The 144,179-nt window shown below is 39.7% G+C and overlaps 1 protein-coding gene across 3 annotated transcripts; it reads left to right on the forward strand.

The window, feature by feature from the left end:
- Positions 1 to 11,634: 11,634 nt before the first annotated feature.
- Positions 11,635 to 111,398, forward strand: TRPC6 (transient receptor potential cation channel subfamily C member 6; the record flags this gene model as incomplete). 3 transcript variants are annotated; one of them, XM_080640527.1, is made up of 13 exons in its annotated part: positions 11,635 to 11,804; positions 69,071 to 69,845; positions 79,105 to 79,290; positions 80,934 to 81,098; positions 86,868 to 87,084; positions 90,394 to 90,627; positions 93,039 to 93,303; positions 94,934 to 95,129; positions 96,087 to 96,290; positions 98,168 to 98,242; positions 108,107 to 108,190; positions 110,093 to 110,168; positions 110,686 to 111,398. In XM_080640527.1, the coding sequence occupies 13 exons, from the start codon at positions 11,635 to 11,637 to the stop codon at positions 110,835 to 110,837; spliced, it is 2,799 nt and encodes a 932-aa protein (XP_080496653.1). In that variant the 3' UTR covers positions 110,838 to 111,398. The 3 variants fall into 3 exon arrangements, with proteins under 3 accessions (XP_080496653.1, XP_080496654.1, XP_080496655.1); XM_080640529.1 differs by lacking the exon at positions 11,635 to 11,804 and adding an exon at positions 64,804 to 64,938; XM_080640528.1 differs by lacking the exon at positions 98,168 to 98,242.
- Between the last annotated feature and the right edge of the window lie 32,781 nt (positions 111,399 to 144,179).

Raw genomic sequence — 144,179 nt, forward strand, 5'->3', positions numbered from 1 at the left:
TGTGAGAGTGCACTGACCATCAGGGGGAAGCTCCTGCATTGAGCGTCTGCCCCCTGGTGGTCAGTGTGCATCATAGTGACTGGTCAAATGGTCAACCTGTTGATTGGTCGACTGGTTGCTTAGGGTTTTATATATATAGATACCAGTGACTCAGCATAGTAAAGATTTATTTTTTTACTATGTATGGGTCTAATATGGGTCAAGTAGTTCTTTTTGGCTAGAGATTCTTCCAGGAGGTTTCCAAAAATCCAGACTTCTTATAATGGATGTCAACCAAACCTTCTGTTCTAAGAGAGTCACTATGGAAGAGAATTTAGAGTAAAAGGGATATATGGCTAGGTCTAAAAGTGGCATATGTAATACCCACCTCTATTCCATTGGTTAGTGTTCTAGTTAGTATTGCTGCATAACAAACTACCCCAAAACTTAGTGTCTTGAAATCATCATTTTATTAAATTTACAGATTCTGTGGGTCATATATTCAGACAGGGTACCTCAGGGATAGCTCATCTCTGTCTCACAATGTCTGGGGCCTTGAATGGTAAGACTTGATGGCTGGGAGTCAACTCAAGGCTTATTTCATGAGTGTCTTCACACATATGTCTGGCTGTTGGTGCTGGTTGTCATATGGAATTTTGGTAGGGATTTTCATCCAGAACACCTACATGTAGCCTTTTCACGTGGTCTGTGTTCTTCATAGCTGAAGGATGCAAGGTATTTGGACTTCTTCTAGGGTGCCTCCAAAGACAAGTGACTCAAGAGATCCAAGTGGAAGCAGTAGGATTTTTTCTTGCCTTAGGAGTTACACACTGTTTCGGCTACAGTTTAATAGGTATAAGTGAGTCATTAAAGTTGATCCCAATTCAAGGGGAGGGAGCATAGACCCCCAAATGTCAATTGAAAGAGTGTTGATTATTGTGCAGAAATGTTTATAATTGCTCATAGTCAGCTATATGGCCCCAATTTAACTACACAAGACTGGCAAATGTTATTTATTTATTTATTTTTTTTAGATGTGACAATGTCATTGCAGGTATTTAAAATTTTTTTATTTTGAATTTTAAAACAATTTGAAAATTGCAGTTTACATTTAATATTATTTTGCATTAGTTTTAGTTGTACAGAATAGTGATTAGACAATCATATACGTACTTTACAAAGTGTTCCCCTGACATTTCCAGTACCCACCTGGCACTATACGTAGTTATTATAATATTATTGGCTATATTTCCTATGCTGTACTTTACACCCCCATGACTATTTTGTAACACCAATTTGCATTTCTCAGTCCCTTTATTTTTTTCACTCAGTCCCCAAGCCCTCTCCCCTCTGTCAATTATCAATCTGTTTTCTGTATCTATAAGTCTGTTTTGTTTGTATGTTTATATTGTTCTTTAGATTACACATATAAGTGACACCATATGGTATTTGTCTTTCTCTGCCTGACTTATTTCACTTAGCATAATGCCATCTTGGTCCATCCATGCTGTCACAAATGGTAAGACTTTGTTATTTTTTATGGCCAAGTAATATTCCATTGTTTATATATACCACCATTTTTTTTTTACCCACTCTTCTATTGATGGGCACTTGGGGTTGCTTCCATAGCTTGGTTATTGTAAATAATGCAGCAATAAACATAGGGGTGTATATATTCTTTCAAATTAGTGTTTTGGGTTTCTTGGATATATACCCAGAAATGAAGTCACGGAGTTATAAAGGCAGTTTCATTTTTAATTTTTTTGAGGAACCTCCATACTGTTTTCCACAGTGGCTGCACCCATCTACATTCCTGCCAACAGTGAACAAAGGTTCCCTTTTCTTCACATCCTCATGAACACTTGTCATTTGTGAATTTATTGATGATAGCCATTCTGACAGGTGTGAGGTGATATATCTTATGGTGGTTTTAATTTGCATTTCTCTGATGATTAGTGAAATTGAGCAACTTATCATGTCTATTGTCCATCTGTATGTCCTCTTTGGAGAACTGTCTTTTCAGATCATTTGTCTATTTTTTAATTGGAGTTTGTTTTCTTTTGGTGTTGTGTGAGTTCTTTTCAAAGTTTGGATATTAATCCCTTATTGGATGTATTATTGGCAAATATGTTCTCCCATTCAGTGGGCTGTCTTTTTCTGGGGGCTGTCTTTTTTTTGTTGATTGTTTCCTTTGTTTTGCAAAATTCTTTTAATTTGATGTAGTTCCATTTGTTTATTTTTCTTTCTTTTCCCATGCTTGAGGAGATATATCAGGAAAAAATATCACTAAGAGAAATGTTCAAGATTTTACTGCCTCTGTTTTTTTTCTAGGATTTTTAAGGTATTGAATCTTACATTTAAGTCTTTAATTTGTTTTGAGTTTATTCTTGTATATGGTGTAAGAAGGTGGTCTAGTTTCTTTCTTTTTTTTTTTTTTTTTTTTGCATATAAACGTCCAATTTTCCCAACACCAACAAATGTTACTTTCTTACACATTCAGGAAGAGGAAAGTGAATCAGAGTTTGGTGAACACATTACAAGTAGAAGCAGGAGCATTTTTGACATTTATTTTAAAGCCTATTACTGGTATAATTTTCATTATGAGTTCTTTGACTGATATTTTAATATTGCAGGTGTGCTTATAAAAAGTGTAGTTTGTCTAGTGCAGGGATCAGCAAACTTTCTCTATGATGAACCAAATATAAATATTTTAGGCTTTGTGGTCTTTGTAACATATTTATCTTTATTTTTTCATAACGTTTAAAATGTAGAAACCATTCTTAGCTAACATTTCCTTCAAAAACAGGCCACAGGCAGAATCTGGCCCAGTTTGCTGGCCCCTGCTTCATTGAATTGTTCTATGAATGACTGAGGTCAAGTTTGCCAATTGTGTTCAAATCTTTTATATCTCTCAATACAGAGGATTTCCCACAGCCAATATAAAAAGAGGCATGTTAAGATCTGAGATTGTGGATTTATTTCTACTTGTAGATCTATTAGTTTTTGCTTTATGCAGTCTGGACTTATTATTATTTTAAATAGAAAAAGCTATAATGCATTCGTGTCCATGCCAAACACTCAATCAACTTTCTAAAATGTTACTAAAACACAGTAAAGACCTTATTGTCTATATGGTTATAAACTAACATGTTAGGATATAAAATGTTCGATATCACTTCCTATTCACCAAATAACTAATTTATTTATGAACTAATATCTGCTTTACGTGCATTTTATGAAGCCTCTTTTAGCACCAACCATATCTCAAATCAACATCCCCTTTGTTGATACTCTGAATGTTTTTCAAGAAAGACACCCAGTTTTATAGTATTAAAAAGAATATTACAATCATCATTTCTTGTGCAAAAAGCCTGAATGAAATATTAGCAAGCAAAATTCTGCACCATATTTAGAAAATAACATATAATGATCAAGTAGGATTTATTCTGGAATATCAGAATGATTCACCATTAAGATATGCATTAATATAATGGGCCATATTAATAAACCTAAGAAGAAAAATCATGATTAGCTCCATAGTTTTTTGGAAAACTCCTTTTGAAAAAGAATTTAAAAACTTCAAGAAAATAGGAATTGATGGATATTTTCCTCGTGTACACATGTGAGCACACACACACATTTGTATGTATTTATATCTTATATACATGTATACACACATCTTCAATCAACACTACTTTTTCACAGTGTATTTGGGTCACTAATCAATGCAATTAGACAACAGAAAAAAAAACTAGTCATAGGGATTTGAAAAAAATAGAAAACTATCTTTAGTTCAAATGATATGATGGTATTCCTAGAAAACTCTAAAGAGTCAATGATAAACTGAAACAATAAAAAAATTCACTGAGGTATCAGGATATAAAATTAACATAGAAATTAATGGACTTCATGAAAACAAAAGTATCAGGATATAAAATTAACATAGAAATTAATGGACTTCATGAAAACAAAAATAATTAGATAATATAATGGAAAATATAGGGTGATACATTTAAAACTTAGGCATATGCTTAGCAAGATGTGTAAAAACTACATAAAGAAAACTTTAAAACAATTCTGCAAGATACAAAAATAGATATAAGCAAATAAAGGCATTTCTTGTATTTGTTTTTAAAAAATCTTTATTGATGAAAGTATTATAGATGTCTCCCTTTCCTCCCCATTGCCCTCCTAGCAATTATTATATCCAAATACGTTATATTTGGATATGATAATTTAGTCACAAAGATACCTATTTTGTTTAAATTAATTTATAAATTTAATGTGATCCCAATAAAAATATCAACAAGCATTTATTTTAGAGTTGGAAAAGTTGATATCAAAGTTCATATGGAAAAATAAGCATACAAAAATAGCCAGGAAAATACAGAAAAGGAAAGCTAAAAGAAGGGACTAGTCTTACAATGTATTAAAATATATTATAAATCTTCTATAATTGAAAGTTTGGAACTCACATATGAATAAACAAACTTATTAATGGAAAAGAATAGCAATTCTGAAAATAGACCTGAGTACACATGAAAATTTAATATATGGGATGAAGTGAAGTTTTTAAAAAAATATATATTTTATTGATTTTTTACAGAGAGGAAGGGAGAGGGATAGAGAGTTACAAACATCGATGAGAGAGAAACATCAATCAGCTGCCTCCTGCACATCCCCTACTGGGGATGTACCCACAACCAAGGTACATGCCCTTGACCAGAATCAAGCCTGGGATCCTTCAGTCCGCAGGCCAACTCTCTATCCACTGAGCCAAACCAGTTAGGGCTGAAGTGAAGTTTTTAATAAATGATGCTGGGGGAAATGAATAGCCATGTGAAGGAGGATAAAAGTGAATCCATATCTCATACCATACACAATAATAAACTTTAAAATGGACCAAATATATGTATATAAAAATGAAATTTTGCAAGTCTTAGGAAGGGTAATTTCCTCTACACCCCCTACAATATAACTCTGATTCAAAATTCAGATTTGATAAGATTTAAAGAAGTTGTACTATACCGTCTTATGGTCCTCTGGGGAGAAATCATTGGTTAATTGAACTGTTGTTTCCCTGTGTATATGTATCTTTTTCCACTGGCTTCTTTCAAGATTGTCTCATTGTCTGTGTTTTTTAGTAGTTAAATTATGATGTAGCTACTTCCATCTCACAAATTAAATTCCTATAAGATTCAAACCTGCCATATGTAACTACTATAACTCTGACGACCTCCAAAAGAAATGATGCTTTTTATTTCTGTCACAAAAATTAGTAACTAGAAGTGTGGTGGTTCTGTAAGTAAAGCCAACTAACAAACTAATAAAACTAAAATATGTGGCCTTTCCTTAGAAGTCAGGTGGCGATTAACAAAGAATCTGTTAGCAGATACTGGAAAGAGGGTAGTTCACATTACCTGGTGTTATGTGATAGAAAAAAAATGGCAAAAAGTGTCACCTTCAAATACTTGGATAAGACAACGTATGTAATAAGATTTTAATTGTAAGGAAGGATTGGAAAAAAAGAATGTTCATAGTAAATGTTGGTTGCTGTAGGCTATATTTGGCAATTTGATATAAGAAAGAGAGGAATTCTGAAAAGTAGTGTGAAGTTTACAAGCAAAATTGAAAGAGAAGAGAAAATTTTCAAATTCAGAGACCTTTAAGGGGTTGAAGAGGCTGCTGCTTTTCATTCCCAAATGGCAAAAATAAAATTGTGAAATTATTTAAGTCACAAAGACCTATAAATCTCAGTCTCACATTGAGGGTGAAACCAAGATGTGGCCATGATGCTCACTGTTAAAATCTTGATAAATTTAGGTGCACAAAATACATCCCTTTAAGAGGGAAGGAAAAGGCTCAGGGTGTGGAGCTCCCACTGCAGTCTGATATAGGCAGGGTGTCTGCACTTGTAAAAGTTAGAGAGAGAGGCAGAAAAGAGTGACTCAGTGGTTGAACTTCAACCTGTGAACCAGGAGGTCAGTAGTTTGATTCCCAGTCAGGGCACATGCCCCAGGTTGCGGGCTCAATCCCCCACAGGGACGTGCAGGAGGCAGCCGATTGATGTTTCTATCTCTACCTTCTTCACTCTCTAAAATCAATAAAAACATATATTTTTTTAAAAAATAGTCATGGGGTGAGGTTTTAATGAAATATGGCAAATCTAAGAAATGTGACTGGAAAAATGCATGTAATCATGGGCTCGTGAAGATTACTGGAGCCTGTCTTCCTGCCAAAAGGAACCATGAGCCCACAGTAAAGCTTGAACTTTCAGCAGCTTCTTCATTGAATATCCCTACGGATAAGGTGGTTTGTGTGGGTGGCATTGATTCAACTCTCTGAGCTATATACATTGACATATATAAGCTTTTGCTATCATTATTCAATTCTACAAATCTTTTCCTTTATTGTTTCAGCTTTTGGTGAATGCTTAGAATGGTGTTATCCACCTCAAGATTACATACAGTATTTTTTTTTCAAGTTTATTTATAATTTTCCCCTTGTAGATTTTATGGTTTTAAAAATTATATTCAAATTCTTAATACATCCTATTTATTTTGGCAAAAGTGGAGACAGAAACCTCTCCAATTTCATTTATTCAATATTCCTTCATTTCCCTTACTGAATAGAGATGTATTCTTTATCATACTATAACATCTTTTAAGCCCTGATGTTTTTGACTAAACTTTCTATTATGTTCTTTTAATGTTTGTGATTTGTTAATACCAATCTATTCATTGTGGTTTTACTAAATCATTTAATATATTATAAGGGAAGTTCCTTTCATTGTTTTTCAAAATCATTTTTAAATGATTTTTTTTTTTTGGCCTTTGTCAATTTATTCTTGGAAAAAAAATAGTAGAGAAAACCTGTCCCTAGAGGGGAAGACAATATTAGAAATTACTACATTTTACCCAATTAGTCTATAAATTTAATAACACTCTCATCAAACTATCAATAAAATGTATTGAATAATCTGATGTAGGCTTTTCACTCTAAATTAGGTCTTAGTGAAGGTTTATCATTTTATTTACATAGATCTTATAATTCTTGGTTCAGTTTGTTTCTACTTATTTCATATTTTGTAGCTCTTATTGTATTGTGACTGACTATTGCTAGTAAATAGAAAAACGACTGAATTTTCCGTTTATCTTTATAAGGTAACATTATTCCAAACAGGTTTCTTACTTCTCATTCTAATAAATTTCAGTTTAAAATCTTAATTTTTTAATAATACACAATTATAACATCTGTAAACTACTAACTCTTTCCGCTATTTTGCATGGCTTATTTAGCTTATTGTAGAAGTTCTTAGCTAATGAATAATAGTAATGATAGTAACATTTTTACTTTATTCCTTACACTGATGGAAGCATTTGTGGTGTTATCCCATGTTGGTATTATCTGAAATAGGTCTTCCTTGCCATGTTAAAGATGTGCCTGTTAGTCTGAGTTTACTAAGTTAAAAAAATAAATCAGAGATATTGTGAATGCATTTAGGGTCCATGGGAGTGATGATGAAATTTTGACTTTTTCTTAAAGGATTTTAGTGTTCATTTAATTTACCACTGACACATACATTCACTTTATAGCATATGTGGAAAATTGAGGTCCAGGCTGCCTTTGAATATGTCTAGTGATAGGAAACTAACTCCCTATGAAGTAGCTCCATCCATTCTTGATATGTCTCCCTTTACTGAACCTGGGTGACACTGATCCATAAATCAGCAGTCTTCTCAACAGTGTTCTGACTATTTTAGAATCACTCCTCTGTTACCCAGTCCATATTTTTCAATCTTGCTGACAAACATATTGCACGATGCTTGTGGTCAATAGTTTACTGAAAGCAATATAATAATTCTATCAAAAGAGATTAATTTATTCCAATATGACTTATTCTAAGTGAAACCATGGTAATCACAAGTGCTTACAAAATACCCATATGATAATGTTAGAATTTTAGACATCTATATTTAAGTTCAAATTAAAGCAAAAATTAAAATAGTTCCTAAGTAAATTTTATATTTCTAATATTTAACAAACCTTCAGCTGAAACAGAGATATTAAATGTAATTATTACAACACCTTTACTTTAAAAATTAAGAAAATGAGGTTCAAAGATCTATTAGCATGGGCAACTATTTCACTCAAACCAGAATTTACATAGGACCTTCATTCATAGAAGATCAGGCCTTCTGGGGGTTCTAGGGTGTTTTGTTTCCCACCCCCCCCATGTGGATTCTACATGCAGTAGGCGTCAGGGCTTGGGTCTCCATGCTTTAAATAATCCTGATGAATTCCTGACTAAACTACTATTTGTAGCTCTCAGCCAGCTAACCCCAAACTGCATTTCCCAGAAAAGCCCTGTGTCAGTCGTTTCCCATCAACAGCAACATCTCACAAACTGCAGCTGCCCTAAGTATTCCATGTAATGCCTTCTTAGCTTCTTTTTGAGTCATCAAGCATCTAGTAATGTTTTCTCAACCTTTTGTCCCTCTGGGCTCCTAGCATGAGACCTTCGAGAGGCCAACCCCGTTCACTTTGCTCATTTTGCCCAACTGACTTTACAAGATACTGTTATAATAATAAACCAGTTTTTGTAAAACCAATCAAACAACACGTGTGTATATGAGACATGTTTTCTCTTATTGGAATCCCTTCCTCCTCCAGAAAGATTCCCTCCACCTTCATCCCCACATCTCAGTTACAACGGAGTGCACTTTTATATTCCAGTACTATAAACATACTACATAAACACAGCTAACATAAAAGAACAGAACAATTGTTTACTCTACGAAAATTATAATTTCTTCACTCAGCCACTATGTTTTACTTTGAGAACTATCATTTCTTCATTCACCTCAGTTTCTTCATTACTCCAGATCTACTCAACACTGCTGTACTTGGCTTAAAAATAGGTTAATCAGTTGAAAAGTTGTATTATCTTATCGTTTCACTGTGTTTTCTAAACATAATTGAAAATATAAAACTGCATAATCATAAAATTCAGAAAGTTAAAAATTGAGGGGTTCTGGTAATTATAAATCCACTTAATGCTGAACAAGTGAAGCAGAGGGAGATGAAATGTCCTCTCTTAATGGTTAGAACAAGAATTCAGGCTTTCAGACTTCTGACCTAAAGCTCTTTCCACTTCATCATATCATAAGCTTTCAGAATCTTCTAATTATTTGTATACCACCTTCTCTCTCCTGGGGGGAAATATTCCTGGAACTTATTGGTCCAGTACTAACTACATTTCAAATATTAGAGAAAAACATGCCCTATCTTGCAAAATGAAAAACTGATATCACACTATAAGTTTGCTCTAATAACTTTTCAGTGTAAATGTTGCTACCTAGGAATGAAAAAAAAGTGCTATGAGAAAGGGCACAAACAGTTCAATTAACTATAACAACAACAAAATAAACTGTCTCTATTTTTCTTTTCTAAGTTAAAGACTAACACTTCAACTAACACTACAGGTCCTTTCTAACTGCTTTCACTCATAGAATTTGAGTCAGATAAAAAACATCTGAATTGTTACTTTCCCCACTAAATTGTTTCCAATACTTGATTTTACCAAAATGATTATCTTGACACTACTTAAATTAAATATTTATTAACTAACTAATTTAAGCATCAAAGCTGTTGATTTCTGACAGGTAGAAGTTGCTACAAACAAATTTTAAGCAGAGTATCTTACAGCTATGCATAAGTACTAAGAAAAAGATTTTTTAAAATTATGGCTCCACATGTTAAGAGATCAAAAAAGTATATTCTTAAATTAGGAATAACTTGCTTCAGAATGATCTACGTTAGTTTTTTAGGGATGTTCTTTTAGTGGCCAAGAATGTTCTCTCTCTCTTTTAAATACTTCATCCATCCTTCCATCCACTCATTCCTTCCACATACCTGTGCCAAATATAGATCTAGGTTCTCAGAATACAATGGTTTCTGTCTTCTTTGAACTTTAGTTCTTAGCACACTGGCTAGGTCACAGCTCTAAATTTGTGACCTCTTTCTCCCTCCATATAGTCGATTGCTGTTGCTCACATTTCCAACATCCATTGTATTGTCCATCCAAGCAAAGGTACCTTTAGGGACAGGATCTCAGGCAGTCTGGCTTTCTTCAATCCATCTGCAAAGGGCTTCTGATCACTATATGTCTGGTTCTTTGCCAACCATCCTTTAACTAGCACCTCCTTGGACAGGTCTCTTATAAACGCCTAATCTTAAGTATTCAGTCCCCAGTTATATCACATAAATCTCTTCTTTTCATGGTAGCCTTTGTCTCTGATATTTTCTCAGTTGCTTGTTTAATCTGTCTGCCTCTCTTCCATGAAGACTCTGTGGAGGCAGACAGGAGCCTTATCTCGGTAGTTTGCCTCTGAATCCTAAAGTGGTGCTGGGCACCCAGTTGGCATTGATTAAATATTTGTTGAATGAATGAATGGGCTCCTAATTGTCGACTGCTGGTACTATAGATACTTATTCATCCTTGTTGATAAGTTTTTAATTCTCACGTCTATGAAGATTAAATCAGAATTTAAAACTAAGTCTTAAAATTAAAAACAGTTTGGAAATGTGGGAAACATCTGGCAGAGAAATGATTCTGGCATTTGCAGCGATGGAAGGAAAGATTTTCTCTTAAGTAAGCAGGCTGTTGGCCTCTATCGTTATCATCGGAAAATGCTTGCCTATTTTTGTTGGTTTGCTCAGGAACTGGGAACATCTGGCACTGGGATCACAGAAGTTGTTCATTTTTAAAGTGAAGAGTTGCAAGAACTTTGGGGGTTGGGAATGGAAGAGAAAATGCCTTAAGAAAATGAAAGCAGTCTAGAGAAAGGAGAAGCTCATGTTTCTTTTATTTAAAAATACTTTTAAAATTATTTTTTTCAATTACAGCCTAGTTTCAGATGCACAGCATAATGGTTAGACAATCATACTTTACAAAGTGGTCCTCCGATATTTCAAGTACCCGCCTGCCACCAGTACATACACAGTTATTACATCGTATCTCTTCCAAAGATACAGGTTTCCTTGGTTCTTCAAGAGTCTTACTTAAGGGAAGCTTCCTAGAAAGTTCTTAATTTGTGTGGTTTCTAAATAAGCATACTCTTAGGGCTATAAAAAAAAATTTGCGTGTGTAGCCCCGCCTACTTGAGGTTCATCCTGGCCCAGAAAGTTGTGGCTACAGGACAGGCTTTGGCTGCTCTTTCTAGAACGTCATTCTGATCCCTTTAAAGGTGGGATCATGACGGAGGATGTGGGGGAGGAAGGCGGGAGCCCACGGCTGGAGAGTCTCCGTTGACATAGTAACTCTTCAGCTCCGTCTCCCCTGCTCCAGGCTCTCAGGCTCCGCTGCCACCCGCCGCCCCGCCTGCACTCACTCACCCCGGGAGCCGGGCGCTTCCTTGCGGGGTCCCCTTTGTGACCCCCTAACTGGTTGAATTCTCCCCCTGCTAGCAGCAAAGCGGCTCTCGGAGCTCGGACCACCAGGCATCCGCACCCCCGCCTCAACCTCGTCCCCTGGGCACCGGTGTGCCCGGGGCCAGTCCGGAGAGTGACGCGGAGCCCACACCGCGTCCCCTGGAACTGCCCAGGCGTCTTCCCCGGAGCGGCGCGGGACCCGAGCCAGTCCGGCTTCCCGCCATGAACCCGAGCCCACCGTTCGGGGCCCGGACGGGCGGCTCTCCCCGGGTTGCGGCCGGGGCGGGCGCGCGGCGCAACGAGAGCCAGGACTACCTGCTGCTGGACTCGGAGCTGGGAGAGGACGGCTGCGCGCAGCCCCCGCTGCCGCCCTCCGGCCACTACCCCAACGTGTAAGTGCGGGCGCCGCGGGGCCGGGCGCGGGCTGCGCCGCGGGGGCCGTGCGCTCTCTGGAGTGTGCGAGCCGACCCGCGAGCCTGGGCTGGGACCCCAGGAGCGGAGGGGCGCGTACGGATCTAGATCGCTCCCGGTGAGCCAGCGCGGGTAGGTCTGCCCGTGAGCGTGAGCCCGCCGGCCACCGAGACCACAGCGGGTGATCAGGTGTCTCGTCCGTTTCTTCAGGGAGGATGTCAGCTGGCACCCTCAAAGAGACCCCGTGTCCTGCGCCAGTGGCATGGACTGGGCAGGGCCCTCATTCAGATGGGCGCCCTCCGACTCAGCCTCGGTGGGAGAGAGGAGTGGAACACGAGGGACCTTGCGCTGCCTCGGTGCGTGTCTACGCGCGCTGCCTGCCCTAGCCCTTCAGGGGCGCGCACAGGTCCTCCGACCCCAGACGGCAGGGCAGCTCCAAGGTGTGCGTGGGAGGGGGTGGGCTTGCCCTGGGGCATCCTCTTTCCACTCCGGGTCACCAGGTTAAATCTGGAAATAGGATTTCTAGGCTTCCCCACCCGAAGCTTTTACCAAAGGCGTCCGGGGAGATGAGCCGGCTAGGGTGCGGGCTGGAGAGGAGAAAACTGTAGAAGCGGGCGCGAGGGTGGGTGGGGGTGGGTGCGTTCTAATGCGTTCTCAGTAATTAAAAGACTTTATTTAAGAATTTGGTGGTTTTTTTTTTTGTTTGTTTGTTTGTTTGTTTGTTTGTTTGGTTTGGGTGGGGAGTGGAGAGGAGATTGGCAGAGGCGGGCAGAGGGCGAAATGAAGGAGAAGTCTCCCCTCCCCCACCCTCCTGGGCCCACTGGTGCGGCTGGGAGATAGCGTTTCTGCCTCTTTGCTCCTTCACTTGACTGGGCAGTCTGGTTTCCTGACTTGTCACATCCATCCATATGCGGTTTTCCTCCTGAGGAAATCAGGTCTCAGTAGCAGTTCAGTAAGCAGCTCTAGAGGTGTATGTGGGGGAGGGGGCATTCCGCCCCCTTGACCCCAGGCAGACCCTCATGATAGCGCAGCGCGCCCCAATCTTTGGCCAGGGCTGCCCACAGACAAGGCTTGCTGTGGTTCCCTTTCACAGTAAGAAGTGAACCCTAGGAAATGGAGCATCTATTTTCTTCCCAAGATAAAAGAAAAAAAAAGTTAGAACTGGTTGCATTCATCTGTGTGCTGTACAATTTGAAATAATTTACTGTTACTTCTCTTTTTTTAAGATGTGAAATTTTATTTTAGGGTATTGGCTTGTAGGAAATGCCTAGTATATTTTTTTCTGTATGTGTACGTGTCTTTTTCTTCTTTTTTTTTAAATTAAGATATATTTTACATACCATACAATTCATTTTAAGTTGTACAGTTCAGTGGTGTTTAGTATAGCCACAAAGTTGTGAAATCATCATCACTATCTAATTCCAGGACATTGTCCTTATCCCCAGAAAAAATGTATTTGACTTTAAATGACAGAATGTTTTTATTTCTTACAGTACAACCCTTCTCAAACTTTAGTGGACCTATGAACTACCTACAGATCTTGTTGAAATGCAGATTCTGATTCAATAGGCTCTAGTGCAGGCCAAGATACTGCATTTCTAACAATTGCTGAGAAATGTGGAGGCTGCTGGTCCACAGACCACACTCTGAGTAGCAAGGAGATATATACCAAGAAAAAAATAGAAAGAAAAATGAATGAATCCTGGATATGGTAAATACAACTATTTTCAAATTTGATTTGAGAGTATATGTTTAAAACATAGATGAACTTTTTTTTATTGGCTTAGATTTGAGATCTACTAAGAGGGTAATATTATCTGTCGCTAAGTTAAGCAACTTAAAATAACTACACTGTTTTTTAAAAATTAGACTGTCCCATAAACAAAATCTTTTTTTTCTTTTTATCACCTGATTAGTCTATAATCACTTGTTACTGTCTGTGGGGAAAATAATTCTATTTAAAAACTAGTGGTAATATATTAGTAGTGAGACTAAGTAAAGTAATAATATCATGTCCTGAAAACTTTCCCCAATGTTTTCTACAAATGTAGTTTATTGCCTTACTGATTTACTACTATCTAGTTCTTACATTACCTACTATGTAGAGAGTATTTTTCTCCCTTAGTTCAGGAATTCCAAATCAATCTTAATGGCTAGACCTGGGCAGCAGAGAGATGAGCAGAAATATTTGAATGTGCTTCATTTCATAAGGAGCACCCCCTCGTGTCATGTCAGAGCTATTATAATAAATTTAAGAGTGAACCTTGTTCCAGAATTAGAGATTGGCCTTGTCTAAATCTATTATTTCCAAAAGGTTTTATAGTTACTTTTACTTACTGTTTACTCTGGCAAGGTTTTTATTTTTTCCCAGTTAAAAAGTCAAGGAACTGAAATATTTTAACCAATAAACAGCAGTACTTCACATCTATGATGTAAGAGAAAGAGCTAAACGAAACTACTTCCCTTTGGTAGAGAGTACAAATAAACCCTTCCATATGCTATTGACATGTTATTTAAACAATTTCATACATTTCCCCAGAGTGGGAGGTGTGCTATTTGTGAAAGGGCAATCACTAGTGCACTTTAGACATGGGCATGGCCATTTTATTAAATCATTGAGATTTTTCTCTTATAAAATCACAATTTTTTTGCAAGTTGTCTTTTCTGTGAGATAGATTCAATGATTCTTGTTAAAAAATTCTGTTTCATAGAAAGATTTTTACATATATTTATGAGGCTTTACCACTAAAAATGGTGGCACTTACATAGAAAGATTTTTACATATATTTATGAGGCTTTACCACTAAAAATGGTGGCACTTACATAGAAAGATTTTTACATATATTTATGAGGCTTTACCACTAAAAATGGTGGCAAATTATTTTGTTTGGGAGCAATTCTCAGGCCTTAATAGTATAAGTAGTAACATTTTGACATGGTGTTTAGAAGAAAAAAGATTCAAATTCTTCCTTTTTCCAACTTTTAATTGGTAGTCAATTAATGTGCTCTGTTTTGGTCAATTTATAATGGTGATTAGCAAGAAATGGTCCATGTTCTGCCAGAATCCTAGGAGGTGTATTATTTAGAACTTAAAAGTATGTCTCTTGTTCATCACTTCTGAATCTGAGGAAGAATTCTGGACATAAAAAGTAATGTTAAGCGTTTCTAAATTCTCAAGATCTGAAACACAGTCCAACTAAGCATTCTATTTGGAAAAGACTGACTAAAAAATTAAGCATAATGACATAGTAAGCTGTTTGTAAACTAAAGCTCTGGCAATACAGTGGACTGAGATAATTTTTAAAAATTATGGTTATTAATACCTAGCAATACTGGATAAAATATTTAAAATAATTTTAAAACAGTACGCAGTTTTGCAAAAAGTAAAAGAGATTACCACATGTCACAAGCAAAGACATTAAAAGGCAGAGCATAGCCTGTGACCTGATGCTGTGGCTGCCTGGGGGATTATGGATCTGAGTGACCAGGAGCTTGGAGTCCAGTGTCCATGTGAAATGGAGAGAAGCTAAGACCTTGGTTCCAGATGAGGCAGAGAGTTGGGACTGAGATATCTCTGTCTCTGCGTAAATCCAGGATCCTTGTTTTTATGAGAGGCTAAGCTAGAAAAATATACCACCAGCACAAAGTGAAAACAAGAAACTTTATTAGTAAAAAGAAAAAGAAATCTTTCCCTAAAAATTTCATTCTTTGGGCCTGCATATCACGTGAGTTTTGGTTTTTGCTTTTTTTTTACACTGCTGAGCTCACCTGGAAATCTTCAAACTGAAAAATACCCTTGGGACTCCTGGAAGAGTAAAATAGAAAACCATTTTTGAAAGAATAGTACCAACCATTTCAACTGCCAAGGATTTTCAAGAAATTGGCAAAAGATAGAAGAGCACGGCTAAACATATGTTCACTATAATACATGACAAAACATGCAAGGAAATAGTCAACTAAGAATGAGAGCAGATGATACAATCCACGAGGGAGAGTCAGCATGAGATACAACAGCCTTATTGGACCCTTGTCATGGAACTTGAGATAATGCAGCAACATGAAAGAGAATATAAAATACCGAATATAAAAATAAAATTGTCGATAATATATAAGGAGAAATCGAACTCTAAGGAGAAAATAAGAACTACTTAAAAAATAGAAACTCTATAAATGAAAGTACAAATTTGAAATAAAAAACTGTGGAAGGGTTAAAATGCAGATTAGCCATAGCATAATTGATGATAATACCCAGCATGAGAGACATAAAGAAACATAAATATAAACATTAGTGAGTCATGGAATAGGAAGGTAGGAGTTCCAGAAGGAGAAAATATAGAGAATAGGGGAGAGGCAACATTTGAATAGATAATGGTCGATAATTTTCCAGAAATGATAAATTCTCATGTGTATGAAGTACAGCAAAATTAGTGCAATACATAAAAATAAACCCATTTAAACATATCATACTGAGATTGCAGAACACTAAAGACAGGAGGAAATATTAAAATGAACCAAGATACAAGAGATCTGAATGAGTAAGTTATTTTTAATTTAAAAAAATTTCAATTACAGTTTATAGTCAACGTTATTTTGCATTAGTTTCAAGTGTATCGCATAGTGGTTAGACAATCATATGCTTTACAAAGTGTTCCCCTGATATATCCAGTACCTAACTGGCACCATGCATAGTAATTACAGTATTATTGACTATATTTCCTATGCTATACTTTCTATCCCCATTACTATTTTGTAACTACCAATCTGTACTTCTCAATCCCATCACCTTTTCACCCCATTCCTTTAGCCTCCTCCCCTCTGGTAACTATCAGTCTGTTTTCTGTAACTATGAATCTGTTTTGTTTGTTTATATTGTTCTGTAGAGTCCACATATAAGTGACATCTGGCATTTGCTTTTGAATGACTTATTTCACTTAGCATAATATCCTCTAGGTCCATTCATGCTGTCACAAATGGTAAGGGCTCATTATATTTTTTATGGCCAAGTAATTGTATATATGTCCCACTGCTTTTTTATTCACTCAACTTTGATGGCACTTGGGTTGCCTCCATAGCTTGGCCATTGTGAAGATTGCTGCATTGAACATAGGGGTGAATATATTCTTTCAAATTAATATTTTGGGTTTCCTAGAATATATACCCAGTAGTGGAATCAGTAGGTCATAAAGGCAGTTCCATTTTTAATTTTTCGAGGAACCTCCACACTGTTTTCCACAGTGGCTGAACGCTGCTGCATTCCCAACAACAATATATGAGGATTCCCTTTTCTCCACATCCTCGCTAATACTTATTGTTTGTTGATTTATTGACGATAGCCATTATGACAGGTGTGAGGTGATATCTCATGGTGGTTTTAATTTGCATTTCTTGGATGATTAGGGACGTTGAGCATCTTTTCATATGTCTATTGACTATTTGCATGTCCTCTTTGGAGAAGTGTCTATTTAGGTCCTTTGTCCAGTTTTTAATCAGATTGTTTGTTTTTTTGATGTTGAGTTGTGTGAGTTCTTTTTAAATTTTGGCTATTAACCCCTTATCAAATGTATTATTGGCAAAAATGTTCTCCCATTCAGTGGGTTGTCTTTTCATTTTGTTGATGGTTTCCTTTGCTGTACAAAACTTTTTAGTTTGGTATAGCCCCATTAATTTATTTTTCTTTGATTTTCTTGCCAAAGGAGATATATCAGAAAAAATATTACTAATAGAAATGTCTGGGATTTTACTGTCTATGTTTTCTTCAAGGATTTTTATTTTATCAAGTCTTATATTTAAGTCTTTATTTTGAGTTTATTCTTCTAATGGTGTAAGAAAGTAGTTTTATATTTTTGCCTGTATTTGTCCAATTTTCCCAACACCAGTTATTGAATAGACTATCTTTGTCCCATTGTATGTTTTTGCCTTCTTTGTCAAATATTAATTGAGCAAATAGGGCGCGTTTATTTCTGGGCTCTGTTCTTTTCTGTTTATCTATATGTCTGTTTTTATGCCACTCTCATTCTCTTCAGATTGCAGTAGCCTTGTAGTACAGTTTGATACCAGGTAATGTGATACCTCCAACTTTTTTCCCCCCTGTCAATATTGCTATGGCTATTCTGGGTCTTTAGTGGTTCCATATATAGTTTGAGGTTATTTGTTCTAGTTTGTGAAACACACCATTGATATTTTGATAAGAATTGCATTGGAGCCCTAACCGGTTTGGCTCAGTGGATAGAGCGTCGGCCTGCGGACTGTGAAGGGTCCCAGGTTCGATTCTGGTCAAGGCAAGGGCATGTACCTTGGTTGCGGGCACATCCCCAGTAGGGAGTGTGCAGGAGGCACCTGATGAATGTTTCTCTCTCATCGATGTTTCTACCTCTATCCCTCTCCCTTCCTCTCTGTAAAAAATCAATGAAATATATATTTTTAAAAAGAATTGCATTGGATCTATAGATTGCTTTTGATTGCATGGACACTTTACTTTTCCTATCCATAAGCACAGTATATGCTTTCACTTATTTGTTTCTTCTTCAGTTTCTTCCCTCGGTGCCTTATTATTCTTTGAGTACAGGTTTTTACTCCTTGGTTAAGTTTATTCCCAGGTATTTCATTTCCTTTTTTGATACAGTTGTAAATGGGATTAATTTCTGTTTCCCTTTCTTATAGTTCATTATTGCTTTATAAAAATGCAACTGCTTTCTGGGTATTTATTTTGTAACTTGCTACTCTACTGAATTCACTTATCAGTTCCAGTAGTTTTTTTACAATGAAATCTCTAGGGTTCTCTGTATACAGTATTATGTCATCTTCAAATAATGACAGTTTTACTTCTTCCTTTCCAATTTGGATGCCTTTTATTTCTTGTTCTTGTCTGATTGCTGTGGCTAGGACTTCCAGTACTATCCTATCTAATAAAGAGGGAATATGCTAATTAACCATCACTCCATCACAAAGATGGCTATACTCACAGCTGAGGCCAAGTTCCCATAAGGAGCCTTAAGGAGCAATCAGCAGGACCTGAGGCTATGCCCTCCTCCACCCCCGTGGGGCTTGACAGGGGACCTCAAGGTGTGTTTCCTGTCCTGGTGCTGGGCTAGGGGACCTAAGACTGCACCCCCCGCCCGGCAGGGCTTGACAGGGGACCTCAGGCTGCGCCTCCCGCCTTGGCACCAGGCTGGGGGACCTCAGGCCACGACCCCCACCCGGCGGGTCTTGATGGGGGACCTCAAGGTGTGCTTCCTGTCCTGGTGCTGGGCTAGGGGACCTCAGGCTGCTCCCCACACCCCAGTGCCAGGTCGGGGGACCTCAGGCCATGCTCCCCACCAGGTGGGGCTTGACAGGGGACTTCAGGCCGCACCCCCCACACCAGCTCCAGGCCAGGTGACCTGAGGCTGCACCCTCCTGCCTGGCGGGGCTTGACAGGGGATCTCAGGCCGTGCTCTCCACCCAGCGGGGCTTGACGGGGGACCTCAAGGTGCACCCCCAGTGCTGGGTTGGGGGAACTCAGGCCGGGCCCCCTGCCCAGCGGGGCTTGACAGGGGACCTGAGGCTGCACCCCCCTGCCGGTGGGGCTTGACAGGGGACCTGAGGCTGTGCCCCCATCCCGGTGCTGGGCCGGGGGACCTGAGGTTGCGCACCCCCACCTGGCGGGGCTTGACGGGGGACCTCAGGCTATGCCCCCCACCCAGCGGGGCTTGACAGGGGATCTCAGGCCATGTTCCACACCTGGCAGGGCTTGACGGGGGACCTCAAGGCACGCCCCCGTCCTGATCTGGGCTGGGGGACCTCAGGCCATGCCCCCCATCCTGGCATCGGGCCAGGGAACCTGAGGCTACGTCCCCTGCCTGGCGGGGCTTGACAAGGGTGGGACTGGCCGGGTCTGGATCTAGCCCAATGGGGGAGTAGGCGGCCAGGTCTGGATCTCATGCAATTTTGAGGCGAATGTGGGTGGGTGGGGACTTGACTCTGGGTCCCATGGTGTGCCCCAGACTCTGACAGGAAGAAGGTTTTCATATACATTTTACTAAGTTTCTTTCATCTCTGACACTTCTATTATAGAGAAAGGGCAAATAGCAATATTAAATTATTTCCTTGAATTAATCCCCTTTTAATGTGCATGAATTTCGTGCACCAGGCCACTAGTGTTGAATAAGAGTGGTGAAAGTGGACATCCTTGTCTTGCTCCTGATCTTAAAGGAAATGCTTTTAGTTTTCCCCCAGTGAGTATGATGTTTTTCATATATGGCATTTATTTTGTTGAGATATATTTCATTTCCACTTTGCTGAGAGTTTTTTATCATAAATGGGTACTGGATTTTGTCAAAAGCTTTTTTTGCATCTATTAATATGATCATATGATATTTATTCTTTATTTTGTTTAAGTGGTGTATGATGTTAATAAATTTGCAGATATTTACTAACCTTGCATTCCAGGAACAAATCCTACTTGATCATGGTGTATGATCTTTATAATGTACTAGAGACCCGATGCATGAAATTCGTGCAAGGGCCTTGGCCCCCACTGCCAAGGCTTTGTCTGGAAGGAAGGACATCTGGTCTAATTAGCATATTACACTTTTATTATAGATTGCTAGATCCAGCTTGCTAATATTTTGTTGAGGATTTTAGCATCTATATTCATCAGGGATATTGGCGTATACATTTCTTTCTTTGTTGTTTCTTTATCTGGTTTTGGAATTAGGATAATATTGGCCTCATAAAATTAGCTTGGGAGTTTTCTTCCTTTTGAATTTTTTTGGAATAGTTTGAGAAGGGTGGGTGTTAGTTCCTCTTAGAATGGTTGGTAAAATTCACCTGTGAAGCCATCTGGTCCAGGAGTTTTATTTGTTGGAAGTTTTTTTTTTGTTGTTTTTTTTTTTTTTTAAATGGCTGCTTTAGTTTCATTAGTTGTAATTTGTCTGTTCAGATTTTCTGTTTCTACTTGATTCAGTTTTGGTTTATTATATTTTTCTGGAAACTTATCTATTTCTTCCAAATTATCCAGTTTGTTGGAATATAGTTGTAATACTTTCTTGTAATTCTTTGCATTTCTGTGGTGTCAGTTGTTACTTCTCCTCTTTCATTTGTGATTTTATTTATTTGGGTCCACTCCTCTTTATTTCTTGATAAGTCTGGTTAAGGGTTTATCAATTTTGTTTATCTTTTCAAAACCAGCTCTTGGTTTCATTGATCTTTTAAAATTTCTTTTATGCCCTAACTGGTTTGGCTCAGTGGATAGAGCGTCGGCCTGCGGACTGAAGGGTCCCAAGTTTGATTCTGGTCATGGGCATGTACCTTGGTTGTGAGCACATCCCCAGTAGGAGGTGTGCAGGAGGCAGCTGATCGATGTTTCTCTCTCATCAATGTTTCTAACTCTCTATCCCTCTCCCTTCCTCTCTGTAAAAAATCAATAAAATATATTTAAAAAAAATAAAATTTATTTTAGGCTCTTATTTTGTTTATCTGTGCTCTGATCTTTGTTATTTCCTTTCTTCTACTCACTTTTGGCTTTGTTTTTCTTTTCTAGTTTCTTTAAGGGTAAGGTTAGATTGCTTATTTGAGGTTTTTTTTTGTTTTTTAAGATAGGCCTGAATTTCCTTTGTAGGACTGCTTTTGCTGTGTCCCATAGATTTGGAGTTGTTGTGTTTTCACTTTTATTTGTTTCAAGATACCTTTTGATTTCTTCCTTGATCTCATTGTTAACCCATCCATGTTTAGTAACATGTTTTTTAGCTTTCATGTGTTCGTGTGTTTTTCTTTTTTTTTAAATTCAATAAATCTTTATTGTTCAGATTATTACAATTGTTTCTCCTTTTTCCCCCATAGCTCCCCTCCACCCGGTTCCCACCCCACATTCTTCCCTTACCTCCCCCCACACTGTCCTCATCCATAGGTGTACGATTTTTGTCCAGTCTCTTTCTGAACCCCCTATACCCCCTTCCCCCTGAGAATTATCAGTCCACTCCCTTTCTATGCCCCTGATTCTATTATATTCACCAGTTTATTCTGTTCCTCAGATTTTTAATTCACTTGATTTTTTAGGTTCACTTGTTGATAGATATGTATTTGTTGTTCATAATTTTTCTCTTTACTTTTTTCTTCTTCCTCTTCTTTAAGAATACCTTTCAGCATTTCATATAACACTGATTTGGTGGTGATGAACTCCTTTAGCTTTTTCTTATCTGTGAAGCTCTTTATCTGACCTTCCATTCTGAATAATAGTTTTGCTGGGTAGAGTAGTCTTAGTTGTAGGTTCTTGCTATTCATCACTTTGAATATTTCTTGCCACTCCCATCTGGCCTGCATAGTTTCTGTTGAGAAATCAGCTGACAGTTGTATGGGTGCTCCCTTATAGGTAACTAACTGTTTTTCTCTTGCTGCTTTTAATATTCTCTCTTTGTCTTTTGCTCTTGGCATTTTAATGATGATGTTTCTTGGTGTGGTCCTCTTTGGATTTCTTTTGTTTGGGGTTCTGTGTGCTTCCTGGACTTGTAAGTCTATTTCTTTCACCAGGTTGGGGAAGTTTTCTGTCATTATTTCTTCAAATAGGTTTTCAGTATCTTGCTCTCTCTCTTCTTCTGGCACCCCCATAATTCTGATGTTGGTACGCTTGAAGTTGTCCCAGAGGCTTCTTATACTATATTCAACTTTTTGGATTCTTTTTTCTTTTTTTTGCTTTTTCGGTTGAGTGTTTTTTGCTTCTTTGTATTTCAAATCTTTGACTTGATTCTTGGGTTCCTCTAGTCTGTTTTTGGGTCTCTGTATAATATTTTTTATTTCAGTCAGTGTATGTTTAATTTCTAGTTGGTCCTTTTTCATATCTTCGAGGTCTTGTTATATTTATCGGCCTTTTCTATGATATTCTTAAAAAGCCTTATAACCGTGGTTTTGAATTCTATATCCAGTCATTTGTTTTCCTCCATTTCTTTCATTTGTGATCTGTTTCTTCATCTCCCCATTTTTCACTGCTTCCCTGAGTTGGTAGGGTAGCTTTGTGTGCTAGGTTTCCTATATGGCCCAGTGGGTCGGCCTCCCCAGTTAACCTGAGGTGGACACTCTTGGTGCACCCCTTTGTGGACTGTGTGTACAGCCTTGTTGTAATTAAGCCTTGATTGTTGTTGGTATCACTGGGAGGAATTGACCTGCAGGCCAGTTGGCTGTGAGGATCAGCTGTGTCTACACTGGGAGAAGTTCGGTGCTGGAGATAGCCTTATAGGATTAGCCTTGTCAGATTGCAAAAGCCTCTGTGCTCAGCTTGGAAGGGGTGGAGTCTCAGGGCAGAGCAGACAGTCTTGGCTTCCTGTCAGCCCTTCCCTTGCGTGCAAGTCTCCAGACCTCTGCCTTCTGCGGTTCCCGAGTTTCTGCCTTAAGATTTCCCCCATAAGAGCGTGGGTCCCCAGGGGCTCGCCCGGAACTGCGGTTCAGTGCAGTCTGAACTGGGGTTCAGTGCAGTCAGGAGCTTCCGACTCCCTTCCGCTAAGGATAGCCTGTGGTAACCTCCACAGTCAGTCTTTGTGCACACTCGCGCCTCCAGACCCCTGCCGCTGCGGCTCCCCTGAGTCTCCGAGTCTCCGAGTCTCTGTGTGCCTTTCTCTCTACCTGACAGTCCAAACTCCTCCTGTATGAGCCTGGATCCACAGGGTTTCGCCCGGAACTGAGGTTCAGTGCAGCCGGAACTGGGGTTCTGTGCAGTTGGGGGCTTCCTTCCCCCTCCCGCCAGAGAAAGCCATCCAGGCACTCCGCCGCCCTTCCTCTTTTGCGCGCGCATGTCTCCGTACCTCAGCTCTTTGCCGCTCCTTCTCCGTGAGCTTTCCTCTTTCCTTATAGTTGTAGAATTTCCACTCAGCCATCTTTCTTGTGGTTCTGGAATGTGTCCGTTCTGTCTTTTAGTTGTAGTTTTGAAATTGTTGTGCGGGGCAGCAGTTTAGGTGCTTACCTATGCCGCCATCTTGGTTTCCCTCCTGTTTGTGTGTTTTTCTTTCTTTTTTTTGTGTGATTGAATTTTAGTTTCGGACCTGATGGTCGGAGAAGATGCTTGATATGATTTCAATCTTCTTAAATTTATTGAGACTTGTTTTGTGTCCTAACATGTGGTCTATTCTAGAAAATGTTGCATGTGTACTTGAAAAGAATATATTTGAATAAGTTTTAAAATTCAAAATATATACAATGAAAATGCACTCCTAATATATCTTAATACCTATGATATATAATGTGTTGCTTGTAAGAACTATGTTTTTTCTTTTATATAAAGGCGCTGTTTACTCTTTAGGTATTACTGTAATGTTTTATACAAAGTCGATGCTCCATTGCTGATAGGATCTCTTTAAACAAGGATATGGACACAAAGAGTTTCCTATTTAAAGGTGATATCAATGAATCACAGTTGTTAGAGAAACCCCAAAAGATCCTTAATTCTGTTCTTTATTTCACATGATAAAGACAAAAGTGACTTTTCTGGAGACATATTTATTTTTTATTTGACCCATGCGTTCCATGAAACATTTCTGTTTCATAAAATAGTTTAAATTAAATAGAAACGGTGATTATTTAATGTTAAAATGCTTGATACTCTTTCAACAAAGACTTTAAGATTATTTTTACTGTTTCTTTGGCAACAAATAATATTATTCCTGGTGCATGGTTAGGCAATACAGAAAATATCCTGAAGAAAGAAACTATTAAAGCATAACAGCTGTTTAAACTCAAAGTAGTTTACATTATTAATGATCAAAATAAAAAACTTGAATAATGTACCATAAGCATGATATTGAATTACAGACATTGTCACAATAGTGTTTATATGATGTTTACCTATAGGCCATAATATTATTTAAAATTATACATCATGGAGAACGTATTATTAAATAAAGGTACATGGAAATTTTCTTTATTAAAGTGACTTCATCTTTATTTTTATTGTATTTTAAAATTTTCCAATTACAGGTGAAAGTAACTTTTTTTTTTTTAATGGGTCATGAATTCTTTGAAATTTTTGTTGACTCCAGGATGGTTTTGGATAACCTATCTATGATCCTTAAGACCCAGACTTTTAATTTCTGATTTAAGAGAAGTAACCTTAAGTCAGAGAGCACAGATAAATAAAATTCCCAGACACAGCCTTCTTTTCTCCAGGCAAAATAAAAAATATTTATTCAACACATTTATGTATAAATAAGCTAATAAGGAAATTCAGATGACAGGCTAGAGAATGTTTTGTTAATGTTAATTACTAATGGGCCACACTACTCTCTTGAAGAAGTTTAAGATTGAAGTGAGAGTATGGACTCAGGCCTACGAATCATATTAAATTTTCATGTTTCTCCCTCATTTTGCCTCCATATGTCTAATAAATATGTCTGTTCAAACATCTGTCACATAAATTTTTATCGATTTCAGAGAGGAAGGGAGAGGGAGAGAGAAACATCAGTGATGAGAGAGAATCCTGGATTGCCTGCTTCTTACACACCCCTCATTAGGGATGGAGCCTGTAACCCAGGCAAGTGCTCTGACTGGGAATCAAACCCTGACCTCCTGGTTTATGGATCGACACTCAACCATTGATCTACACTGGCTGGGCACATTTTTTATACTTATTTGTTTATATATCTCTTTTCTTCTACTACACTGTAAGTTTCTAGGGGTGGATGATCCTCCATCTCTCTACATTTAACACTGTGTATAGCAAAAAGAAGCTACAAATTAATTTATTCCTTAACAAATATATGGTCCTTTCCTCAATACAGAGGTGGGCAAAAGTAGGTTGATAATAATAATAAATATAATAATTAATAAATAATAATACAAGAATAAATTTTGTGTTCCCTGTACTCACAACTCTAAATCTACTTTTTCCCTCCCCTGTATCCTAGATAATAAAAGGGTAATATGCAAATTGACCCTAATGGAGGAATGACCGGTCACTATGACACACACTGACCACCAGGGGGCAGACGCTCAATGCAGGAGCTGCCCCTTGGTGGTCAGTGCACTTCCACAGGGGGAGCACCGTTCAGGCAGAAGCTGGTTCATGGCTGGCCAGCACAGCAGTGGTGGTGGGAGCCTCTCCCACAACTCTGGCAGTGCTAAGGATGTCTCCCAGGCTGCCAGAGGGATGTCTGACTGCCAGCTTAGGCCTGATCCCCCGGGGAGCGGGCCTAAGCTGGCAGGTAGACATCCCCTGAGGGGTCCCAGACTGCAAGAGTGCACAAATTTTTGTGCACAGGGCCTCTAGTTTGTTATAATAAGGAATGAAGTGATACAGCTCTTTTTATAAAAAAAAGCATCTGAGTCCTCTAGGTTATGCAGAAGGGTGATACCCATATCTTACATTGCAGTTGCATATCCACTGAAATTCACCTTCTTCTGGGGAACTGGTTACTGCCACTGCCATGCTGCTCTCCTTTTAGCTCTCTGGCCTCAGACTCTTCCCTTCAAGTTCCTTCCACTCACCTCAGATGAGGCTGTATCTTTGTCAGGACCTGTCAAATGCTCAGGGATAACCAAAGAGAAATAATGAGCAGAGAAGACCTCTTCGCTGGCTGTAACTGCTGTTCTAGCTCATATGTGGAGTCTCTAAGCACTGACCCCTGCCTACCACTAAGCTTCATCCAGCTGGCAAGAGCATTCTTCTCTCCTCTCCTGAGACCATCCTCACACAGACAGACGAAGAGCCACCCCCCTCTTTTTATTCAGTGTAAGATACACTTTTCAAACTCCATTTCTTTTTCTAGGATTTCCCCTTTTCCTGAATCATTGACATTAAGTATGTTCCCCCATTTAAGCAAAGATCCCACCACCTACCCAGAGAGGTATCGTTCACTGTCTGACGCGCAAAGGGGCAGAAATATCAAAACATGACCACCCAGCAGCAGTATAAAGATAAAATCAAGCAGCTCATTTCCTTACAACAACATACTTATCAAAAGTTAAGTAAAATTGATCAAAGGGAGCATGTGTGATATCATGATTTCTTATACATATGTAGTGGTTTAGAATTCAGAGAGAATCCTAATATCATGTCCTCTGAAACAACATCTATAGCCATAAAGTAAAGGCATGGACCTTGGTTAAGAGTTGGCATTTTCAAAGCTGCTCCCAGGGGAAAAGTAAGTGTAAAAAATTACCTTTGGATCTGCTTCCCCGTCTTCATTTAGGCGTCAACAACCCCCCGCTTCCCCCCTGCCACTTGGGTTAATGATGGGTCTCCTTTAATTGACCACTTTGGGATCTGTGTTCTATATGACAGAAACCACCTATTTTGTTTTCACACCTCCCCTGCCTTGAAGTAATCAATAGCCTAGCCGCTGATAACAAATTAATATCAGGAAACATTTTTTTCAGGGGGCAGACACTGTAGGTTGTGGAGTTATGGCCAGATGTGCTGAAATGCCTACATATATTTTGTTACAGAAATTTTGTTTACCTCTTGAAAGACCTTGCATAATTTTTTCTCTAGGCAGTTTTATTCCTTGACTTATAAGAAGTAACTTCATAAGGCAATTCATCTCTGTGTTTTGGGAAGTAAATCATAAAAGAAAAACATTTTCTTTAAGTCCATTCTTGTTTTCTTCTCTCTTCCATAAAAAAATGCTAAATATAAGTGGATCCAGGTGGATAAAATTACCATTTGTGATTGCTCTTTGTCTAGGCATCTTCTGCTTGCTCTTAGTACACGGGGAAATGCTCATCTGTATGTCAGATTTCAATTGAACTTTAGCATCTAAAATTTGGTATGCTGTTCAAGACTCTTAAGCCATTGAAATTTATCGACGCACATTTGAAACAGCATATAGAAATGAATGGTACAGATACTCATACAACATGTATGAGTATGGTATAACTATTCTCTCGCTCATTCAGATGACTCAGCCAGGACCACGAGTAGAAATGATATTAGTGAGAGTTACCTACAGTCCAATGCAAGTTGCTGTTTCTATAGAGGACTAATCTAAAATCTTTACGTATATTTGGGGGGACTAACACCTTTTGAATACCAACTCTATAGCAGGTCCTTTTGTAGTTGTCATACAAATGTAATTTTGTCTTTAGAGCAGCCACTTGACTATGTTAAACGTCCATATTGTAAGTGACATCACTGACATTTAGAGATGTTAAGCCATGTTCAGAAAATGACACAGCCGGTCAGTTGCTGCCAAGTGGAAAAACCCAATGCATCTTAGACAGCGCAGACTGGAGCACGTGGACAGAAGGGCTGGCAGGTTGCAGAGTCCCCTGTTTCAGTACCCGTGCACTCATGCTTGTCCCTGCACAGCTGGATACTTGGTGAGCTGCGCTCCTGGAGAGCATAGTCATCATTCCTGTTTCTCTCTTTCCATAGCTGCTTGGGCAGCCACAGGGTGGCTCTGACCTACTGAACCAAGGTTTTTTGTTTTGTACTCATTGCATCTAACTTATATTCTAGGTTAGGGGGGAAGACGGGACGAAATGTTATGAATAGCAGTAATAAGTATGTTTAGCCTCTACCTTCTCTTTTATTGAAATCATAACTGTCTTTGAAGTTCAAGCTTTATATTGCACAGCTTCACTAATTTGTTAATCTATATATTCATTCATCTTTTATATGATTATTATAGTAATAATAAAAATAATCGATTTATTAGGGGTTTTTATGTACCAGGCTTTCTTCTAAATGTTTTATAGGTGTTAACTCATTTAGTATTTATGACAGATCTATGATGTACTTTACTGAAAAGAAAGAAAAAAATACCACATCAATGAGAGGTTAAGTGACTTGCCAAAGATTACATGACTAGTAGTTGGCAAAAATTGAAAGAAAGAAAGAAAGAAAGGAAGTAACAGAAAATTTGGATTTATTACTTATCTAGATAAACAGAGACAGGTTTTGAAAAACTGCCAATCTTTGTCACCAAAGGAAGATTATGAATGTGCCAAAACAAAGTAATTTGTAGATGATTTTACCAAATTGTCCACAAACTTTTATGACTCTTTAAAGATTACAAATGATGAAGCTTTCTCTTACTGGTGATTTCTCTCTATCATGTGGATGAAATGGCTTCTATTTATAATGTAGTTGTATCAGAAAAATGGACCAGACTCAAATGGTAGTGTGAAATTGCATAATTTTTAAAGCATTTTACATGGTATTTATCCGAAAGTGTATATTGCCAGACACCAGTTACAGTATGGGTAGTCCTGTTACGATTGATTGCCTATGCAAGGCAGACTTTGTTTCAGTTACAGCAGCTCTGGTTTTGCAGCACCAAGTGCATTTTGGCTGACATATCGTGGGTCAGCACAAAACCCTCACACGGGACTGGGAAGAGTTCTCTTCATGGGAATTACCAACAAGATCATCTTGACAGTTATAATAAGAATTGGAAAACATGGTTTCAAAGCTCTTTTGAAAATTCTTTTTGGTGGATAAACTGTTATAGGTAGAACTTGTTTTTATTATTACGGTGTTAACCTCCTTGAAACAGAATTTTGGATTGAGTAGGCTGAAGGGTGGCAGTGGTGACTATGGAAAGCTGACCCCGAGCAGGAGAATCCCCACTCCTACCCAGAAAAATGTTTTATGCAGAACCCCTTTCCTGTGAGGGCACTCCTGAAGGATGCAGTAGTTGCTCTCAACAATATTTATTTAAGCTCCTTTGATAAGCCATGCACCATATTTGGGGAACCATGAACACTATACTTTATGAAGTTTAAGGTTCTATCAATTACTAGTATAACATACTCTGATATTAAATATACCTTCAAAAACAAACAAACAAAAAGTGCTGTCAATTCAATCTATACCTTAGGTTTTTATTTTACAACGATTGAAGCAGCTCTTTTAGTTAATTAGATATAGATTTGGGTCATATACAATTCTTATGCACATATGGAAGAAAGAAAATCTAGACAAAATAAATTTGGGTAAGGTATTCCTAAAGCTCCTTCACATTTAGAGATGGACTTTTCCGATCACTTTTCAGCTCAGAATCTTCAATGCCCGTGGTTTTCCACACAGCATTGTCCTCTGCCAAAAAGGACAAGTCGTGCAACATTTCTTTAAAGAACCCGAAGGACCCATTATAGACCCAAAGCTTTTAGTGCTGGGTAATTAAGCTGACTTTGCAATTATACAGAGCTAGACTATTTGATTAACAGTTCCGGAACATTGCTAAACAGCTCACCGCTATTCCTCATGTATGTCCCACCCTTCCCAGTACACACATGGACTTACACACACACATTTGATTCTTAGGCTTGAAAGGAATGCTTAGCTCCTATCTCTAGGATTTATTTTCCAGCCACTGTGATCCATTCTGAAACTTTGGATGCCATTGCTTTTAATACTTGTACATGGACTTGCAATGAAAACTATGTCATGGTCATGATTGACACCTGAAGGCAGTGATTGCAAGAAGCCTTAGATGATAAGACATGTCCTTTCCCAGGCAAGTTAAAATGGGAGAAATATGTGTCTTAAAATCAAGGGAATATGGTGTTTGGTGTGCTAGTTAAGGTGAATGAGGGAGAAGAAGTGACATGAAAGATTACAAGGCACACAGCATCCTTTGTGATCCGTCCAGAATTTAAGAGGTTTAAACTTCATTCTCTAGCTGACGTTAAAACACACATAAGACTCTGACAGTCTCTTGCTTTATTTGTATTAGCTGCTTTGATCCTCACAGCAAACCTGCCTGTTCGGTAGTATTTTCCCTTATGAACGAGGAAGCGGAAGTTGAGAAAAGCAAAGTAACTTACCAGAGAATTCATGGCTCTCAAGCATCTGAGCTAGTACTTGAACACGTTTGACTGTTTGGTTTTGGACCTCACTGTCTGTATTTGTTCCCCGCCAGCGGAAAGGCGGCTTCAGAAGGCCAGGGGTCTAGTGTGTAAACAGTGACTAGCATGTGGTGGGATTAAATAAATGTGTGTTGGATGAACGAATCAATGTCTCCCTTATAAAAAGTGATTTTGGTAGATTGGCCTTATCTCTAAAATGCTTTCCTCTCTGGGTCTCATTTGGCATTGCTAGACTTTACCTTTACATTGTGTTTTTATCATAGCCTTCTCTAAAACACTACAATATTGGAGTTTTATATTCTTGCAACTTAGGTCATTTAGTGAATTCTAAGAGCTTTGTATATATGCTTGATCCCTAAAATGGTATTTGTTAAGTATTCTTAAATAATCCTACAAACAAGAATATATGAATATAAATTCTTTCTTTCTTTACATTGTGTTGACAGAACACTCATGGGGACTTATCTTTTGTTTGTTTGTTTTTACATAAATAGCAAGAAGAAAGGGACTTGAATTTTTATTTAATAAGTTGAAAGATTTTGTGGAAACTGAATTTCCTGAGACCAAAACTCATTGCTTAAATACTTTAATGAAATAATTAATACTTAAATAAGTTTTAAATGCTTAAATGAAATAATTCAGCTTAAAATCAAGAAAGTGAGAAAAGAATGTTAAGTGAAAATGGTCTGTAAGTTACATTATGTTGCTTATGTAACTGATTTGGACCATGTTGTGCCTGGACAAAACTTACAAAGTTGACTTTCATTATAATCTAGCTTCCAGAAATTAATTATTTTCAAATTGGATTACAACTTCCCTTATACCCAGAAAGGTTTAGAAATGATGCTTATCCCTCTTCTTACATGCATTATAGTGAACGATATTACTAAAGGAAAACTGTTGCCCATTAAGTGATGTAAGCACAGGGAAAATAGCAGCCTTTTGTCTAAACATGTACAGTGGTGGATTACAGAAGGTTTTAATCAGTCATTTGCAAATCTGCCTATACAGGATGGGGCAAAAGGAGGTTTACAGTTGTGAGTACATGAAAGAGGCTTTATTCTTGTATTATTATTTACTAATTATTGTATTATTTTCCATATGAACAATGTAAACCTACTTTTGCCTCACCCTGTATTTCAGAATCAACAGGATGATTTTTAAAAATATAGATTCACTAAGAATTATAAGAGTTTAAATAAATCAGAGTTGGGGGTGGGGTATAACACTAAAAAAATTCCTCAGTTGATTTTAATATGTAGCCACTTTGGGAAACCTGTTGTTTCAGATACTTTGGATTCACTGTGAAAACCAGAGTTAAGAACTAAATCTAATTTCAATAAAGAAAACCATTACTGTGTATTCATCCAAGAGTAAAAATATGAGATTAAGAACCTAATTTTTTAAAGATTCAATAATCAGGTATTACAGATAAATTGGGAAATAGTGTATTTTAATTCAGAAAATTCTCATCAAATACCTACCACCATACATCTTTAACTTAACATCTAAAATTTTTTGTCATAAGTTTAAGCAGTTGTAAAGGATGCCAATATATTGTGAAAATTAACATTTTTTAATAAAATCGATCCATCACTTTAAAAATCATGTTTTATTAAGTCTAAATGCTAGCAATGTAATATTCATTACCGTTAATTTAAAAATATACAAACTCTCCTTTAATATATTTTACTTGAAATTATTTTCACATAACATAAATATCATTACACAATATTTTTTCTTGAAATATTTTTATTGATGACCCTATAAAATTTCCTGAAACAAAAGAAAGCCTATATAAAAATTTAAAAAGTATTCTGGTTATTATTAAATTAATATAATTAATGCAGTTGCAACAATACAAAAATAACAAAAATACCTAACACATAGCACATTTCCTATGTGCCAGGCACAATTCTAAGCACTTTACATATATAAGCTCATTTAATACTAGCAAGAATCCTAAAGGAACTTAATATTATTATGTGAATTTTACAGATGAGAAATTTGAGGCACAGGGAGAGTATCTTTCTTAAAGATTTCATAGATAGTAAGTAGTGGTTTCAAGATTGGATCCTAGACATATTGGCTCCAGATTTTAGACTTTTTGGATCAAAATCTCATACATTTTAATCAGTTATAGTTTATTTTTTGTTTAATACTTATTAGAAATGCATTTCTTAAAAAATGGATGGGGAGACTTGGTGTCTTGGTTAAAGGAGGCCTATTTTGAACTTTGTGATTTTTTTATTTTTCCAAAATTTATCTTTATTGTTGAAAGTATTACAGATGTTTCCCCTTGTCCCCCTATTGACCTCCTCTATTCTGCTCCTACTCCCCCTCCCCTCCAGGCCTTCACCATACTATTGTCTTGTCCATGGGTTATGCATATCTTATATATAATAAAAGCCTAGGTGGCTTCACACCCTTGTGTGATGCCCTCGCGTGACGTCATCACACGCACAGCGGAGGCGGGGCCCCATGGCCACTCTGCGGGGTGAGGCCTGGGGGTCCCACGGCTCTGTGCAGCATGGAGGAGGCGGTCCCGGTGGAGGAGGAGGGTCGAAGCAGGGGAGGGCAGTTGGGGGCGAACAAGCTGGCAGGGGAGGGCAGTTGGGGGTGATTAGGCCAGCAGGGGAGCAGTTAGGCATCAATCATACTGGCAGGGGAGTGGTTAGGGGGTGATCAGGCTGGCAAGCAGAAGCAGTTAGGGGCAATTAGGCAGGCAGGCAGGCAGGCGAGTGGTTAGGAGCCAGTGTTCCCGGATTGTGAGAGGGATGTCGACTGCCGGTTTAGGCCCGATCCCTGCATGATTGGGCCTAAACCAGCAGTCAGACATCCCCCGAGGGGTCCCAGATTGGAGAGGGTGCAGGCAGAGTTGAGGGACACCCCATGCCCTCCCTCCCCCTGTGCACGAATTTCATGCATCGGGCCTCTAGTATGCAAATAAGTTCTTTGGTTAATCTCTTCCTGCCCCCCAACCCCCTTCCCTCTGATACTCCTTAGACTGTTCTGTGACATTTATTTAACATTCAAGAGGCCTTTACACATTAGATCAATGCCAGGAATGGGTGAGGGTCATACTTTTCCTTTGTAAAGTGAGGAAAGGAGGTTGTGAAATGGAAAGTGGGAAAGGAGAATCACTGTGACTAATTAACTCCCTGGGTGTTCTAAGGCAAACCTAAGGGAAGTTTTAGGAAAGAATACATATGGATATGGAGGACTTGAGAACAGATTTCAGCAAAACTATTTCTGTCCATGTACTTCTTGCAAAGATGTTATGTGCCTCAAGGGCATGGATTCTCCAGTTTAAAGAAGCTGCCCTAGAGTAGGACTTTTCAAGGTGTGTGCCCCAGCATCATCTGGAACTTGTTAGGAATCCAAGTCACTGGACCCCACTCCAGACTTACTGAATCAGAAACTCTGAGGGTGGAGTCCAGTGACCTGTTTTCTTTTTTTAAAATGTGCAGCTTGACTTGGACCACTGCCATTGGTTGTACACAGCCCTCAGAGCATGATGCTACTTTGTGCTATGGTTACTATAATTTATCCAGTCAAAGCTATCACCATTGTAAGATAAAGTCCAGTTTTAAATATTTTTAAATGTAAAAAATAAATGGTTGTTTTCCATTGAATTAATATGGTCTTGCCTTGCCTACAAGATTGTCAAGGGTACTGGCTTCATTGCCACTGTGTTCCTCTCACCTTTCAGTGCTAGCTGGGCAAGGTATTGAATAAATAGTTGCTGAGGGCACATCACCATTGGTCTGCTTTGTATATTGTGTGTTCTCTGGGTTTTTCATTTTATCTTCCTTTTTTCTCTGCCCTGACAAAGCCTTATCCTGAGGAAATATCTGATGCTCAATAAACAATTGTGGATTCACTGACTGATTATTTATGGAGTTGTAGGCTGGTATTAGGAATTAAAATCAGGTAGGAATTGGAGAGTTTGGCACTATCTTTGCCTATGGAAAAAAGGAAATAGTTACTGCTTCTAATTTTGGACAATGAGAGATGGGACAGAGTGTCCTTTACTGTGAGAAAGTTGGGATTAGAGTCAGGAGATAAGGAATACTCTTTGATTGGTATTTGTTTCTCCATTATCTGAAGTTATATTGTTTGTTTATCTGACTTTTCCCCCTTGTATTCTCATTAGTGTATAATCTTAATGAAGGAAGGGACTGGAAGTCATTTTCCACTCTATTTCAAGTATCTACCAACTCTCTCACAGCAGTTAATCAATAAATACGTCGTGAATAAACAATTGCATAAATGTGTCAACTGAGGTTTACTAAAGCCTAGAAGGGTTTCTGTGTGTGAAAAATTATTTACAATAATTGATGTTTTAATCTCACCCACTTACATTAAGTTGCAAAATTTAAACCCTAGGATTTCTCAAGCTTTTATTTTTAAATTATTTATTTATTTTTATTGAGTTATAATTTACATATATTAGCTTCATTTGTACAACATAATGATTTGATTTGTATAAGTTTAAAAATGATTACCACAATAAGTTTAGTTAACATTCATCATCACACATAGTTATTTTTTTCTTGTACTGAGAACTTTTAAAATTTACTCTTAGCAACTCAAATATACAATTCAGTATTACTAACTGTGGTCATCATGTTGTACATTACATCCCCTGGCTTATTTATTTTATAACTATGTGTACGTTTTGACTACCTTCCCTGCCTCTGGAAACTACCGAATCTGTTCTTCTTATCTATAAGTTCAATGTATTTATTATGTAATTTTTTATTTCACTTAAAATTGCAGCATCCTGTGTTTTAAAAAGCTCTCCAGGTGATTCCAATACTTGCTAAAATTTGAGAGTCACTGCCTAAGAGAAATTCTTACCCATATGCCCCAAGATATACATGTAGGAATGTTAAAATATCATTGTTTCTAATATTGAAACAAAATTCTCAGCAGGGACAGCCTATTTTTACTTTTATTATTTTCTTTCTGTGCTCAGCACCATTCCAGCCCCTTCTCTCTCTGCTCTTCCGTGAGGACACCCACCTACTCCTCCACCTCACCCTGCCACGTAGCATACCCTGCAGGCTCCACTGTGACTTCCTGGGAAACCCTGCACTACACCCACGTGGACATTATCTTCATTTTACACATTAGAAAATGTAAGCCTGGCATCTAAAGTAACTTTGTCCCAAAGTCACATAGGTAATTGGCAGGGCTGGGATTCAAACCCAAGCAGTTGGACTCCAGAGTCTATGTTCTAAACCCCTACTCTACACCCTCTTAGGTAAGGCATTATTAATACTCACCTCCAGTATCATATTCCAAAGGGACAGAAACAAAGACAAAGGAACCTTTCCTGTTCTATTTCAACCCACAACAGTAGGTGGCTACTACATATGAGTATCAATCTTATTTTATCATGCAAACTAGGATATTTGGTAGGACTATCTAGGACCAAATTTAAGTCACTTATTCTAAAATTTCAGATTGTACAGAAAGAAGTGTCTTATATAATGAAAAGAGTGAAAAGGAAAGAGAATAGAAAAGGAATTTTAAAGATGTGATTTGCAAACGGATTCACCCTGCAGCATTTGGGGACTCAGGATGAAATCAGAAACTTCTTGAATTTCAGGACTGCCCCAAATTGATAGGTACTAAATATATAACTGCTCATTCAAATCCTTGCAAGTCCCATTGAATTTGGGTGATTTCCCCTATTTTCCTTCCTCTGTACACCTCCTTCTTTCGTCAATTATAATCTTTATTTTTAAATCCTTTATGTTTCTTTCTCTTCCTTTTTATGACCTGGCCAACCCATTTTTAGGAGGGCTAGAGGTGGCATAGAAATCAGAATTAGGAACTACCCATAGTCAAAGCAGGTTTGGATTTTTAGTATATCAAATATTTATTTTACCACAGACTCACTTCACTTACTCAACTGAGACCATCTTTTGATGATGCTGTGTTGTATCTTAGGCATTGTGAGGTGTGCCCCAAGCAAATCATTAATAACTAGACTTAAAGGACCACATTTTCAAAGGAATTGGCTTTTTTTAAAATATTAAATTTTAGGGAATTTTTAATATAATCCCTAGAATCCCATGATATTGACATACCCTTTTATATGTTTTCCTGAGTGGAGAGAGAGGAATGGGGCTTGTATGTAGCCCATCTATATAAAGCCTAAGAGAACTCTCCCTTTTGTCATCCACCAAATCAGTTGCAGAGTAGAAGGATAAAAAGGATGAGAGCCACTCACTGTTCTTGAAAGTACTCAAGAGTCTTCATATGAGTTTAACAAAAAATGTGTGTGGGGGGGGGCCTTCTGAGTTGGCATGAAGCTCATGAATACAATTTATGAGTGCTCATCTCAACCTAAATAAAAGAATTACTGTGTATATTTCTTAAGTATGTTTATTTTTTTCATTTTTAGAGAGAGAGGAAGGGAGAAAGAGAGGAACATTGAACATCAATTGGTTGCCTCCTGAATTGAGCCCATAACCTGGGCATCGAACCAGCAACCTTTCAGTGCATGGGACTATTCTCAACTAACTGAGCTATACCAGCCAGGACTACTGTGTATATTTTGAATGAGCTTGAGCCTCTACTTTTAACTTAAGTGTAACAGAAACAACAAATGAGAAGTGGCAGACAATACTTGAGGTGTTTTACTTTTCTGTCAATGTACTTAACAGCTTTATATAAAAAAAGAAGTTGTTCAAGTAGAATATTCTTACTATACTAGAGGCCCAGTGCACGAAATTCATGCACGGGGCGGGGGGGGGGGGGGGGGCGGTGGTGTCCCTCAGCCCAGCCTGCACCCTCTTTAATCTGGGACCCCTCTCACAATCCAGTACTGCTGGCTCCCAACTGCTCGCCTGCCTGCCTTCCTGATTGCTCCTAACTGCTTCTGCCTGCCAGCCAGATCACCCCCCAACCACTCCCCTGCCAGCCTGATTGATGCCTAACTGCTTCCCTGCCGGCATGATTGCCCCTAACTGCCCTCCCCTGCAGGCTTGGTGACCCTTAACTGCCCTCCCCTGTAGGCCTGGTCCCCCCCAACTGCCCTCCCCTGCAGGCTTGATCACCCCCAACTGCCCTCCCTTGCAGTCCTGGTCCCTCCAAACTGCCCTCCCCTGCTGGCCTGATCCCTCCTAACTGCCCTCCCTTGCTGGCTATCTTGTGGTGGCCATCTTGTGTCCACATGGGGGCAGCCATCTTTGGCCACATGGGGGCAGCCATCTGGTGTATTGGAGTGATGGTCAATTTGCATATTACTCTTTTATTAGGTAGGATAGAGGCCTGGTGCATGGGTGGGGGCCAGCTGGTTTGCCCTGAAGGGTGTCCCGGATCAGGGTGGGGGTTCCCTTGGGGCATTGGGTGGCCTGGGTGAGGGGCCTGTGGTGGTTTGCAAGCTGCCACGCCCCCCGGTGACCCAAGCGGAGGCCCTGGTATCTGGGATTTATTTATCTTCTATAATTGAAACTTTGTGGCCTTCAGCAGAGGCCAGGGCAGGCCAGGAACTTGGCTGCCTCCATTGCCAGGGAAACCCAAGCCTCCTGTTGGCTCCGTGGCTGCAGCCATTTTTGTTGGGATTTATTTATCTTCTATAATTGAAACTTTGTAGCCGTGAGCGGAGGCCTGGACTGGCCAGGGTGTGCAGGAAGCTTGGTTTCCTCCATTGCCGGGGAAACCCAAGCCTCCTGCTCACTCCGTGGCTGCTGCCATCTTGGTTGGGTTAATTTGCATACTCGCTCCTGATTGGCTGGTGGGCGTGGCTTGTGGGTGTAGCAGAGGTGCGGTCAATTTGCATATTACTCTTTTATTAGATAGGAAGAGGAAAAGTTCAATAACCTTCAAACCCACTTATGGTATTGGTACTTTATTGGCAACATGGTATGAGGATTGACATTATGGTGCAATTGAGTCATCAAAAGAGATTTATACATTGCATTTAAAAAATATTTTAAATCAAATATAGTTAACAAAAATGTTCATGCTATAAGGCATGATAGTAAACTGGAATGTTTCTTTATTTGGATTAGCTCATTGACGATCCTACATAATAAAAGGTTAATATGCAAATTGATCGAATGACAGAATGACTGGTCGCTATGATGCGAACTGACCACAAGGGGGGAGATGCTCAATGCAGGAGCTGCCCCCTGGTGGTCAGTGCACTCCCATAGGGGGAGCGCCCCTCAGCCAGAAGCCCTGAGCCAGGCTCATGGCTGGTGAGCACAGTGGCAGTGGCAGGAGCCTCTCCCACTTCTGTGGCAGCGCTAAGGATGTCTGACTGACAGCTTAGGCCTGCTGAAATTGGGTGTGGGGAGTGGACCTAAGCCATCAGTCAGATATCCCCTGTGGGCTTCTGGACTGTGAGAGGGTGCAGGCCGGGCTGAGGGACCCCTCTTCCCCCCCGCCCCCAAGTGCATGAATTTCATTCACCGGGCCTCTAGTCAAATATAATCTGAGACCTTATTGTGGGACAACTCAGTAAAATGGCTTCTACAACCTGACTTTCTTCTTTCTCCAATATCAACTCTCCTCACCTTTGTCTTGATCTTTGTGTTCTCATAATAAACATACTGATGCTTTTGATTGCTGTGCCTTTCTGTAGAGTATTCACTTGGCCTAGATTACCCTTGCTTCTTTTTTATTGGGCACACCCATTCAGAGGATCCTTCCCTGGACCCTCCCCACCATTCCAGGCTGGAATAGCTTAGAGCTTGCACTATGTTCTGAGCAGATTTCTCTCATTGCTTTTAATGACACCATTATCCAATGATTTATTTCTGTGTCTGTGTATGTGGGGCTTTCAGGTGTTCCAGGGTAAGGCTAGGGCTTAATAATATACTCGTTAGTTGCAGAACAGTGTGTCATACACAATATCTAAAAATATCTGCTGTGTGGAAGGATGGCTGAATGAATCAATCTTGCCAACTCAAATGCCTGGGCTAGTAATAAAAATGGGTAAAGCAAGTCTGACGTAAAGGCAGGGTGAGTTGGGGATGTAGTGACCTTGAGAGATTGTCCTACCAAAAATAATTGCCCTACCTCAGCCCTGGTCAATTACTATCAGGAGGAACTAGAGGGCTGTGTTCCTAAATCCTTTATTTTTTAAAGATAAGCCAGAAGAAATATTTTACATGTGGAATATTCTGACTTTTAAAACACAAAATAGTCTAAAAGGACTATAAGCCAGAGCTAAGTCTCAGGCTGATGATCTATCTATATAATAGAGGAATATGCAAATTAGCTGGGACGCCATAATGTCACGACCGAACAGCAGGGATCTGAGGCTGCATGGCGCCTGGCCGGGTGAGGGATCTCAGGTTGTGCCCCCCTGCCCAGCGGGCCTTGACAGGGAACCTCAGGCTGTGCCCCTCACCTGGCAGGGCTTGACTGGGGACCTCAGGCCGTGGTCCCCACCCTGGCACCAGGCCGGGAGACCTCAGACCGTGCCCTCCACCCCAGCGCTGGGCCAGGGGACCTCAGGCTGCACCCCCTGCCCGGCGGGACTTGACACGGGACCTCAGGCCACATTCCCCACCCAGCAAAGCTTGACAGGGGACCTCAGGCCATGTTTCCCGCCCTGGCGCTGGGCCGGGAGACCTCATGCCACACCCCCCACCCCAGCACTGGGCTGGGGACCTCAGGCTGCGCCTCCTGCCCAGAGGGGCTTGACGGGGGTGGGGCTGTCCGGGGCTGGGTCTCATCCAATGGGGGTGGGGCCGGCTGGGTCTGGGTCTCCTACATTTCCGAAGTGCGTGTGGGTGGTGGGTGGGGACTTGACTCTAGGTCTTGTGGTGCACCCCAGACTCTGACAGGAGGGAGATTTTCATATACATTTTACTAATTTTCTTTCATGTCTGACACTTCTATTATAGAGAAAGGGCAAATAGCAATATTAAAATACTTCCTCTAATCAATTCCCTTTTAATGTGCACGAATTTTGTGCACCGGGCCATTAGTTTTTAAAGATTTACAATACACAAAAAGATCAGTTTCTCTGAAACCCTAATTGCAAGTGGAACAGATTTGCTCACTACTTTTCCGTTATAATGAAACTTACCACTCTATTAATCTAAAAAAAAAAAGAGAAAGAGAATGTTACCATTTTTTTCATAAAGGTATTAATTTTGATTCTCAAGTTGGGCTGGCATATATTACTTTTTCACAAGATGGCCAGCCATTGCTTTACAAAAGAACAGTAAAAGACATTGAATTGATACTATATATTTTAATGTTTATAAAGAAATAAATCATGAAAAAAATCATTAAAATCTTTTCAAATGATCATAAAACTAAGTTAATTGTCTCTTAGAAAACAGTTCACCTTTATTTAGAGATATGTCCATGGTATGTCATGATTATTAAAGTTTAAAGTATGTACTCTGTTAAAAATCTATAGAGATGACTTTCTAGGGAATAAGAAACTGGGATAGTGCTTGTCAAAGTTTTATAAATAAGGTTTTATTTATATAAAATTTTCAGCATTTCATATTCTGACCACAGGAAACAATATGACTGGTTCTCACAGAAATCTGATACAGCCCACTGTAGATACAAATATTCTGTGACATATTTTACATTAAAAGTTTGCATCGTATTCCATAATGTTCCCATGTTTGTCTAAAAGGAAAATAGTTTCCCACCACCCATTTTTCCAAAGATACGTAATATGTTTATTCGTAACTTTGTATGCCATTAGGTCTCACCACATTCTTAGGGGTACTCATAACAGGATGGGGAAAAGCCAGTGATTCCCATCCATGATTATGAGCAGGAAATATCAACTCAACCACTCCTCACACTCTGATCACAAGCAAATACACAGAGCATATGGGTCCTTCCTAGACAGGAAAAGGTAGTTAGGGGAGGCAAGAGGAAGATATGTTTAAACAATGGAGTAAAGGAAGGTTCCTTTCAGCATGGTGAAAGAGTAGGATGCCATGTGGCGATGTTGAAAATAGAGGTATTTGAAACGGAAGAAATAAGATGGAGCCTCCCCTTCCCCTTTCCCCACACACACACCTGTTCCATGACCAGTTGACACCAAGCCTTTGAATAAACAGGTGAAGAAAGCTGATTTCATAAAAAAAGAGAGTCAGTTGTATCACCCAGTGAATGCACACTTCACAGCCATAACAAATCACAGAGAATAAGCTCCAAAGCCTGAGCTCGGCAGTATCTCCATGGCCTAGCCCAGTGGTGAGCTCAGAGTGAGGGCTCAGTGAATACTGGTATCAGGCCTCACTGTCCTGCCTATAAAAATCATAAACAGTCGGAAACGAGAGGAGGTAAACACTAAATACAGCCTGGAGCAATCTGAACCTGTAGACTAGAATCTTTGTGGTCTGTTTTAAGATTGAAGTATAGAGAACATGGCAATCTTAGGAAAGACAGTGAGGGGAGGGAGCAGGGGGGCTGGCGCCTACACCTGGGGTGAAGAAATGGGCCTGCGATTTATGGAGGGAGCATCCAGCTATGATAGCTGGATCTGCTGCTGTCTGTCTGAGCTTGGAAAATAGAATAACTCTCGTTTTTGGTTCATCAAGACTTTTGTTGATTGGTTGTATTTCATTTTTGTTTTTAATTCTCTTCCCCCACCCCCTCCTCACTGTCTGGGTGAAGCAGAAAAAAGGATTCAATGAGATGGATAACTTGCCTCTCCTTATTGCCTGGCCCTGGGCTGCCACGAGCTGAAACTGGCCAGGACTCGGTGGGGTACTGTAGAGGTCAAGGTCTCTGCTGGGAGCCAGGAAGTCCACCATATTCCCAGTCCATATATGTTTTGTACAGAGTCATGCAGGCGTGGGCAACATGAAGGATGCCAGCGTACTCTGGCTATTGCTCATTCTCTTTATAGGTTATTTTTTATTGTTTCATTGCTCAACTTTTGAATATGATTAAGTGCCTAGCTAATACAACAAGTATAACAAAACATGAATATATGAAAATAAAAACTTTTCTGTATGGCATCTCTGAAACTGGCCCCTTAATCTATAATAATAAAAGCATAATATGCTAATTAGACCGGACATCCTTCTAGACGACCTTCCGGATGAAGCTGGGGCTGCAGCCATGGGATTGAAGGATCCAGGCAGCCGCTGTGGTTGCGGAGGCCTACTCTTGCATGAATTTCGTGCACCGGGCCTCTAGTAAATAAATGAAAAACAGAAATAAAAAGGAACAGTTTCCACTTTCAGTTCTTCATGTTGAAATGACACAGTCTATGGTCTCATGCACCCTTTCATTGCACATACTAGTCTGTTTGTGTGGAATGCAGCATCTTCCTTCCTCTTCAATTACAGGACCTCTTTGCCTCCTATCAAAGCACTTAAAAGTCACCTCCCTGTGGAATCAGATCCCACTTAGACCCAGTTCAGTGTGTCTGTTTCTATGTTTTCAAGTGCATTATACATTATCTCTAGTATAGCATTTAAATTAAGTGTGCAAAGTGTTCAAAGTTTCTCCTGCCAAACTATGAATACTTACAACAGTATCTAGTATAGGGCAGGGGTTTACAAAATGCTTCTTTTTGCAAAGGTCTAATTTTCCTTTGTATGCATCCTCTTGTTATGGGCTTGGCATCTGGAACATGATACATGTTAAGTAAATTTTTATGGAGAGAATGATGTATGGATGCATTTACTCTTCTAGAACTCACTACGGGAACCATAGGAGATATGATAAAATAAAGGAGCCTTTTCATACATATGTGGTAGACTATTTGATAATTCTTAGTGTACCTGATACACTGTAAGCTGAGATCTCAGCAGCTGAGCTGGTTGAGAAGGGATGGAAGGCAGAAACTATTACGAACTTGATCTGGGGTTGATTCTAAAGTATTGATCAGCAGTCCAGATGATAATGTCCAATGGCATGAGACTAGTACTACTTGGCTTACTATTGCCATGCAAAAGGTCTGCTCTAATCGCTGGCAAGACAGCAGGAACGAACTGGTTCTGGGATTCATCCTATGGTGTCATCTGAATTATTTTTTATTAATTGAGTTTTAAAGAGGATACCAGATATAATAAAGATTCAGAGAGGGGATTAAAAAGCCTAGTCAGGGAGAACAAAAGCAAAAAAGGCTGGTAGCAGGTTTGGCAATTGTGAGATAGGTTATAGTGAAGAGTGGATTTGGTTTCCGCGCTAGGCCTGTTTCAGTTCGAAACTTCCCAGGCTAGCATATTTGCATTGGTCGAGATTAGCTTATGTTCTTGGTCTTGAGCATAGCAGCTGAGTCAGGCACGGGAAGAAGGGACTGGCTGCCTCTTTTTGATTATGCTTAACCCTATAACCCTTATCTTACTTCCCATTAATATCCTACTTTCTGAATTTCTGCAAACCCAGACTTCTCTTTTCACATCAACTGAATATCACTTAGTTTATTTGCCATTTTCTTGGAGAAAAGAGTAATTTCTCAGTCCTGATATTTTCATTTTAGTCTTGCTGCTCAAAACAGAAATAATCACACTGAGTAGAGTCCAACAGTATTTGCAACTATCACTTTTGTTCACACCATAGCATTTACATATGTGTTTTTCTAGGCACTGCCCAGAACCCAGAATTTGACCTGATCCTCATTCACTAATCTATATATTTAAAAGGCTAAGCAACTGTCTAACTGTCTGACCAGTAGCTATGATGTGCAATGACCACCAGGGGGCAGACGCTCCGACTGGTAGCTATGACATGTTCTGACCACCAGGAGGCAGATGCTCAACGCAGGAGTTACTGAGCTGCGGTGACTTGGCAGCAGTGGTTCTCGGGTGACGCACCCCGGAACCAGAGAAGAGGGAGCCTGATTCCAGGGTGCATCACACGAGAACTGCCCTCTCGCAATCCGGGACCACTCAGGGGATGTTGGAGAGCTGGTTTCAGCCCCATTCCCGCAGGCCAGGCTGAGGGACCCCACCTGCTGGAGGGACCCCACTCACTCCGCAGATGCCCTTCAAGCCTGGGTGCTGCCCCAGGTGCAGCTGGCCAGGGAGGGACCGCGGGAGGTTGGCTCCAGGGCATGTCTAGCCCGTCTCACCCAGTCCCACCCCACTGGCCATCTTCTAATTAATTTCCTTTCAATGTGCATGAATCCGTGCACTGGGTCATTAATAGAAAAATAATAATACAGGAATCATAGAAAAATATGCAGAGCTTGAAACATTTATAGTCTGAATCAGACAAGTTTTTAAAAATTAGGTAATCTGATAGCTAAGACTGAATTTCTTTTAGAATTTGTTGTTGGATTATTGACCACCACTCTTTTTGGCTTGGGACAACAAATAAACAAACCTAAATAGAAAGAAGAGATATTTCAAAAGCAAAACTTGGTATTTCTGGCTCAACTCTTTATTTTCTGTTTTGTGCCAGAATGGATTGACTAAAGTTTTATTATTTGGTCCAAATACTTATTGGTTCTTGATATATAAACCATGGAGACAGAATGTGATAGAAACATTTAGAGCCAAGTAATTTTGGATAGTTAGAAAATGCTGCCTCATGTGGCTTTATTATTACTATTTTTCAAATGTGGGTTTCTCTTCATTGTCTGTTTCTCCTGTCTCTTACAGCTAAGGGTGACAGGTTGCACAATGGAAAATGTGCACTCAGTGGCCCTGGCTTCACTTAAAGAAAATCATGCCCTTTATGTTCTGGAAATAATTTATAAATTGTAAATAAATTATAAGTTCTTATTGATGTCCAGAACTGTGAAGGGTCTGAGATTTTATTTCATTTGCAGACTTACAAGATAGCCTGTCAATTTCATGGGTGCTGTTAGAAGACACAAACCTCCTGGTCAGAGATAAAGGACAGTTTATTACCCTACCAGTAACAGCAGCCAGTATATTCTCATTAATATATATATATATGTGTGTGTGTGTGTGTGTGTGTGTGTGTGTGTGTGTATTAATATTTATGTATATGTATTGATTTATGAGAAGAAGGGAGAGGGAGAGAGAGATAGAAGCATCAGGGATGAGAGAGAATCATTGATCGGCTTCCTCCTGCATATTCCACACTGGGGATCAAGCCCACAACTCGGGCATGTGCCCTGACAGGGAATCAAATTGTGACCTCCTGGTTAATAGGTCAATGCTCAACCACTGAGCCACACTGGCCAGGCTGTATTCTCATTTTCTTTTATCAGTTCCCCAAGCCACAATTTGCACAAAGACATGAGAGGACATGATGGCCCTGCACACACAGTGAATTGTGTTTACAGGGGAGGAACTCGTAGGGAACCTAAATCTTTTGTGACGGGCAGCAACCATGACTGCCCTGTGCTCTGGAAAGAGACACTATCTCTGTCTTCCAAGGCTGTTTGCTATACCAACATCCTTGAAATTGTAGTTTTGAACACAGGACAGTCATTGCCTTGCACACAAGAAACTCTAGGCCCATCTGTGAATGATGGGATTTTAGAAGTCTTTCTGAGTTTGTAATTGGCAGAGACGATATACTGAAGGAAAAGTTGATTTCAAAATTGTAACTACAGAAAAATTGCAGACTATGACTGTATAAAGAAGTAATGAAAAGCAATTTAACTTAAGTTTGAAAATGGTAAATGTTATTTCTTAGGAGAGTAATTTGAATAACATGACTTATTTTTTTAAAAAGAGAAGTAAGCCAAAAAAGAAAAGTAGTTTAAATGGTCAAACCTAACATATTTTTGCTTTCTTTTTGATAAACTATTTATAAAAGTATTATTTTATTAAACTTGTCACTTTAAAGGGCATAAATACAGTTTACTCTTTAGTGCTTTAAAGTATGTCATGCTTAATGAGTGCCAATTTATGATATTCACTTAGTCCTTTTAATTCATTTACTATTTTCAGTGAATATATTTACTAATTAAATGCTAAATGCTCATTTCCAGGAAGTTTAAAATGAAACTTTTTTTTTTACAGAAGTATGTTGACATGAAAATTTGTTCCTATACAGAGAAATTATTTTCTGATTACTAAAGTCCAGAAGCACTTTCACCCAAACTGAACTATAGGTGCTGACTTTGTCCGAAACACTTATGCTTGTGTAGTCATATAGCTGCTCTTAATGGGAATGACTGTTTTAAGTATGGTTAGTGCAGTACCCAAATAAAACGTTTTATTTTTAAATCATAGGGTTCAATTTCTTTTAAATATATTTTTTTGGCAATTAATAAGTTCTCTATTTTATTTATTTATTTTTATTATTTATTTTTTATTTTTTTAAATAAATCTTTATTCAGATTATTACAATTGTTTCTCCTTTTCCCCCCCATAGCTCCCCTCCACCCGGTTCCCACCCCACCTTCTTCCCTTACCTCCCCCCCACTATGCTCATCCATAGGTGTATGATTTTTGTCCAGTCTCTTCATGAACCCCCCATACTCCTTTCCCCCTGAGAATTATCAGTCCACTCCCTTTCTATGCCCCTGATTCTATTATATTCACCTGATTATTCTGTTCCTCAGGTTTTTAATTCACTTGATTTTTAGGTTCACTTGTTGATAGATATGTATTTGTTGTTCATAATTTTTATCTTTACTTTTTTCTTCTTCCTCTTCTTTAAGAATACCTTTCAGCATTTCATATAATACTGGTTTGGTGGTGATGAACTCCTTTAGCTTTTTCTTATCTGTGAAGCTCTTTATCTGCCCTTCAATTCTGAATGATAACTTTGCTGGGTAGAGTAATCTTGGTTGTAGGTTCTTGCCATTCATCACATTGAAAATTTCTTGCCACTCCCGTCTGGCCTGCATAGTTTCTGTTGAGAAATCAGCTGATAGTTGTATGGGTGCTCCCTTGTAGGTAACTAACTGTTTTTCTCTTGCTGCTTTTAATATTCTCTCTTTGTCTTTTGCTCTTGGCATTTTAATTATGATGTGTCTTGGTGTGGTCTTCTTTGGGTTCCTTTTGTTTGGGGTTCTGTGCGCTTCCTGGACTTGTAAGTCTATTTCTTTCACCAGGTGGGGGAAGTTTTCTGTCATTATTTCTTCCAATAGGTTTTCAGTATCTTGCTCTCTCTCTTCTTCTGGCACCACCATAATTCTGATGTTGGTACGCTTGAAGTTGTCCCAGAGTCTTCTTACACTATCTTCAACTTTTTGGATTTTTTTTTTGCTTTTTGCTTTTTCGGTTGAGTGTTTTTTGCTTCTTTGTATTTCAATTCTTTGACTTGATTCTTGTGTTCCTCTAGTCTGTTTTTGGGTCTCTGTATAATATTTTTTATTTCAGTCAGTGTATGTTTAATTTCTAGTTGGTCCTTTTTCATATCTTTGAGGGTCTCGTTATATTTATCGGCCTTTTCTAGGATATTCTTGAAAAACCTTATAACCGTGGTTTTGAATTCTATATCCAGTCGTTTGTTTTCCTCCATTTCTTTCGTTTGTGATCTGTTTCTTTGACGCCGCATTTTCACTGCTTCCCTGAGTTGGTAGGGTAGATTTGTGTGCTAGGTTTCCCATATGGCCCAGTGGGTCGGCCTCCCCAGTTAACCTGAGGTGGACACTCTTGGTACACCCCTTTGTGGACTGTGTGTACAGCCTTGTTGTAATTAAGTCTTGATTGTTGTTGGTATCACTGGGAGGAATTGACCTCCAGGCCAGCTGTCTGTAAGGATCAGCTGTGTCTACGCTGGGAGAAGTTCGGTGCTGGAGACAGCCTTATAGGATTAGACTTGCCAAATTGCAATAGCCTCTGTGCTCAGCTTGGATGGGGTGGAGTCTCCGGGCGGAGCAGACAGTCTTGGCTTCCCGTCAGCCTTGCCCTTGCACGCGCGTGCCTCCAGACCTCTGCATTCCCCGGCTCCCGAGTCTCCGCCTGAGAGTCCAGATTCCCCCCACAAGAGCGTGGGTCCCCAGGGGCTCGCCTGGAACTGGGGTTCAGTGCAGTCAGAACTGGGGTTCAGTGCAGTTGGGGGCTTCCTTCCCCCTCCACCAGAGAAAGTCAGCCAGGCTCTCAGCCGCCCTTCCTCTCTGGGCGCACAAAGACCCTTTGCCGTACCTCCAATTCTCTGTGAGCTTTTCTCTTTCCTTCTAGTTGTAGAATTTTCACTCAGCCAGTTTTCCTGTGGTTCTGGATGGTGTCTGTTCTGTCTTTTAGTTGTAGTTTTGAAATTTTTGTGCGAGGCAGCAGTTTAGGTGCTTACCTATGCCGTCATCTTGGTTTCTCTCTCTTTTAAATATTACAATTGAATAAAATATAGGAATCATCTCTCATCCCACAATATTAAGTGAACCTAATAAACGTAATTCAGCATGCATATTATTTTCTAAATAAAAATGAAATACAGCTATGTGCAATATTAAAAAATACTACATTTTTTTCAAATGTACAGCAGTTACATCACCTGGTCTGCAATATCACATATATTTTTACTTAATCTGTTGGTGCTTTATTACATATTACCTTAGAAAGCCTATAAAAGACATTTGCATAGAAACAATAATGTAGTTATTCAAATGCACTTTGTCCCTATATATTAATGCTTATGATAAATATAAAAATTTCAGTGGAAATTAAATTTTCTCTTTCCTTTTTGTTGCTTAAACACACTACAATGTGTTTTGAAGTTATAAAAACTGTTATTACTTGCAGAAATATTTTCATAAGAGCATTAACATAAATTCAATTAAAATTAATAAGTATCAGTACACTTGAACTCAGCAAATGAAATTGATTTTCTCTGTTACCCATCCAAATATATGCATGATTCTACATCATAACATATATCTCTGTACTTTTTAAATATTATAAAATATTATACCTGTTTTTCATATGTGATATGTATTTTTATAATAACCATGTTAAAATCCACATAAAATCCTATTGAAGAACTTTTAATAAAGGAGTTAATTATTTTGTGAGTAATAATTTCTTTATTGTTGAACATGTGTAAGTTGATTCTAAAGTTCTGTTCTTATACATAATGTTGCCAAAAACATGTTGCATATGTATTGTTTTCCTTTAAATTTTTTTACTAAATTCCAAAAAGAAGAATTTCTGAAATACAAAAACTTAATATATTTTCATAATTCTTAGATCATATTATTAAATTACTTTCTAAAAAGGCTGTTGCAATTTCTGTGTCATCAGTAAAAAGGGAAGATACAAATTTCACTTCTGTCTTGTATAATTTTGATGATAGTCTTTATACTGCTAATTAAGTATATGAAAAGTGATATCTCATTTTAGTTTTAATTTGCATTACTTTTTTAGTTGATTGACTATTTTTCCAAGTGTTACTTTGCTAATTATATTTTATATTGTGTGAATTATATTTCCATGAACTTTGACTATCTATTAGTGCTATATTTTTCTCAAAATTTTATATAAGCTTTTTTCATAATATAGTAACTAATCCTTTGCTCTCTTATTCAATATTGTGTTTTTCTCTCTGCCACTTTCTCTTTTAGAAATTATTTTATTATAAACTTTTCAGACTTTCATTTCATTATGGTCTCTTCTATCATCAAAGTTTATGATTACTAATACAAGATCTTATAAGTATTGACTGCTTTTTTTTACAAAGCAAAATCACAAACTTCATACTTTTCCATACCATATTTTTTTTATTTAATTGTTATGTGTATTTTGTAGAACCTTGTATTTTAGCAACTATAGATTTATTCCATTCTTTCTAGTAGAAGCATTATATTCCATTGTATGGAAATCATTTCTAAGATGTCTGAATAGTTATTTCATCTCAGCTTATTTTTATAAATAAGCATAATTGTTATGGATGCAGCAACTCCTGCAATAGAAAGGGTATTGCTTTTGCTGTCTAACTTTGATTAAATGGCTTGTCCTATCCTGAGACAAGTTACTTAACATATTTAAATTTCACTTTTCTCACCTGTGATATAACACCTATTTTTTAGGTTATTGGGAAGATTAAATGAGGTGGTAAATTTTAAATGTCTGGAATATAGTACAAGAAAGGAGAGAGCTATATATTACAGAAAGCCTATTTGTTGAAATTTACTTGGATTATGATTGGTTTTATAGAAATGCTATTTTAGTCCCATTATTGAAATAATAGCTCCAATGTATATGGCAAGACTTTCATGGCTCTAACAGCTTTAAAGAATCTTAAAGTCATAATTGGCATATCCTAAAGACAGTTTATTTGTGAGAAATATATGTGTATATACGTATCTGAATGTAGCCTATTTATTGACATAACAGTTACATTTTGGTGTTGGAATAGGCTAGTAGTCTCATTTTAGTGTCCTTAAGTTTGCTTGTAATCCAGATTATTGGAAATTAATGAGTTGGAGAAGACAAGAGCAGGGTAGGACCATATAATGCCTACGGAGACGAAAGGAAATATGACCATACTCCATGTCCCTTTGTTAGTGTACTTCTGGTCTTTGGACAGTCTCTTAGGACCCAAGTCTGAAACACTCACAGAAAGATTACCATCTTGATTCCTGTAAGGATAGTCTGTTTTCTGTGCAAACTTTCAGTACAAACTCACTACTTTCTAAATTACAGATGGGAGAAAAAGTCAGAAGACTGATGGGTTCCAGGGGGTATGTTTGGCACAACCCACAGGGGTCGTAAGTTCTTAGTTTGATCCAAGGAGGCTTTGGGGATCACTTAGTCACGTACTAGAATCCTGAAAAATGTTCTTGGCAGCAGAAGCTTTTTGTTCTATGCTACTCATCCTATACACACTTTAGAGAACTTGAGCTGCTTTGTTATTTCCCATAAAAAAATTACTATATGAATGTTTGTAAGCACCTGGGGGTCTTAGGGCCCACCTAGCTCCTAGGTATAAAGATACTTTGGGGATATGGAGAACACTGGAGATAAAATCCTGATGGGAATAAGTTGAGGAGAATATAGGGGTTAAGAAGATGAAGACAACATGTCTGACAAGAATTTTGAAAACTTGCTCTCTGGGGGGAGTATTTTTAAGCCAAACTCAGTGCCCTCCTCTTGCCCCTTTTTCATAACCAGCCTGTTGGAAATACAATACAAATGCCCTCTTATCTGACCCTATTGGGACCAGTAGTTAATAGTTTAATTAGAGAGTGAACTGAAGCAGAGAATTATGAATAATGCTTTATCGTTAGCTCAGTACTTTAAGGTCAAACTTACATTAGGATTGTACAGTCAGCAATATTTTAATGTAGTGCCAAGGTTTTTCCTTGAGCTTATTCAAGTCTAAGGGCCACTGATTGGTGCTTCATGTCTGTCTCCTGTCAACCACAATAAACTGCATAAACTTGATTTATGGTATCACTTTCTTCATGTAGCATAAGAAAGTAAAAACTCCTCCAAAACCATTGTACTATAGTATTTTTTAATTCTTTATTGTTGAAAGTATTGCAATGTCCCCTTCTCCCCCTGTAGTATAGAATTTTTAAGATTCTAACTTTATCGTTGCTTTGCTCAATCTAATTATAGGGCTTTTTTTCCCCCCCTGAATAGACTCTCCCTTATCAAGCCTTCCCAAAGAATGCAAATTATTATTCATAGAATTGACAAATCTCATACATTCCTACTCTATTAATTAAAATAGGTAACTGATTTTTGTTGGAGCTGTAAGAGCAGTATTGTCATGTACATTAGCTGTAAGCATCCAGTGTGGTAAGAGCATCAAGGAGTGTGTTTTCCAAATATATAACATTGGTTAATCTAGGGGTAGATAAGAGGAGGTAAGTAAAGAAAGTGTGTTGTATATGGTCATTATATTATGCCTATAAATTGAAGAATTCAGATATATTAAATAACTTAGGGATCTGAATATCTACTGGAAATCTCTATGGTTTCGTGTACATAGATTAAATATGTTTGTGAAAGAAAAGCAACATTAGTTAAAAACAATGTCTAAGAATAATGATAACTGTAATTTTGTTCTCATTCTTTATTGAGAGACATATCACATATACAGAAAAATAAATAAAACATACACATACAACTTAACTAATAATTGGAAAATGAACTCTGTGTAACCAGTGCCAAGGTCAACAAACACATTTGCAAAAACCAGAAGACTCCCATGGGCCTCTTTCCAACCTGACTTTTATAATGATCATTTTTTTTCTTTATTGTTTATCATCTATGTATTTATTCTTAAACAACATACTGTGTAAACTTTATGTAAACAGATTATACCATTTGTATTCTTTTATTTCTTGCTTTATTTAGTCATATAATTTTGAGATTCATCAATTTAGTGTGTAGCTTTAGATCATTCAGTCATTTTCATTACTGTACAGTATCTCTTTGTATAAATATACCATAATTATTTTACTACTAGAGGCCGGTGCATGAAATTCGTGCATGGCGGGGGGAAGGGGTGTCCCTCAGCCTGGCCTGCACCCTCTCCAATCTGGGACCCCTCGGGGGATGTCCAACTGCTGGTTTAGGCCTGATCCCTGTGCAGACATCCTTCTCGCAATCCAGGACCACTGGCTCCTAACCACTTACCTGCCTGCCTGCCTCACCCCCAACGGCGCTCCCCTACAGGCCTGGTTGCCCCCAATGGCCCTCTCCTACATGCCTGGTCACCTCCAACTGCCCTCCCCTGCCAGCCTGATCTCACCCCCAACTGCCCTCCCCTGCCAGCCTGATCTCGCCCCCAACTGCCCTCTCCTACCAGCCTGATCTCGCCCCCAACTGCCCTCCCCTGCTGGCCTGGTCGCCCCCAACTGCCCTCCCCTGCCGGCCTGATCGCCCCCAACTGCCTGCCAGCCTGATCTCTCCCTTAACCCGATGCCAGCCTGATCTCACCCCTAACTGCTCTCCCCTGCCAGCCTGACCTCGCTCCTAACTGCCTCTGCCTTGGCCCCCACCACCATGGCTTTGTCCAGAAGGAAGTCGGACGTCTGGAAGATGGCCGGTTGACCTGGTCTACTTAGCATATTACCCTTTTATTAGTATAGATTATATTATTGATAGATATTTGTGTTCTTTCTTGGTGCTACTATAAACATTGTTGTTATTATTATTATTATTATTATTATTATTATTATTATTATTATTTGTAATCCTCACCAGAGGATATTTTTTCCATTGATTTTAGGGGAAGTGGATGGGAAAGAGAGAGGGAGATTGCGAGGGAGAGAGAGAGACATCAATGTGAAAGAGACACATCGATTGGTCACCTCCTGTATGAGCCCTGACCTGGGGCTGGAGATCAAACCTGCAACCCAGGTACATGCCCTTAGCTAGGGCTACTATACCAAAGTACCACAAACTGGGCTGCGGAAACAATAGACTCTTATTGTTTCACAGTTCTGAGAGCTAGAAATCTGAGATAAGGTTGTCAGCAGGCTCAGTTCCTTCGCAGATTGTGAAGGAAGGTTCTGTTCCAGGCTTCGCCCCTTGGTTTGTCAGTGGCTGTCTTCTCCCTGTGTCTTCACATTGTCTTCCCTCTGTCTTCACATTGTCTTCCCTTTGTATGTATTTTGGGTCCAAGTTTTCCCTTTTTATCAGGACATCATCCTATCAGATTAGAGCCCACACTAATGACATCATTTTTACCTTTGTAAAAATCCTATCTCCAAAGAAGGTCACATTCTGAGATACTGGGGTTTGGAACCTCAGCATAGGAATTTGGAAGGGAGGGGTGCAATTCAGCCAATAACAGATATTTTAGGTGCTTTAATATTTGCAAATCTGTAGAAGTATAATGGTGTTCCATTGTAATTTTAATTTTATTTCCCTTAATTACTAAAGAGGTTGAATACATTTTTCAGGTATTTATTTCCCATTTGGTAGTCCTCTTTTTTTTTTTTTTTTTTTTTTTTAAGAGATTGGTCAAGTTTTTTTTACCTTTTTCTTTTCCTATTAGGTTGCCTACTTTTTTATATTGCTTTGTAAGGGTTCTTTTACTATTCTAAACAGTGGTGCTTTTTTTTATTATAGGTGTTACAATCATGTTCTCTGGTTTGCCTTTTACTTTTTTTTTATTGATAGCTCTTATATTTAATATATCTGATTTAATAAACATTTTCTTTATGATTGGTTCTTTTTGTGTTTTGTGAAGAAATCCTTTCTTATCCTGAGGGTATGAAGATTTTTTCTACATTGTCTTCCAATAGCCTTGTAGTTTGGTTTTTCTCGCTTAGGTCATTTTTCTACTTCGGATTGTTTTTTGTTTATGTTAGGTAGGGGTAAAACGTTTTTTTTTCCAATAAAGAAAACCAATTTTATTGAAATTTTTATTCTTTCTTCAAAAATCTATAATGTCATCCCTGCTATATAAGAAAGTGTTTATAGGTTTGTCTATGCTCCTTATTTTTAAATTTTGTTCTGTTTACCTACCACTGTGCTGGTATTATACTTTATGCCAGCCTGATCTCACCCCTAACTGCTCTCCCCTGCCAGCCTGACCTTGCCCCTAACTGCCTCTGCCTTGGCCCCCACCACCATGGCTTTGTCCGGAAGGAAGTCGGATGTCTGGAAGATGGCCGGTTATAAGTCTTGCAATAAGTCTTATAGGGCAAGTCTTTCTTACTTGTTCTTGTTCTTCAAGAGTTTCTCAGCTACAATTGGCTCTATGCATTTCCGAGTTTTTTTATAGCTATGTTTTGTCAGACTAAGTTCCCTTCTATTCCGGGTTTGCTAAGATATTTCTTTTTATAAATCATAAATAGAAGTTGAAATTTATCAAACATTTTTCCTGCAGCTGCACTGTGCTTTTTTGAAAATTCCCTATTTCCCAAATGATGAGCTAGATGCTTTATATACATCATGTCTAATCTTCAAATCAGTTTTGCAAAGTAAGTGTTATTATTTCCATCTTGTAAATGAAAAAAGCAAAGCTCAGAAAGGCTAAGTAGCTTGCCAAAATTTTTGGATACTCAGGAGAAGAACTAGGATTCAAAATCAGGTTTCTGGCCACTTCATTCACTCATCCATTAATTTTTGCATGTATTTATTCAATAAAGTATTATGGAGAAACCCTTATGTTCTCTTGAAATCTTTCTCTCTTTATCAGTTTTAAATGTGATCCTAAATTCATCACTTTTCTATTCTCTGTGATCTCAATTTATCTTCATGTTCACCTCTTCTTTATTGCTCTATTCATAGAATGGCACAAGCTAATAGTCCCAGGTAAAACAGATAAATGGGGTCCCTTCTATGTGGAAACTAGATGGCACTGCAGATGCTACAACGACAAATGGGTCAGGTAAAATTGATGCCCATGTTTAATAGCTGATGTGAAAAATAAAGTTTATCTCAGTAGAATAAGGCAAATGGATAGGTGTAGTAACTAAAGGAAGAAAAATGATAAAGGCCTCCATCATATGCTTAAACATTATTTTAAGCAATGTTGCAAAACTTCTAATGTGTTAGCCAAATTATAAGAAATGCATTGGGACTGAATGAGTGCTGAGTACATAAAGCTAGATGAACGCTTTATCCAACTGTTTGCTTTTCATCAGGAAACTGTGATGGTTAACAGTGTTGGATTACTAGTCTAAAAAACCAAGCAAAATATTTTATGGTTGTAGACAGAGGCCAGTGTGCTTTGTAAACATATTAATTTTGTTTTCTGTCAAATATGGTAGCAATGTTATGGGTACATATACATGATATGGATGTGTATAAAGACTAGTACAGACCTATTTCTCATTCAGAAGCACAAGTCTTACAGGAGTCACATACATAAAGGGTTTAAATGTGATCTTCATGAATCTAACCCAATAAATTCCTAAAATACCAATAGGGCAGAGTTTCTCACACAGAATATTGCTGGTGCTCCCATTCCATTCCTGAAAAGTTCATAAAGTATCAAGTAACTTGAAGACCACTAGGCAAATATCTGCCTTCAATAATATTTTATGGCACTGGGCATTGATGTGTGAGATCCAGACAAGCTCATAATTTGACTTTACTTCAAACATGCTCTTCTTAAGTCTAAACATGTCATTTATTGAAAATAACTGTGTATGGATCATTGGCTATGTGTTAATTTACAGCAAGATTTGAACAAAGTAAATTCCCACGGCATTTTAAAGAATCTCAATGAACCAGTTGGCATGAAACATTTTGAAAAACTTCTGCTGAGCTCTAAATTACGTACAATAAAATTCACCCTTCTTAAGCATACAGTTGAACGAGTTTTGGCAAATATATGCAGTCATGAAACCACCACAAAATAAAAATATGCAATGTCTTATCACCCTCAAATTTTCTTCTCTTGATCCCAGGCCCCTGCAATCACTGACCTATTTTTTTGTTCCTATAATTTTGCCCTTTCTAGAATGTCATACAAATGGAATTACACATGCTTTTTTTTCCCCCACCTTCTTTAGTTTAACAGAATGTTTTTGAGTTATATCCATGCTATTGCATGTCTCAATAGCTCATTCATTTTTATTGATGAGTAGTATTTCACTGGATGGATGTACCATAATTTGTTTATTCACTCACAAGTTAATGAACATTTGGATTTTCCCCAGGTTTTTTTATTGTGAGTAAAGTTGCTATAAAAATTGCATACAGATATGTTTTCATTTATCTTGGAATCATAGAGTACATGTAGGTTAACTTTATAAGAAACTGCCAATGTGCTTTTCAAAGCGGCTATACAATTTTCTATTCCCAAGAACAGCGTATGAGTTCCACGTCCTCCACACCCTTGACAAGCTTGACATTGTCAGTCTTTCTAAGTATTGATTTGATGATTAAGTTCAGCTTCTTTTTATGTGCTTATTAGCCATTTGTATGTATTTTTTTGATGCGGTGTCTTTTAAATCTTTTGCCCTTTTGTTTTTGGATTGTCTTACTGAATTGCTACAAGGACAAGTGGTTCAGGTAAAATTGATGCCTATATTTAATAGCTGATGTGAAAAATAAAGTTTATCTCAGTAGAATAAGGCAAATGGATAGATGTAGTAGTTAAAGGAAAAAAAATGATAAAGGCCGCCATCATATGTTTGAACATTATTTTAAGCAATGGTACAAAACTTCTAATGTGTTAGCTAAATTATAAGAAATGCATTGGGGCTGAATGAGTATATATGTATATTTTGGATACAAGGCCTTTATCACATATGTGTTTTGTAAATATTCCTCCCCGTCTGCAGTTTGTCTTTCCATTTTTTAAACTGAATTTATTGGTATGACATTGGTTAATAAAATTATACAGGTTTCAGGTATACAATTCTACAAAACATCATCTGTATATTGTATTGTGTGTTCACCACCCCAATTCAAGTCTCCTTCCATTACCATTTATTCCCCCTTCCCTCTGGCAATCATCATACTGTTTTTGTTGTCCATGAGTCTTTCTTCCTTTTTTGTCTTTTCTTAATTCCTTTACCCTTCTCACCTAGCCTCCAACCCCCTCCCCTCTGATAGCTGTCAGTCTGTACTCTGTATATATGAATTTTCCCTACTTTGTTTGTTAGTTTATTTTGTTCATTAGATTCCACATATAAGTGAAATCACATGATACTTTTCTTTCTCTAATTGGCTTATTTCAATTAGCATAATATTCTCCAGGTCCACCCATACTGTTGCACAAGGTAAGATTTCCTTCTTCTCCTCCTCCTCCCCCTGCCTCTCCCCTCCCCCTTCTCCTCCTCCTCCTCCTTCTTCTTCTTTTACAGCTTAGCAGTCAGTATCCCATTATGTAAATATATCACAGCTTTTTAACTTTATTTTCTTAAATATGTTTTTATTGATGTTTTAGAGAGAGAGAAAGGGAGACAGATAGAGAGATAGAAATGTCCACGAGAGAGAAACATCATAAATCAGCTGCCTTCTGCATGCCCCCTATTGAGGATCCAGCCCATAACCTGGGCATGTGCCCTGTCTGGGAATTGAACAGGTGACCTCTTAGTTCCTGGGTCGATGCTCAACCATTGAGCCACACTGGCCAGGAAACTAAACTTTTTAAATCAACTCATCTACTGATGGACATTTGGGCTGCTTCCAAATCTTGGCTATTGTAAATAACACTGCAATGAACATAGGGGTACATATATTCTTTCGAATTAGTATTTTGGGTTTCTTTGGCTATATTTCCAGAAGAAGAATTGCTGGGTCATAAGGAAGTTCCATTTTTAAATTTTGAAGTAACTTTATACTGTTTTTCACAGTGGCTGCACCGGTCTGCAGTCCCACCAACAGTGCATGAGGGTTCCCTTTTCTCCACATCCTCACCAGCACTTGTCATTTGTAGATTTATTGGTGTAACCTTTCTGACAGGTGTGAGGTGATATCTCATTATGGTTTTAATTTTCATTTCTCTGATGATTAGTGATGTTGAGCATCTCTTTACTTTCTGAGTGTCTATCAAGGTGCAAAAGTTTTTTAATTTTGAAGTATAGCTTGTCAATTTTTAATGGTTTTAAGCTATTTAAGAAATTTTGTCTAATCTAATGTCATAAAGGTTTTCTCATAAGTTTGCTTATAAAGTTTTATCCTTTACACTTGAGTCTAATACCCATAGCATGTTAATCTATTTAGATTCACCTTTCATTTTTATTTTTTTATCATTTAGTATTATACCTATATCACATTTGCTAAGCATAATGGTTGCGTATACAAATCTAACTATAAAGACTTGTTCAAAAAAATTTAAATGCTTTACTTCATGGCCTCAACAGCAAAATATTTTTACTTTTTAGTAGACACTATTCTGAGATTTAGTTCTTGAATTACTGAGAATACTAATAGGGCAGTGCTGGTTTTCTTCAGCACTGGGAAAAGCTATCCTTTAGTCTAACATCCTTCAAGGTGGTTTCCAGTCCTTGACATAGTTAGTAGGCATGAGTTGAAGCCCTAATCAGAAATTGTGCTTGAAGAATTTCATCATATGCCATCCATTCAGCCTGCCCATAACCTAAGCCTTCTGTCTCATAGAAACTGTGAGAAATACAGTTTTTATATATGGTAACTCAGCTAAACAAGAATGAATTTCAATATACTCCAAGCATCTACCTAATAAAAGAGTAACATGCTAATTGACCGTACCTTCGTGACACCCACCAGCCAATCAGGAGTGAGTATTCAAATTAACCCAACAAGGATGGTGGGTTAATTTGCATACACGGGGGCCGAGTGGCTGGGGGCGGGGCAGGATGCTTGCGTCGTCGCCACAATGCAGGTGTCCCGCACCACCCCAGCAGCTCTGGGCCTCTGGGTAGTGTGGGAAGGTGGAAAGGTGGCTCCGGGCAGGAGCGGAAAGGTAGCTCTGGGCCGAAGTGAAGGCGGCGCCAGCAGCCAGGGGAAGGAAGGCCCATTCTTGCACGAATCTTCGTGCATTGGGCCTCTAGTGCAGTGGTCGGTAAACTCATTAGTCAACAGAGCCAAATATCAACAGTACAACGATTGAAATTTCTTTTGAGAGCCAAATTTTTTAAACTTAAACTTCTTTTACTGCCACTTCTTCAAAATAGACTTGCCCAGACCGTGGTATTTTGTGGAAGAGCCACACTCAAGGGGCCAAAGAGCCGCATGTGGCTCACGAGCCACAGTTTGCTGACCACTGCTCTAGTGTATGATAAACGCAGACATTTAACATTACATATGTCTGGGGAAAACGTATATGATAAAAATTTTAAATATATGTACTGTGAAAAATACCACCCTTCCCTTTTTTTCATGTCTTTAAGAAAATAAAAATTAAAAATATAACTGCTTTGAATACCTAGGTCTTCTTAGTTCTCAAATTATTCCTAAGACCCTGCCTTGTTTTCTGTTTCCTCATCTGCTCTTGATCCACTGGTACCCTTCCCGCCATGGCTGTTTAGCAGAAGCCTTAGGCAGTCTTTGATGTGTCTACCCTGGTGGTGTCACCTCATTTCCACTGAGCATTGTTTTAACATTCCTAGGAAATAGAGTTTTATAGGCATGTACTGCTCAGTGCTAAGAGGAACTGAGTTTTGAATAACTTTTTTATCTTCTTATGTAACTCACTCAATTCCTTGCTATATTTTGATGTAACTGAGGGACTAAAATGTGATTTTGTATTTCAAATCTACAATTAATCACAGAAAAAAATAAAAAATCTTACTGAAACTGATCCATGATTAATTCAGAAGGGCTGTTGCTTCACCACCTGCTAATTTCCCAGCATTGAATCACCTAGTCTGTATTATACAGGTGGGCCTCACTTTACAAACTCCCTGAATTCATACAATGGATAGCCTAGAACAGTGGTCGGCAAACTGCAGCTCGTGAGCTACATGCGGCTCTTTGGCCCCTTGAGTGTGGCTCTTCCACAAAATACCACGGTCTGGGCGAGTCTATTTTGAAGAAGTGGCGTTAGAAGAAGTTTAAGTTTAAAAAATTTGGCTCTCAAAAGAAATTTCAATCGTTGTACTGTTGATATTTGGCTCTGTTGACTAAAGAGTTTGCCGACCACTGCACTAAGGCAATGAAAATGCCTTTTTAGCCATATTGATGTACAGAGCAAGGAGAAAAACAACAACAACAACAACAACAAAAACAACAACAACAAAAAAGGGAGGGTCAATTGGTTGGGCACATGGTACAAATGCAAGAGATGGCTTTGGGGAAAGAGAAGCTATTTAATAGCTACTTAGCTTTTGCTTATTAAGCAGAACATCTTAAAACTGGAAAGCATTGAACAATTATGATTAAGAAGGATTTGAAATCCATAATAGGTGAGAGATGGAATTACTTTAAGTTGAATTTCACAAATCACCAATTTCATCATTACCATGTAAAGGAACTACTCGCCCTTCCCTGCCTCACACATCCATTGTATAGCTGAGAAATCTGAGGCTCACAGAGATCGCACAATTAGTAAGTGGCAGAACCAGGATTCCCAAAGAAGCCCGTCTTTGTTCTAAGTTATGTTCTGCCCAATATTTCTCATGGCTCCCCAGAGTTGCCTCAAGTCCAGATCCCTCAGGACTCAGTTCTCAGCAGCCCTAGATTTATTCTTAATTTTTCTGAACTTGGGACCTTGAATTATGTAGCTCCAAAAGCTTCAGAACAAAACTCCCAGAGCCAAAGACCTAATACTTGAGTTCTGAAGCTTGACTAAATTTGAGTCTTTAGCTATTTGAGAGTTACCTAAACTTTCCCTTTTCAGCCCGAAGGCATAAGTCCTAAGTGCTGAACTGAGGACAGCAGTGGAAGCCAGACTCAAGCTCTAACCCTGAGTCCTCAACCTCCAATTAAACGGAGCCAAGAATCAGAAGTTTCCTGGAGGAGGGAACATCTTTCTGCTTTCTCTGGACTATTGACTTATACAAGTGTGGTTCTCTCTGCCTGGAGGGCTTCTTCTGTTCTTTCCCCTCTGCTAACTTCTCCCTCATTCTTGGAATAAGAGACATCTCTTCAGAAGGCTTTTCCTGACCATAGACTGAGTTGAACAGTATTTGTTATTAATTTATATAGGACATCACACCTTTGATAACATTTATTGCCCTGTAATCTTTTGTTTACATCTCTCTTTTCTGCCATACGTAAGTGTCTTTTCCTGGTGTATCCCTCATGTGCCTAGCACAATGCCTGGAACTGTAAATATTTGAACTAATAAATGAAAGAATAAATACATGAATGAATGAATGAATGAATGAACTGTTAAGATTCTGGTGTGGATCTGAGATTTGATAGTGATATCTAAAATCATACTTCATTTGCAAAGGAAGACATTTCACAAATTATATTCCTAAATAAATTGAACAGTGCACTGCATTGCCCAACCTCCTCTCTCTCTACATTTGAACTCTCTTAAACATGTGGGCTCATATAGACTTGAATCTGCCCTGTGAACAGTGGCGCTAGCCCTGTGGTAGAGGTTGAGAGTATGTTGCAGAGCTAGTACTTAAGACCGTTTACTCAGCACCATTGTCTCTGGCAGTCAGCAGCTTTGGCTTGTGCTGTATGCACAATTTTAGTAATTCTGAGTGTTTCTATGCCATCACACCCTCCTTCTCACCCTCAGAATCAGAGTTGTTCATTCTCATCTGAGCATCAACCTACAATGCAGATGGATGAATCTTAAAGGCTCGTTTTTAAAGATAAGGGACTGCCTGAAATTGAATGTGGGTGTCTTTCCTGACAGCTTATAGAAGGAAAAAATAAGCTCAGAAAGGTGAGAACCGATGATGCATCTGTGACTCATAATAAAACAATCACACACTTACCATTTTCTTTGTGCAAATGTTTTCATCAGTGATTTCTGAAGCAGTTAATCATGGCAGTCAAGTTCCCTTATAGAGTGTGTGCTGGGTGTTGTTTTCTTGGCTTCCTGGTCCACTCTCTACCATCTGCAGACTGCCCTCTGCCTCCGGGCATAGTGGTCCTGTGTGGCCCCAGGCATTTGGTTCGAGCATGGGAGGCTACTGTGGAATAGCAGAGAGCAGGAGAGTGTGGTCAGGGTACCAGGAAGTTCCCCTGGCTCTCTCCTTGAGGGCTGGCTGTTACCCTCTATTGAATGTCAGACACTCTATCAAGCAGCCCTTGCCTTACAATAACCCTTTTTAACTTCTAGTAATGGCTCCCTCCTTATGCCCCTTTAGGTGTAAGCTTACACTGGCCTAGACCTGGGTATTGCAGGCCACCATGTTGAGTTTCCCTAACTCCTGCCCACACATTCCCAGAATCTCTTCAGTAAACCCCTCAGATTACTCAGGTTAAGTATACTCTCTTTTTCCTGCCTGGACTCTGTCTTACACAGAAGTTATTTGTGGAATGGGAAAATAAGCGTTATGACAGCTGTTGATAATAGAAGCAAAGGGTTTATTTGATAAGATAATTGGGATATATTTTGCTTGTATTACACATAAACTTTTTAATATTCCCAAGAGTACTCTATTAAAATAGATCAAAATAAAAGCATGCACCCAGAAATCTACTAAAGAGCATCTCAAAGAAGGAAGATGTGACACATGAAATAAACCACAACAGCAAGCTGAAAAGAAACAGTGATGTTTCGGACTTAGTTGTTTTACAAAATGTCAAGTTTCTGTAACTGTTCCATTATTTACTCGTGTTTTTATTCTCTGGCACAGTTAGGTTTCTAATTTATACACAAATTGGTGACAAAAATTAACAAGTAAAAACATGCAATATGCACAAGACATTTTTCAGTCATGCTCTTGCTGGCTCCCAACTGAAAGTGACCAACAGTTCAAGCTACTTTGCTTACGAAGAAGTAAGGCAGCGGTGTGATGTGTGACTGGTCAAATGGGTAGTTAGTATTTGATGAAATGAGAGGAGCCCATGGGGAAAATCAGAGCTGCTTGAATTGAAATAATTTCTATCAAAAAAACTATCTGGAGGTTAAAGGGGTTTAGTTATGCGTTGTGAAGATGGGTGGTTATGCTATTTGCAATGTCAAAGGTAGGCAGAGAGAGCAGAAGAGATGAGAGAATATTAGTCCTGCCTTTAAGGAAAATAAAATCTCCATTTCTGGATTAAAAACAAATTGCAAGGATGTCATTAAAAAAGATGCCTTTCAACTTCCTTCGTTCTCTGAAGAAGTTGCTGCTTATTTAAAATGAATATAAAATACTATGTATACACGGGAGAACGCTGTGGTTCAGCCTTTACATTTTGTTTCTTTTTTGTTTGTAGGGTTGTACATCGTAGTGATTTGATGTCGGCTTCCTAGGGAACAAACAGGCTTTGAACTTTATTCCTTTGACAAGAGGGATTCGTGCATTTGACAGTTATGTTCAAAGTGTTTGCAATGTGCCTTTCTGCTGAGCACTGGGGATCCAGTGGTGAATGAGGCAAAGCAGTCTTTGCTCTCACGAGGCGAAGGAAAACCACTTTAATTGGTTAGTACTCCTTCAACCCTGAGGAAAGGAGATGGGTATGTGACCAGAGATTCAGTAGGCAGTAATAACAGTCTCATTTTTATAAAATTAGAATGAAACTCTTTTTATCATTCATCCCCCTAAAAGTAGTCCACAAAATTACTAGTTGTGTTGATTGTTAATTTCTAAATATCCCAGTCCAATTTTTTGCCCAAGGGTAAGTGTGTAGGTAATAAAATGCATATTCTGGGGTTTCCTTTATATTCACTTTCCTAGGCTGAATTTAAAATCTACTCTTCTGGCTCTTCCATGCTGCCTGGAATAGTTAGGTATCATTTGCATTCCTAACACTTGTGCTTTAGTGGAATTTTGTACTTTAATTCAAATATTTTAAAGTATCTTTGAAGCAAAGAATAAAAGTTAAGCTAGATACTTCCTATAATGCTTAGTCTGTAGGCGTTCCATCTGGTGAGAGTGCATCAGATTTGAACAGGAAGTACAGGAAATTACTGCACATGCTCTGGACTCAAGCACACAGTCCATTCGACTCCGAGGCTAATTTGTGTTGCTGGCATTTTCAATAGAGATGGATTATTCCATCTCTCACTGTCCAAGGCAACGGACACTGTTTCACCAGCAAAGAGATTCAGGACAATGAGGTATGCAAAAACTGTTGATTTTCATGATCGAATCAATATTTGAGTATCACGGGGGCAGCATCTAGTTACGCTGTGTTCTAGAACTGGTATTTACATGTATATTGTGTGGGTTTAAACAGATTTTAAAAATACAGAATGAAAATGTAGAAAACTAAATGTTCAACTATGCTAAACATGGCTAAATGGATGAAGAAACATTCTTAATAAATGTTGTCCTTAAATAGAAGAGCCGACTTTGCAAAAGTGTGCCCTTTACCTGGAATGAAACTATCTCTTTTGTTGACATAGTGCTTTGACATAGAAAAGGTTGTTTCTTTTCCTAGAAGATATTTTTTTCTAGGTTACATATGCAATTAATGTAGAATTCTATACTATATAGCCTTTAAAAATCCATTCTCAGACAGGTGCTATAACCTAGCACCTCGAGGTTTGCTTTTACTTTTGCTTTTGTGTCCAAAGGTCGGGGATTAAGCAATAGCATTTGTGACAAAATAATATACATAGAGCCTTTTGCTCTTCCTAGGGAGGACATGGAGGCAGCAGAGCATGCATTTTGTTCAGTCAACGTGCAAGCAGCTTTCCCGTTCTCTCACGACCCAGGCAAGGAGTACTGCCTACCTTGTGCAAGTAGTCATTCTCCTAACACAAGTGTGCATGCCTCCACAAACATGCTACAGCTGGCTTTTCTGTTGACAGAGTGTTAAAGAGATAATGATAGTCTGGGTCTTTTAAAAAAAATCATGATGTCACTTCATAAGCTTAATATTTGTGGTCCCAATGAAAGAGATAGGAGATGCTTTAAAATCGAAGATAATGCTTAGTGTGGAAATGTCTTTGCTGTCTTTTGGAAGGGTGGAAGTTATGTAGGTGTGAAAGCCATGACAGTTTAGAACAAAATAGGAAATAAGTTTAAGGTTAGTGGTTTGCTAAAATAGAACTTACTATTATTAAAATAAATAGGCATTTAAATCATAAGTAATTGTTTTAAGATTTTATTTTATTTTATTTTATTTTAATATATTCTATTGGTATTTTACAGAGAGGAAGGGAGAGGGATAGAGAGCTAGAAACATCGATGAGAGAGAAACATCGATCAGCTGCCTCCTGCACACCTCCCACTGGGGATGTGCCCGCAACCAAGGTACATGCCCTTGACCGGAATCGAACCCAGGACCCTTCAGTCCGCAGGCCGACACTCTATCTACTGAGCCAAACCGGTTTTGGCATGTTTTAAGATTTTAGAGTTAAAGACAACTCAGGCATATTCCACCTTAGTGTAAATTTAGAGGTGTTATAGGAACAAATAAAACTTTGGAAGCCATATTAAAAATTAAGATATGAGTAAGGCTACTGATTATATTTGTTCTTTCTATAAAAAGACAAAAACCATTCACATCAATTACCCTTGCATTTCTTGCCTTTTTGTGGGTCTTCTAATTGAATAACAGCTGAAAAATGACGTCAGTCTCTTCTTGTTCATATAAATGCACATTTCCATAGCCATGAACAACAATGAAATCCCAATTTAAGCATTTTCCAAATTATAATTTCAGTTGACCCTGGAAATAATCCTGTAACATAGGCTAGAATAATTATTTCTCCCATTTTTAGGAAGAAAGAGAGCAAAGAGGCTTGGTTCTTGGTATTTTGGTACTTGGTACTATTTTGTGTCAATTTTATGTCTTTTTTTTTACTTACATGAGAACTTTTCTCTAATTTCAATACTTTCATCTCACTTTTATAAATCTCACAATCCTTGCTCTTTTTTCCCTTATTTTTTAAATAGTTTTTCCCTAAAGAATTATCTATGTTCAGCAGACACCTCTCCTCCCCCTAATTATTGAACTTCCTCTTGTATACAACAGAAATTATAGAATGTAGTATATATAGAAGACAAGAGGGGAAATGAAAGGCTAACGAGATTATTAGAAGCCAGAAAAAATGTGAGAGAGAGAGGAAGAGAGCTCAGAACTTCAGAAGGAAGATGATGGATGGTTGCTCATACAACAATTCTTTGGTGACCACATCCATCTGTTAACCCGGAAATAATGCTGCTGTTCTAGAAACTCACCTCCAAGGACCACCTTGTGCCAAATCAACATCAGAGTGGTCCCTCTCCTGGAGAAAACTCTTCACCAGAGCCTGACCCCTGTCTCACCTTCCCAAACACACTGTCACCTGACTCCTACTCATCCTCCTAATTTTTGCAACTCACTTTCTCCTATAAGCCTGGTTAGATGACCCTGCTATTTAAGTTTATCATGAAAATTAAACAGCTGATAACAAGGTATTGTGCTAACTGCCCATTTTCCCATTAGAATACAAGAGTTATAAGGGCAGAAATGTTTCCTTTTTTTTTTTTTCCACATTGGTTTGTCTGGGCCTTATATAATGTCGGGCCCTGGCATAGGAGGGACTCAATAAGGATATGTTGATTTGAATGGATTTGCTATTTTTCCACTTTTTTAAAAATTCAGATTGTTTATTTTCTTATTATTGAGTTTTGAGAATACTTTGTAACAGTCTGGATTCAAGTATTTATAAGATATGTGATTTACAACTATTTTCTCCCATTCTGTAGCTTGTATCTTCATTTTCTTTTTTTTCCAATGTTTTTTTTATTGATTAAGGTATTAAATATGTGTCCATATCCCCCTATTGCCCCCCCACCCCACTCCCATACATGCCCTCACCCCCCTGCTGTCCCTGTCCATTAGTTATGCTTATATGCATGCATACAAGTCTTTTGGTTGATCTCTCCCCCTTACCCCTCCCCTCCCCTACCTTCCCTCTGAGGTTTGAGCATCTAATTGATGCTTCTCTGTCTCTGAATCTGTTTTTGTTCATCAGTTTATGTTGTTCATTATAATCCGCAAATGAGTGAGATCATGTGATGTTTATCTTTCTCTGACTGACTTATTTCACTTAGCATAATGCTCTCCAGCTCCATCCATGCTGTTGCAAATGGTAGGAGTTCCTTCCTTTTTATAGCAGCATAGTATTCCATTGTGTAGATGTACCACAGTTTTCTAATCCATTCATCTGCTGATGGGCACTTAGGCTGTTTCCAAATCTTAGCTATGGTGAATTGTGCTGCTATGAACATAGGGGTGCATATATCCTTTCTGATTGGTGTTTCTAGTTTCTTGGGATATATTCCTAGAAGTGGGATCACAATGGGACTACATTAAAATAAAAAGCTTCCGCACAGCAAAAGAAACCATCAACAAAACAACAAGAAAGCCCACTGCATGGGAGAACATATTTGCCAATGTCATCTCCAATAAGGGTTTAATCGCCAACATTTACAGGGAACTCATACAACTTAACAAAAGGAAGATAAACAACCCAATCAAAAAATGGGCAACGGACCTAAATAGACACTTTTCGAAAGAGGACATAAGGAAGGCCAAGAGACATATGAAAACATGCTCAAAGTCACTAATCATCTAAGAGATGCAAATCAAAACGACAATGAGGTACCATCTCACACCTGTCAGAATGGCTATCATCAACAAATCAACAAACCACAAGTGCTGGTGAGGATGTGGAGAAAAAGAAACCCTCCTGCACTGCTGGTGGGAATGCAGACTGGTGCGGCCACTGTGGAGAACAGTGTGGAGTTTCCTCAAAAAACTAAAAATGGAACTCCCATTTGACCCAATGACCCCACTTCTAGGAATATTTTTCTACTTTTTAAAAAATATTTTCATACTCTGAATGGTGACTGCTTATGGGTCTTTTTATGCCTATACTGTCTGTGATTAAAAAACATGTATTAATATCTATATGAATGGCACAGAGAGATTATGGGAATCACCAGTCTTCACCCCAAATTGGAATGTTAAAATATGCAAAGTGCTTGGCTTTCTTAAAGGATAAGTTCTTGGAATCCATTAACAAATAAATGCCTGTGTGGAAGCACAGAAACCTGTATCAGAGTGATCATTCATCCGTCGCTCATGGTTGGCTGGTCAGCCCCAGCAAATGCATCTTCATTTTATATTATAGTTGGTCCAGAGACAATGAGACAATATCTAATATACTTGAGGATTGCATTAGATGGCAAGTCATTTGGCACACTAAATTGCTCTTAATATGATTTGTTCACAATTTTTCTATTTTATTACAGCCGAGGCACCGACAACAGACTGGCCCACCGGCGGCAGACAATTCTCCGGGAAAAGGGGAGAAGGTTAGCTAACCGAGGACCAGCATACATGTTTAATGATCGCTTAACAAGCCTATCTGTGGAGGAGGAACGCTTTTTAGATGCAGCTGAATATGGCAACATCCCGGTGGTGAGAAAAATGTTGGAAGAATGCCTCTCACTCAATGTTAACTGTGTGGATTACATGGGCCAGAATGCCCTGCAGTTGGCAGTGGCCAACGAGCATCTGGAAATTACAGAACTTCTACTCAAGAAAGAAAACCTCTCTCGTGTTGGGGACGCCTTGCTTCTAGCTATCAGCAAAGGTTATGTTCGGATCGTGGAAGCCATTCTCAGTCATCCAGCTTTTGCTGAAGGAAAGAGGTTAGCAACCAGCCCCAGCCAGTCTGAACTCCAGCAAGATGACTTTTATGCCTATGATGAGGATGGGACTCGCTTCTCCCATGACGTGACTCCAGTCATTCTGGCCGCCCACTGCCAGGAATATGAAATTGTGCACACGCTCCTACGGAAGGGTGCTAGGATTGAACGGCCTCATGATTATTTCTGCAAATGCAGCGAATGCAACCAGAAACAGAAACATGACTCCTTTAGCCACTCCAGATCTAGGATTAATGCCTACAAAGGCCTGGCAAGTCCAGCTTACCTTTCTTTGTCTAGCGAAGATCCGGTCATGACGGCTTTAGAGCTTAGCAATGAGCTGGCAGTGCTGGCCAACATTGAGAAAGAGTTCAAGGTGGGTCTTTAACAATAAGGACTTCACTCTCCACAGGTCAAAGTCAAGGTATATTTACAAGCTTCCACTGTGTGCTCCGCATTGTGCTAGTTCCTGTGGACAGTAGGCAATTTTACATTTTTTTTCAATAAGCTCTTTGTTATAATTATATGTAGTAAAAATTGTGATGGCAAGCATTTAGAGATATTCTGCTATACACTAAACATTTTACAGTTATTATGTCTAATCTTTACCGCAACCTTGAGAAGCATTACTTCCTTTTTATTTTTTTTATATATATATTTTATTGATTTTTTATAGAGAGGAAGGGAGAGGGACAGAGAGTTAGAAACATCGATGAGAGAGAAACACCGATCAGCTGCCTCCTGCACACCCCCCACTGGGGATGTGCCCGCAACCAAGGTACATGCCCTTGACCGGAATCGAACCTGGGACCTTTCACTCCGCAGGCCGACGCTCTATCCACTGAGCCAAACCGGTTTTGGCAGCATTACTTCCTTTTTAGATGGATAAATGGAGGTATAGAAAGGTTAAGTAAAGCCCAAGATCCACAACTGGTAAATGACAGCTGGATCAGAATCCAGCTGTGCTGTACTCTAAAACCTAGGTTCCTTCTCCTATAAAACTCTGTTTCTGTATTCAGAGTATGGTGATCAGTGCTGCTGAGGTCGGAAAGATGAACAAGCTGCAGGAAGTCACAGTTTAACTTGAGAGACATAAGGCTCTGGGTATTAAAAATATTCTGGAAAGAATTAACTTTACATCTATTATTTGTGCATTTGAACAAAACTACATACATTAAACAACATTGTTTAATATAACAAATATATACAAAATTTGAAAAGTAAATTTTGAATATATGGCTCAACTCTTATCAGAAATGAATTTTAGTGGGATTAATTGTGTTCGAACTTTTGTTATATATTTAATGAGATTAAAAGGGATATCCTGCTAAGAATATCTTGGTGAGGCAGCTAGCATGTTACTTTAGTTTTTGTTAATAAGCTATATAAATTATTAAAGATTTTATGAAATAAAATTTAAAAAGCGTTAACTGTGGGCAGAATAAATATTTCTTGATATGATTCAGTAACTACCTTTCTAAATTATACACAATGGATCGGAAAGAAATCACATAACAGTTTTATCCATATGTGTTAGCCAATGTCCTAGGAAAATTCTGAGTCCTAGAAACCATTCCGAGTCATGTTAAAAAGAATCATCGTCACTAATTTTTTTCTACCTTGGCCATTTGCGATGCCTTTCATTCTAGCTAATGATACACTCCTGAAGATGAGTATTAATACTCATTTAAAAGAATCACATTTACATTTAAGTACATGAAAAATTTATTTTTATATTCAGTATTCCCTACCAAAGCCTTCTCTTCCATCTTCTCCCTAGATTCTCATTCAAGAAGGATGTGTTTTTTGACAATTGTTGGAGAATGAAGGGGCAAATATATTAAACAAAAGTTATCATTGTTCCTGTCACTGCACAGTATCATGCTTCTAAATTCAGAACATCCTAACATGAACCAGCACATTGTGTTTCTATCACTAAGCGTTAAGTTCAACAGAGATGTGTATTAGGACAGGGAAATTCAGGGACCCCTCAGGGTCTATGGGACCTGGATTAATCATTAAAGGGGGATTCCTTATTGCTGGCTACATGGGTGGGTAAGAGTGGAGAATTCTTTTGTAAAAGGGCAAAATATATATTTTTAAGGAAATTAGTTTGAGGAAAGTTGAGGATCTGGAAATTGATTCTCTTAAAGCTATCAATGTTCTATGGTCCCTGAAAGTCTTCGCAGTTTGAAGGCAACTAATCTATTTTGTGAGTCAGAGTATATGATCTTTCACAAAGATTTTTGTAAGCTCTAACATATAACTTCCTAAGCTTCTCCCCTCCATAATAGCCTGTAGTCCAAGCATGTCAAACTCAAAGGATAACATGGGCCGAATAAACAGGTTTAAGTTTATGTGGGCTACAGAAAAACAAAAGCTTCAATTTTCATAGAAACGTAGGTTTATTTCTATAGAGATGCTGAATACAAAGGGCTGAAAGAAATGAGTAATTGTTAACATAAAATAATAGACCATTTTAATAAAAATTAATATTTTTTCCTGAACATTAACTTACCAGACACTGAATAACTACACAAATTAATAAGCGTAATGCAAATAAACCTACTTTTCTTCTTCTCTGAAAGCAAAATATTTCCTGTTGCGCACACCAAACAAGTCAGTCCAAGACTAATGACGTGGCAATCAGCTGCTAAAATATTTGCTGCTAGTATTAGTGGAGAGAAATGGTGTGCCTGCATGTAAGGCATGTAAGGGAAATGAATGCAACATGATTATAGTAATCAGTCATTAGCAAATGTTGTAATTCATTATTAATAATTATGTATAACAGAATATTGTAAAAAGTTATGAAATTTTTATTAAAAGTTTCTTACATACTGTTATATTGGCTGGGCCACAAAAATATTTATTGTGGGCTGCATGTGGCCCGCAGGCCAGGAATTTGACATGCTTGCTATAGTCCATTAATAAAAGAGGCCAGAGGAGTTGCTATTGAGTTTCACGGGCAATTTTAGTCTTGCACCTTGAATCTCCTAAACTGAACAAATTGCATTTATTACCCATATCACCAGGTCTGTAGCTGGCTCCATGCAGAGGTACAACCATGCCACAACACACAAACCTAACAATTAGATGAAGCCACAGGAATAAGAAGAAAACTAATAGGCCTGAGGAATTACATGACTTTAAAGAGAATGGAGAGAAATTAAATTCAAAAGTTATTTACTCATTCAAATTCAACTTTCATATTAAATTTTTAACAATAAATTTTTGCTTTGGACACATGAGACCTCAGCCACCTTAAACATGGACTAAGTCTAAATTTTATAGCAAATACCAAATCAATCCTATCTAATAAAGAGGGAATATGCTAATTAACCATCACACCCTCACAAAGATGGCAGTACCCACAGCCAATAAGGAGGGAATATGCTAATTGACTGCCACGCCCTCAGAGATGGGGACACCTATAGCTACAAGATGGCAGCGCCCAGTCCCCTCAGCCCTGCTGGGGTGGCAGGCATGCAGCACTGCCGGGCTGGCCCCCAGGTGGGTCCGGCTGCTCCACGCGCCTGCCTCCACATTCCCCAAGTCCCCTCAGCCCCCCAGCTGCCCAGGGCTGCCCGAGGCTTGTGCTGCCGGCAGTGGCAGCAGCAGAGGTGTGATGGGGGTATCACCTTGCCCTGATCGCTAGGTTGCCTCCTGCCCTTGAGGGCTCCTGAACTGTGAGAGGGGGCAGGCCAGGCTGAGGGACCCCCCTCTAGTGCATGAATTTTCATGCACCGGGCCTCTAGTAATAATAATAAAAAGGAATACCCACAACTTGCCTTTTTGATACCAAACAGAACAGGACTCCTGACTTTTCTCCTTGGCTCAAAACTAAGCTCAGATAAGGTAGAATAATCTTACAGACAAGGAAATCAATACCAGGGATGGTTTTGTCAACAAGTTTATTCTCCTAAATTTCTAATTTTCTTTTAGCATCTCAATATGTACCTATGACTTATGTCTTTACACCCTTTTTGAACTAATTGATACGTTAGGTCGTTGGTAGTAACAGACAGTGTTACCCTATTATCACCTCTTTATGCTCCAGGGATTGTCATCATCCCTGTCATTCTGGATAAATAGCTTTCTGGAGCTTTTGCAGCTTTTTCATGTCTCCCCAGGGATCTGTGCCCACAGATGCACACGGCCCTCCAGCTGCCTCTGCTGTTGACTTGGAGAACCGGGAAGGTAGAGAAACTCCTGCTTCATCTGTTTTTAAACCGTTGCTATGTTCTGGTGTGCAGATGTTCAAAATGTCTGGCATTGTTTGAAAGAGAAATATCTTCTAAGAATCTGACAGGGATGAAAAGTAGTTTTTGTTAGCAGAAATCCAGTGTAACTGTTATCAGACCTTAGCAGAGTGACAAAGAGTGTCACTAAAGTACTCAGTAGCCTACAATGCAGAATCACAGCATCAGAAGCACAGGACTGGGATCCAGGCCAAAGAAGAAGGAGGCAAAGTACCTTTTTTGAGCTTTATGAGTTATTCTAAGTGATTTACACTATAATTTTATGATATAGCAGCAATTGCATTCTCCATAATTAGGGGAAATCCACAGAGGGCCAGAAAATAAAGTAACCTAAGATTATATAGCTATTAAGTAGTAGAGCAAGAATAAAAACCCAGGTATGTTTTGTACCCAGCCATGTTCCTTTCTTTACATCACTCAGCAAAATTTTGGATTACCTCCTGTGTGCCACACGCTGCACTAGGTTGTGAGGACTCAAACATGAGTAAGATCTGTAATAGTCATTGCTCTGAAGGATGTTTGAACCTACTTGAGAGAGGCAGATACATAAACTACATAAACACACTAATGTACGAGTGTGTATATTCTTGCCTTTGCCTTTGCCTTTCCTACCCTAATCTGAAGTAGATGGAGGGAGAACCTCATTAGGGCAGAATTTTAGATCTAAGGCAAGTCAGCCATGAGGAGGGAAGTGAGTGCAGCAGTTTGCATGGAAAGAGGCCGCAGCCCCCACAGCCATGGGTTCACTTCACTGCGGCTCTAGGGGGACCTGAGGATTTCTACATGAAGGGAATAATAAAGGCTGCGGGGGACCCGAGGATTTCTACATGAAGGGAATAATAAAGACTGGTTATCAAATACCATGTTAAGTTAAATATGTAGCCGCTCATGATGGCAACAATCAACGTGAACGTCAGTAACATCTGCTATATCTGACAAAAATCTTTAATTCACATTTGAAATTGTATCTCATCTCTTTCCCTTTTCTTTCTTTCTTTTTTTAATCCTCCCCCGAGGATATTTTTTCATTGATTGTTTTAGAGAGAGTGGAGAGGAGAGGAGAGCGAGAGAGCGAGAGAGCGAGAGAGCGAGAGAGAGAGAGAGAGAGAGAGAGAGAGAGATGAAAGAGACACATGATCAGCTGCCTCCTGCATGGGCCCCTACCGGGCCAGGGATGGAGCCTGCAAGTGAGTCACATACTCTTGACCCAGAATCAAATCCACGACCCTCAATCTGCAGGCCCATGCTCCAACCACTGACCAAACTGGACAGGGCTTTCTCTTTTCTTTAGAGTAGTGTAACTTTCATACCCCTCACAATCCCACCCAGTGGGTACCGTAATACCTGCTTGCTAATCCTACACCCGCTGTAACAGAGCTCAGTGACAATGTGACATTCAGAGACAGTTATTCTGAAGAACGGGGAAGATCTGACATTGCGTGTGGTCCCAAGAAGCATGGCTGGCTAATAGATAATAATATTCTGTACTTACCTTAATGTTCAAGTACATAGTGTCATTTTACAAAACACCTGTCTTAGTAAGACTATGGTACCTGTCGCACAACTGGTGCTTAGAATATTTGTTAAAGAACGCATGAAGATGCTGCTCGGGAATCCCAACATGCGTTTGTATTTGTTAGCACAGCTTTGTGACGAGGGAATGAGAACACCTGAATATTGTTTATAAAATAATGAAAACAATAATTCTATATAATAAAAGCCTAATATGCTAATGTTCAGTCAACCGGTCAGCCGTTCAACCAATCAAAGCGTAATATGGTAATGATATGCTAAGGCTGCTCAACTGCTCGCTATGACGTGCACTGACCACCAGGGGGCAGACAGTCGACCCGTCCACCAGTCGCTATGACATGCACTGACCACCAGAGGGCAGGCGCTCCATACTCCTACTGGTAGGTTAGCTTGCTGCTGGGGTCCAGCCGATCGGGACTGAGCAAGATGGGCCAGACACACCCTGGAGCCCTCCTGCGGTCCCTCCCTGGCTGGCCAACCTCCCACATCCCTCCCCGGCCCCAATCGTGCACCGGTGGGGTCCCTGGACCTGGCCTGTACCCTCTCACAATCCGGGACCCCTCAGGGGATGTCGGAGAGCCCGTCTCGGCCCAATCCCGCAGGCCAGGCCGAGGGATCCCACTGGTGCACGAATTCATGCACCAGGCCTCTAGTAATCCTAATAATTACCAGAAATTGGTATTCATATTTGGTATAATCTTCCTAGAAACCCTGAAAGTGGGTACTGTAGTATCCTCATTTTACACTTGAGAATTTTGAGGCTTTAAGGGATTAAGTCATTTGCCCAAAGCCATGCAGCTAGTTTCAAAGTGATTGCTGCTAGTTTCAAACCCAGGTCTGCCCTTCTCCAAAGCCCAGGCAGTTGATCAGTGAGAATTAAGGCTTGCCCTTTCCCTGTTAATGTCTATCAAGCAAACTTCAATCTTTATACAGAATGGAAAGCCAGACATTAAAATTACAGACCTTAACATCTCTTCTACTGTGTCATATGCAACTAAGATGACCCTTTGAAAAGATAATTCTAACAGGGACATTTTTATGTCTTATAATCTCTTAAACTCTGTTCTGTGAGCCCATTATCAGTCATCTCTTTTCAACTCAAAGGTTAATAGGCGAGCACTCACTTCTGATTCATAGTGTGTGGTGAGGGTGTGACCCAAAGACCTGACCCAGAATTAAATCAACCCGCCAGCTTCCCTTTTCTTTTCAAGGAACCAAATTCCCCGCTGCATCTGCTAATGAACTGCTGCCAGCATTTCCTTCTGAGTTTTCACGTCAATTTGTTGAGAACTTGAAATATGAAAACATTTGTAAATGGATCCCCAAGGTGAAAGAAAGAGCATAGATTTCCAAAAGCAGAGTCTTATTCTTTATTTTTTTAAAATGGGATTTTGTCCCCCTCCACCCCGCCCCCCGCGTGAGAATCAGCAGCAAGTTGGAAACAAGGTGTGAAACAGCACAAAGCTCCTGCACTTTACTTTTTGTCCACATGGATTCTCCTCAAAAGCGTCACCCACGGCCGATGGGTCATACTCTCTTTTTATTTACTTTATTTTATTATTTTATTTTAGTTTATTTTATTTCATTGATTTTTACAGAGAGGATTGGAGAGGGATAGATAGTTAGAAACTTTGATGAGAGAGAAACATTGATCAGCTGCTTCCTGCCTGCCCCCTACTGGGAATTGAGCCTGCAACGGAGGTACATGCCCTTGACCAGAATAGAACCCGGGACCATTCAGTCCGCAGGCCGACGCTCTATCCACTGAGCCAAACCGGCCAAGGCTCATACTCTCTTTTTAAATGTCTGATTTCACCATGAGCCTTCTTAGAATCTTACAGGGGACTGATTTTGACGACTACGTTTTTGCCTTTGAAATGACTATGGCTACACCCACACTGAGCACTGCAAAGAGGAGAGGTTAGAATTTGTCAGAGCTCCATGGGCTCTTAACAAATGTCAGGAAATGGCCTGTTTTCAGATCTTGCCTCTGATGATACAAAGTAAGATAATTTTGTTTTATGGGATGCTTGCTACATGCTCATCACCCTGTGATGAACTTTGCACGTATGATCTCTTTAACACTTACTTAATTTCACTAAACCTCAGTTTTCTCAACTGTAAAATGAGAGCAATCATAGCACCTGCCTCTTAGGGTGGTTTTAAGATCATGTGGCTAAAAAACAGAAGACCTGGGATATAATTAAAGGAATATTTATCCCTGAAAGTCCAGGTTTCTAATTAGAGTACAGTGAACGAGTATGTACAACATCTGCATGTCCACACCTCAGTGTCTAATTGACTACTTCACGGAAAGGGTAAAGCTGTTTCCTTGTACCTCTGTTTATACTATCCGACGAGATGTCTTTTTAGAACTGGTTTAAACCATTCTCAGCTAAGATATAATTTGTTTCATCAGTTTGCTTTTATATAAACTGTCTGCACCTGCGGTTTAGCGATGTGCAGCCTGTTTATAAGTTACTAAACTGAAAGGTCACTTGGCATGCTTTGCAGAGAGGTGCCCTAGTAGGTGTTTCCCACATTCCCAGTATCGGCTCTTTTCCTATAGACTTCCCCAAAATATTACTTACTGACTGACACCCAGAGGCAATCATATTTTCCAACATATTTCTCTCTGGATCTTTCCAAGGGATCTTTTCATTCCAAAGCATATTGGTGGCTTCAGGATGGAGGAGACAGTTACCTTTGAATCTGCAAAGCTGGCGTTAAGGGGGATACTCTGCCATTGAAGCTGTTGTAACCTCAAGGGACCTTAGTTTTTCATGTGCAAAATGGGAGTAGTATTTGCCCTGCCTGTCTGCCAGTTCTTCAAGATGAAAATAGAAAGCAACATACAAAGAAGAGATAAAGTAACCTAATTCTTAAAGGCAAAGAATTGGGGGCCAAACAGTATTCAGTTTAAAGGCTGATTTTGACACTTGGTGGCTGCAGGGTAGTTGGACACATTATTTAACCTAACAGAGCAGGAGACTGTGAAGATTAAATGAAATAATATCATCCTCTCACAAAGCAACAAGCTCTAGCTAGTAGGTTTCTTGATTAACGTTGGGTTATGAACGGTCTTATTTCAATGTAATAGAATGGAGAGGAAAGAAATATTAGAAAAGACCCGAATGAACATGTGAATTCATGCTGTATATGTTGGTCAGGAGTTTTGGCGTTTAAATAAGATGTGCATTCTCTAAATCTTGCCAGCATAATACGAGGTTATCAGTAATAAATGACAATGGAAGCTTTTTCATTAAACTTTCTTTTCTCCAAAGAAAAGAACCACAATTTGTAGATTTTATATTAGACTTGCCTTTTGACCCTGTGTTTGGCATATAAAGTTCCTCAATAACCATTTATTAAGTATATAAGTGACATGTGTTTGCTTTTCTCCGGAATCTCTCCAAAGTCCTATTCCTCAAGTTAAACAATGCAGTTTACAAAGGCTTCCAAAGACCTGTCAAGTGCCTGTTATGTGCCTCGCTGATGAAGTTGTGAACATAAGAGGTACGATGTATGCAGAGTAGTGGGAAAAGTTGTTTATTTTGTATTTCTCCTGAATCAGCCGGTGAGCTTGGCACAGTACACTACTTTGTGATAACTTCGATTATGCTTTAGACACATTTCCTTTTTTAGGACCTGAAGAAAGTCTTTATGGTGCTATTTCAGAGATCACTCAGCAGAACAGCGATGAAGGAGTGTTAAAAGAACAGTAAACTGAAAACGGTTTTCTCCACAAACCAAGTGACTGATAGGTTCCACTGAATATCATAGTAAAAGGTGCTACTTCTACATTATTGTTTCTGCTGTTGTTTGTTTTGTCTTTCCTAGAATGACTATAAAAAACTGTCGATGCAGTGCAAAGATTTTGTTGTTGGACTCCTTGATCTGTGCAGAAATACCGAAGAAGTGGAGGCCATTCTGAACGGGGATGTTGAAATACACCACAGTGGCAGAGACCACAGTCGTCCAAATCTCAGCCGTTTAAAGCTTGCCATTAAATATGAAGTTAAAAAAGTAAGGTTAGGCATGAAGCCTACTTACATTATTTCTGTTTGTATTGGTGCTAAACAAGGACGAAGGAAGGGTTGGTTGGCATCGTTCAGTTGAGCTGGGTTTTCCTAATGAACAATTGCTTTAGGCAGATTCTCTAATGAATGCTGAGAGCCTGTTTATGAGGCATCTAACCTACCCTGAACGACAGTCTTTAACAATCTAGGCTTCCTTACGGGTGATTCCACTTTCCTGTGCTTCACTAACGACATAACCATGACTTTTGTGTGCCCAGATCACAAGGCATCACTGTTTAACCCAACTCAGGGTCCCGTTGGTTGTTATGTTCCACTTCCTTCTTGAGCGCATTTGAATCTCCTCCAACTGTGTCTTTATTTGTGGAATATGTTTACTCCCTGTTTTTATGTGGTTTACCCCTCCCCCGCAGAATTCTTGACTGCTTTCCTAGGTTATGTGTGATATATTTTTTAAAAAGTTTTTAAAGCTAAGTTGTATAATAAATGTATAATACATGCTTATGGTAAGTTTTCAAACGGCACAGATGTACCCCCTTTCTATCTTCCCAATTTGTATAGAAAGTAGTGAATCAACATTCTATTTCTCTCCTTACCAGAGGGAAGGGGTGGGGAGAGGATGAAGAGGATAGAGGAGGTCAAATGCAATATACAGATTATGTATTAGAGAATTTACATCTGAAACTTATATAATGTTATTAACTAATGCTACCTCAATAAATTTAATTTACTAAATTTAATGTGAGAATAAAAAAATCTGAAAAATAAGCTTTTTTAATTGAAAGCGTTTATGACACAGAAATAGAATAGGCAGTCCATAAACTGACCCATATATGTAAATGAGAATTTAGTATAAAATAAGTTTAGTGTTTTAGGCCAATATAGGAAAGATGGTATACTTTTAAAAAAAAAGTATTTAAATATCTGGACTAGCAGGGTTTTTCCATTGTTCCTTCTAGTTGAAAAAACCATTTATATATATAAAAGCCTAAGCAACCACCTGACCGGCCAACCGGTAGCTATGATGCACAATGACCACCAGGGGGCAGACACTCTGACCAGTAGCTGTGACACGCATTGACCATGAGGGGGCAGACACTCTGCAGGAACTGCTGAGCTGTGGTGACTTGGCAGCTGTGGTTCTTGGGTGACACACCCTGGAACCAGAGAGGAGGGAGCCCGATTCTGGGGTGCATCACCCGAGAACCACCCTCTCACAATCTGTGACCCTTTGGGGGATGTTGGAGAGCCGGTTTCGGCCCGATCCCTGCAGGCCAGGCTGAGGGACCCCAGCCTGTGCACTGGGCCTCTAGTATAATTTTAAACATCCTTGTGAAAAACATTGATGGATCTTTTCGCAATATTAAATTTAAAAAAATTTTATGCTTTGAAAGAAAGCCCATTTGTTATCAAGGGAATGTTTGATAAATTGGAATCTCCTAATTTATCTAATACATACTAGAACATCCTGCCATCTTGCTTGCTGTCAACTAGATGCTTTATGTTTGTTCCTTAATTCTAACAATATTTTTCATGGGAAATAACAGAACAAGGTATTAGAACAAAAGAAAATAGTTTGTGCTGAACTTTTCTTTAATCAAGCTGTTAAATGTTTTGTCACTTTCCTGCTAGTTTGTAGCCCATCCAAATTGTCAGCAGCAGCTTCTCTCCATATGGTATGAGAACCTTTCCGGCCTGCGGCAGCAGACGATGGCAATCAAGTTCCTCGTGGTCCTTGCTGTTGCTGTGGGACTGCCCTTCCTGGCTCTCATTTACTGGTTTGCTCCGTGCAGCAAGGTATGTCTGTGAAACCTGGACCTCTGTTGTCTTCTAGAAGCATGTCTAGTTGAATATATCAGAGGCGGTTATGCATGGAAAATTCACTTCCCAAATGAACATTTTAGGAAGGTCATAGTTGGCTTAAATAATCTTATTATTTTTAATGTTGCAAAAATAACATATATTAGCTAGGAAATAGAAAAAGAAATGCAACGAGGGGAACATTCACCTGTAATATCATCACTGTTAATATGCCAAAGAAAGCCTCAGTTACTATGGCAGTATATAGTCATGTCTATACATATCTTTTTATAGTTTTAAATGAGGTTACATAGCATGCATTGAGAAGGTATTTCAAATAACATTATAAAAGATAAATGTGTTTCCTCTCTTTATTTTTCCTCTGGCAAATTTGACATGAAATTTTTAAAATTTATTTTAGCTAATATGACCTGATAAATCTTCATTTAAATAAAGGACAATCATATAAAAAATACTAATATAATGTAGATTCAGTGAAAAATATTTATTTTAAGAATAGCCTGGATAACCTTTTTTTTCTTTTTAAGCCAAATCTATCTGCTCAGGCTTTGCTGAAAATATGTTCAGATGGACCTGGCCTTTCATTGGTGACAGAACAAGCTTGAAAAATATTCAGATGTTTGAATTCTGTTAACAGGCACAGACATTTGTCTGTCCTACGTTGCCAGCTATCTTATTTTTCATGCTTTGGAAGCCGCATTTCTGGAACTGTTTAAGTTACAACTCTGACAGACTGAAATAATTCTACAGCTACATGGCAACATGTCTGCGGGGCCATCTATTTATGTGCTCTGCAGAAATGTCAGCTGAATCACTTGCTGGTCTTAAACAGCACATGACTCATTTTCAAACATTTGTAAATGCGGGATTGCGCACCAATACCACCACTACCAACATATTGTTTTATTACTTAGTCACATGTGTGGTGCTCTCGCCTAATAGGGACTTTTCTCAGCAGCTTTTGGTAGAAACCTGATGCAAAGCCTTTTCCTTTTTAAATATGATGTGAACTTCATAATTACTTCTGGTGATGACGATAGGAACTGCTGGAAACGAGGCACTTTCTTATGAGTGCAAAATCTATCGCCCTTACAATACATAAGGCCCCAAATTTATCTCTAAAATATAAAGGTTGAAAAGAATGAGATTTACAAGAATTAGGAATTTATAGCAGATTTTCTTCTAGAAAGTTATGATTTTTTGTTTTCCCTCTTTCATAGGAATACAGATTGCACTTCGAAAAAAAAAATCTGAATTGTTCTTAGTAGAACAAAGGTCATATCAATGTATATAGTCTCTGTTCTGCTTCTACTCACATTTCCTAAGTCTTTAGAGATTTAAGATGAATGTAAAGGGGAGGAGTTTTTGAATTATATATCCTGTGATCAGTTAAAATATAATAACTTTTCTAAGCTGAATAATTGTCCTTCCCCCTATCCAGTGAGTTCAAAAGCGTAATGTGTTCCAGAGAGTTTGGTGTTTTGACAGCGAATATTTTTGGCAGTCCTTAGAGTTACACATTACCTAAATTTTGATTGAATCCTAATTAACCTTATTTCCTTCACTATTTCTTCTTCCCTGGCCATGTTTCTGTCTGGCATCTGTTTTCCATCCTCGTTTATGAACACTGAGGCAAATAATCAAATTAAAAGGACACTGTCAAGGTATTTTCTTCTCATATTAAAACCTCTTTTACTGACTGTTATTTAGCCTTTGGAGCATGATGGTAAAGTCCATTTTACAATTTTTCCATTTAGCAATGAACATAAACATTATTTGCAGGTTACAGAATTGATTTTTTATGGGGGAAGATTGCTTAAGCCACACTGATGCTTTTATTTAAAGTACTATTTTCCAATACATCCACGCAAGTTAAGCCAGATTGTACTGTAGGCCTGTGCACCTTGACAGAGTCCCATTTCTGTTTGAAGTTGTTTTTCTTTTTTCAGATTGGCTCTCTTCTCCTTCCAGAAACTTTTTCTTGGCCCTTACTTATTCTGTTTTTCCACTATAATCTAAATATCAATGGCTTTATGCTCATTACCATAAACATAGGTCATGCTGTGGTTTCAAATTATTTTAGTTTAAGTTGGTGTCAACCTTTTCTATTTCTATTGGTATTTTGGAGTTAGGTGTTTGGTCATCAATAAATACTTGAAAAGAGTATGATCTATAATATTTAAAAGCGAGTATTTCTCTCAGTGCTTCCACTCAATAATTTTCCAGGTACATCAATTGTTTACCTCGTTCATTGATGAGTCCCTCACTTTACAGTTTTGTTTTTTTTCCAGAAATTTGTTTACATCTCAGGAGATACAAATGACAAATTTTACTAAAATGGAAAATCACTTAAACTCCTAAAGTCCATGAAATGGTACCAAAATCTGCCTTAGTTTAAAGAAAAACACAACTCTCAGTGATTTTGTTGGCGGTGGGAAAACAGCACCAGATGTTAACCAGCAACCCTAGTTCTTGAGTTCTGGCTGAGAAAGAATTCAGAACCAAGACAAATTATAACAAAAAGGTTTATTTAGAAAGAAATGGGCTCAGAAAACAAGTTAGACTAAGATTAGAGAGAGAGAGAGAGAGAGAGAGAGAGAGAGAGAGAAGAGAGGAGAGAGGAGAGAGGAGAGAGGAACTCTGGGGAAAGAAGAGGGTGCAGAAAAGCACAGGCATGCTCCATCCTGGGTCCTCCATCCTGAGGGATTTTATCTGAGGTCTCAGGAGAAGAGCTCAATGGAACACTCATCAGCTTTCCTGGTGTGTCTCCTCAGGGCCATGGTCTCCACTGATTCATTCGTCAGTGCAGCTGGTCCTGATGTCTGCCTCGGTGCCACTCCCCCTGCTTTTGCTGGTTTCTGCCCTGGAGCTGAAATACAGCTGAGGCCTCGATGTCATCCCCAGGGGTCAGTGCTTACGGAAGAGGTCCTGCAGGGCTTGTAGTTTTGCCCTGTTACTAGGCACCTGGAGAGCTCTGGCCTGGTGACCTTCTGCACCTGGCCCATCCTTCCTGCCCTGCTCATGCTACCTAACTGCCTGCTACAGTTTGTAATAGAAAATGGAGGATATGAATATCCAAACACACCATTTTAGTTTCCTGCCAACCAATTTTTAGGTTTTTTGTTTTGTTTTGTTTTCTTTGAACTAGAACGTTTAATAAGCAGCAAAAACACCTGGTTTGATTCTCCTCTCTCCCTTCTGAATAAAATAAAGGTGTAATGTTACATAAAGGCCAGTAACTCGATGAAGAAGGTAGGCCAGCCAGGTCAGGGGTGAGGCACAGACCAAACACCCTGCCCTGAGTAAGCGAACATTGACTCTGGGTGTGTCCAGGACAGCATAACCCAGGTTCCAGAGTTTTCAGACGGTGGCCCACTCTAACATAGACAGCTTTATTCTCAACGCTGTTCTACGCTGCAGCCTTTCCTCTTCTCCTTCTCCTCCTTTGCCTTCTCCTTCTCCTATTTTAATGTGTGCTCTCTTGTGTTTGGGGTAACTTTATATTTTGAAGGCTGCCTCTGATTCTTTCTGGAACAAGGCAGAATATAAATACATATTCCATGGATTTCACTAACTAACAGTCATTGCCCCATCCCAGTTTTCCACAGCAGAGAAATAAATTGAAAAATTTTAAAAATTGGTTTAAGATTTATAATAGCCTTTTCCGTGAGGAACTTATTAAATTGTGTGCTACATTTTTATTTGCTATAATACATGATTAAAATAAATCACATGTAAAACATTGTAGAATTAAAATGAAGCACATGGTACACCATGGAAAAAGAAATTAAAGACACATTTATGGTCATTTGCTAACATTCTATATTTTTAAAAAATACAGCTAAGGACAGCATGCAACAAAAAATGAAGTCCATTTTGTTTCCCATGTGTTTTAATCTGCCCTCATTTGATTATTTGAGAGTTCTATTTAAAAAAATAAAAAAGTACTCTGAGTCAATGAGCTTTTTTATGAAAGTATGGTTTTCAGAGCAGATTTTCACAAAGTGACTTTGGATTGGCTCTGAAATATATCTAGCTAGATGGATCCTTTGGCTTAAAACTATAGAAAGATATGGACACATACATACACATACACACATGCACACACTCTCATGCAAATATCCTGTTGTCTGGTCTGGCCTAAATTCAAGAGACAAGGAACTGAACTATATGATTTATTCTAGCCTTAACTTTTAAGGTTTTGAAAACCATGTATTCAAACAAAACTTACAGAAACAGAGTACATTGATTTCATTCTTCCATACAGCATTTAGCTTTTTAAGGTCTTTTTAAAATTTTTCAATTTTTTTTAAATTTTTCAACCGCATATTATATTAGTTTCAGGTGGATAGCATAGTGGTTCGACATTTATATAACTTACAAAGTGATTCCCCCAATAAGTCTAGTACCCACCTGGCCCCATACATATTACTGACCTAAAAAGAACCTTCTTTGTTTTCTCTAAGAATTTATATATATATATACTTGAAAAAAGTATGATCTATAATATTTAAAAGCGATATATATATACATATATATATATATATATATATATATATATATATATAGTAAAATAAGAAATTACTTTGCAAACCAAATTAACTTTGAAACAAGAATGCCTGGGTTCAAATTCCAGCTCTGCCATTTAGGAGTTGTGTGACCTTTAAGCACATTTCTGGACCTCACTTCCTCAGTCGCTTTTTATCTGTAAAATAGGCATTTTGGTATCCTCTACCTCTTTGGATTGTACTGATTATATGAGTTAACAGAGTACTTGGCACATAACAAATACTGGCTGTGTTGTTGGTATTATTAACTTAGGAATTTTTCTGTAATAATAAACTCATTTGAAAGGCTGTTGGAAGCTATTGGCTTTCTCCTAAGAAACAACTGCGTACACACACTGAGTTTGGCTGACCATGTCAGGGGATGCAGAGAGCCCCTGAGACACATTCCACCCTCGGCCCCAGCTAGAGTTTGTGCATCTCAGATGGAAATGAATCCTGTACTGTAGAGGCACGAGAGCTTTTATTGTCTCCATATCTCATAGGAAGAATTTGATTTTCACATAATCTAGGAAATCCACTTATTGCCACTTAGCTAATGAAGGAATGAAACTGGAACTTGAACCTAAAATATGGGGCTTTAAACCCAGTGTCATTCCAGGACAGTGTCCCAGTACATTATGGGAACTGCCCTCCTGTCCTCTCCTCATTGGAAGTTCTTTTCCTGGTACTTATGACTTCTACTCCATTTACAACATCACCAAAATAGCGACATCACGTGAGGCCTGACTGTATGTACCCACGTCAGTGAAGTATACAACATTGCACAGTGGACTCAGTTTGATATTTTTATTGCTGCTTCCTTAATACTTCATGCCCACTAAATTAATTTGCTTTTTATGAATAATAATGATACTATGCTCTGCCTTTTGTCATTATTATGTTAAAATATTATTTTATCGGTGCTATATAATGTTTTAAGAATTTACGTATCATTTAATAGAAAAGTTCACTTATTTAATTATCTACCCAGATCATCAACATATGTAGATGAGGAATGTGACCAAAATTTTATAGCAGCATAAAGAATTATTCCATCATTCGTTTTATAAATATACATCATCACTTTAGGGGAACATGGGATTACACAGGTAGTTGGTTATTCCTGTGTATATGCATGCATGTTTTGCAAGATGTACAAAACAAAGCTAAGATTTTCTTTTGGTATATGTTGTGGCAGATGGGGAAGATCATGCGTGGACCATTCATGAAGTTTGTAGCACACGCAGCCTCCTTTACCATTTTTCTGGGACTGCTAGTCATGAATGCAGCTGACAGATTTGAAGGCACCAAACTCCTTCCTAATGAAACCAGCACAGATAATGCAAAACAGTTGTTCAGGATGAAAACATCCTGCTTCTCATGGATGGAGATGCTCATCATATCCTGGGTAATAGGTAAAGACTGAGTTTCCGTCATCATTTATTTTTGCAGCCTTAGCAGTTGGACTGAATGCCACTGATTCCTTCACACATCAGTTATATACTAGTAAATATACGCAACATGACACAATGCAGCCCCATACCATGATTTTCTTTGTGTTTTTAAAGCAGAGTTAGTTTGGGTTCATTATCAGAGTCATAGTCTTCTCACATGCCCCCCAAGACCCCCAGGAAGAAAATAAATAGGATAATATTAATCAAACCCCATCTGTGATGAAAAACCACTATTCATATTTTGGGAGAGCTATGACATAAAGCTTAAAAACAACCACATGATTTTACATTGAGATTTAATAGGAACTGAAGCTAATATCCACTTATTTTTGCATTTTTGGAACATTACATATCAGAGACTGTTCAGATGATACTTTATTTTATTTATTGATTTTTTGAGAGAGAGAGATCAATTTGTTGTTCCACTTATTGATGCATTCATCGGTTGCTTCTTGTTTGTGCCCTGACTGGGAATCAAACCCCCAACATTGGTGTATCAGGATGATGCTCTAACCAACTGAACCCCCAAGCCAGGTTTCAAAGCACTTTATATACATCAAATTACACAACCTTTCTGCCTCCGTTTTCTAATCTGTAGCATAATAATACATCTACCTTACAGTATTATGTGACCTGTGGAGCTCCCAGGTGGTAAGAGAAACAGAGGGAATGCAGTGTTAACTGCCACACCATTTGTCAATCAATCATACATATGACTTGTCATTAATATAATGCAAATAGGAAAATATTTCAATTGGCTATTTATGAATGAATAAATTCAGTAGCTATTAAGTGCCTTTGTTAGGTAGTGAGGATACTGAGGTGAATAAGACGCAGTCCTTACACTGAAGTCTGGGGGCAGGTCAGTGAGTAAACCTGCCTCTGTGGAGGAGATTGAATGAGCACACAGATGTTTCTGATTTATTTTATTTTAAGAAATGTAAAGCGAGGGAGCAGGCTTTTTCTCTACTGCCCTAGAGGCAGAATGAGCACCAGCCAGTCCACACAGAGGGGATACTTCCTGCACATCCAGCAGTGGGATGAGCAGCCTTCAGAACAGTAAGCACCTCATCTCCAGACAAGTTCAAGCAAGGCTTGGTCCCCGCGGAGAAGTGGGTTTCAAATTATGCTTGGCAGCTCTCGTGGCCTCACAGGGCAAATAAGACAGGGAATCTTTCTTCAGGTGGATTAGTTCACTGTGTTTGTTTTGTTTTTTAAGCTTTGGTAAGATATTTTTACCAATAATTCTACTTAGAGAGAAAGGGATAGAGGGAGAGAGAGGGAGAGAGGGAGGGAGAAAGAGAAATAAGATGGAAAAATGGGAGGAAGGAGAGGAAGCTTTGGAAACAACTAGACCACATGAGTTTAAATGTCCCATTAATCCCTATGTTTCATTTCTCCCCCATCTCCTATTAGGAGGCTGGCAGGAACCCAGGGACCACAAAAGGAAAGCTGCCTTCAGATTTTTCTCATCCCTGCTCATAGTTTTGGGGTTGGGGGAGGAGGTGTGTGCATGGTTAAGTGTATACATGCAGTATATTCTGTTTTAAATTTGATCCACTAAAATATGTATGAACTTAATCCCAGTCACCTCTTAATATGGAAAAATTCAAAATAAAGTAATGAAGTTATCTTCTCATCAAAGCACATACTCTGTGATGCACTGAATTCTAGTTTTGAGAAAAGCGCATAGTAAATTGTTAGCAGGCAGAGACCACACACATGGCAGGTTCTTGGTTAGAGGTTCATGACAAATGGGAGAATATGTGGCAGGTGGTTGCTGGGAGTAAGAGGAGATTAATTTCAACTAGGGGACTATGAAAGACTTCTTGATGGAGGCAGGTTTGACTGATTGTTGGAATCCAAAGATTATATTCCTCCACAGGGCTCTAGGAGAAAGCAGGACGTCAGAGAGTAGGGTATCTTAAAGGTAAGAAGGGTAAAGTCCCTCCTTTTTAATAAAGCAAGATTCTTAAAGTTAAGGAAGAAAATATGTGCCAATCATAGGAATTTGAAAATAGTAAGTGCTCAATAAATTTTACTTGTTATTTTCCCCAAGTGCCAGGCACAGTGACATGCAGTTCACATGAGTTGTTTGTCTCACAGCAATTCTATGAATTAGGTGCAAACTACTATCATACCCATTTTACAGATTGAGTTTTATAAAGTTTAAATATTTTGCCAAAGATTACAGGGCTAATAAGTGGAGGGATAAGGTCATATCCCTGGAGATTTGATCACAAAACCTATGTTCCTAAGTACTACACTAAATTTTAGAGAGAATGTGCAATATTATTAATAATTCCACCAGCAAGAGACCACTGCTATGAATAAGATCCTGAATTCCTTCTACTCTTTTGTTGTGCTTGCTTTAAACATAAAGTCATGGAATATATAGCATATTTTACTTAGCATGTTTAAATGCTTATGACAAACATTTTCCACCATGTTAGTCCAGGTCTTCCAAGAAGGATGTGCAAAGACAGGATTGAATATATGACAGTTTTATTATTTATTATTAAGGGAGATTGAAATTTTATTAAGGGAAATTTCATGTGGGAGAAAATGGGGAGGGAGCTGAGGAAAGGTGCAAGGGCTGTCAGACGGGGATGTGAGCCTGATTCTGAGGGAGGGAGAGAGAGGGAAGGGAAGTTGGGAAGAAGCATCCTAGATCTCCATGCAGTCCAAGGGAAGTTCAGTAAGGCTGTCAGGACATCCTTGAGCCAAAATCAGCCATCAGAGTAGTCCCATGCATGTCTCCCAAGAATGGGTGCTCTCATTCTTTGGCTGGGAGCAGCCCATGGGAAGCATCGTTGTGGGACAAAAATGGCAGTAGACTTCAGAATGCAGTCGCTGAGGCCCAGGGCCAATTAAATTCTTGGTCTGTAAGGTCTATGAGGCACATTCTCATGTTCACTATCCCATGGCAATGAAAATATCATACCAAATGGCCGTGTGTGTGTCTTGGTTATAAAGAATCCTACAGTGAAGATCTTCTTAATATATTTTTATGTATAGCGTTAATGGATCAAAGAATGATTTTTTAAAGCATCTTGATGAACTTTGTCAAATTGCTTTCAGATAAGGCTCTGATATTGCTGGACTGTACGATTTGGGGAGACATGGGAATTATGGATGAATGGTTGGTTTGAGGCCAAATGCTGAAGGGTTTTGAATATCAGGTTGAGGTCTTTCAAATTTATTTTGTTTTATTGAAGAGCTTAGGCTGGAATGAAATTGAATTGATAATTTAACCCCTTTCTAATGCAGGCATGATATGGGCTGAATGTAAAGAAATTTGGACTCAAGGCCCCAAGGAATATTTGTTTGAGTTGTGGAATATGCTTGATTTTGGTATGTTAGCGATCTTTGCAGCATCATTCATTGCAAGATTCATGGCATTTTGGCACGCTTCCAAAGCTCAGAGCATCATTGATGCAAATGATACTTTGAAAGACTTAACAAAAGTCACATTGGGAGACAATGTGAAATACTACAATTTGGGTGAGTTTACAGTATACTGTCAATATAAGTTAATAAAAATGTAGAATTTTCTTATAAAAGTACATGACAATAGTAGTTTAGTTATCACCCATTCTCATTGAATTATTGGTTAATTTCCAGCTTCTCCAGAGTATCTGTATCTGAAGAAGCATGTTTTTTGTTTCTTCCTTCTATTTTTCTTCTGCTTGGAAACATCTCTTAGTCACAGGAATGATCTCACTGATCTTTTGGGTCAGTTGGCTAACTATCAGACTCCATTGAGAATGCTTGCTTGTGTCTTGGATTTATTTCTTTTCTCATCTCTATTAAAAACACTACTCCTTGTTTTTCAAGTCTGGTTTGTTTGTTTTTGTTTTGTTTTGTTTTGTTTTCAGATTCCACATATAAGGGATATCATACAGTCTTTTTGTCTTTCTCTGTCTCACTTACCTCAGCATAATGTCCTCAAAGTCCATCCTTGTCTCACGTATGACAGGATTTCCTTCTTTCTCATGATTGAATAATATTTCATTGTGTGTATATCACATCTTCTTTTATCCATTCATCCATTGGTGGCACTTAGGTTGTCTCCATATCTTGGCCGTCGTGAACAATGCTATAATAAACAATGGGAGTGTATAAAAAACACACACAAATAAACCTCAGTATACATTTGAGTACCATTTCCATTTAAGACATATAGATTATTTGAAAGCAAGGGAATTGTTGGAATCTCTGAAAGGACCCTCAATAAATGACACTACTGTTTCCCACCCAGGCTTTGAACTAGTTGAGAAATAAAAAGAAAAAGTTAATATTGAGGTCAGATCATCACCTCTAATACTGATAAAGTTCAGGGTTGATGACATGGTTTTGAGTCATTAACCAATGGGCTCAGCAATATTGAACCCCCAGAATTAGGAAGACATATCTTCAAATTTCCAAACAATAATGGTCAGGACAGTTCTCCCCTAAGAGGGGTATGGCAGAATGTGCCTGACCATGTGAGATTCCTCCATGTGAATTCAGAGGAGAATTCACAAGAAAAGGAGGACAGAGCTGAGCCAGGTATGCTCAGTAATCTATCCCAAGTCAACAATCTGATAAGTCATTCCACCTCCCCAGGAGGAAAGTGACTAAGGATGGAAATAGGTCCAGTTATTTGCCTAGGGAAAATCCCTTCTTGTAGAAACATGGAGTGGGAAAAATAGACTTTCTCTGTATACTTACTTTAACCCTCTGATAAGTAATCAGTTAACACATTCATTGACATCTCTACCAGTTATTGGCTATATCACATAAGAATTTATTTTTTATTATTAACTTGTAGTATTTCTTTTACCATTTAACTACAGTTTTTAATATACAGAATTTTAGAAAGTTAAAGCAATCTATTTGTTTATATGTAGTACTTACATTCAAAGCACTATGTATATGATCTCAAAAAGGAAACTAATCCACTTCTCAGCAAGTAAACAAAAACACATTTATAATAACATTTTTCCTTTTTATTACACATTGTTTTTGCATTTTTCTTATGATGCTTTCTTAATTGGGTTTTTGATGACCTAACATAGTAATATATAGTAATTATATCAGGTCATCAAAATTAATAAATGAATAATTGCTCATTTCTATGATAAAAATAGACTTGAGTGACCCATAAAGTTACTTTAGTAAGTTTAAATAACTACAAGTATTCCACCAGCCCCAAATCACGTAATAGTCTATACTAATAAAAGGGTAATATGTTAATTAGGGCAGACGTCATCAGGACAAAGCCACAGCAGCTGTGAGGCCTGGGGCTCAGGCCTTGCAGCCACCATAGCCAGCAGTGGCAGCAGCAGCGGCGTGATGGGGGCAGCACCTTCCCCACGGGGAGTGGGCCTAAGCTGTCAGTAGGATATATCTGGAGGGCTCCCTGTGAGAGGTGTCAGGCCGGGCTGAGGGACCTCCCCCCCCCCCGCCCCGGTGCACTAATTTTCATGCACTGGGCCTCTAGTGTTATTATAGTTTAAGATTAAATAATAAATGCTACCATTTATTTAATGTCAACTACTTTCTAAACAGGGAATATATGTTGATGTATTGAATTCTCACAACAGATGAGAGTGATAGAAGTGGTATTATCTCATTTTCAAGGATGGGAAAATAAAGACTAAGAGAAGTTAAATAATTTGTCCCAGTCTTTCTAGTCTATCTATTGGAATTTTTATGTATACTGAGTCTGTAGTTAGAGCTCTTAACCATTATGCTATTCTCTTCTGGAAAATTGCCAACAAACCAACTAGGAGGGTCATTTTCTCAATAAACTCAGAAGCTCAAATATACCTGATGCTTAAAGAAGCCCTCTAAGAACAGAGAATTCCATTGGGAACTTAAGTAAACAGCTTAAAGGAACTCACCATAACTCATGTCTTCTTTTTTCCTAGCCAGGATAAAGTGGGACCCCTCTGATCCTCAAATTATATCTGAAGGTCTTTATGCAATTGCTGTAGTTTTAAGTTTCTCCAGAATAGCTTATATCTTACCAGCAAATGAAAGCTTTGGACCTCTGCAGATATCACTTGGAAGGACAGTAAAAGACATCTTCAAGTTCATGGTCATCTTCATCATGGTGTTTGTGGCCTTCATGATTGGAATGTTCAACCTCTACTCCTACTACATTGGTGCAAAACAAAATGAAGCTTTTACAACGTATGTGATCTCAGATGTTTTGATGATGGTGATTATAGATTAAATAAATATGAGCTTAAATGATTACAGATTTAATAAATGTTGTATAAAACAAAATGAGACCCTCACGATGTATATGTTCTCAAATGTTTTGATGGTGAAGATTGCAGATTAAATTAATGTTGGCTTAACAGTGTTTGTATATGTTTATGGGATAAATACTACTTTGATTTTCCTCTTTAGCAAAATGAGATTTGTAAATGAGTTGAAAGAACTAAAAAATATAAGCACCTTCCTAATATAAAGTAATAATAGCTAACACTTTTAGAGCCAGGTGCTATAATATGATTTTATTATCTCCATTTCACAAAAAGAGGAAACTAAGGTTCAGAAAAGTTAAATACCTTGCTGAATGTTGTTGCACAGCTGCCAGCATTTGGAAAAGCTGGGACATAACCCTTTGTCCACTGACTTCAGCATCTGTGCTCTTAACTGCTGGGGTGCTGACTGTGAGCACAGCTGCTTTCCTAATTTAATTTCTCAGATCATATTGAGATCTGAGTTATCAACAGTGACAAGAGTTTTTTGGCTTATGTTCACCATAGACACACATGTGTGTTTTTTAATAAAGTATGTTTGGAATTGATTACACAAATATTAGGTTTTCAGTGTCACAATTGGAAGCATCAACTGGAGCATCACCTATTGTTACCATATTTTTTGAAGTGCAGTTTATCAGATAAATGAAACCACCTTCGTTAAACAAACAGGCTTAGCTTTGCTCAATAATTAGGCCTAAAGCACTGAAATACCTACCAAGACATGTCAGTGATTTTGGTAACAGTGTATGCTATATAATAAAAGGCTACTATGCAAATTGACCAAACGGCAGAACGACCAGTTGCTATGATGCGCACTGACCACCAGGGAGCAGACACTCAGTGCAGAAAGTGCCCCCTGGTGGTCAGTGCACTCCCAACAGGGGGAGTGCTGCTCAGCCAGAAGCTGGGCTCACAGCTGGTGAGGGCAGTGGTGGTGGCAAGAGCCTTTCCCGCCTCCACAGCAGTGCTAAGGATGTCTGACTGCTGACACAGGACTGTGAGAGGGCACAGGCCGGGCTGAAGGACCTCCCTGAGTGCACGAATTTCATGCACCAGGCCTCTAGTATATATATATAATAGTCTCTTTATATTGTCATATTTTCCTTAAGACACATTATATTGTTATCTACTATTTATTGCACATAAGTGGAAGTATAGATGAGCAGGAAACTTAAAAGGGCTCTAACAAATTGAAATGTTATTATTAAGTAATACATTTAATAATTCCATTGCCAAAGCAATGGATTATTTAAATGTTAACATTTGTAGTTATGAAGTTATGTTAATAACATTTATTGAGTACTTATGATGTGCCAGATATTGTGCTATATGCTTTGTATGCACAATATTATCTCATTCTTGCAACAATCCTGGAAATAAAAGTTATTGTTCCCATTTTATGGAAAAAAACAGGTTTAGGGAAATAAAACGTTTTTTCATGAATACCTAATAATTTGCAAAGACATTAAGTTAACTCACTTTTATTATGGTACCACTGTCAGTTTTTTATATACTTCATTATTTCCTTTCTCTATTTTTCCCCCCTCCAGAGTCGAGGAAAGTTTTAAGACACTGTTCTGGGCTATATTTGGACTTTCTGAAGTGAAATCAGTAGTCATCAACTATAATCACAAATTCATTGAAAACATCGGTTATGTTCTTTATGGCGTCTATAACGTTACAATGGTCATTGTTTTGCTAAACATGTTAATTGCAATGATCAACAGTTCATTCCAGGAGATTGAGGTATAATCTGTATACCTTTGTGTATTCTGTGCCTACATATTTTAACTATTCTAGGGATCAACTCAGCAGTGGTGATGAAAATCCAGACTTCTTTCCCTCCTTTGTTCTTTCCCTGTTTTATATAAGTGTTTGACCAGTAAGCTAGAGACTTTTAACTCTTTGCTTCCAAATGAAACATCAGTGGATGTATTGGGTGAGTAAGACATGAGGAGGAGAAATACTGTCTGATTCTTCATTGTTAAAAAATTTAGAACTGCTATATTAGTTTTAATTTATATTTTATTCAAAAATATATTGCTAAGGATACCACTGCTATCCAAATCTTTTTGTATTTTTTTTTAAATCCTCACTCAAGTATATTTTTTCCATTTATTTTAGAGAGAGTGAAAAGGAGGGGAGAGAGAGAGAGAAACATCAATGTGAGAGAGACACACCAATTGGTTTCCTCCTGCCCTGACCAAGTATGTGACCTTGACTGAGAATCAAACCCGGGACCCTTCAGTGTGTGGACTGTTGCTCTAACCACTGGTATACACAGACCAGGGCCTCAAAATCTTATTGAGTGAGATTCATAATTGACCTTTTCTCAAATTTAGAGTGATTATAAATTTTTATTCCAGAAACCTCGGCCTGTGAGTTAATCAAATAAGTCATTTGTTGTAGAATAAAAGAGTGACTAATTTTTATAATGCTTTTTAGAAAATACATTTATACATTTCAATGTATTTGTAAACACATGCAAGTTTTGAAACCTGTAGTCCTGTTAGCCTGATAAAATTTTAGACATATTTAGGAGAGTGTGTGAGTAGAACCAACCTTTTGAAAAAGTCTTGGAGCAGTCTTTGGGGTCTGGGAGGTGTGCAGGTGTCATTACTTAGCAAGGCACACAGTGTTGGAAATATCCCAGTAAATTTGTTTATGCATCTCCTTGCTGAACTGTCATGTGTATTTGTATAGGATGATGCCGATGTGGAATGGAAATTTGCAAGGGCCAAACTTTGGTTTTCCTACTTTGAGGAGGGAAGAACTCTTCCTGTTCCCTTCAACCTGGTGCCAAGTCCGAAGTCCCTGTTTTATCTCTTACTGAAGCTTAAGAAATGGATTTCTGAGCTGTTCCGGTGTCATAAAAAGGGTTTCCAAGAGGATACTGAGATGAACAAGGTAATTTGACTTGATAATTGTTTATTGTATTTTAAAATGCTGTGGCTATTTTATTTTTTTGAAATATGTTTTGTTTATTTTTTTAGAGAGAGAGGAAGGGAGAGGAAGAGAAAGAGAGAGAAACATTGATGGCTGCCTCTTTCACGCCCCCTACAGGGGATCAAGCCCACAACCTGGGCATGTTCCCTGACTGGGAATCGAACCAGTGACCGCCTGGTGCATGGGCTGATGCTCAACCAACTGAGCCACAATGGCCCGGACAAATACTATGGCTGTTACAACTACTGTAAAAAGAAACAGTCCATGGTAACATGTCCATTTATTCCTTATGTAGTCAGTTAGCTAATCATGTTCCTTTGACTTATGTCTGTTTAACAGGAGCACATTGGACATGTCCTGCTTAAAAGAATATAAGAAAATTTTATGAAATTTAACTAAAATAATGTAATACATTATTTGGAGCAGATACTGAAAGGGAGAGCTTTTCTGGGACCCATTTTTGCACTTGTGGCCATATGTCTCTCACTCACCTTCAATTTATACAGCTAGGCAAAGCATCAGGAGCTGATTATGACTTGGGGGAATTTGACTTTAAGTAACTTCTACATTGGAAAGTTCAGAAATCAACTGCTCACCTGCTTTGTGGGAGACTAGACTTGCAGTAAGTAGTTCAGGAAAGAAAGATGTAAGGGTACTCATTGGAAACAATAATCCCATGAGGCAATGCAATCTCAAGAAACCATAAAAGAGGTATATTGCTTAGATGAAGGGCTAGGAAGATCACAGTATGTTCAGAAATGTTTAGAGCACATGTGGAATATTGTATATAATTGTGTGTGTCGCGGGGGGCGGGGGCGGTGCTTACTCCACACAAAAACCCCTGCTGGGTGCAGAACTCTACATCTGGGAGGACTAGAGGCATCCAGAGGAGGAGTACCTGGATGGGGACAGGTGTGGATAGGGTGTCAGATGATGGCGAATTCAAGGAACTGGCTATTTCATTGGAAGAAGGAGGACTGGAGAGGAACATGAATATCTTTTGAATTCTCACTTTTGACTAGGAAGTACAATTGTTTTGTTTCTGTCCCTTCAAAAATAGGAAGAGAGGCAATAGATGAAAGTTGCAAATAGTTCAATTTTAGGTCTATGTAAAAACAAACTCGTCACAAAATCTGCCCAACAGGGTAGTGGGCTGTCTTATGAAGTAATAAGCCTCCTATCACTGAAAGTAATCAATATGCCGGATGACCAACATGACAATACATAAGGAGATATTCCTACAATGGGTGGTCAATTAAGCCAAATGTGTAAAAGTTCCTTGCAATTATAAGATTTTATCATTGAGTAAAAAGAAATTCTAACTCCTCCTCCATTTGCTACTTGGGGTTCTCAAGTGAATAATAAACTCTCTGAGCTCTAGTTTTCCCATCTGCGCTTTGAGGAGGGAAGAACTCTTCCTTTATGGGAATAAAGGGAATATCTACATTACGAAGATCAAATCAAATCAACATGCAAAAGTGCTTTGAGAATGCCAAAGCCCTCTTTAAATATCATTACTTTTATGATTATTTTGTGTTAGAATTTTGGAAAAATATGCCATTTATGCCATTTTCCCAGATGTATAACATAGAATATAGTGGGTTGAGTAGCAAAAATTTTCTTTACTTAATAACATTGTGATTAGAACTGCAATCTGAGATAATTCAATGTGCAAAGTAGATGTCTAAGCACTTACCAAAGGGAAGACCCCAATAAGAGTATTTTTCTCCTACTGAAATTTGCTAGAGGGTTAGACCAGATGGCCTTTAAAATATGGAATAAAGAAAGAGTAAAATGTAGTTAGCAATTATGCTCACTTTATTATCTATCTTTAAAAGAGAAATGAAGAAAAGAAATTTGGGATTTTGGGAAGTCATGAAGACCTTCCAAAATTATCACTTGACAGAAAACAGGTAAGATCATCTTTAAAAATATGAAGTCATGCATAGGCTTATATTTTCAGAGAAAAGAATAAATGTTCAGAAGCAATTTTAAGAAACAGAAATTAGACACATTAAAGAATTTAACTATTTTAACAATGCCCAAAGAATCTGTCATCGTGAGCTGGAAATAAAGCTATGTTCAAACAATCAACAAAAGGAATTATGTGTTTATTTAAGATATATTAGACACATATTTCTTATGGAAGATGGGATACAGGAATGATAGGAGAAAGGAGAAACATAGAGGAAGCCATCAGGGACTGATGGAGATGGGGTTAAACTAGCGGCAGCTCAGGTGGAGAGGATGCACAGCCAGAAGAGCCTCCTCGTTTGTCAGTAATCAAGAGGCTGTCAAAAAAGGTACCATGAGAATTCAATGGCTGTTGTTGTTGGCACAGTTCACAATGAGCAATGTGCCTCAGAAACGTGCTCCCTAATTTGGAGTGGCAGAACCCCCAATGATGGGAACATTTGCTTCCTTCTTGTAGCGTGCATATAGAGGTGCAAGAAATGCTTATTGAGACAGGGAAATTATACATGAGTTAATTAGGGGAAGGCCAGTGTATCAGAAGGATTTGCATTCAGTTGGATATAAAAAACCAAATCATGGTATTTTACAAGATAGTTTGTTTCCCCCCTCCCTCTTAACCCTCCAGAGGTGGGCACTACAGGGCTGTTGCCAGAGAGGGTCTCAGTGATTTTCTTGGATTTTTTTGTGGTAGTGAGATGCAAGATGACAGTTTCACTTCCAGCCATCACACCCACTTCTAGACACGAAGAAGGAATAAAGGCAAAGGAAAAGTGGGGCATGCCAGCTGACTGCCACCACTCTCAGAAGTGCTCCCAGTAATTCCTGTTGTTATATCTCATTTGCCAGAACTATGCTACAGTGTCTCTCCAGGGGACACAAATGCCGAAGAGGAAGGCTTTTTTGTTTTGTTTTTATACTATGTTTCCTCCACCAACACAGTAAGAATGCTCATAAGTATTGATATAGTAAGAACATGGAACTAAGTACGTAGAAGATTGGGATCTCATCACATCTCTACCTTTTTAGCAATTCATTTAACTTCTATGCACTTCAATTTCCTCATCTATAAAATAGGGATGATCAAGTTACACAAACCCATCACACAACAGTTAGGAAGATTACAATGGTACTTTGTAAATTACAAACACTATGCAAGTGTAAAGTACTTGTCATAGAGAAGTGGCTCTTTTGGTTATTTGGGTATAAGTAATTCAAAAAAAATTTTGCAAAACCAGGTCAGTGTAAGTTTGATTTACAGTTTTCCTATAAGAAACTACTTGTGCTAAAATTAGGATGAATACATGACACCCCAAATCATCAGACACATGTGAGAAAAATTCAAGGGGAATCAAATGCCTTTGTTTGTGATAGAAATTACAGTATCTCTCAAATCAAATAATATTATTTTCTTTAGTATCTCCAAAAATCTAGAAAATTAAATTTTATTTTAATCACCTGAAAATACATTTTATATACATTTAAAGATGTGTATTTTTATTTTTTATTATCTTTATTGTTGAAAGTGTTACAGATGTCCCCTTTAATTTCCCCATTGACCCCTCCATCCTGCTCCCACCGTCTCCCCAGGCCTTCACCTCACTGTTGCCTATACCCATGGGTTATGTCTATCTATAATAATAGAAGTGTAATATGCTAATTAGACCGGATGTCCTTCCAGACGTCCTTCCTTCCAGGCAAAGCCACAGCAGGAGGGGGCCGCAGTGGTGGTGGGCGGGGGCCAGGGCCAAGGCCCTTGCACAAATTTTGTGCATTGGGCCTCTAGTATGCATACAAAATTCTTTGGTTACTCTCTTCCCAAACCTCTCCTGCCTTTTCCTCTGAAATATGTCAGTCTGTTGAGTGCTTCAATATCTCTGATTCTATTTTGTTCATCAGTTTAGTTTGCTCATTAGATTCCATATATAAGTGAGATCATGTGATACTTGTCTTTCTTTAACTGGCTTATTTCCCCTAGCTAAGTGAAATCTAGGTTCCTCCATGCTGTCTCAAAGGGTAAGAGATCCTTCTTTTTTACAGTTGCATAGTATTCCATTGTGTTTATATATCATAGTTGTTGGTTTTTTGTTGTTGTTTTTTCATTCATCTACTGATGGGTACTAAGGCTGTTTCCAGATCTTAGCTATTGTAAATAATGCTGCTACAAATGTTTTATATCTTTTAAACAAGGCTTGGGTCACCTTATACTTTCCAATAGCACATATTTTAATCTTTAAGAGCAACCCTAAGCATGTGGTATCTGACCCTGATGTGGATTAACAACATGCTGATTCCAATATCAGTTAGTCATCTAGAGACCCTTTTGTGTAACTGTTTATTGTGGCAGCCATGGAGATGTGCCATTCATCTTTCTTGCAGGAGAGAGATGCTTCAAGTGTGGCCAGCTGATAGCCTTCAGTGCAGCCTCTTTGGGACCCCCCTCAGCCTTCCCCGAGTGGCCATGCTCTTCCGGTCCTGGGCATCTGTGGTCATCACAGGACGCCTTTGGCAGCAGTCTCAGAACTGCGCTCCCTGTTGGGCTGGCTGACTTGCCCAGACAATCTGTTTACCTTCTCTCTTTCCCAGGAGAGCTGAGCCTCACAATCTGGAAGCTTTTCAGCCTTCTCCTGCTCCCACTCCCCATGATCTCTCATAGGCATAATTCTAAAACATCTCACCCTTCTAACGTGGTCTTCAAGTTTGATTCCTGGGGGACCAAATCACCATAGTGTGTAATTTATTTTCCCTTGCCATGTAAGCTTGTGATGAACTCAGGTTGAGGCACATGTTCCATAGCTTGCTTTTTTTGTGATACATGAACTATACATCTTCCTGAGAAAATGTTTTTTTAAAGCAACTATGTATAGTTGCAAACATTTTTGCCTATTGTTACTGAGTTGGACCCTGATATGTGCTGAGAAAAACTCTCATGGTTCTTTCTTCCTTACTCAATTCATGTGGCTTTTGCTTATTCTTTATCATGAAATCTACGTCTAAAACGACAGAGTTTGTATTTCACTCGGTTCTTCTTTTTGACTCCTTGAAGGTGAAGGTGATTAGTTTGCTCAAACGCGCCCTTCACATCTGCTTCAAGTACACCATGGACATCAGTAGGATGAGCCCTATAAGTAGTCAAACCTTGTTTCTCAAACGTCTGCCATCTCAAACAATTCGGTTCTCCACCAAGTTGTTCACAGAAAAAATGTCTCAGTTGTGGACCAAAACTTCAGTTTTCAACCTGACAACCCTTTCATGCTGACACCTCAGCAGGACAAAAAGCATCTCTCAGGCAATAAACAAAGGAGAGACTGCTTTTGTTGCTGGTGAAATCCAATGACTAGCACAATTTTAAAACAAAAGAGCATTAATATTGCTAAGGGTGTGAAAGTGCTCACAAAATAACAAACACAGGCAATATTTGAATAGGTAGAAAAACTGTTGTTGATTGGATAAATGAAAAGCAATTAGCCAGTAATAGCATTTTGGAGGTAGTGATATATGAAAAAATTGTTTAAGGCTAGTAGGGGATGGTTTTGATAAATTTAAGAAAATAAGTATTTATTTATAGATTAAACAGTACATTAGATATTTAGTGTATAAAAGAAAGGTTAAAACAGGAAATCATTTGGAGGTCTGGAATGGATTCATTCAATTTACATTATTTCTAATGGACAAAAAATGATTCAGTTTTCAAACAAATCACTTCTTGAACAGCCTTCCAGAATGAATTAAGTTTGAGAACCCAGATCTCACTATATACTTTTTGAAACAAAGTAAGCAGACCTATTAATTATTTTCGACCATATCTTTCTGAAGGTCACTGACGTTGGTGGCTGCTGGCATGAGAGTTTCAGATATGCATTCTGAAAGGATACCATAAATTAAAATTTGATCCCTGCCATGCGGTGTTACATGTATAAATCTGAAATGCCAAGAAGTTTCTTGAATAACTGCTGTGCTCCAGCTCCAGAGCAGGTCACTTTTAGGTTGTCAGTTTTAGGTCAGGTGTGTACACCGTGTGCAGTCAGCAACATGGAGCAGACATGCATGTGTGTACACCGTGTGCAGTCAGCAACACGGAGCAGACATGCAGGTGTGTACACCTTGTGTAGTCAGCAACACGGAGCAGACATGCAGGTGTGTACACCTTATGCAGTCAGCAACACAGAGCAGACACACAGGTGTGTACACCTTGTGCAATCAGCAACACGGAGCAGACATGCAGGTGTGTACACCTTGTGCAGTCAGCAACATGGAGCAGACACGCAGGTGTTAACACCCTGTGCAGTCAGCAACACGGAGCAGACACGCAGGTGTGTACACCTGGTGCATCAGTCCACATGCAGCACAGACATGTTATTTTAGCATTATTGATCTGTTTATGCTGGGTGGACTCAGACGTGGCAATTTTAAAAAATCAGTTACATATCCAGGAACTCTAAACCCTGAACTTTTAATCAAGTCAGAGGCTATCTTTTTTTTTTCTTTTAATCCTTACCTGAGGATTTTTTCCCCATTGATTTTTAGAGAGAGTGGAAGGGAGGAAGAAAGAGAGAGATCAATGATAGACGCATTGATTGATTGTCTCCTGCACTGGGACTGGAGATCGAACCTGCAAGCCCGGTATGTGGCCTCGACCGGGAATTGAACTCATGACCCTTGGGTGCGAGGGGCCAACACTAACTACTGAGCCACCGGCCAGGGCAGAGGCTATCTTTCTAACCCTGTGGTGATACAATCACAGAAAGGAGTGGTTTCAGTTTGTCACTTTTGCTAGGACCACTTCTCTGGGTGAGTTTGTACAAGCTCCCAGCCCTCTTCAGGCCTGTTGAGTTACAGTCTCTCGCAGTGAGGCCTGGAAACTGGTATTTTAATAAGACCTCAGGAGATTTGGATGCTCATCTGGGTGTGGGAATCACTGAGTATTGCATTCCCTGAATAACTTAGTTGTGAGCTTGGACATGTCAGTAAAAAGCAGTATTTGTAAAGTATCTGCAGAATAACTTAACTAGATTAAAACTAACCATGAAATAGGCCCAAAGCCACAGAGCAGATATTTATGACTTTTGTATAATAACAACAGCTACTGACACTTGTAGAACACCTACTGTATGTCAAGCTACATATTCTACCTACCTTATCTCTATAATCCTCACAGTAGCTCTAGGAGGTTGGTGATACTATTTTCCCTATTTTATACAGGAAGAATGTGAGGATTAACAGAGGTGAAATGACTTGTCCAAAGTCCCATTTCAGACAAGTGACAAAGCCAGAATGCAAATTCACATCTACCTGACTCCAAAGCAAGAGGCTTACAGGCTCTATACCCCATGGCTTCATTTCACATCTGCATTTCCTGCCGACTCATATATTGCCTGTACCGTTAAGTTCATGGTTTTGCTCCTGGCCTCAGGCATTTCAGCTGTGGGGAATGGGAGACTCTCAGAACTGTTGCTATGTCCAACCACATAATAATTTCCAACGACTGACTGAAGCTTACTTGTTCCTCTTAATAAATAACAAACAAGGTACTGAGTGTTCCTCACTCTGATTGTACAAAGAGTTGAGAAATGTTAATAAACGAATTGTTAGAAAATGAAACAGAGAGAAAACATAAAGAATACAGGAAATGTGGTAGAAGGTATATTAAAAAGGAGAGGCAATGAATCATTCAGAATTGCAGTGTAGCCCGGCTGGTGTGGCTTAGTGGTTGAGCACCGACCTATGAACCAGGAGGTCACACACAGTTCAATGTGCCCTGTTAGGGCACATGCCCAGGTTGCAGACTTGATCCTTAGTGTGGCATGTGAGGGAGGCAGCAGATCAATGATTCTCTCTCATAATTGATGTTGCTAACTCTCCTCCTCTCTTCCTCTCTGAAATCAATAAAAATATATTTTAAAAAAGAATTGGAGTGTGCATTAATCTGTAACAAAGCTTATATCCAATCCTTCCTGCTTCTACTCAGCCAGGTTCCCCTCCCCACTCCCATCACATTGTACTTATTAATATGATCTATACTTATCCAGATCCCTAAGGTTTGAATATTATTCATATTGCAAATTGAACTCTCTTGACTTTCCAGTTTATTTCATTAGTGTACATAGAAACAATATGTTAGAATTTTCTGCCACCAAGTGGTAAAAATGCTTCTTTGCACATTGGGTAAGTTCCTCCTTACATACTATTTTTTGTATTATTCCATTTTAATGTGTTTATTGCATACCTGTTATGTATTTAGAAACGGATTAGAAATTTTTCTTAAAAATGTTTATTTGTATCCAAATTCATGTCTCATATTTAAAGCAGAACTAGTCATAAAAATGTTCCAAATAACTTTATAAATGTTTAGTCATATACCATTTCACTATACCCGTGGTTCCCAACCAGGGGTGGTTTTGCCCTCCCCAACCCCCACTGGCATCCCTAGGGTGCATTTGTAATAGAGACATATTTGGCTGTCACAACCAGAGAGGGTAACTGTTCCTGGCATAGAGTGGTTTAGAGGGCATGGATGCTGCTAAACATTCTGCAATACACAGAAAGCCCCCACAATAAAGAATTTTCTAGCCCAAAGTGTTAAAAATGTCTCAATTGAGAAACCTGGAACACAGTCCACTGCCTCCACACCTGGGAGATCTGTTAGGCTGAAACTGTGTGAACACACTAACTCCAGTCATTGGCTCTTCAAGATCTACCCTCTGGGAAATCCACAATCGTACACATTCTTAAGTGAACAGAGTTCTGTTTTCTGTTTTCCTGGTACTGTTACTTCCTCTGTATCACCCAGTGTATTACTTAGTAAGGCTTCTATCTGCCTTACGGCTTACAATGAATTCACTGTATTTCACATGTATCTTTATCATGTAGTTGAACTGCAACCTACTGGTTCATGAACCCAGATAGTTTTGTACATGCCTTGTATACCAAGGGGTCCAGAAACCAAGTGAGGCCCATTAGTGACCCAATAACACGTCTTCTTTCACTTACCTCACCAACCAGCAATGTTGAGCACTTGCCATCTGCTGGGCAGTGCTGGCACTAGGGACGTTGGGATGAACTAAAAAGTCCATCCTTCTATACAGCCTAGAGAATGCAGACAATACACATGGAACTAAGCCAGTGAATGTAATAATTGTAAGTTGTGAAGTGTGTTACGAAGGAAACAATCAAGAACTATTTTTCATGGGGTGGGCAAGAGAAGCTTTCCGATAAGCTTATGTTTTAAGCAAAAATCCAAAGGGTGAGCTATGGCCAGTGTGGCTCAGATGATTGGGCATTGTCCTGTGCACCATAGGGTTTCTGGTTCAATTATCAGCCAGGGCACATGCTCAGGTTGCAGGCTCGATCCCCAGTAGGGGGCATGTAAGAGGCAGCTGGTAGATGTTCTGCTCTCACATTGATGGTTTTCTTTCTCTCTCCCTCTCCCTTCCTCTTTCCCTAAAAATCAATAAAAATATTTTTTAAAAATCCAAAGGTGAGAGAGAGCTAGTCATCAAGGCAAAGAGCCAGGAAAAGAGGGTTTTAGGATTTGGAAACAGCAAACACAAAAGCCTTAAATTAGAAAAGAGCAAACGAAAGAAGTCCTGTATGACATTACTATAATAAGTTATTTTTAAAGGATTATCTCCAAGGGCATGGTGTGTCATGGAGCTGCCTTAATTGGGGATGATTTGGCATATCAAGTATCAAAGACCACACCACATTTGCCTTCAAAAAATCTATAGGGAGCAAAATTTTTTATTTTCCAATTTCCATGAACACCTATGGATGTACTGGTAGCCTCTAATAAAAAAATGAGCATCAGCCCTAACCAGTTTGGCTCAGTGGATAGAACGTCAGCCTTCGGACTGAAGGGTCCCAGGTTCGATTCCAGTCAAGGGCATGTACCTTGGTTGCGGGCACATCCCCAGTGGGGGTTGGGGGGTGTGCAGGAGGCAGTTGATCGATGCTTCTAACTCTCTATCCCTCTTCCTTCCTCTCTGTAAAAAATCAATAAAATACATTTTTTAAATTGCCTGCTTGTTTGCTGATTAGAAAAAATAAAAAAATGAGCATCAAATTAATGATTTTCAGAGGTCGTGAATTCATGAATAGGTGGTAAAGGATGTGCAAAGATTCCATTTGTCTGGATCTTTTCCCTCTGGTTATGAACCTGTCCTTACTCTCAATGTTTCATCATAAAAATAGGGATGAAAGTGAGCTTGAACGGAGCCATCACATTTAATGATGTCCTTAAGGTGTAAATTACAGTTGGAAAGCCAGAAATAATTATGGCATTATAAAAAGAAATGAATAATTATATTACTGAAAAATAAATTATATATTAAAATTATATTATTAAAATAGGCTTAAGCTTGCATAAATTTTACACATTCATTCATTAGGAGAACTTGAAGGACTACAGCGGTTACTAGATCACCCCTTCATTGTCAGAAGAGTTTCAGCACCTCGCCTAGTGTTCCACAGCTAACTCGTAGCAGAATCAGATTTGCATCTTTAGGTCTCCATCAAGTGCTCTTAAGAATCTAAGCTGCCTCTCTTTGGTCAATTGTATAATTTTACCTTAATGGTTTTCAAAGTAAATATAATATAATGATACACTTTACTGATATTTTTAGAGGGTGAAGAAAAAAGAAAATAGCTTTGTGAAAAAAATGCTATCTGTACTATCAAAATTACAAGTTGTTTTTCATAAATTTTGTCAGCCTTGTGATATTTTCTTATTACTATAATTCAGCTAGACCATAATTGTTTAAATTCTTCGTTGGTACCCATAACTTAGCACAGTACCTTACATATAGAAGACATTTAATACATGCTTGTTCGATGGATGAATGTGTACATAGCTGTTTTAATTCAGTATACAGGCATTTAAAGATCAAAGCTGTAATACTTTCAGCAATAAAGATGAATTTTTAAAAATAAAAATAAAGATTAAAGTATTAAAGTCAAGGATTTTAATTGAGTCTCATTGAGCTGTATATATAGCAACTTAGATGTCATTGGGAAATATCTCTGAAGACAATCTTAAAGTTTCTCATCCCCTGTAAATAGTTGTGTACCCAAAACATACAAATTTTGGAGCTACTCTGTTCAACTTGGATTATCCTTGTTTTTTGTAAAATCATTTTTTTCTCTTTAGAAAGTGACTTGAAAAGTTTTTTAATCTTCCTCTTAGCATGTTAACATGGTATGTTAAAATCTTTATTGCAGATTGCTTCCTTTGTTATTTGCCCATTCAAGCAAGTATATTACTTTAAAAGTGCTTCCCAAGTTGGATACTATACAGATCCTAAAAGTTAAATGGATTCATTAGTGTGTTTTTTTGGCACCTGAATTCTGTCCCACAACAGTCTCATCCTGGCATTTCTCAGGAGGCCCAGCACACCCCACTGCAGCATGGATGTTTTAGTCAGTCAGGATTTCTGAGGTCATCACCATTATTTCTCCAACTCGTCTGCCTCTTCCTCTGTCACAGATGTGTCTGTGGGAAGGTTAAAACGTGGTTCTCATGGCAACATGATTGATGCACAAAGTCTAAAAAACTCCTCGGATGACCTCTAATAGTTATTGAGAGACTGAACACACCTTAAGTGCCTGTGATTTTTCTTGGAAGATAGAACAATAAGCAAGTGAAGTTAAAGTGGTACTATATATATATCTACATATCTATATGTTGATATATAGAGATAGATTATTTATATGTACTATATAAAACTTAGTTCATTTATATGACTAATAAATCTAATCACATTTTTTAAAACTTAGATAAGAATAAATTTCTATTTTTTTTCAAATTGCAGCTTGAGCATAGTAAAGAATCAAGTATAAGAAGCTCAGAAGATTTCCAGTTAAATAGTTTCAGTAATCCTCCAAGGCAGTATCAGGTAAGCATGAATTTTTAAGGAATAAGATTATTAATTTATAAAATACAGAATCTCAAACTATGTAATTCTTTAAATGAAAATTATATTTTTCTCAATATCAAAATAATGAATTAATTCAACAAGTATTTACTGAGTAACTACCCTGTTCCAGGTACTTACTAAGTACTGGAAATACAAGGGTAAACAAAATAGATGAAGCCCTGGCATCATGGGGCTTAGAGTCTTCATGCTCATTGTAAAAAGTCTACCCTTATTAAAACCATAAAGAGGAGAGTAAAATCCACCTCAAACCTACCACTGAGGAATAAAGATTACTTACTTTTGCTGAATATTTTGCCAGATGATTATATACATGAGTATAATTTTACATTTATTAATATTATTATATAAATGTATATATAATATATAAATGAATTAATAATACTTATGTGATGAGCAATAGTTTTTCATTTCATAAAACATATATTCATAATGATTTTAATGGATATGTAATACTCACTTATACAAGTATATGATAATTTATTAAAATAATCCCTGCCCTGGCCTGTGTGGCTCACTTGGTTGGAGCATTGTCCCAAACACCAAAAGGTGGTGAGTTCAGTCCCTGGTTGGGATGCGTGCAGAAGGTAACCCATTGATGTTTCTCTCTCACATCAATTTCTCTCTCTCTCCCTCTCAAATCAATTAAAAAAAAAACCCTGGCTGGTGTGGGTCAGTGGGTTGGGCATCGTCCCATATAGCGAAAGGTTGCTGCTTCAATACCTGGTCAGGGCACATGCCCGAGTTCTGGGCTCCATCACAGGTGGGAGGCGGGGAGGGGGTGGCATGCAGGAGGCACCCTGTGATGTTTCACTCTCACATCAATATTTCTCTCTCTCCCTCTTTCTTTCTCTCTAAAATATCAATAAATATATTTAAATATATTTTTAAAATAAAGTAATTTAGAATAATCCCTTATTGATGGACATGTAAGGGTTTATTTTTCTACTATTATGTAGCATTAACATGAATATATTTATCCATGGACCCAATTACACCCTTGGAATAAGTTCTTGAAAGTGGAATTTTACTGTCTACCATTTCCTTTTGGGCTTAGGTCAGTGGTCGGCAAACTGCGGCTCGCAAGCCACATGCGGCTCGCGAGCCGCGGTTTGCCGCTCTGTTGACTAATGAGTTTGCCGATCACTGGACTAGACTAAATGTTACCGTGTAGTTGGGAGCTGTGAGGATTAGGCAATTGTGGCATATTGTGTGCAAAGAGGGAAAGGGTAGTATATGACAGTGGTCGGCAAACTCTTTAGTCAACAGAGCGGCAAACCACAGCTCGTGAGCCGCAGTTTGCCGACCACTGGCTTAGGTAATTTAGCTATATCTTCACTCAGGACTTCCTGCACATGTGCTGAGCCTTCTACTTTTCATGAAAAGTATGTAGTAAACACACATCCTTATGGAAGAAGTCCTGGTACTGGAGGAACTATTACATTGACACTGGCCATTTGTAAATTAGAAAGCACAAAATCAAAGCTGTCTATGTCTTTTAGTAAGGGAGGGGAAAAAAACATGAGTTTTCTCCCATTTGCTTAATTTTCCATTTCCACCTGCAATGCTGCATACCTTTAATCTGTCCACTGAAAGGCTGTGTTTTGTCCTAACACTTCTCAAATAAAATAAAAGCAATGAATCAAGGATTAGATGTTTGTTCGGAACTTGCTCTTTTCTGCAGAATTAATTTTTGAGTCATTAATTCAGGTGATGTATGCATTCTCTGGTAAATCATCTTCATCTTTGATAACAATCACTTCTAAAGTGCTTGATAAAGAGAGAATGACTGAAATTTATTCCAAATGAGAGATTTGTCATCAACATAAAACTGAGATGGATTTGGATTTTTTCTCTTTCTAGAAAATAATGAAGAGGCTCATTAAAAGATATGTTCTGAAAGCCCAGATCGATAAGGAAAGTGACGAAGTGAATGAAGGTGAGCCAGGATGTGGGCTTGATGCAGAGCCGAGGGAGGGCAGGAGGGAAGGGCCTGGGAAGAGTAAGCTTCAAGAAGAGAATACGGGTTCTCACAAATTGTTGATACCAGTAAGATCTCAGGCAACAGGCTATTTCTGCACAGTTCAGGGCAGATGCGGCTAGTTAGATAAGTAAGGATTGTTTTTATGGGGGCTTGGAGGGAGGAGGAAGTGGTTAGGAAAAGTGAGGGGCTGTTCCTCCCAAACCCCAAAACACTTGCCACCAGTGTTTTCCTTTAATTTACTCTCAAAGTAAATTATAAATTTGCTATAATTTTTTTCTATAATCTTTTCATTACCTGAAATACGTAGCTGACAAAATAGAAATCTGCTGGTTAGGAAGTTACTTCCTTCAGAAGGATTCAACATACAGATGTGCATGGATTTGAGACTGATTTCACTCAACCCCAGAATTGCTAGTTACTCTGCATTACATAGTGACAGTACACTTGTCACTCTTGTTGTTTTTTTTCAAAGGGGAACTGAAGGAAATTAAACAGGACATCTCAAGTCTCCGCTATGAACTCCTGGAAGAAAAAACTCAGAATTCGGAAGATCTAGCAGAACTTATTAGAAAACTTGGGGAGAAATTACCATTGGAACCAAAACAAGAGGAAAGCAAGAGATAATGCAAAGACTTCCCTAAAATCCATATTTATTTGTCCACTTGAAACCATATTATTTTCTGATTTATTTTTTTAAGTGCCAATGTGACCACCTTTTAAACAAGAAAATGTTCAAAGATAACTTGGGTCATGCTATCATCTAGTTCCCTAACATTTAATATTTTTCATGGGTAAATGTCATCATTCGGGCTAAAGAGTGCAGATCACGGTGGAAATTCTGCCAGTCGTTTGGTGCTTGTTTTATAAACTGCTTTCTTGGGTGTAACTGCGTTGGTGTGGTTGCTGCGTAGTGTCTGCCCGGGAATCATCGCAGCTGGCAGGGGCATTTCCCCTGATGGTGATTTCAGGCACCTCCTTGCCTGCTCTGTGGATCCCCTATAATCTAAAGGAAAAACCATCTGTGACCATTAGGGAATGCTGTTTAATCACCTATCCTGCTTAGCCCCTACAGAATAAGATTGATAAAGTCTGTGCAAAATGGGATTAAATCTTTCCTGTACTTTTTGATTCATCTCTTTGAAAACATTATATTTACTAGTGAAAAAGTACTTCCTCCACTGAACCCTGGAATCATGCCTCAGGTGCATGTGTGTGTGTGTGTGTGTGTGTGTGTGTGTGTGTGTGTGTGTGTAGGAAATGCTCACCCTATTTTCTTTTGCAGTTGATATAAACCCTCTAAAGCTCTTTACATTATAATTTTTTGTTGTGACTAAACAATTGTGGTCATTCAGTCCAGTTATAGCACAATTTTGGGCCATTTCTGAGGGCCTTTGCAGGTGAATTCCCAGATTTTGCATCAAATATAAAGAAAAAAAAGTGCTGAAGGAACTTGCAAATACTTATCTCTTATTGTCATTATGTTCTACCCTCCTCTCAAAATATATGAAACAGAACTTTGCATTCGTGAGCATTCACCAGAAGGTTTTTACTACAGATGATGTGAGGCAGCAGCTAAAACAAGGAAAAGAGAACTGAAGGGTCATCCATTCAACTTCGCAAAGGCTGTCAATATTTAGATGATGCTGGGCATTAGCTGAAAGTGCAGCTTTAAATTCAATAAGGAAGGGTTTCAAATGCAAAAATGAAACTTCATTTTAAAACTAAAATGTCACAGAAAATCTGTTCAGCCCCAAATTTGACGAAATTAAATCAAAGGACTTTTATGTAACCAGCAGAAAATATAGCTGCAATTTTGTATTCAGTGGTTTTGTATTTGTGGGTAATATTTATTAAGTTATTTACTGACACAGGAAAGGTCTGTTTTCAAATGTTTCGTGACAATATTTGAATCAGAAGTTGCAAAAATCAACCTCATACCAAATGCATTATCAGCTAATTAAAATAATCCAACATCCACAAAGCTTGTGTTGTGCATGCACGAGATGGGCCTCCATGCCTGGAGTCAGCAGATTTTCTTCAGAGGGCAGCTGGATTGGCACCTCTTCTCATTTCTTTTTCATTGAAAGATGAATAGAGCACCCCACCATATTTTAAGAAAGGTTTTAGAGAGCTTAACTGAAGGCACAGTGTCAATGGATCGTCATGAACATGATGGTCCCTCATATGTCTCAAGACCCCCGGTTTTAAATCCTGTGTTCACATGGCAGCCAGCTTAACCTTTAGAAATAAAGTGAGTAGGAAGCAGAGATGTAGTTATGCAACTGCTGTCTTTCTGTCATGTTTCTCCTCTCCGACGTGCTTTTCTGGAGGTTTGGCTGTCAGGATGGGGCATGCTGCCTGGCACTGACTACCCAGCTGCTTTCTGGGGGCCAAGCCATGGCCCCTCCTCAGGGCAAACCTACCACCAGTGAGCAAATCAACCCTGTGTTTGTACCTCGATGCCTAGTTTTACTCTCTGCCATTCTCATTAGTCTGAAACTGAGAAGTAACACAAATTTGATATGATTTTTACTAGGCATATAAAATGAATTACCAGAATCTTGTCTGCTTAAAACTTTTTTCCAGGGATGAAAGGAATAGAAAATCAGTGTCTGACCTCAATGAGCTCGCCACCAAGTAAAGAAATGAGAATTAATACAACTGCAAGAAATGTTTACTGAGCAGCTACCCTGGCCCAGTTATTGTGGTAAATGCTTTCCATACACGATTTAATCTAACTCAATGCTTACAACAACCGAATGAGGTAAATTCTATTTACCTCCATAAATTGAGAAAACTGAGATTTTTAGAGATAAGTAACTCACACCAAGAGTGTCAGCCCAGGAACAAAACCCAGGCCTACCTTGCAGCAGACACCTCACACTTACCTGGGGTCTTGGCTGACTATAATGGAGTGTGGTTGTCTCATTGTGACACTTACATTTTAATCCCTGGGTGAGGACACATGGGCTGTACCTGAAAACCCCAAGTTCCATTACATACCCAGCCCAGAGACAGACAAAAGCATTAATCAAGGCTTTGGGTAAAGAGAAGATTTGGCTTCAAAAGGATCGTAGTTATTAAAAAAGAAGAAGAAGAAGAATGAAAATGAAGATGTACAGTGAGTGGGTGGAGATAGTGTGAGCCAGGCCAAGAGTTAGGCCTGAGTGGGATACTTGGAAGCTTTTCAGAGAGAGTGTGTGTGTGTTCAATGACTGTGGCTCATTGAGGAGAACAGATTGACTATTTGGGAAGTCTATCCCACCCATCCAAGCTTATTCCAGTAGGAAAGAATTTTATCACCATGTAAATAGTAAAAGCAAACCATCCATTCCATTAAAATGCAAGGTCTGTATGATAGTATTTGCCAACCACATAGACTGACAGGGGAGCTTCAGGACATGGAAGAGATGATCCTCCACATGCCACATTCGAAGGATGGTCCCCATCTGCTCTGACTCTGACAGGCAGACATAGTCGCCTTCTCTACTATGAAACCTTCCTGTGTCATCAAGTTCCAGGAGGGTTTATGAGAGTCACACTGGCTGTCCCTGCCACTCTGTTGAATGGTGCTTGATGACCAGCTATGGGATAGTTTTGTTCTCATATTAGTATCATTTGATGGATAATCAATTTATGCAGTGTAAGTGAATTATAGGGATGTTGATTCATGGTTTTCAAACTTCATGAAAATGATGTATCAAGTTGCCACATTATTCAATGGTCAGGGGTATTATACCTATTCAAGAGGTCATCTTATCTAATAAAGAGGGAATATGCTAATTGACCATCACACCATCACAAAGATGGCGGTGCCCAGTCCTCTCAGCCTCGCCGGGACAGCAGGCGCACAGCACAGCTGGGCCCGCCCCCAGGTGGGTCCAGCCGCTCTGAGCGCCTGCCTCTGGAGTCCCCCAGTCCCCTCAGCCCCCCAGCCACCCAGGGCTGCCCAAGGTTCAGGTAACCAGGACCAGCCGAGGTTTGCACTGCCAGCAGTGGCAGCAGCAGAGGTGTGATGGGGGCGTTGCCTTCCCCTGATTGCTGGGTTGCCTCCCGCCCCTGAGGGCTCCCAGACTGTGAGAGGGGGCAGGCTGGGCTGAGGGCCCCCCGCTTCCAGTGCATAAATTTTCATGCACTGGGCCTCTAGTCCTACCTAATAAAGACAGAATATGCAAGTTGACCGTAACTCTGTGACAAAGATGGTGGCATTCACAGCCAATAAGGAGGGAATATGCAAATTGACACAACAAGGCAAGAGGCGGAAGGCGGCTCCTGGCCGGAGAGAAGGCAGTGCTGGCAGCCAGGGGAAGGAAGGCCTATTCTTGCATGAATCTTCGTGCATCAGGCCTCTAGTATATTCATAATAGTCATAGTATTCCCCAAGTATAATGTTATCTGGGGCCTTGCAGTAAAAATCAGAGAAAAATTGGTATGTATAGAATCTAAGAATTTCTCCTTTCTTCTGCTTCCAGTATCCATGCTATAAGCATAGGCTTTTCCCACTGATGAACTGTCGGAACAGTGTGTGATGGGTGGACAGACAGTCATGTCCTCTAGCACAGGCTCAGGACAGCGTGAATTTTGCTTTCCTAATCATTCGAGAAAACCTTGGTGATGACATTCAGGAAGTGAGTCTTGCGCTTCACTGCCCTGCATTTTGTCCCGATCATTGTCCATGAAAATAGACTTTCATGTCACCATAAGAACAATCTCAGGCCAAAGTCAGTTCAGGTATCATCATGTCTCAGCCTGAGAAGCGATGGGTGGTGCTGTGCTTTCGTGTTAACCTTTCCAGTATGCTGTGAGTCAGCCATCTGACATTTACCCTCCACTCTCTTTCAGAAAATGGACTGTCCCTGAAAATCATTGGGAAAGGTCAAATTTTAGTGTTGCCTTATATTTCAAAAAATGTTAATGTCATATTGCTGCTACTATCTGTTGACATGTAAAAGAACATATACACAAATAAATGCATATATAGTTTGTCAGGATGTAGAATATATAATATATGCATGTTATATACATAAAAGCAAAGATACTCTTCAAAGCATTGTTATAATCCCAGGGAAAAACATTATGCTGTAAATATATATTTTTTGTTTCTTTTTTCACCATCCTTTCCTTTTTAATTTCAAGGATTTCAACTTCTTTCTAGTCTCTGTATAGTATCTACCTCTTCTGCCGAGTTCTTTAAAGCCTAGCAGTCTAGAATCTGGAGCCAGAACATGTGGGCTTGAATCCAAGCTCTAGCAGTTATCAGCTGGACAATCTTCACTAAGTTTCTTAACCTTTCTGTGCCTCATTATTCTACAGATAAAAAACCAGCGTCATCTCCCATGTAGAGTTTTTATGAGGATGAAATGAGTTAATACACCTTATATGTCAGCATCCAACTAATGTTAGCAATTGTAGAGAAAGAATGTGACTCTCAAATTCCCTTTTCCACTCTGTCTTAAACCTCATAAAATCTAGTGAAATTTGGGTTTCAACTTGTGTTTCTCTAGTTAATTGATACATAATATTTGGAACACTGTTTTTTGTTTTGTTTTTTAAATATATTTTATTGATTTTTTACAGAGAGGAAGGGAGAGGGATAGAGAGTTTGAAACATTGATGAGAGAGAAACGTCGATCAGCTGCCTTCTGCACACCCCCCTCCTGGGGATGTGCCCGCAAACAAGGTACATGCCCTTGACCGGAATCGAACCTGGGATCCTTGAGTCCGCAGGCCGACCCTCTATCCACCGAGCCAAACCGGTTAGGGCGGAACACTGTTTTAAGAAAGATTCCAGGTTCCTCACAGGGTCAGTGGGACAGAATGACATTGAGACAATTAACAATGCTTGCCACAGACATGGAAAGTTGCTTCCTAGGCCATATATTTGCCATCATCCTTGAAGAAAATGAATCATCTTTGAACACTATTTGGGAAAATTTCAAGACATTTATTACTTTTGATTGTAATATTCTTACATCATTTTATAATAGTATCATAAGATGATTTGGGACAGGTACCATATTAGACCCAACTCATAAAATTTTTATTTAATACCTATTGTAGTTATTTCAATGTGCTGGGTAATGCCAGCAGCAGTACTTAGAAACAGAATACAAGTCGCCGATTTATAAGCCACAGACCTAATTCATACAAGCTGGGTCCATAAGGTCTCTTTTCATTTATTCACCCCAGATAGCTACCCAACGCTTGAGAAGAGATTCTTCAACATCCACAAGGGGGGAAGTGAAGCCTGGACAAACTTGTTAGGTTTAGTTTGCCGGCTACAGTTTGTGGTTTCATCTTAGTTTTTAGAGGATGTACCAAACCCATGTAAGGAAGTCTGGGTACTGCCTACTCATTGGGTAGTTTCTAATTGATGTTTTAGAGGGTAAGAAACTTGACTCATTCATTTCATACTTTTTTAGAATACATTTTTATTGATTTCAGAGAGGAAGGGAGAGAGAGAAACATCAAAGATGAGAGAGAATCATTGATCGGCTGCCTTCTACACACCCCCTCCCGGGGATTGAGCCCACACCCCAGGCATGTGCCCTGACCAGGAACCGAACTGTGACCTCCTGGTTCAATAGGTTGATGCTCAACCACGGAGCTACACTGGCAGGCCATACTTTTGTTTAATAAGAAATTTATCCTTTGACTCAAGAAGTTAAAGTAAGTAATGAATTAACCACATGCCAGTTTTTCTTTATTAATTCATTTATGGGTCTATCCTATCAAGTTTCCTCACAGACATGATCAGCCATCATTCATTATTGGCTAATAGGACAGTTAACCCCTTGGCTGGTGGCAGGAGTTCATTTAGCCTCATTAATGAGGAAGACACAGGCAGACTGTCCAGTGTGTTGCTTCTTCCTGATGCTGTCCATTCTGAGACCTAATTCCCTTTCCTCATAAATCCCCAACTCAGTGGGGTTTGACCCTGAGATACGTATAAGTTTTTCACTCTTAAACCAATGACTTCTGACTTAAGAGCTCAGAGAGGCTTTTGTGAGAGGAGCAGTTAAGGCGCTCAATAGCCTTTTGAATGACCATCCCTCAGGACAACTCAGAAGTCCTGAAACATTGTTTGTGGTTGATAAAAGCATTTACTATGTCACAGAATCAGAAAATATTTTTTGTAAACTTTCTCCCCTAAGCACCAGAGTGCTGAGGTTGTGACATTGTGGGAAAGAAAAGATTCCTTCCAGCGATTCACTCATGCCCAGTGTTAGAGAAAGAATCCAGACTTTAACTGGCTGCAACCAAGGAGACAATCTGCATCATCTCATTCCTCCACCACACAGAGACCAGGCCTGCAGCCTGCTGGTATTTTACAATATGTCATCAAAATGCAAAAGTAGTCATATCAAGTGCATTATCAGAAAATTAATGCAGTGCTCAGTGGGTTCTGACCTGTGCTTTGTAGGAGCAGTAGTCCATGTGACTTTCATCCCAATGGCTTTTATGCATGTCCATGCCCAAGGGAGCTCTTCGGACTTTATGGCTGCCCAGCAATACATGATTTATTCAATCATTCTCTTAAAATGCAACTATAATCAGAACACAGTTCCTACCCTCAAAGAGCTTTCAGCCAGACACAGGAGTTAGTCCTGAAGCCTGTAAGTGCTGTAAAGCCCCAGAAGGAGCACCAAAGGGGGACTGGGTGCACATGTATTTCAGGTCAGAGAGGCTTCTGATTAGAAGTAACATGCAATTGGAGAAACCTGCTGAAGCATTGTTACTCCCCACCCCTCACCCCGACAACAATGTGGCATGCAGCTTGTCTTCATGTCGCTGTCTTTTTGTTTGTTTTGTTTGTTTCTGTTCATCCTCACCTGAGGATATTATTTCCATTGATTTTTAGAGACAGTGGAAAGGAGGGAAGAGACAGAGAGAAAGAAATATCAATGTGAAGAGACTCACTGATTGGTTGCTTCTCCCACACACCCCGACCTGGACTTGGGATCGAGCCTGCAACAGAAGTACATGCCCTTAACCTGAATTGAACCCATGACCCTTCAGTCTGCAGGCCTATGATCTATCCACTAAGCCAGACTGGGTAGGGCTTCATGGCACTGTCTTAAATAAAGTTCCTCATGCCCAGCTGGTGTGGCTCAGTGCTTGAGCATCAACCTATGAACCAGGAAGTCACGGTTTGATTCCCAGTCAGGGCACATGCCTGGGTTTCAGGCTCTGTCCCCAGTAAGGGTTGTGCAGGAGGCAGACAATCAATGATCCTCTCTCATCATGATGTTTCTGTCTCTTTCTCCCTCTCTCTTCCTCTCTGAAATAAATAAAAATATTTTTTTAAAAAATAATTATCTATAATAATAAAAGCATAATATGATAATTAGACTGGACGTTCTTCCTGACAAAGCTGGGACTGCAAGGGAAGCCTGGGTCCCGGGTGCCAGAGGGAAGCTGGTGCCAGCAGCCGGGGGAAGGAAAGCCTACTCTTGCATGAATTTCATGCATCGGGCCTCTAGTTTAAAAATAAATAAATAAAGTTCCTCAGAAGGAGACCTGGAATGAGGTGAGTATGAAGCAAGTGTTCCCAGGCCCAGAAAAAACTAATAAAGAGCTAGGGGAAGCAGAACAGGGAAGAGAATGCCAACAAACTGTGTCACTCGGGCAAAATCTTGCTAAGGGTAACTTCAACCTGGTCCTGCCGAGGAATTCTGAAGTTCTGCCCCTGAGCTGGACCTTGATGCCCACTGCCCATCAGTCCTTGGCTAAGGGCTGCCCCTGGGCGATGTGACCGCCCAGGCACTTTCAGAAAAGGCTCCAGCGCCCAAGGGCACTCTCCAGAGAGAGCAGCCAACGCAAGCACTTAGAAGCAAAAGCATGCTGACCTCAGGGAGGGACACGCTGTGGAGGGGTTGCTGGCGTCCACAGATGCCACACACTCTGCGTGCAGTGCCAACCCAGGACAAGTGCTCATTGTAACCACAGATTGCATCAGAATGTCAAAAATGCCATTTGGTTTTCCAATAGCATTTTAGAGACAATATGAGAAATAGTAACTGTTTTAGAGTCTGCAGAGGAGATGGGTGGGATCCTCTTAAAACCAAAAGCATTTGGGTTGCTAGGGGTTAAACCAGGTGGTGTCTGTGCCCTCCAGAAACCGGGCTATTTCCGCAGGAGACTGCTCACTCCATTCAATGATAGGTGTTGGGAGTTACACATACATCCTGGACCAACATGCCTCATGAGGCAGGTAGGCCCTTCAAAGTGCTTACCAGTTGTCATCTCTTTAGGTGGAGGTATAATATGCTGCTTTGAAATGTAATTTTAATAAGGGCGATAGAGTAACCAGTTATGAATATTAACTTGAATGGATTTATCTGGACCTCTACATAATGAGACCCAGAATTGTTAGCTTTGGATGAGATGCATCTAAGAAAACATCCAGAATAGGGAACCATTCAACTAGGCTTCCTTATAACCAAGAACACCATAGCAGAGTCCTGGCGTAAGGCACAGGAGAAATACAATAGATAGACGGCAAGAGCCAAGGACAGCCTTCATAAAATGCATCAAGGAGCACCAATGACTAATTTTTCCTTATATGGCCTATTTCACAATCTTCAAGTTCCGTTCGCCACCAAAAAAAAAAAAAAAAAAAAAAAAAAAGACTTTGCATGACCCATAGAGACCCATAGCCTAGAGATTTATTTCACTTGCATTTTCAGAGTTCCCAGAACATACTGAATGCTCAAAAAATATTTGCTGAATGAATACATTTGTTGGATGCATTCTGTGTTTGATGCCACTTGCTACCTCAGTAGGGCTTGCAGCCACGTCCCAGGAGAAGAAAAATGGGACCGGTCCCAGGCAGAGAAACTCCCCAGGGGAACCATTTCAAGTCTTGCCAGCCAAACCACTCTGACAGGGGCGTCTCAGTAGCCTTCTCTGGGCTCAGTCAGCATTGAGACCTCGCGAAGGGCAGGGATCTCTAACCCTTGCGGAAGCTATCCCTGTCTGGCTACCGTAGGATCTACCTACAGATGGACAGAGGAGCACACATATTTGCTTGATTTTTGCTCCTTTTTTCACTTTGTGAGGACTTTATTTTGGTCCCAGTCATCGGAGTATCACTTTTTACCCTCCCTGGAAGACAGATTAGAGATGAGAAGAGGTCAGCATGGGTGACATAGCACCATCAGAATATCTGGGAAGAAAGAGGCAGCAGGAAGCAGCCTTTGTCTCTGTTACCTGGGTCCCTTCCATCATGAGAGAAGGGGAGTCGTTCTCGCTGTACACGGAACATCCTGAGACTATGATGAGGTGCAAAAATGATGTCTCTAAAGTGTTACAAGGTTGCTTCCACAGCATGGCCCGTGTGACTCAGTGGTTGAGCATCGAGTTATGAACCAGGAGGTCATGGTTTGATACCTGTTGGGGCACATGCCCCAGTTGTGGGCTTGATCTCCAGTGGGGGGCATGCAGGAGGCAGCCAATCAATGATTCTCTCTCATCATTGGTGTTTCTATTTCTCCCTTCCTCTCTGAAATCAGTTAAAAAAAATTCTTTTTAAAGTTGCTCCACAGAGCAGGGCACCCAAATCCAGTGATGGAATTCCAGTGGTGGAATTCTACCCCTTAAGGGCTGTCCTGAGCTAGGAATAATTAAGACTATCCTCTACCAAAACCTCATTTACAACTAATGGGAAGAGAGCAAATACCAACCCAGCCTTTGAATGGTTTCCTGGAAAGAGATATTCTGTGGGTCCTCTGCCCACTTTAGCTTTTTCCACTCCTTATTCCTCCTTCATTCTTTTTTAAAAATTGTGATATAATTGACAAATGACATTATATTAGTTTCAGGTGTATAACATAATGATTCCATATTTGTACGTATTGTGAAATGATCGCACAATAAGTCTAATTAACCTCTGTCACCATATATAGTAACAATTTTTTTCTTATGAGAACTTTTAAAGTCTTCCCTTAGCAATTTTCAAATATACAATGCAGCATTGTTAACTATAATCATCATGCTATACATTAAAATGGGCTCTTTCTGTTCCCATTATGCCAGGCTGCTGGTCAAACCACATGGTGTTCTAACTGGACCTGGGAGGTCGCACTGACCCAGTCCAGGCAGGCTGATGACAGGGCCTGCAAGAAGCCAGGCAGGAGGGCCCAGTCTGCTGGTGCTGACATCATGTGGCAACGTGGCTCAGACAAATGCACATAGAAGGCCTCAGAGACAGACCTGGAGGAGACCCCACACTGCCACTTGCCTCCTCCCGTTTGAGCTTGGAGCAACGTTGACCCTTTCTGTAGCCCATTTTCCTCAGCTGTTCAAAATCTCTCTCTCATGAGGTCAACTGAGGATCCATGAGAACATGTACAAGAAGCACTTGGCCTTTGGGGGTCTTACAATTGAGCATCTCTGTCACGAATTGGGTTCCTCAGACATCTTTTACCTCTTGTTCGCCCAGACACCCAACCCAATTTTGAGAGGTCATTCATGCCTGCAAATAATCTCAGAACAAGCCCCAGGATATGCATCTGGGCCAATAAAGAGCAGGCTGAGGTGTGAGCTGACTTTTGCCAGGGGATTGGGGGAGGGGAGTGGTCTAGAGCCACATCAAGGTACTTACACCCCAATCTTGTCCATAGCCCTTGGGAAATCAGAATTCTAAGGTTTGCCTTCAAACTCCACATATATGTTGCTTTCAACGTTTGGCTGCTCTCTCATGGGGCCAGAGCCTCATGCTGGCCTTTATTTTCTTACACCCTTAGGTCCTGGTGGGAGGGGCCTAGTCACTGTGCTCCCAGTATTATGCTTATTCCTCAAAGTCAGTTGGGTGACCACCCCACAGATAGGAAAGACTCTATTGTTAAGTCTTAAAAGCATTGGCACTCCGAAAGCCGGCTAGACTAGAACCTCAACCTTAATGTGTGAGCCCCTTGTGCTCAGGACTGATCAGCTCCTGGAGCTTCTATGCCCACAGATATGGTGCTGAGAACACAAGCCCAACACATTGTTGTACAACAAACCTGCACCGAGGGCCCAGTGTGTGCTGGGCCCTGTGTGGGCGATGAGCACAGGGAAGCCTGCTTCCTCCTGGGCCTTGCACCAGGAAGGGAAAGCAGACTAAGCAAAATAAGCAAGTGGAGTACATGGTGTGTTAGAAGGTGAAATGTGCTATGAATGAAAATGAAGAGGCGAGGGAGGTGCAATTTTAAATAGAGTGGTCAGAAAAGGCCTCACAGGAAGAAAAAGAAAAGCCCTTTTACGGAGGTAAGGGAGGGGGCTAAGCAGATGTGTGGGGAGAATGTTCTAGGCAGGGTGAGCCTGAGTACAAAGACGTTGAGGAGGAAGCATGTCTGGTGTGCTTGAGGAGAAGAGGAGGAGAGTGGGCTTGGGACAGGGGGAGGGTGGGGGAGAGCAAGAGGAGATGAGATCAGACAGGAAACCAGCACTGGACCTGTGGTGGAGGGCCTTGAAGGCAATGGAAGGCTGCGGCTTTTACTCGGAGTAAAACTGGAAGTCATAGCAGGATCTTTTCTTAAATGTTTTGATTGATTTCAGAGAGAAAGGGGGAAGGAGCGAGAGAGAGAGAGAAATATCAATGATGAGAGAGAATCATTGAAGGCTGCCTCCTGCAGGACCCTTCCTGGGGATGGAGCCTGCAACCCGGGGCTGTGCCCTGACCAGGAATTGAACTTCGACCTCCTGGTTCATAGGTCGACACTCAACCACTGAGCCACACTGGCTGGGCCTCATAGCAGGATCTTGAAGTTAGTGGAAGCAAGACTGTTCTCCAGTGGCCTGCTTCTTCTCCTCATTTCCCAGCAGCTGAGCCCTTTCTTTCTGATCTTAGCCTTACCATCATCCCCTGAATGGCAGTTTGCTGTGCAATTGTTGGGAGCATCAGAACATCTTGTCAAAGACCCGCAAGGTCATGTTTTCTGCAAACCTTTGCTCTTGACCTATCTGCAGGAACAGAACTGGATCAATCACACCCATTTATAATTTCTCTGGTCATAGCTACACTCCCTCCACTCTGCCACATTACTGTAAGCTTCTAGCTGAATCTTTCTTTCTCCTCTTTCCTCCATCTTTTCCCCACAGTTCTCTGGAAATGGACTATTTTGCCCCTAACCCAGCCGTGGGCAAACTACGGCCCGCGGGCCAGATCCGGCCCATTCGGCTGTTCTTTCCGGCCCGCGGAGCCGAAAGAGCGGAGGGTTCTCTTGCTCTCCACTCCGCTCCTTTACTTTGAATTTATATTAGTTCACACAAACACTCCATCCATGCTTTTGTTCCGGCCCTCCGGTCCAGTTTAAGAACCCATTGTGGCCCTCGAGTCAAAAAGTTTGCCCACCCCTGCAACCTGTCCTGAAACTGGCACAGCCTCAAGTTTGTGTCAGATACCAAAGTGCCTGGTGATCCCGTGCCCTCCTCTCTGCCCATTTCTACCAAGAAATGACAATAAAAGCAGCATAGTACTTGCCTTAGTAATTATAAGCCAAACAGAGAGTTGATTAAAAAAAAAAAAGAAACAAAAAATCTCGTCTTTTTTATTCTTCAAATTCTGACTGGAGCCAGCATTTCAGGGCAAAGGAAAAGCACTTTGTAACTCTGAAGCAAGCCTGGGCCATTATGAGCCCCCATTCCCTAGTCACTGTCTAGTGCCATCCTGTGGCGGAGAAGGGGCTCTGCATGCAGTTCTTGGGTTGGCTGGCTGGGTCCCAGGAGCAGCATGTGTTCCAGCATCGAGAGCAGCCTGCCCAGAGGCCCGGAGGCCGGAGCACTCTGACACGGGCTGACCTGATGGCTTTCATGCGGTCACTGGTAGACTCTGCTAACTCAGCTCATAACCATGGCGTTTGAGACGAGGCCCTGGAGGTTGTCTGAAGAGTGAATGCCATTATGGCCAAGTACAAGTTTTTACATCACATGATCTTCTCCAACAATGAATGAGGCTGTGCTGTGATGTTGGATTTTGTGAGTAACGGTGTTCAAATATAACATAAAATACATCTAAGATTAAAAAGATTTTTAATGATAACTTTTAAATTTTATCATTTAAAATTTTTATTATTTAAAAAATTTTATTTCTTGTAGAAGACAGTAATATTAATGACCAATAGTGATAATCTCTTCAACACATAAATGTGTCTAGGTCTCTATCTGTATTCTCTCATGTAACCTTCCTGACAACCCTACAGACCAGATATCATTGTTTTGTCAGAGATGAGAACGCTCGAGCTCGGTTAGATTAAATGATTTGCCCAAAGCCATACAGCTACTACGTGGTAGAGTCAGGAATTAAACATAGGTCTGTTTGAAAGCTGCAGTGACGCGGAAAGAGCGCAGGTGTTGGAGTTAAAATGCCTTTAATTCGCACAGCTGTGGCCTCCCGTGTGGAGGGGGTGGTTGGCACCTGGTTAATGGTGTTGCACAGGATGTGACAGTGTTCCTCAAAAAGAATTCGAACTCCCACTTCAGTTGTCACCCGGCACACTGTCACCGCCCATAGAGAGCACTGGTTCCTCGGGGACGCTGTGACAGCAGAGGCCTGCAGGGGCCCAGGAGACAGAGAAAGCCAAGACAGGAAACTAATATACAAAGAATAGCCAGTTCAGACTAGACTCTTACTTTTACTGATGATCCAATTTGAATTCTCTTCCACTTTCTTATCACAGGGTTAAAACATGCCCCAGCTCCTTAGTAAAAAGAATTTGGAACCTAAGCTCTACCATTGATCCAAGATATACACAGAAGGTTATAGTAAGTGTGCAGAGCAAGTTGTGTATAATTACTCAATACTTCATAAAAATAACTAAAATATTTGTTAAGAATCACTGTGTCTTCTGATTATCTATACTAATAAAAGGGTAATATGCTAATTAGACCAAATAGACTGGACGTCTTCCAGACGTCGTTTGTGACAAAGCCAGGGCCGGGCCCGGGGGAAGCCACCTGTGACCCCGGATGCCTGCAGCCGGCCAGAGGGAGGGAAGCCCGGGTCCTGGGTGTGGGGGCTGAGGCAGAGGCAGTTAGGGGTGATCAGACAGGAAGGCAAGCGGTTAGGGGCAATCAGGCAGGCAGGCAAGCAGTTAGGGGTGATCAGACAGGCAGGTGAGCAGTTAGGGGCATCAGGCAGGCAGGCAGGCGAGTGGATAGGAGCCAGCAGTCCCGATTGCGAGAGGAATGTCTGACTGCCGGTTTAGGCCCGATCCCACAGGGGTCCCACCCCGCCCCCATGCCTGAATTTTGTGCACCAAGCCTCTAGTGTTCATATATTTGGATCCCATTTGACTATTAAAGTTGAATTTCTGTTACTCAGAGGAAGAAAAACATAGGTGAGCAGTCCCTGGGAGAACACTTGTTTAATGTGCGATTTTTCTGTGTGCTTCCTGAGCTTTCTTAACACATTTGCTTATTTTAATCCTGACAGCAGTCCCCATATTAAGGTTTAAAGAAAAGAAGTAGCAACCATTATTCTTGCTTGAGACCAGGATTCTAATCCATTTTTTTTTTTTTTTTGTCATTGCCAAGGCCAGTTTTTTATGTGTGCAAGTACATAATAGTGAAAGAAGACACTATCTCCAAGAAGAAGAGTGCTGAAGTAATCATCCTCCGGTCAAGTTGCTCCTGTGGATCCGCCGTGAAGTTGGGTAAAGAACAAATAGTCTTTCCATGTACCAGGCAAGGACAGCAGCAAAAAGCATCTTGACAAAATCAGCCACAAGGGGGTGCCATTTCGCCTCTCTGTAGTTTGGTAATGCCTGGCTTGCCCGAAGGAAGAGAAAGGTCCAGGGGAGAGGTTCCCAAACTTCTGAGGACATAAAGCCCCTGAATCAGCTTTCCATTGAATTCAGGGGCTCTGTAAGGAAATTTACATCTAAGCAAATAGGGATCTATGGATACAGGTAATGTGATACCTTTAAAACTGTCTTTGAAGGATTTTTTTTTTTTTTTTTTTTTACTCACTAGAAAATATATAAAAATGAATAAATAAGATCCAGGAGGGAAAACAATAGCTCATGATGGCTTTATTGGAATAAGGTTTAATTTTCTTTTTTAGACAGAGAGGATTAGTGTGTGAATAATCAGTTCTTTCCTAGTTTTGTTAGTTTAAACTTTGATATGGAATGAGCTCTAATCCAACCTGCCAACCGCTGCCACCACCACCAGTTCATAATTCTCACCCAGCCACCTTACTAGATGTGGGAGTAAGGCAGTGGACAAGATAGGGATTTCTGTCTACCGTGAGCACTTAACAACTACTGGTAGGATGAATGATTGAGTGAGTGAATGAGTGAGTGAAATCTCGGCTTAAATACCCTCAAGAGTAATAAGTAATTACCACCTTCCCAAGCTACCCCTCCTGCCATGGTCTTAAGCTGTCCCACTTGTGTGCATCTGTAGTGATCATGTTGAAGATCAAGCATAGATGACATTTGGATTTGTCCTTTTGTTGCCTGTGGTTACAGACACAGCTCTGCACTGAGATGCTTTATAGACACCTGATGAATTGAGTAGTAGGAACTGGCTCTAATTAGGAGTAATGGGTGAAACCAAGCCATGGAAAATTGAGCATAAAGCCATTTAACGGGAAGAGGTTAATAACAAAATCTGCTTGTGTGTATAATCACCTCCCATCAGTAGCAGTGGCTATCCCCAACATCAATTAACTTAGAAAAAGAAGTAGTGAGGCCGAGAGGCCTTCTCGCAGGGATGCGATGAGCGGAAGAGAGAGGCAAAGGGGACACAGCAAAGAAGCCCTAATGCATTTTTCACATTGAGGTTGATTGACCGTTGAGAAAAGAAAGAACAGTTTGTACTATTCGGTTAGCTTGAGCACTGTAATTTGTGACAGCTATAGGTCGTGTATCTATTTTTCTGTCTGACGAGGACAGGGAGCAGCTGGGAGCTGATACAGCCTCAGATTGGCTTGCTCAGGCAGTGAACTACGGAGACAGAGCCTCGGTTCTCAGGCTGGGCTAGAAAGGAGATGGGATGTGTGGGTTAATGCTTGCACGTCTGCAGAAACATAACTGGAGTTAGCGGGTTCCTGGCTGCAGGTGGGAAAATCGAGATTCTAAGAACTGTGTCATTAATTTCCTCTGAGTATAAAAAGAAAGTAAGTTTTACACCTCTGTCTTTCCCCTCTCCACTCCCACTGTGGCCACCTTCAATTCAATTAAGTCTAACAAACATCACTGAGCCGTTAAGTGCCTGGCAGTGTGCTAGGCACCGAGGAAGTGAGATAAATGTGCGTGCTGGCTGAGCCTCCATGATTCGTTAATACAGCAGGCAGACGAGTAATCAGATAGGGTGGCAATTGTGATAGTAGATCTATGCACTAAGCTACAAGATGCAGATAAGGAAACAATTTATTATTTTATTGTAGAATACGGAGAATTGTAGGAAACCTCTCAGTTTGTGGAAATGTGAACAGCAATCTCTAAAAATGCAAATGGGTTTCCATTACATAATTCAGATTTCCCCCTCCTGTAAATTGATTAGAAAATAGCTGACAGGTGAAAGGACCGTCTCATCTACTCTGTATATGCTCCTTCCAGTATGCCCCCGGCGCGCCCCACACCTCGCCAAGGTATAACCTCCCAGCTTTGACAGCCCCCCTTGCAGCTGCTTCCCTCCTGTCCCCCAAGGGTACCAGTAAGGTCTGTGCACCCAACTTCATTTTACTTCATTCTTTTTTTCCTCCCACAAAATTGTTTGTGATTTTCATTTTATTTCCTTTGGACATTAAAAAGAGAGAGAGAGAGAGAGAGAGAGAGAGAGAGAGAGAGAGAGATCCTGGAAAATGTGCAGCATTCTTATCTTGTGCCAGAAGTGCCAACATTTCCCTTAGGAAAAGGCCATTGTCAAAGATCCACATAGTTGACCCACGAAGCGAGCGCACAAAAGCTATAAGATGCTGAACAGATAAGGGAGTGATTAAGTGGGGCCCTTCAGATGGTCCAACGCACAAGATTTCCTGACATCTTCCAGTTGTTGTTTACATGCTCATTAATTCTGTCCTCATTTCCCCTGACCCTCTCTTAACTGCACCTTCCACCAGCTCTGGTTTATAGGCCCTGTCCCTGCCCGCCTGCCTCCTCCCATAAGCTGTCAAATGACAAAACTAAAACAATTTAGTAATGAGCTTGATGTCCATTATTCAAGGGAAAAGAATCCAGTGGTTGGGGGAGTGCAGTGCTAAGGAGCAGTGGAGCATTCCTCCTGAGGGACTGAGGCAAGAGCAAGCTCTGGAAGCCTTAGAAGCAAAGCAGAAACAGGGCAGGGTTGGCTAGGAGGCCGCAGTTTCCTTATAAGGCCAGCAGGTCCTGTTTTCCAGGGCAAGGTGAGCTAACCACAGCTGAGATGTAGGATTGCGACTGGTGTTTGTTATGTTTCCTTGACACCGAGGCATTTCTCGAAAATCCCGGCAGACTTAGGTGTAGATTTGTGACATGGGCCGGACCATGGGGGCGGCCTCCATTGCATGGGTCCCAAACTTTATCAAGACCATGACAGAAAGAAAAATGGCAAAGAGGAAAGTTGCAATGTCCTATCGCTATAGGAGAGGCAAGGTAGTTCACTTTGGGGCACTGATGCACAATAAGCAACAGAAGGTAGAAAACAAATTCGTGTGTCTGGAAAAATCTCATCTATGTGGGATAAATCCATACTCTCAGATCCTAGTGAAAAGAAGCAAGTGATAAATACATAAACACAGAAAATATTGAAATAAAAGAAATTGCATGAAACCAGTGACTATTCCACGGTGTGGCAGCAGTTTCCTATACAATCTTGGACAGTCCCCTGAAGCCACTATCCCCAGGCTGGACATGGGGTATTTAAAAATGGAATTATGTCCAACTGTCAGACGGGGCCTCAACCCTGTAAGAAACCCAACAACACATGCTCCTGCAAGGGTACTCCTTCCAAAGCCTGGATTCCTGGAATTCGCTTTGAGTATCAGCCAAGCACTTAAGTCTCTCCGTTTGATTCAGGCTGCCTTCCCTCCTTGGACCTTCATGATCATCTGTGTCAGTGGTTCTCAACCTTCCTAATGCCGCGACCCTTTAATACAGTTCCTCATGTTGTGGTGACCCCCAACCAGAAAATTATTTTCGTTGCTACTTCATAACTGTAATTTTGCTACTGTAATTTGCGACTGTAATTTGCTACTTAGGCGACCCTGCTAGCGGTTCTCAACCTGTGGGTCGGAACCCACAGGTTGAGAACCGCTAGCAGGGTCGCCTAAGACCATCGGAAAACACAGATATTTACATTACGATTCATAACAGTAGCAAAATTACAGTTATGAAGTAGCAACGAAAATAATTTTATGGTTGGGGGTCACCACAACATGAGGAACTGTATTAAAGGGTCACGGCATTAGAAAGGTTGAGAACCACTGATCTGTGTGAAAATGAGCCCCCAGCCACAGAGAGGAGCTGGCGAAGATGTTCACTCACAAGCAACCCAGGTTACGGTTAGACAGCAGCACATCCCAGGAAGCTTCTGAATGTAGATGCATCCTGGCGGAGGTTTGCCACACAGCCGTTACGATGTGCAGTAGGTTTGTATACAAACCACCGCATAGGAGGCCCTCCAGCAGAAGGGCAGTCTGGACTCTTGGTTGTTACAGTGTGTCACACAGCTTATTTAGCAAAAACTTGGAAGTTTTAATGTTACCAAAGGGAATATTCAGGGCCATAATCTGCTACCCACCATTGCCAAATAAATTCAAACTGTGACCTGTTTTTCTCAACCACCCTGAGTTTTGTTTTTTGATGGGACCCAATTGTATCTGGGAAAAATAGAACTAAAATAATGAACTATACACCCTCCCAGTGTGGAGCTGGCAATGTGTAAGGTCGAAGACAGGGATTCAGTTAAACATTTCTGTTGCCAGAGAAGCATCCAAGGCTTTGCAGTCAGACTGTTCCCAGTCTTGCTGGCTCTGCTGCAGGAAGCTCCATGGACAGGGCCAGCAGGGACCAGCCTTATTCCAGCTGAGACTCCTTAGACAGGAGATGGCATCTTCCATTCTCTTCACCACTCAGCTTACATTTGCAAATGCCAATCCCTGAAGCATTACTTGTGGGAAGTTACCCTGCAGAAATCGGGGTAGATTCAGTGAGTTTTGTGGCAAATAATCTTGGCAAATGTTACACTCTGTCTTCCTCTTGACAATACACAATGTTCTTTGTCATCTTAAAGACAATGAGAAGTCCTGAAGTCAAAATGTTTGGGTTGTTTTTTGTTTTGTTTTTTTTTTGTATTTCACTACATAATTTCTTTATTCCAGCATTTTTTAAAATTTAACCGTTGTTAAAAGATAAACTGAGGCATACTAAAAATGTTGAGTTTATTTGAGCAAAAATCAATTTGAATCGGGCACTGACAAACTAAAGTGGTTAGGAGCACTCTAACAGGAGCCAGGGGAAAGACTTAACTAGACAAAGTAAGAAAGATAAAGGAGGAATTATCTGATTTGCTATAAGCCAGCTTAAATCCTAGCTGGCTGTCTGTGATTGGCTGTCCTTAGGTTTCTATTTCTTAATCTTGAGGCATTTACAGGCTTGGATTTTGGTTTGCTTATTTAGTCCCCTATGGCATTAGAAACACTTCAGTCTAATGGCCTCCTTGTTTAATTAACTGAACCCCATGGAACCATTTTTTGCAGAACAATTGTTACTATCTCAAGGAATTAGTTTTCAACAATACATATTTTAGAAAAGGCACACAAAAGTCATGTATGCTTCTCACAGCAAATTAACATATACAACTACTCCTGGGTGAGAAGGGGGCTATAGAATCCTATATAATAAAGAGGTAATATGCAAATTGACCCTCACTCCCTCGCACAAGATGACCGGCCCCATGTGGTCAAAGATGGCCACCACAAGATGGCCAGCAGGGGAGGGCAGTTGGGGGCAACCAGGTTGGCAGGGGAGGGCAGTTGGGGGTGACCAGGCCTGCAGGGGAGGGAGGGCAGTTGGGGGGGGGGATCAGGCCTGCAGGGGAGGACAGTTAGGGGTGACTGGGCCAGCAGGGGAGGGCAGTTGGTGGCAACCAGGCCTGCAGGGTAGGGCGGTTAGGGGCGACCGGGCCGGCAGAGGAGGGCAGTTGGGGGTTACTGGGCCAGCAGGGGAAGGCAGTTGAGGGCAATTGGGCCAGCAGGGGAGCAGTAAGGTGTCGATCAGGCTGGCAGGGGAGTGGTTAGGGCAGGGGTGGGCAAACTTTTTGACTCAAGGTCCACAATGGGTTCTTAAACTGGACTGGAGGGCTGGAACAAAAGCATGGATGGAGTGTTTGTGTGAACTAATATAAATTCAAAGTAAAGGAGCGGAGGGGAGAGCAAGAGAACCCTCTGCTCTTTCGGCTCCGCAGGCTAGATAGAACAGCCGAACGGGCCGGATCTGGCCTGCGGGCCGTAGTTTGCCCACGGCTGGGTTATGGGGTGATCAGGCAGGCAGGCATTCGAGCAATTGGGAGCCAGCAGTCCCAGATTGTGAGAGGGATATCTGACTAAACGGGCAGTTGGACATCCCTCAAGGGGTCCCAGATTGGAGAGGGTGCAGGCTGGGCTGAGGGACACCCCCCCCCACACACGCAGTGCACGAATTTCATGCACTGGGCCTCTAGTATTTGTATAAAACATTGCTCTTAAGAGAGTCAGGGCTAGCTGTGATGAAGGCAGTCCCTACTGGCCAGGTGATTCCTTGCTTACAAGTGAGAGTGTACTTGGTGGAAGTCATTGCTAATTTTGGCTCAAATGGAAGATGATTGGCACAGCGGTGCTCTCACCTCCAGATGTGTCCATCAAACCCTAAGTGGGCTCTTCCCATCAGATCACAAAAGCCCCGGGCAGGACGGATCCTAAAACCTTATCAGAACCACACAATCATTCACCTAGTGTGGCCATCTGTGGGCGCAGGCCTTGTGGCTCCCTAATGGGCCACCTACAACACTATTAAGAATAAAAGTAAGGGAGGGAGGGAAAAAGGAAGGGAGAGACCACACAAGACTAAGATCAGCTTTTGTTTTAATGATCACCAATTAAAGCTGATTTGAAATGGGAGGCCTGAGGATAAAATGAGAGCCCTCTGGCCTGGGAGGCCTGAATTGGAGAATTGGAGCTTACATTCTTCAATCCCTGCCTTAGTCAGAGTTATAATTTATAAGACTGCTGTGGAGAGGAATAGCCTTGGGAAATAAGAGTTCCGAGTCTGAGAGTATAGGGGTAGCCTGGGGACAAACAACTCATTACTTGAAGTGTTTACTGAGATTCGGTGAAAATATCCGGGGGTGGGGGGTGGGGGAAATCCTCCAGAAAAACAAGTCCTTATGGAGTTTCTTATTCTTTCTGGCTTTTTCCCTGATACACTAACACCAAAAAGTTCCTCTGTGTTAGTTTGGACCCTCTTAAAAGCGGACTTCAGATGGGCTTAGTTGCTCAAGAGAGTCATTGGAGGAGATGCCTGAAAGGGTAAAAGGAAGGGGGAGCCGAGAAAGTGGGCAGAGACTAGCATCCGCGAGGGAAAGGGGGAAGAAGGACCCCTGGGTGGGAAGAGATTCCGCCTGCAGGAAACTGCAGTACAGCCCTAAGCAAGGTTCCAGCCAGGCTAATGGGCAGCATTCCAGCCAAAGTTGCCTGTTGAAGGAGTCCCGTTTCTCACAAGAATGGGCCTGCAGGTTAGCCCCGCTGTTCTTGAGTGGCACAGCCTTACACAAGTGTGGCCTGTCCAACTTTACTATGGGTGGCTCTGGTAGGCCCAGGTCATAAGGGGAGATTTGGGCTGTGTGGTCATTTGGTGTCCCATGGTCAAGTGTTCCATTCGGGAGTTTAGTCTCAAAAGCTGTGGAATGAATTCTCTGCTGTAGAAGCCATAGCCTTGCTCCAGAATACCAAGGGTCTGAATTGTGATTCTCCCACTGGGTTTACCACAAGCTTCAAAATGTACCATTTTCCTATTACTGGGTGGATTGTATGACCCACAGAGTCGGATAGACTGTGTTGCCTAATGGGCACGGTTGTTTGCACGGTAGCCTGGACGTATGGCTCTAAGCCTCTCTCACGGCTGGTAGTCTGGCAGGTCAGCTGGCACCTGGGCAGAATCAGCACTCCTGTGGGTGGAATGCATTGTGTCTAGATCCCAAAAGGCCTATCGAGCCCTGTGCTGCCTTCTTTGTGGTAGGAGCAGCAAGACGCAATTTGTCTTGTACTTTGGGAGGGATATTTCAGAATACCCCTGGTCTCTTAGAAATGTCACTGAAGTGGCAGGTCCCTGAATCTTCACAGGGTTTATCTCCCACCCTCTGAATTGGATGTGTCTCCACTTACTAGCTGCCTCTTTCTTGTCCTGCTGAGCAGCCTGATGTCATTGTTGTAATGGATCAGTGTAATGAGGTCTGCCACTCAGCTGAGCTTCTGACACTCTGCAGTCTATTTCCAAGATCCATCTTCTTTCTGTGGAGGTCAGACTGGCAAATTAAATGAAAGCAAAAAAAAAAAAAAATTAAAAAATAAAATACAAAAATACAGGCCTACTTCAAGAAGCAAAAAAAGTCCCAAATAAACAATCTAACCTTACACCTAAAAGAACTAGAAAAATAACAACAAACAAAGCCCACACTAAGTAGAAGGAAGGAATTAATAAAGATTATAAAGGAAATAAATGACATATAGACTAAAAACATGCAAAAGATCGATGAAAACAAGAGCTGGTTCTTTGAAAAGATAAACAAGATTGATGAGCCTTTATCCAGACTAATCAAGAAAAAGAGAGAAGGCACACACACACACATACACACACAAAATCTCAACTGAAAGAGAAGTAGAGGGAATTGAGTTATAAGAGTCTCAAACTGCACACAGTTCTAAGAGAATTTCAGCCAATTGGAATTTCTCAAGCAAAGCCACCTATTAAAGGAGACACGTTTTGTAGGAATAGTCCTATTCAGTTCTCTGACCATGCTCATTTGTTAGCTGGGAGGAACCCATGGGAAGCGTGGTCCTAGCATGCAGCAGCTGTTGTCACTAGTCAATTATGTTCCTCACAGCAGCAGATCTGAGTGGCACATTTTCATGGCATCACATCCTCTCTGGTACTGTGTAGCTGCCCTTAAGACTTGCCTGACATTGAAGTGGCTTTCTGGAGAAGTCTGTGTTCACCTTGAACAGGCCTAGTCTATAAATAATAAATTACCCCTATGACTGATTCCTGCCAATGACTCTCCAAATAACAGATGGGAGGGAACCAAGAGGCACACAGGGAATGTAGGATAAAGTGGAAAAAGACGCAGGAATTCAAAACAGAAGGATGGAACAGTGCCTCTTCTCTGCCAAAGTGAACATCCAAAGGCAACATGGAAGCCAGAATATGAAAAATGGCTTATTCAGGGTTAGCCAGAGAAGTAGCAACAGCCAGCAGAGAGAGGACTGTAATAGCCACCAGCCCAGGTTAGGGAAGGGCAAATGCTGCCCACTTTCTTTCTGCTTTGGCATTGCTCCGGAGAGAGTACTTTTCTCGAAGGCAGATCATGCTTCTTCTAGTCCAACCCAAGCTGAGAGGGCAAGGAAGAGACTCCACTCCTACTCCACCCACCTGACTAACAAGAAAAACCCAGGAGGAGGTTAGATTAATCCCTAGTAGGCGACTGAAGTTTTTTTTTGGTAAAAAATATTTATTGATTTTTTAATTTAATTTTTAATTTTTTATTGGTCTTTAAAAAAATCTTTATTGTTGAGAGTATTGCAGAGGTCCTCCTCTTCCCCCCCCCCATTATACTCCTCCACCCAGATCCCACCCCACCGTGACCTTCACCACACTACTGTGTCCATGGGTATTTCATAAATCTATATAAGTTCTTTGGTGAATCTCTTCCTGTCCCCCTGCCCTCTTCTCTTTAAGATCTATCAGTCCATTCTATGTTTCCATGCATCTGGTTCTATTGTATTAATCAGTTTATTTTATTTATTTATTTATTTTCTAATTCTTTATTGTTTAAAGTATTACATATAATATTACATATGTCTCCTTTTCCCCCCATTGACCTCTCCCTGGCCACCCCCACCTCCAAGCATATGCCCTCACCCCCCTAGTGTCTGTGTCCATTGGTTATACTTACTAGTATATGCATGCATACAAGTCCTTTGGTTGATCTCTCCCCCCCACCCCCTGGCCCCACCCTGTCTTCCCTCTGAAGTTTGACCATTTGTTCGATGCTTCTCTGAGGAGACTGAACTTTTAAACTCAATAGGCTTTTAATAGACAAAAATGACCTGAATATTAAAGAATCTGCCCAATATGTCATGAAGAATCCTACTTCCAGCAGGAAAGAGTCAATATGGACTACCAGCAGTGAATCGAGAAAATTAAAACCATTTCAAGGTTATACCCCATTAAATTAAAACAATTCAAGAACTAGTTAAAAGAATTTGAAGTTTTTCTCAGGACAATGAGGTGATATTGAAATTTATTTATTTATTTATTTATTTATTTATTTGAGGCCCAGTGCACGGATTCGTGCACTTTGAAAGGAAATTAATTAGAAGGTGGCTGGCAGGGCAGGACTGGGCGAGCTGGGCCGGACATGACCTGGAGCCAACCTCTCTCGGTCCCTCCCTTGCCAGCTGCACCTGGGGCGGCAATGGGGCTCGAAGGGCGTCTGTGGAGTGAGCAGGGATCCCTCCAGCAGGTGGGGCCCCCTGGCCTGGCCTGCAGGGATTGGGCCAAAACCAGCTCTCAGACATCCCCCGAGGGGTCCCAGATTGCAAGAGGGCAGTTCTCGGATGATGCATCCCAGAATCGGGCTCCCACCTCTCTGGTTATGGGTGAGTCACCCAGGAACCGCAACTGCCAAGTCACTGCAGCTAGGCAGCTCCTGCATTGAGCATCTGCCTCCTGGTGGTCAGTGCGCATCATAGCTACTGGTCGAATGGTTGGACGGTCACTTAGGCTTTTATATAGAGAGATTTATTTATTTACTAGTGACCCGGTGCACGAAATTCATGCACAGGGGGTGTCGCTCAGCCCGGCCTGCACCTCTCCAATCTGGGACCCCTTGACTGCCGGTTTAGGCCTGATCTCTCTCACAATCTGGGACCGCTGGCTCCTAACTGCTCACCTGCCTGCCAGCCTGCTCACCCCCAACTGGCCCCCCCTGCTGGCCTGCTCACTCCCAACTGCCCCCCTTGCCAGCCTGATCACCCCCAACTGCCCTCCCCTCCTGGCCTGATTGCCCCTAACCGCCTCTGCCTCAGCCCCACCACCATAGCTTCATCTAGAAGGATGTCCAGAAGGTGTCCTGGTCTAATTTGCATATTACCCTTTTATTAGTATAGATTTATTTATTATCCTCACTTGAGGACATGCTTGATGAGAGAGAAAGAGAGAGAGAGAGAAGAAACATTGAGTTGCCTCCCCCACATGCCCAACTGACAGTAATTGAACCTGCATTCTAGGTATGTGTTCTGACCAGGAATCAAACCCGCCACCATTTGGTGTACCAGACAACACTTCATCCAACTGAGACATACAAGTCAGGGCGACATTGAACTCTTTTAAAGAAGAGGGTAGTTAAATCATATTCACATTTAGGGAGTCTGTTCATTTGGTACACTATGGAAAATGCGTTGTAAGTGAAGTAGTTTCAATAGAAACAAGTAGATGCATTTTGAAATGTGAATTAAATTAATGTGATTGGGGGAGGGGAAGTGCAATAACTTCAGTGTTTCCAGTTTGAGCACCTGTGAGATGGCAGTGCCATTTACCTAGATGAGGAATATGGGGAACAGCATGTTTGAGGAAAAGATAATGATTGTAGTTGTAAACATGCTGACTTGAAGTATTTATGGGAAAGTCACTTGAAAGGTGATGTTCAGTTACCAGCTATCTATACTGATAGACTTCAGGAGGGAAAAGCAGGATTGGGTAGGATAGAGACTTCGGTTAAAACATTGAGCTTGAATAAGAATAACCAAGAGGAGTGAGAAAGCTAAAGGTACCTAGACAGAACCTCGATGAATGCCAATATTGGAAAGGTGGACAATGAAAAAGAAGCTGTAAATAAAACTCTAATGAGGAGTTTGAGAGAATTAGGGAGGACACAGGGAATGTGCTGTTCATAAGAGAAGAGATAGTTTCAAGACAGGAAAGGAGTGGTATATGGCACTGTCGGTATATGATCATATAACATTTGAATGTACAAGTGACTTTAGATTTAGCCAAAGAGGAACGCATTGATGATCTTTAAGATTATAGTTTCAATGAAGCTAAAGAAGCTGAAACCAGATCACAGAGGGTTGATGAGTGAATGGAAAGTGAAGAAGTAGTGATAATAAGTGTAGAAAACCACATGATAGTACCTGGAAGATTATTATTTTGAAGAGAGGTTATTATTTTTAAGATAGGAGAAATTTAAGTATGTTTAAATGCTAATGATACACAAGTTGAAGAGATGTGAGAGATGAGTAAAGTAGAAAGTAAGTTACCTGTGGAAATGAGGACAAACAGGAATACAGATGGAGAGCTATCCTTAGTCAGAAGGTGATGCCTCTTTATTTAATGGGCAAGGAAAAGGAAGAATACAAGTGTGGATTACATGACTGTGTGATTCTGATGGGAGAGTAAGGAATTAGTATCTGCTGGCTTTAATTTCCTCTTTAGGTTGGAGACAAGGGAACGTTTTTATAACCAACCCATTCTGTAGCTCCTACCCCTTGATCATTACTTCCATTTTTCGCCCTTCCCCAATATTTATATTGAGTCCTTTATGATTCCATGTGGATTTTTAAAACAATATCTATTGTTTCTAGGGTGACCATATTTTTCTTCCAAGCTAGGACACTTTGGACTGGGTTTGTCCTGGATAAACAGAAATATAGGGTCAATCCCAATTATATACTCACTGTTTTTAAAGAAATTTCCCTAAACTTCTTTGATCTAACTAAATCATGGCAACTTTCTATGAAGGCCTCTTTTATAATCACTGCTTATTCTCTTACACTGTATATAAGAGGAGGTCAGAGGTGTAGCCAGCATCCTCCTAATTCTCCAGTGATCATTTCATGCTATAGTTCCATTGCTGTTTGAGGCTCACACATCTAACCATAGTATCTTCTCATCATCTTGTCTATCACTAACCACTCCCATGATTATGTGGTAGAATTTGGTCCCAACTGAGATTGTTCTACTCACAAATTTTAAACCTTGAATAATCCTCTGATGCAGCAATGATTTTTGCAATTCCCTCATAACCTTACAACTAGTGTAGCTCCTCTTCACCAAGATGATTTAAAATCTCTTAACAGTATAGACCTTTTCATCAGACTGATGGTTAATGCCCACGAAACATTCCAGGAAAACTGGCCAAAATTAAATAATCAAAAAACAAATAAACAAACCTCAATAAATTTACCAAACTAGAAATTATCTGACCTAAATGCAATAAAATTTTAAAAGAATTCTGAAGTATATTAAAAAAACATTCCTATCAATTCAATTAAAAACTCTCTTAAATATCTATTTCAAAAAATATAAAACAAAATATCAAAACATCTGACACTGATAATTCACATACTACATATAAAATCTACTAAGTATGACTAAGTCTGAGACCATAAGAAAATTCATAGCTTTCAAAAATATTGAGCACTAAAAGAAAAACATGGATTCTATCAGAAATTACTAAGATTACTTTGAAACACATGCAAACAGATTTGAATAGGCAAATAAAATGGATAAACTTAAAAGGAAATAGAAATTATCTATCTCATGTTAGGTTATTTTAATAAGTTTTTTATTTCTTGCTGTCATTGATCTGTTTAGATTTTTAAAGAGTGAGTTCCTCATAAAAGGCCTACATAGCCATTAAAGGGTTTTAAGCAGAGGAGTGGAATGACCATTCATGTTGACAGACAGTTAAAGTTATTGCAAGACACAAAAGAAGGATGTTGTTGGCTTTGACTTGGGTAGTGGCAGTGAAGTTAAAGAGATGTGCACAGATTTAAAAGGCATTAAGCAAAATCAACATGACTGGTGATTGAGTGGATGAAGGAAAGGGATGGGATTGCACACAGCAAACTTATTTTAAAAATTATTGATTTGAGAGACAGAGGAAAGTGAAAGAGAGGGGAGGAGGAAGGGAGGAAGGGAGGAAGGGAGGGAGGGAGAGAGAGAGAGAGAGAGAGAGAGAGAGAGATTTGTTGTTTCACTTATTTATGCAATCATTGGTTGTTTCTTGTGTACCCTGACCAGGAATTGAACCTGTAACCTTGGCATAGCGGGATGATACTCTAACCAATTGCGCTACCTGGCCAGGGCCACAGCAAACTTCGTATATTCATTTCTTCACTTATCTCTTGCACTTAATTTTCTTCATAGCCCCACTACCTAGCATAACATTTCTTGTATAATAGATATTCGGTGAACTGTTCATTATTTCATGCATCATGTACAGGGTGGGGCAAAAGGAGGTTTACAGTTGTTCGTATGGAAAATAATATAATAACTGATAAATAATAATACAAGAATAAACTACATGTTTCCCACACTCACAATTGTAAACCTACTTTCCCCTCACCTTGTACTGATTCTCAAATAACAATGTAGAGATGCTGATTTATTTTCTGGGTGTTACTACTTAGACAGTAAAGGTTATAAAAATTATCTAAATGTAAAAATGGCCAAGGAAATAAGAGGTTTGAATAAACAGAGTTTTCATTGTGAAGGACTGAGGTGAGTGCATTATCCGAATTCTAAGAACTTGCATGGGGTGGGTGACATGGGGGTGGCCATTTTCCACAGAAAAAGGTTATTACCTCAGACGTCTGATCCTATTCACAAAGACAGTAGAAAACATCTGCTAGTGTGCCCATGCTGGATAAAAGCATAAGCCCATATGAATGAATTTGAAATGATTTCTGGGATTTTAAAAGCATATTAGAAAGTGCATAATGGAAGCACATTAAAAATCCAATAGACTGAGATTCTACCGGGATACAATAAAATCTCAAGTTGTACTCAAAATTCATAAACTTTGTTGTTGTTTTCTAATTTTCGTAACTGAAAGCTTTGTCTGCTACCCAGCCAGGGTTCCTTGACCTTCCCTGTGAGCACTCCACTGTCAGGGCACTTACACAATACATAAAAATGACTGGATTTTTAGTCAGCTTCCCTTCATTCGAATTTGAACTTCCTAAGGACAGCAACCATGCATTATTTATTTTTATGTCCTCATGGATAGTATTTGGCACACAAGCAATGTTTAATAAATTTTGAATAAATGGAACTCAGTGTTCACTGCTCCCCCCTCTCCCCACCAATATCTTTGGGTTGTCAGAAGAATGGAGTGAATTGAGAGAGATATACAGTTTAAAAATGCCTCTGTTGTTTTTATCATGAGCTACTGCCAATTTAAAACTTACTCTTTTATGATTTAGCCACCTAATTTCTTCATTTTTGTCTAGGGTTTCTCAATCTCAGCACCATAAACATTTTGGGCTGGATAATTCTTTTCTTTTTTTTAATCCTCACCCTATGATATGTGTGTTTTTTTAAATATGTTTTTATTAATTTCAGAGAGGAAGGGAGAGGGAGAGAGAGAGATAGAAACATCAATGATGAGAGAGAATCATTGATTGGCTGCCTCCTGCATGCTCCCTACTGGGGATCAAGCCCGCAACCCGGGCATGTGTCCTTGACTGGAATCGAACCTAGGACCCTTCAGTTCGCAGGGCAACGCTCTACCCACTGAGACAAACCAGCTAGGGCTAGGATATGTTTTTTTATTGATTGTAGAGAGAGAGGAAGGGGGAGAGAAAGAGAGAGATCAATGTGAGAGAAACATCAATCGGTTTCTTCCTATTGCACCCCGACCAAAAAATCAAAACTGCAATCTAGGTATGTGCCCTGACTGGGAATTGAACCCACAACCTTATGGTGTACTGTGGGAGGATGCTCCAACCAACTGAGCCACCTGGCTAGTTTATAGGTTGTTTAGTAGCATCCTTTGCCTCACCCACTAAACATCAATAGCACACTCTGGTTGTGACAATCAAAAATGTCTCCAGCCTGGCTGGTGTGGCTCCCATGGTTGAGTGTCAAGCTATGAACCAGGTGGTCATGGTTGGATTCCCAGTCAGAACATATGCCCAGGTTGTGGGATCCATCCCCAGTAGGGGGTGTGCAGGAGGCAGCTGATCAATGATTCTCTCTCTCTCCCTCTCCCTTTCTCTCTCTGAAGTAAAAATAAAATAAAATAAAATAAATTATTATTTTTTTCTTTTTTTAAATATTTTTTATTGTTTAAACTAAGTATTACATATATTAGTACATATATCTCCTTTTTTTTCCCCATTGACCTTCCCCCAGCCTCTCCTACCCCTTGTCGCATGCCCTCATCCCACCCCACCCCCCCGCCAGTGTCTTGTGTCCATTGGTTGTGCTTATATGCATGCATACAAGTCCTTTGGTTGATTTCTTTCCCCCCTCCCCAACACTCCCTAGCCTTCCCACTGTAATTTGACAGTCTGCTGGGTGCTCTACTGCCTCTGTATCTATTTTTTTATTCAACAGGTTATAATGTTCTTTATTTTCCATAAATGAGTGAGATCATGTGGTATTTTTTCTTTCATTGCCTGGTTTATTTCACTTAACATAATGCTCTCCAGGTCCATCCATGCTGCTGCAAATGGTAAGAATTCCTTCTTTTTTTATAGCAGCGTAGTATTCCATTGTGTAGATGTACCATAGTTTTCTAATCCACTCATCTGCTGGTGGGCATTTAGGCTGTTTCCAAATCTTAGCTATGGTGAATTGTGCTGCTATGAACATAGGGGTGCATATATCCTTTCTCATTGGTGTTTCTAGTTTCTTGGGATATATTCCTAGAAGTGGGATTACTGGGTCAAATGGGAGCTCCATTTTTAGTTTTTTGAGGAAACTCCATACTGTTCTCCACAGTGGCTGTACCAGTTGCATTCCCACCAGCAGAGCACGAGGGTTCCTTTTTCTCCGCATCCTCGCCAGCACTTGTCATTTGTTCATTTGTTGATGATTGCCATTCTGACAGGTGTGAGATGGTACTGCATTGACATTTTGATTTGCATCTCTCTGATGATTAGTGACTTTGAGCATGTTTTCATGTGTCTCTTGGCCTTCCTTCTGTCTTCTTTCGAAAAGATTCTATTTAGGTCCGTTGCCCATTTTTTTTATTGAATCACTTATCTTCCTTTTATTAAGTTGTATAAGTTCCCTGTAGATGTTGAAGATTAAACTTTTATCAGTGATAACATTTGCAAATATGTTCTCCCATACATTGGGCTTTCTTGTTGCTTTGTTGATGGTTTCTTTTGCTGTGCAAAAGCTTTTTATTTTGATGTAGTCCCATTTGTTTATTTTCTCTTTAGCTTCCATTGCCCTAGGAGCGGTATCAGTGAAGAAATTGCTTTGGCATATGTCTGAGATTTCTCTGCCTGTGGATTCCTCTAGTATTTTTATGGTTTCCATCTTATGTTTAAGTCCTGTATCCATTTTGAGTTAATTTTTGTGAATGGTGTAAGTTGGTGGTCTAGTTTCATTTTTTTGTTTGTATCTGACCAATTTTCCCAACACCATTTATTGAAGAGACTGTCTTGACTCCATTGTATGTTCATGCCTCCTTTGTCAAATATTAATTGAGCATATTGGTTTGGGTCAATATCTGGATTCTCTATTCTATTCCATTGGTCTATATGTCTGTTCTTGTGCCAGTACCAGGCTGTTTTGAGAACAGTGGCTTTGTAATACAGCTTGAAATCTGGTATTGAGATCCCACCTACTTTGTTCTTCTTAAAAAAAAAAAAAAACATTTAAAAATCTCCAGACATTGCCAATGTCCCCTGTGGGGTAAAATCATCCCAGGTTGAGAACCATTGCTTATGTATGCCTGGGATTTTATGGTACAAAGTAGTAAGGAAAACAAAATAAAGAAAACAAAACCAACCCTGTCTAAGACAGGTCAACAGGCATGCACAAGACTCAGAAGCGAGAGTGAGAGAGAGCCAGAGCCCAACCCTTGGGTGGGTGACAATGGGAATAAAGCTAACTCTAAACGTTTGTGGTGGGGATTACATGTGGTAAAATAAGTAAGAATATCTGGTATAGTTCTGGTCCCATATGGCTCTTGGGAAACACTTGCTGAATCTGCATGCTGATGCAGGATGTCTGGAAAGATGTGTACATTTGCAAAAAACAAACTGGCAGCACAAGCAATGCTTATAGCATGTTCAGCTGCTTTAGTGGTGGTGTTCATATTCCAATATTTCTAGTTTCCATCCTCTGAATCTTTTCTCCAGTATCCCAGTCGCTACACACGGCCCATGCAGAAATCACAGCACATCTATCAGTGTGCCTGGGTGAACCCCTGCTTACAGTGGGGAAGAGATTCCTGTTAGTAATGTCAGCATTTCATTACAGCTCATGTCTGCCATCAGATGGCTGCGTTACCACATAACGAAGACTTTCTAAGTTTCCTCTTGGAAATAAGACCTTAAGTGACTGCATCTTTAGAACAATTTCCAAAGGAAGGGTTATATTATTTATATCAATACAGAAGTTTTCTGGCAATGTGGAAGGAAGGCATAAAATGGCCTGTTTTTAGTGCGTGGATTCTCTCACTTCTTTATCTTGTGATACCATTTAAAACATATAGGATGATAGCCTTAACTATTTTTACTGGGATTTTTCTCTTTGGTCAAATCTTAATTTAGGCACTGCTTTATTAAAATTTATTTTGACATAAGTGGAGCTTCATTATCATCCAAGTCAACATTTGACAAAGTGTACATGAACCTAAATGTATTATATTTTCTAGAATGCTTTAGCCATCTTTAGTTTTGACTTTGATATGAATAGGAAATTAGGGAGAGTAATTAAACCTATGCTTGTGGACAAGTCATTGAAGAAGATAGTGAATTATTAAATGAAGAAATACTGTCCT

The sequence above is a fragment of the Plecotus auritus genome (assembly GCF_963455305.1).
Source record: "Plecotus auritus genome assembly, chromosome: 9".
Taxonomy (NCBI): domain Eukaryota; kingdom Metazoa; phylum Chordata; class Mammalia; order Chiroptera; family Vespertilionidae; genus Plecotus; species Plecotus auritus.